Source organism: Cololabis saira, chromosome 24, assembly GCF_033807715.1.
Source record: "Cololabis saira isolate AMF1-May2022 chromosome 24, fColSai1.1, whole genome shotgun sequence".
Classification (NCBI taxonomy): Eukaryota; Metazoa; Chordata; class Actinopteri; order Beloniformes; family Belonidae; genus Cololabis; species Cololabis saira.
The window spans coordinates 22,305,068-22,436,834 of NC_084610.1; the positions used below are offsets into that span (position 1 = coordinate 22,305,068).

Sequence of the window (131,767 nt, forward strand, 5' to 3'; positions counted from 1 at the left end):
TGGTTTCAGGGTTTTGGGCAGGTTTTTTCATTTGCCTTGTTTGTTTTTGGCCCTAAATATTCAGCTAAAAGGAAATGTGTTCACGTAATGCTGAACTTTATCTCGGGTGTTGCTAAATTAGCTATTTGGCTGACACGTAAGAACCAGCTTCAAGGTGCCGGCTGCTTGGAGCCAGTGTTGGTTCTGAAGGGGCTACTGAAAGCCCGATTGAAGGTTGAACACTCCTATTACAAGATGATGGACAATATGATGGCCTTCAACAACATGTGGACTGTTGGGAGGGTGTTGTGCTCTGTGGGGGAGGATGAAGAGCTGCTTTTCAATTTCTGATCCAACAATAATTTTCTGTGTATATTGATTATTTTTTGTATTAGGACCTGCAATGGTGGAATAAAGGGATTTTGAAAACCAAACTGTCCTCTACTCTCCTCTACTCTCCTCTACTCTCCTCTACTGTCCTCTACTCTCCTCTACTGTCCTCTACTGTCCTCTACTCTCCTCTACTCTCCTCTACTGTCCTCTACTCTCCTCTACTCTCCTCTACTCTCCTCTACTCTCCTCTACTGTCCTCTCCTCTCCTCTCCTCTCCTCTACTGTCCTCTCCTCTCCTCTCCTCTCCTCTCCTCTCCTCTCCTCTCACTTCCGGTGTGAGTGTGTGTGACGTGGGTGGAGGTGGTGGTTGGCGTGTGAGTGGCGCGGAGTTTTGAATGGTTTTCTGTCCTTGATTTTGGGATTTTTCTCTGTCTTCTACATCTGTTCTATGTGCATGATCAGGTAAGTGTTAATCAAACTTGTATCGAGTGTTGACAGGGTTTTGTGGAGGAATGGCGTCCTCCGAGACGCCACCTCCGTCTATCCGGCAGGGAGCGAGGATCGTCCCGCCGGATAGTAGTGTTTCTGTGGAGGAGGTTCTCCTGGCTGTTGGTGAGCAGGTAGGACATGACAATCTGTCCTTTGCGTCCAGAATGAATAAGGCCGTAGTGGTATTTGTAAAGGACGAGCCGCTCGTCCATCAGCTGGTGCAGAGCGGCGTGTTTATTCGGGATCTGTTTGTGCAAGTTTCTCCGCTGTCAACTCCCTCCACACGGATCACCGTATCAGGGGTTCCGCCCTTCATTCCCAACGAGTCGCTGGAAAAAGAACTCCGGAGGTTCGGAAAGTTTGCCAGTGGATTCAGAACCGTCAGTCTGGGATGTAAAGATCCCAAACTGAAGCATGTTCAGTCTCTGAGGCGGCAGGTGTTCATGTTCCTGGACTCGCCCACGCAGACATTGGAAGTGTCATTTAGAGTGAAGTTTGGGGATGGATCTTACATGGTCTACGCCAGCTCGGGACAGCTCAAATGTTTTGAATGTGGGGATGTAGGACATAAACGCTTTGCGTGTCCGCACAGGCAGCAGGCTGCGGGTTCTGCGGGTTCTGCGTCTGAAGCGCCAGGCGGCTCCGCCCACGCAGCCGCGGCGGGAGCCGCTGATCGCGCGGATGCGGCCGGCAGCTCTGCGCACACTGAGGCGGCGGCTGAAGCCGCTGTAGTTCCAGATGAACCCGGTACCAGCGCGGCGGCTGGTGCTACTGCTTCAGTGTCCAATGACAGTGAGCAGCTCCAGGTTTGTGCAGCTGCAGAGAGTCTGAGCAGCTCTCAGCCTGCAGATGTAGCTCAGCCTGTGGAGGAGGCAGCTGGTTCTGCAGACAGACCTGCATCTGTGAACGCCTCTGAAGAGCATGGTGTGATCAGTAGCCAGGTATCATGTGAGGGAGAGGATGACATGGAGTATGGTTCTGATCTGGAGTCAGTATCAGATACTGCTTCTGTCTGTGAGGCAAACAGAAGTATGGATCTATACTCACTGGAGGACATCAATAACTTTCTTGACGCCACGTACAAAAAGTCCTGTAATGTCAGAGATTTTTTCAGTAACACTGACAAATTCATGAAATCTGTTAGCGTTCTACAGAGATCGGTGGGTTTTGACATGTTGGATGAAAAGAAACGTTTCCGCCTCAAAAAACATGTCACTATTCTGAGAAAAGAACAGGGAAAAGGTAAAAAAACAGGTAAAGTAGTTAGGAAGACCAGAAAATAGATGATCATGCATCACACGGTGTTTTCCTCCATTTACTGTCTTTTGTCTGTTTCTTTCTGTCTGTCTCTCCTCTCTGACCTTTTTATGCAGAGCCTAAAAGTTGGATCTTTAAACATTAATGTTGGGAGGGACAGCCATAAGAGGGCTTTAATTTCAGAGGTCTCCTCTCAGAAGAGACTTGATGTGCTGTTTTTGCAGGAGACACATACAGGTCCAGCAGATGAGACAGATTGGGGTTTATGGTGGGAGGGCTCCTACATCCTCAGCCATGGTAGCAACATCAGTGCAGGTGTGGCTGTATTGTTCAGGAACACTGCAAATGCTACTGTCCTATCTTCTGCTGAGGTGGTAAAGGGGCGGCTTTTAATTGTGAGAGCAGAAATAGAGGGCTCTGTCTTCTGTTTTATAAATATTTATGCTCCTAATCAAGGCCCTGAAAGAGTAGCTTTCTTTACTCTCCTGGATAAAGAGTTAAGAAATTACCAACAGGAACAGTTGATTTTAGCTGGGGATTTTAATTGCACTTTGAACTTTACAATGGACAGGATAGGCGAGGAGCCCCACCCACAGTCAGCTCAGAGCCTTAACACCATCATCACACACCTGGACCTCCTAGACACATGGAGAGTCAAACATGCACAGTCCAGACAGTACACATGGGTGAGGGTCCGTAACAACGGAGTCAGAGCAGCCAGGCTAGACAGGATCTACATCTCTCCTAGTCTTAGCTCAAGGTTGCTACACAGTCACATCAGTCCAGTTGGCTTTACTGATCACCATTTGGTCAGTATTGATTTGGTCATTTCACCAGGAGAGAGGGTCAAGTCCTACTGGTCTTTTAACAATAAACTTCTCCAAGATGAGGCCTTCTGTCACAGTTTTAAGCTTTTTTGGGAGCAGTGGAAAAATAGAAAGCAGGAGTTTGGTTCCTTGAAGTTGTGGTGGGAGGTTGGGAAGGCACAGATTCGTGTCTTCTGCCAACAATATACCTCCAATTCCACAGCTAAGATCAAGGCAACAGTCCAACAGCTTGAAGCCAGTATTGGGAGCATTCAGGAGGGGCTACGGAGGGACTCCGATCCCAGTGCTGGTGACATGCTGCGGGAAAAGAGGGAGGAGTTGCGTTGTTTCTTGAATGAGCGAGTGAAGGGAGCTCTCGTCAGGGCTCGCTTCGTCCAGCTTAAGAGCATGGATGCTCCGACCTCTTTCTTTTTTAACTTGGAGAGGTCGGTAGCACAGAGGAAGCAGATGACATGTCTTAAGCTACCGGGAGGCAGAGTAACCACCAGCCCTTGCGAGATGAGACATCATGCAATGGATTTTTATACGGCCCTATTTGGGGCGGAGCCATGCAGCATGGAGTGCCGTGAGGAACTTTTTGACAATCTCCCCCAACTCAGCTCTGATGAGAAAGCGGCTCTGGATTCTGACCTGACTCTGGAGGAGCTGACGGACGCAGTTCAGCAGATGTCATCAGGACGGGCACCAGGGATTGATGGCCTCTCTGCTGATTTTTTCAAGTTTTTTTGGGACACTTTTGGCCCTGATTTTCATTCAGTGGTGATGGAGTCCTTCAAAGAAGGAACACTTCCTGTTTCTTGTCAGCGGGCAGTGCTCTCTCTGCTGCCTAAGAAGGGAGATCTGGCCTTACTCAAAAACTGGAGGCCAGTTGCGCTTCTTTGCACGGACTATAAGGTGCTTTCTAGAGCCTTATCCAACAGGCTCAAGGGTGTTTTGGACGTCATTGTTAATTCAGACCAAACATACTGTGTACCGGACAGGACAATCATGGACAACATATTCCTCATGCGTGATATTATTGATTTGTGCAGGACTCAAAATGATGTCAATTTTGGTGTTGTTTCCCTGGATCAAGAGAAAGCTTTTGATCGAGTGGATCACTCCTTTTTGTTTTCTGCACTTAGGGCTTTTGGTTTTGGTGGTGGTTTTTTGAGATGGATTGGTTTATTGTACAATGGGGCACAGTGTATGGTTAAGATGGGGGCAGGGCTGAGTCGGCCAATCCCTGTACGGCGAGGGATCAGACAAGGCTGTCCGATTTCAGGGCAGTTATTTAGTCTTGCCATCGAGCCCTTGCTGTGCAGGTTGAGGGGTCGGCTCAGTGGTCTCTCCCTGCCTGGATCCGTGAACCCTGATCGTCCTCTTGTTGTCTCTGCCTATGCAGATGATGTTAATATCTTTATCATGAGTCAGGAGGATGTTCGGGGTTTAGAGGATAGTCTGTCTCTCTATGAAAGGGCCTCATCTGCACGGGTGAATTGGGGTAAAAGTGAGGCTTTGTTGGTGGGACAGTGGAGGGGTCAGACAGTCCCCACTCTACCTGGAGGACTTGAGTGGGGGAGAGCGGGGCTGAAGGTACTGGGAGTGTTTTTGGGCACTGAGGCTTTCCAAGCAAAGAACTGGGAGGGAGTGAAGGAGAAAGTGTGCGCTCGGTTGTCTAAATGGACATGGTTGCTGCCCCAGTTGTCGTATAGGGGAAGAATTCTGGTTGCCAATAACTTGGTCGCCTCGACTCTTTGGCACAGACTCATTGCTCTGACACCACCAGCAGGTTTGATAGAGGACATCCAACAGGCCATCGTCAACTTCTTCTGGTCCGGTAAACACTGGGTCCGGGCAGCAGCCCTCTATCTGCCTGTGGTTGAAGGGGGCCAGGGGCTTATCGACATCAAGGCCAAAATCGCTGCTTTTAGGCTACAGACTGCGCAGAGGCTCCTTTACACCTGTGGCCCCGCCTGGCTCGATACAGCTCGTCTGCTGCTGAGAAGAGCTGGGCGTTTGGGGTACGACAAGCAGCTTTTCCTCCTACAGCAGACGGGTTTGGACACTGCTGGGCTTACGCCTTTTTACGATTCTGTGCTGCAGGCATGGCGGATTTTGAACACCACACGAGCCACCAGGGTGACTCCAGGAATGTGGGTATTTGAGGAGCCTCTGTTTTTTAATGACTTTCTGGGGACTCAGTCGCTGCAGTCTGCCAGCCTGCGAGCCAGTCTCAGAGTGGCTGGCTGTACCAAACTGGGCCATCTGCTGGGGATGACTGCAACATCAATGGACGCTCTGAGAGAGAGCAGCGGAATCACCTCTGTCAGGCTCATCAGAAGAGTGGTGGACGAGGTCTGTGCTGCCCTGCCACAGCCCCTCAGGGAGTTTGCGGAAGACCGGACTCTGTGTGGCCAGTGGAGCGGGGAGTCGGTGTACAGTTTCCCCACCCTGGTCATCTCCCCAGCTGTGGGGGAGTGGAAGGAGGGTGAGGGGCAGCTGTTGTCCTTCACGACACTTCACCTGGACACATTTCATGATGCTGGGAAGAAGGACATCTACCACGCCTGTGTCAAGGTTTTGAATCTGCGGTCGTTGGATGGAGTTAGGGAGTCGAGGTGGGCTGGGTTTTTTGGTCCAGATGATTCCCCGAAAGGCAGCTGGCGGTGCCTGTACAAGCTGCCCGTTGAAAAGCGGACAGCAGATCTCCAGTGGAGGATTGTACACGGCGCTATAGCCACGAACAGATACAGAGCGCACCTTGATCCGGAGCTGGGGGAGGGCTGTCCTTTCTGTGGGCTTTCGGAGACCTTATCACATTTATTTGTGGAGTGTGCACGGTTGTCTGCCTTGTTTGACCTTTTAAGAGGGTGGTCTCAGGGTTTTGGGCAGGTTTTTTCATTTGCCTTGTTTGTTTTTGGCCCTAAATATTCAGCTAAAAGGAAATGTGTTCACGTAATGCTGAACTTTATCTCGGGTGTTGCTAAATTAGCTATTTGGCTGACACGTAAGAACCAGCTTCAAGGTGCCGGCTGCTTGGAGCCAGTGCTGGTTCTGAAGGGGCTACTGAAAGCCTGATTGAAGGTTGAACACTCCTACTATAAGATGATGGACAACATGATGGCCTTCAACAACATGTGGACTGTTGGGAGGGTGTTGTGCTCTGTGGGGGAGGATGAAGAGCTGCTTTTCAATTTCTGATCCAGCAATAATTTTCTGTGTATATTGATTATTTTTTGTATTAGGTCCTGCAATGGTGGAATAAAGGGATTTTGAAAACCTCTACTGTCCTCTACTCTCCTATACTCTCCTCTACTGTCCTCTACTCTCCTCTACTCTCCTCTACTCTCCTCTACTCTCCTCTACTCTCCTCTACTGTCCTCTACTGTCCTCTACTGTCCTCTACTCTCCTCTACTCTCCTCTACTCTCCTCTACTCTCCTCTACTCTCCTCTACTCTCCTCTACTGTCCTCTACTCTCCTCTACTGTCCTCTACTCTCCTCTACTCTCCTCTACTCTCCTCTCCTCTCCTCTACTGTCCTCTACTCTCCTCTACTCTCCTCTACTGTCCTCTACTGTCCTCTACTCTCCTCTACTCTCCTCTACTCTCCTCTACTCTCCTCTACTCTCCTCTACTCTCCTCTACTGTCCTCTACTCTCCTCTACTGTCCTCTACTGTCCTCTACTCTCCTCTACTGTCCTCTACTCTCCTCTACTCTCCTCTACTCTCCTCTACTCTCCTCTACTCTCCTCTACTCTCCTCTACTGTCCTCTACTCTCCTCTACTCTCCTCTACTGTCCTCTACTCTCCTCTACTGTCCTCTACTCTCCTCTACTGTCCTCTACTCTCCTCTACTCTCCTCTACTGTCCTCTACTCTCCTCTACTGTCCTCTACTCTCCTCTACTCTCCTCTACTGTCCTCTACTGTCCTCTACTCTCCTCTACTCTCCTCTACTCTCCTCTACTCTCCTCTACTCTCCTCTACTGTCCTCTACTGTCCTCTACTCTCCTCTACTCTCCTCTACTGTCCTCTACTCTCCTCTACTCTCCTCTACTCTCCTCTACTGTCCTCTACTCTCCTCTACTCTCCTCTACTCTCCTCTACTCTCCTCTACTGTCCTCTACTCTCCTCTACTCTCCTCTACTCTCCTCTACTCTCCTCTACTGTCCTCTACTCTCCTCTACTCTCCTCTACTGTCCTCTACTCTCCTCTACTCTCCTCTACTCTCCTCTACTCTCCTCTACTGTCCTCTACTCTCCTCTACTCTCCTCTACTGTCCTCTACTCTCCTCTACTCTCCTCTACTGTCCTCTACTCTCCTCTACTCTCCTCTACTGTCCTCTGATGCCCCCTGCTGTCCTGATTCCCTCTTTTTTAATATATATATATATATATTTATCCTGTTTTTTCCCCCATTATATCACCCAGTGCTCTACCTAAGGTACAGTCCTGGGCATTGCTCCCTCTACCAACCCCGGGAGTTCCTGCACTGAGCTCAGGTTTCCTCCTTAACCTGAGGAGTGAGCAGGCCGCCTCTTTTCACGGGAACACGGGGAGAACATGCAAACTCCACACAGAAAGGCCCTTTCACCAACCCCACCCAGGGTGTGGTGCTGAAGTCATGGAGGAACTAAACCCCCGGTGGGAATTGAACCCAGGACCTTCTTGCTGTGAGACGGCTATGATTCCCTCTAATGCCCCATACTGTCCTCTACTGGTTGTATTGTGTTCATTATGTCTTCAGATAGATACACTAAGGTTTCTTTGTTCCAGACAAAGTAGATTGAAGGTAAGAAGTCAGAACTTTTTCTGGAAAAAAGAAACCTTAGTACAGTATGTCCTCTGCTGCCTCCTACTGCCCTCATCTGCCCTCTGATGGGACTCACCTGTCAAATCTGACAGGTGAGTCCCGCCTCCTTCTAACATCAGCTGATAAATGATGTCACACACACCATCACGAGACTCTGGTGAAGGCTGAAGGAATCGCAGAAACATATCAGGTATTTAAAAAACCTAAAAATCAATGTCGGACAAAAAGAATCAGTAAATACCTGAGTCTTTTTATGTAGAATAACTGGAAGCTGGAAGTTGGACCAACGTTTCTCTGAGGCGTCAATGCTCCCGTCGCTGCACAGGGTCACATGTCTGAATGTTTCTCTGGAATCACCAGACGTGATATTTCTGAGCCTGGATACTACAACAGTATAATAAAATCCTGTAATGATGGCTTTTAGATTTGGTGTCCACCCCAAGAATTTAAGTGTCCCCATCTGGCCCCCCCTAGGAAAGGTTTTTGGAGGCCCCTGGTCACGTCACATCAGTAAAATCAGATAACAGTGATGGAGCTGGAACAGCTCTGCTCCGGTCTGTTGCTGCTGCATCCTCTGATTTATGTCACCTGATAACTCCATCAGTGCCAAACATCCAACACCTGGAAGGTGTCATTCTCTCCTCCGTTAGTCCTCGTTACTCTTACACTGCACATTTATGGTGCTTTCACACCTGTGGCCCGTTTGTTTTGTTCTGATTCAGGGGCTAAATCGATAGTTGATTCGTTTGTGGGGTTTGTGTTCACAACCGTCTGTAGTGGTTCAAAGCTGTTAACAAATGCCATGAGAACCAACTGTTCTCTCATTGGTCAGAAATGAACGTGGAAGGAGTTTCCTCTTCCGTACCCCGGGAAAGACTATGGAGCATCGTAAGTGAGTGTGGCTAGTTTGTTAATCGGTTGCTGTGTTGATTCTGTTCTCACTGTAAACGAACCGCTCCAGGTCTGGAATGGAAGCGAGCCGAGATCGTAGGAGAGGTTAGGGTTAGGTTATCGGCTCGCTTGTTTTGTGCCGCGATTGCTGTGTTCACATAGACCAGGGGTCGGCAACCCAAAATGTTTTAGAGCCATATTGGACCAAAAACACAAAAAAACGAATATGTCTGGAGCCGCAAAAAATGAAAAGTCTTGTATAAGCCTTAGAATGAAGGCTGCACATGCTGCATGTTTCTATATTAGTTATAACTGGGGGAAGATTTTTTTCTTCATTATGCACTTCGAGAAAAAAGTTGAAATGTCGAGAAAAAAGTCAAAATTTCGAGAAAAAAGTTGAAATGTCAAGATTAATGTTGAAGTACAAATTTGAGAAAAAAGTCGAAATGTCAAGAAAAAAGTCAAAATTTCGAGAAAAAAGTCGAAATTTCGAGAAAAAAGTTAAAATGTCAAGATTAATGTTGAAGTACAAATTTGAGAAAAAAGTCGAAATGTCAAGAAAAAAGTCAAAATTAGGAGAGAAAAAGTCGAAATGTGGAGAAAAAAGTCGAAATGTGGAGAAAAAGTCGAAATGTCGAGAAAAAAGTCAAAATTTCGAGAAAAAAGTTAAAATGTCAAGATTAATGTTGAAGTACAAATTTGAGAAAAAAGTCGAAATGTCGAGAAAAAAGTCAAAATTTCGTGAAAAAACTCGAAATGTTGAGAAAATAGTCAAAATGTGGAGAAAAAAGTCAAAATTACGAGAAAAAAGTCGAAATGTCGAGATTAAAAAGGGAAGGAAAAAGGAAGAAAAAAATAGAAAAAAAGGAAAAAAGAAGAAAAAAATAGGAAAAAATAAGAAAAAAATAAAAAAAATAAAAAAAATGTCAAACATTTTATAACAAGCTCCAGGAGCCACTAGGGCGGCGCTAAAGAGCCGCATGCGGCTTTGGAGCCGCGGGTTGCTGATCCCTGACATAAACCAAATTAACCGATCTTTAGGGGGAAACGCTCCCTAAATTACGTCCAGTCCTGCACCGTGCTGGGCACACGGAGGAGGAGGGAAGTCTGACGACCCCCCTCAACCAAGAACTAAAGGGCTTCACAATCAAAGAACCACAGTGACATGAGAAGATCTTGTGAAGCATCTGTGCTCCCCGACCTCAGCTCAGAGACGCCCCAGGGGGGTCGTTGCTGAGAGCTTTAAAAGGTTAAACTAGGAACAGATTTACAGTCGTCTGCTGGGAGGAATAATCCTCCATTTCTGCCAGGGGAACAGGTCTCGGGGCTGTCATGGCCGCCCGGGGGGCGTTTCCATGGCAACACCTGAGCTAATGATGTCACGTGACCTCTCACTCTTGAGGGAGGACCCACACCCTCTTCAGATTAGCGTGACCAGGATTACACCGTGTTAATCCCCCTCTTCATCCCTCGCTCTGGTTCTGTAGCATCCTGCTCCGGAGAAATGTGATTCCTGCTGCCGCGTCTCCATGACGACCACGTCACGTACTGTGGACGTTCAGGTGGAGGTTCAGGTGACGGTTACGATGGAGGTTCAGACGGAGTTAGGCCCAATCCCAATACACCCCCTACTTTCTTTCACTCGCCCTTCTTTTCTTCACTACCCCTAAAAAAGAAGGGACAGATTTTAGGGCACTTGAAATCCCTGTCCCAATACTCCCCCTACTCCTACTTTCAGCACCACCACTAAAATCAGGAAGCTGAGAGCCAAAAGCTGTTTTAATTTAATAACCGCTGGCTGAAATAAATCATTTAGGAAGATAAATGTTGGTTTAATAGATGAAATCTAACAGTTGTAGCTACGACTGTTAAGAAATTTGCTCCGAACATTTTGGGATTTCTGCCTGCCGGCTCGGGAGCTCGGGAGAAGGAAGGAAGGAAGAAAGAAAGAAAGAAAGAAAGAAAGAAAGAAAGAAAGAAAGAAAGAAAGAAAGAAAGAAAGAAAGAAAGAAAGAAAGAAAGAAATGAGCCTGAAAGAAAGAAAGAAAGAAAGAAAGAAAGAAAGAAAGAAAGAAAGAAAGAAAGAAAGAAAGAAAGAAAGAAAGAAAGAAAGAAAGAAAGAAATGAGCCTGAAAGAAAGAAAGAAAGAAATGAGCCTGAAAGAAAGAAAGAAAGAAAGAAAGAAATGAGCCTGAAAGAAAGAAAGAAAGAAAGAAATGAGCCAGAAAGAAAGAAACAAAAGAAAGAAAGAAAGAAATGAGCCAGAAAGAAAGAAAGAAAGAAAGAAACAAAAGAAAGAAAGAAAGAAATGAGCCAGAAAGAAAGAAAGAAACAAAAGAAAGAAAGAAAGAAATGAGCCAGAAAGAAAGAAAGAAAGAAACAAAAGAAAGAAAGAAATGAGCCTGAAAGAAAGAAAGAAAGAAAGAAAGAAATGAGCCAGAAAGAAAGAAAGAAAGAAACAAAAGAAAGAAAGAAATGAGCCAGAAAGAAAGAAAGAAACAAAAGAAAGAAAGAAAGAAATGAGCCAGAAAGAAAGAAAGAAAGAAACAAAAGAAAGAAAGAAATGAGCCAGAAAGAAAGAAAGAAAGAAACAAAAGAAAGAAAGAAATGAGCCTGAAAGAAAGAAAGAAAGAAAGAAAGAAAGAAAGAAAGAAAGAAAGAAAGAAAGAAAGAAAGAAAGAAAGAAAGAAAGAAATGAGTCAGAAAGAAAGAAAGAAATGAGTCAGAAAGAAAGAAAGAAAGAAAGAAACAAAAGAAAGAAAGAAATGAGCCAGAAAGAAAGAAAGAAACAAAAGAAAGAAAGAAATGAGCCAGAAAGAAAGAAAGAAACAAAAGAAAGAAAGAAAGAAATGAGCCAGAAAGAAAGAAAGAAAGAAACAAAAGAAAGAAAGAAATGAGCCAGAAAGAAAGAAAGAAAGAAACAAAAGAAAGAAAGAAATGAGCCTGAAAGAAAGAAAGAAAGAAAGAAAGAAAGAAAGAAAGAAAGAAAGAAAGAAAGAAAGAAAGAAAGAAAGAAAGAAAGAAAGAAAGAAAGAAAGAAAGAAAGAAAGAAAGAAAGAAATGAGTCAGAAAGAAAGAGAGCTGATTTATGGTCCCGCGTTACACCAATTGGTGTAACGCGGGACCATAAATCAGCCTTTATTCTGGCGAGGTTGCAACAACGGGGAAAACGAGTGATAACGTACATTCACTGAGTGAATATTATGAAAGTAAAATATATATTTCTCGCTAGAAATGTAAGAAATTTTTCTAGCCCTCGGTCAGCTAGTTAGCATCTGAAAACCCTCGCTCTGAAGGGCTAGATTCATAACCACTCGCCCTCGATATGACCACTCCCCCTAGGTGAAAAGAGGAATTGAGACACCACTACCCACACGGGAACGCACAAAATTTAGGGGAAGGGATGAAAACGAGGGGTAGGGGGAGTATTGGGACAGGCCCTTAATGTGCATCAGAATACTCATAAAATCATCAAATCAAACAGGACGACGGTGCTCTGAGAGATTAAAATAGTTTTTTTATTCTTTAACAAAACAGCATTGTATCAAAAAGTGAACAGCGAACTCGTCTCCAGCTTTTCCCTCGGACCTGGAACTCCAACACACGAGGGGACGACGACAACGGAGGACTGGACTGAAGAATCACTGGCCCTGCAGAAGCACAGGCGTTAGTCTGGGCAGCTAAAGGACAGCTCGTGTACGAAACCGACTTAAAAATGAACCTATTTAACAGAAAACATGATCTCATTAGCAGCAACACGTCTCAAAAATGAAACGGGGACAACAAAAGTCTGGAAAAGTAACCGGTCCGGATCAAAAGTACCTGAAGGAGCATAAGGATCGTTGCCGAACAATAAAGGAGCATTTCAGAGACGTAGAGATGGTTCAATCTCCAGCAAACTACGTCAAATAAATGTGGAAAAATCTCCTGAAAATGTTACTAAAATGCTAAATTGTGAAGACTTTGAGATTCAGAGAATCAGGAGGAAGGTCAAATCTCGATGAGACCCTTGGACGCATCAAAAGTACCCCCATTTCCACCAAACCGGTTCCAGACTGGTTCTGGGTCAGTGCTGAGTTTGACCAACAGCAATAGCAAAACTGGGAGACGGAGACATTTTCAGATAAGAATGAATCTGGATGCAGCAAAGCATCATGGGAGGAGGAGGAGACAACAAGGAATGGGTATTGTTAAGAACCTTACAATTCGATTCGATTTTGATTTTTTAGGTTTTGATTCGATTCAATATTGATTTAAATGCTTCGATATCGATTCAGTAAGACGTAGAAATACAAAAATACCTGTTGCCAGAGCCGCCGCAAGGGGTGTGTGAACCATGCGACCGCACGGGGCCTCGCGCTATGGGCCGTTTTCTTTTTTTTCTCTTTTTTTTTCCTTTTTTCCCTTATAAATATAAACAGTCACGTTCCATTACAGACCTAAATGTGTACTAGTCTGTGCATATCAATAAATATATGTGCAATGATGCGCGTGTCTGTTGTTCAACACAACTGATCAGACCAAGCGCAGACACAAGCTGCTCTGATCCAGACGGTGGAGTTGGAACAAACTGTCACACAATGTTGAGAGAACGAGACAGATTCAGGAAATTTCCATCAGGGGATGAAAAAAGAAAAAAACTAAAGAAAATGGAACAGTTTAATGCCTCTCTGAAAGGCACGTTTGATAAATTTGTTACAAAAATCACTGATCCGACCGGGTCTCAAGCAGCCGTGGGGCCCCGCCCTGAGGCAGTCCAGGCACATATTTTTCGTTTTTAATTATTTAGCCTCTATAATTTGAGAAGATTACGACTTATATGCATAAGCATGTTGTTAATGTGTTAATTTATGGGGCGATTTTGTTTTGTGTAGAACTAGAATGAATCACACACTGTATAATGTCAGTTGAGTTAGGCCCCAATGTCACTAATATATGTCGCTCTCAGTAACAGGCTGATTTGATTCATTATTTGTGTGTGAACAATGTTGTAATAAACAGGCATTACTATAAAAAATATCTTGACTTGTCTTGTCAATGCAATGCTTCATAATGAAACGTGTGTATGTTTTTGTATCCAGTATTTTGCTAATTGGAGAGTTAAAATTGCACATATAGACACCCAATCCGACCCGAAAAACCCCAAAATTGGCCCGGCCATTTCGCACAGGGCCTTGCAAATCTCCCAGACCGCTCTGCCTGTTGGCAATTTTTCATTATTTTTTATTTTCATACCTATAACACGTGGCATGTTACTTCACATATAGAAATGAACTGAGCAATTAAACTTAGCAGCACCATAATGGCTCACTTGTGCATTTGTAGTGTAGTACAAAAGTAAAAAAAAAAAAAAAACACATGACAGTTCTGTGTCTACATCGCGTATCGTGGTTCAAGTGTGTACCATCTTCTTAAAACCTTGATTTTCCACAACACTGTACAGTCGAAGGTCCTTATAAATGAAGACGGCCACGGACTCCGTTATCTTCTGTGTGCGGACAGATCTTGGCGGTAGTTTGCAGAGAAAGGCTTTGTGGAGTTGAATCTGTTTTGGGTCAACAGTTTTAGCCGTAGCTTGTTGCAGGGAATCCGCATGGTGTCGGCTTAAAGGGGACCTATTATGAAAAACATGTTTTTTCTTGCTTTAACATATATAAAGTGTTTTTTTCTTGCTTTAACATATATAAAGTGGTCTCCCCTCAGCCTGCCAACTCAGAGAAGGAGGAAAGAAACCAGATTCTGCAGTGTCTGTACAGCCGCCCGGATGAGCCGTCCAGTGTGATGTGGATCTACGAGCCGTTTAGATTCTGCTCCCCAAAGTTACGTAACGACGGGAGCGATTTATATCGGTTGGCCTCTGATGCGTGAAACCACGCCCACAACTAACTCCACCGGCTGGAGCTTCCTCCATTTTTTTGTAGCGGTGTATCGCGTCATTCAGGCAGCCAATCAGCACAGTCCTCATTATCATAGCCCCGCCCACTCAGAATCCTGCATAGATAATGAGGTTAGAGAATGGGAAGATAAAGACATGGCTCAGAGGCTGAATTTCTCATTTATTTAGCAAAAACAATCAAAAGCTTGTTTTTAAGACATTCAAAGCCTGTTTAAAATAGGTATTAGATCCATAATAGTTCTCCTTTAAGTGGTTCCGCAGGTTTGTCGTGTTGCTGTTGTATTTTAGTTCTGTCTGGCTCAACTTACACACCACCCTACTTTTGTCCGTTTCTCGTGTTCCTTCTTTAAATGGGAATTCAAAATGAGTCCAAACATCTGATCTGAAAGATTTTCCGCTTGCCATCGTCGCCATTTTATTGTTGTTTGGTCGCGTGCAGCCACCGTCCACGAAACGCGAATCATAAGAAAATGTTGCGCACAGCGCCCCCAGTGGCCAGGAGGTGAATCGATTCAGAGGCTTTGTTTAATCGATATTGAGTTAGGGCGGGGATAAATGCGATGCATCGATTTTTCGATATTTTTACCCACCCCTAGAGACAACCTGTCTTTTAGAGATGTGTCCACAGAGGAGCTACGTGGACCAAGTCCTATTAGAGCAGATACCTGGTTGTTGCTGCAACTTTCATGCAAAAGCAGCAACGTAACTGACGTGGCTCCCATTAGCACCCGAGCTGTGGAAAAACAAACCAGTTCTCAGCTGGTTCCCAGTTGAAGGAGTTGTGAACCAGAACCAGCCCTGGAACCGGTTTGGTGTAAAAGGGAACCCCCCCCGTGTTGCGTTGGTACCTGCTGGGCCCCCAGGTCCTCCAGGGTCTGCTGGGCGGCCGCCCGGAGCCCGGGGTGCCCGCTCTGCGTGAACTGGGTGATGCGGGCGAGCAGGCCCGGGTCCAGCTGCACGTCCTCCTCCAGCAGCAGAGACTGCAGCAGACGCAGACTGTGGAGACACACGTCCAGCTGTCCGTCTGACGGACGGACAGATAGAGCAGAAACATTAATAAACAGATAAATACCAGCATGTACGTCCAGATTGTGTCGTGGGGGGGGAGGGTGGGTGATTTTGGCTCCAGGGGGCCGTGTTCTCTCACCGTCCAGCAGCGTCCAGATCAGAGCCATCAGTCCTTTGTTGTCCGTCATGTACTTCAGTCCTTTCACGCTGATGCTCACGTTGTACAGAGCCATCAGCATCAACCTGCAGCAGAACCAGCACCGTGTTACCTGCAGGGGGAGAACCCAGAACCCACAACCCAGAACCCAGAACCCTCCCCCGACCCCGCCCTCCCGTCTGCAGGGAGACATCCATCTACCTGGGGGGAAATCTACCACAAATCTGCACAAAGATGCTAAAGTCCACCTCCGTTTCAATGAAACCACCGCAGAACCAATAGTATAAACATTGAGATGGTTGATTTACTGATTTACATCATTATAGATTTACAGAAAGAGCTTCTGTACGTCGACCTACGGAGTGAAACTGTGGAACAGCCTGAACATGGAGATAAAACAAAGTCAAAACATCACAATTTTAAAAAAGATACAAAGAAACATTCTATTCAAAATAAATATGCGATGTTTTTATTTATTTTTAACTTTATTGTCTTTATTTTTATGTCTGAATGGTACAATAATTTAGTTGTAGGGATGGGGCTCCGTTGGAGCAAGACATGTGAGGGTTATTATAGGTGTTTATCCTATTTACTATGTTAATTCAAATCTCTTGTATGTAATTATTTTGTGAAAATTGAAAAAAAAAACAATAAAAAGACCTTTGAATAAAAAATAAATAAATACATATGCGAATAAACATGTAGATATGTGCCGTATTTTCCGCATTATAAGACGCACCTTCAATGAATGACGTATTTTAAAACGTTTTCCATATATAAGGCGCACCGCATTATAAGGTGCACTAAATATCTGGTAAAATACCGACTATAGTGGCTGGGGTTGAGTTACGTATCTACCTGATGGAGCTGCGCTACAGGAAATGCTACAAAATCCTACAGCAAATGCAAAAAAAAACAAGAATAAAAGTACCGTATGTCAAACTTTATTAACAAAATAAAAACCAGCTTTGCTCCGTCTCGTCAAAGTCTCCATTATGTGAGTCAGCGTGGCTGCTGTTGTCTTGAACGTCTGTGACGATTCCTGACGTTTTTAGCGCCGTTACTTCAGCAACACCAACTACATTACCCACAACCCCCCTGACTACAGTAACAGAAATTACCGTAATGATCATATATAAGACGCACTGCATTATAAGGCGCACTGCCGGTTTTTGAGAAAATTAAAGGCTTTTAGGTGCGCCTTATAGTGCGGAAAATACGGTACATTTATTAATATATGCAGATATATAGATGTATATTATGGATATAGATATGTTATATGTAGGTATGTATATAGATATATTGAGTTATATTATAGGTACAGTATTTATATATCTCTATTAATATATACTGATTTATAGTTATATGTAGATATGTCGATATATAGATTTATAGTAATTTTTATGTATATAATTGGAGGTAAATATATGAACCAGTATGTATAGCATATCTACTCTTATATAGTTATTCAAGTATATTGTTATATCATTGCTGTCTATTCTTCTCTATTATATTGTAGTATTATAGTAAAGTAATGATAATGTAATACTATGCATTATAATTACTTTTATTATTACATACATACATAGTAGCACAACTAAATGCTGGGCGTTTGTTTTGTTTTCTTTTGTTTGCTTTGATTTGTTTCGATCTTGACTATATTTATATATACATATAATTGAGTATTATATCACTGTATTGAACAGTTATTAAAGTAGTTATGTGTGTTTTATAAGTAAACTTATTGAAACTCGTCTTGTTATATGTAAGAATGTGTGTAAGATTCAGGGGTAGGACTCTATAAGTGTTTACTTCAATCCTATATACTGTATATATATATATTTATATTCTGTTTTTTCACTTTTTTGTACTCTTTTTTTTTTAACATGCATGTTCAAAATAAAATCTTCACATCAAATCAAATCAAATACGTGTTTTTGCTTTGAGTCACGTACACTTTGAGTTTGGGGAAGACTCCAGAATCCATCAGCTCCAGGAGTTTGAGCAGCGTGTCCAGGAGGGCGTGGCCTGAGCTGGACAGGAAGTCCCGCCCACACGGCACGGCCGCTACGTCTGGTTGGGGGAAAGTGAGGAGAGGTTAGCTGATGAACCTGTAAAATACAGCCGTGTTCGGTGTAAACGGGGAGGAGAACTCACTGGTGATGGTCCCGACCAGAGCCAGCACAAACTGGTGCTTGTGGGAGTTCTGGTCCTCGGCTTGAGTTTTCCCGCCGTCGTGTTCGTCCAGAGACTTGAGGAAACTCTCCAGCGTCTGGGCGGCCACATCCAGGAAAGCCTGCAGCTTCCCCTGATGAGCAAATACAAATGTTCATCTCTCTCAGGGATTAATGCTGAAGAAATGCTGACAGACGGCCGGAGAAGAAACTAAATGAAACAAAATTATGACTAAATATCGTCAACGAACCTTTATCACCTGAGGAAAACGAGACGAGACGAAAATGCTGGTCATGTGACGATAACGATAATTAAATATATAATGCAATATTGCAGACGGATAAAAACGAGACTAAAATGTAGATTACAAAATAAAAACACTGAAATGTGTCTTCATTTTCGTTGACCAAAACGAGATGAAATGGATTTTCCGATTCTAAATCGATTCTCATATTAATTACTAAAAATCGATTTGTATGTCTAAAGATCGATTTTTTTTCATCATTACAACTTTTGGTATTTTTTTTGTTTATGCTCAAAAAAGGAATTTTTTGTTGGACACGAGCAAAAGTAGTGCCATGTTTTTGCCTTTAAATATGTTTAAAGGTATGAAAACATTAAAGTTTTCAGTTATCATTGCTTTATATACTTTCTTGGGGTTAAAAAAAACCAAATAACGCTTTTAAAACCCAAATATTAGCAATAGCCCGGTTTGCACGGCCACCAATAACCAGAATTTGCTCATATTCCGGTTTTTAAAAACCCCAATATGACGCCTGGGTTACTCCTTTTGAAACCTGAATATTGGGTCATGTAAACGCCTAACGGAATATCCCCATCAAACGGAACAGGAATTTGTTTTCTGCTCATGTTCTGTTCACAAGAAATCTTGGTCTTTTGAGTCCAGGAAGTTCTTATAAACACAGAGAAACCAAGACCAGGAGGAGACTAATCACTTCATAAATGTAATGAAGGATATGAACATTTCTGCATTTGTAGACGGTAGAAAGTACCGGGATAGAAGATTTACAAGAAGGTGAGTGAAAAGTTGCGCGAAGCAGCATTTGTTTTGAATTTGGATACAGGAAGAAGAAGCGGAAATGACGGGAATTGCGTCAAATTTAAAACTGAAAAACACAGAAAAAGGAAAAAATAAAAAAACGGAATGTGTGAAAAACTAAAACCGATTTCATCCGTCTCCGTTTCCTCCCTGGATCTGTTTGATAATTCTGACCCACATGATGTTTCTGTTTCAGTTCTATCAGCATTCTGGGAGCTGATTGGTCCTTACAGCATCATTAGCTGCAATACTTACTGTTGAATCTCAATATAATACTAGTAGTAATTAGTGATGCACCGAAATGAAAATTTGTGGCCGAAATCTAAACCGAAAATAATAATAAACACTTGGCCGAATACCAAACAATACCGAACATGGTTCTTCAGCAGTTTTTCATTTATTTTGCCATTTTTTTCACCATCAAAGAAAAAAATCTTTTACAAAATTACAAGGTAGAAAATATTTATTGAACATAAAAAACTGAGTATGTTTTAATTTCCAGCATTATGTTGTTTTGGTTCCACCTCCTGGTGAATGTTGGTAAAATTCTTATGGGGTTAGTTTTTGGTTGGCCAACGATTTATGTTTGTGGTGCAACAGTTACAGAGCGGCCAGTCTATTTCCTTATTTTACAACGCCGTTATTAATTGTTAATTTTTTCCCACTTATTCCACCGAACACCGAAAGTGTTTTTTTTGCCATTTTCGGCCGAACAATTTCGGTTACTGAACAATCGGTGCATCACTAGTATTAATATGTTGCATAACTACACAGTCATATAATTCATGCAACAGCTCAAAAAACAGTTTTAATAACACTAACCCAAATCAATATCGGAATCAAATCGGATTAAATTGTGATAATTGATTCTGAATCTTAAGAATCAAATCGATTCTTGACACTTGAGTGGATCCCCAGCCCTGGGTGTGAGTGTAACTGATTATTGGGACTCACGTCGGTCAGCCAGAGCGCGACAGCGGCCTCCCCCCCCGAGCAGCTCCACAGCAGGTTACAGGCGGCCGATCCCAGGCCGGAGCAGAACTCCGCCTGCCTCTGCAGCTCGGTGCCGCTGCGCCACAGCTGCTCCCGCAGCAGCAGCTTCTCCTGCAGGCAGCAGAGCCGTCGGTCCGACCACAGGGAACAACGGTTTTCTGGGTGAAAACTGCACGTTTTGACCCCAGTCTTGGGTTTCTCACCTCTCTCTCCTTCTGGCACTCGGCCTGAGCCGCGTCCAGCCGGGACTGGAGGTGCAGGCACTCCTGTCGCAGCTGCTCCTGCCCCTGCAGGAGACGCTCCTTCTCTGCACACACACACGCCGGCGGCGGGATGAGGTGACGCTCGCTCAGGCCACGTCAAAGTAACAATGATTTAAACTCCTCTACACATCGCTGCTCTTGTGTAGTTCCTTGTTTTAATTAAGACACGTGTGTCCCAGTAAATCTGGCGTAAAAGTAACACAGCATTTCATACTAACAGTAAAATACGGTGGTGGTAGTGTGATGGTCTGGGATGGTTTTGCTGCTTCAGGACCTGGAAGACTTGCTGTGGTAAATGGAACCATGAATTCTGCTGTCTACCAAAAAATCCTGAAGGAGAATGGCCACGGTTACATGAAGTTTTTAATTCAGAATTAATTATTCTGAATTAAATAATTCCGAATTAAACTATTTTCCTTCGAGTTTACATGGAAATAGTAATTCCGAACTGAGGTTTACATGGAAAACACGTTTGGTCTGCTTTATCCAATTCCTCTTAAGGTCTGGGGGTTGGGAAGGTTCTGATTGGATAGGGGGCGGACCGGAAGTTAAACTACAGGAAGAAAAACAAACTTAGCCGCTACAACTTGGAAAAGCTCACAATTTTAATGTTTCCTGTTTCCATCTGTTCTTTTAATTATTTCCAGGTCCTCCAAGCTATTTATTAAATAAATGGTCTCTGCTCTTGACCAGCGTTTACTGCTGCTGCATCTTGAAACTTTGTTTGGAAAACCAGCCCAGCGCAGAATATAAGCGTCATGGAGACAGACGGGGGAGGGAACGAGCAAGAAAGACCGGAATTAATTTAAAGAGGAATGAGTGTTTACATGATCGCAGAATTATTCTATTCAGATTTAAAATCAGAATAAACCAGCCACTTTTCGGAATTAAGTTTAATTCAGAATGGCCATTTTCATTCGGAATTAGGTGTTTACATGGTAATTTTTACTCATTTTAAATCTGATTTAATTTTAATTCTGCATTAAAGACGAATTAAACTTCCCATGTAAACGCACTCATTGATCCAAAGCACACCAGCGAGTCCACCCCTGAATGGCTTAACAAAAACTAAATGAAGACTTTGGAGCGACCTGAATCCGGTTGAGAATTGCTGTGGCCTGACCTTAAAAAGGCGGTTCATGCTCAACAAACCCTCCAATGTGGCTGAATTACAACAATTCTGCAAAGATGAGTGGGCCAGAATTCCTCCACAGCTGGAAAAGACTCATTGCCAGTTATCACAAACACTTGATTGCAGTTGCTGCTGCTCAGGGGCCCAAACAGTTATTAGGTTTAGATCAGGGGTCGGCAACCCAAAATGTTTTAGAGCCATATTGGACCAAAAACACAAAAAACAAATATGTCTGGAGCCACAAAAAATGAAAAGTCTTGTATAAGCCTTAGAATGAAGGCAACACATGCTGCATGTTTCTATTTTAGTTACAACTGGGGGAAGATTTTTTTTTTCATTATGCACTTCGAGAAAAAAGTGGAAATGTCGAGGAAAAAAAGTCAAAATTTCGAGAAAAAAGTTGAAATGTCAAGATTAATATTGAAGTACAATCTTGATAAAAAAGTCGAAATGTTGAGAAAGTCAAAAGTCAAAATTTCAAGAAAAAAATCAAAATGTCGTGATTAAAAAGGAAAGGAAAAAGGAAGAAAAAAAGGAAAAAAAAAAGAAGAAAAAAAGGAAAAAAAAGAAGAAAAAGGGAAAAAAAAGGAAAAAAAGAAGAAAAAAGGAAAAAAAAGGTCAAACATTTTTGAAAAAGCTCCAGGAGCCACTAGGGCGGTGCTAAAGAGCCGCATGCGGCTCTGGAGCCGCGGGTTACCAACCCCTGGTTTATGGGGAATCACTTTTTCACACAGGGCCATGTAGGTTTGGATTTTTCTTTCCCCTTAATAATAAAAACCTTGATTTAAAAACAGAATTTTGTGTTTGTGTTATCTTTGTCTAATATTTAAATGTGTTTGATGATCTGAAACATTTAAGTGCGACAAACATGCACAAAAATAAGAAATCAGGAAGGGGGCAAACACTTTTTCACACAAGTGTAGATATTGTTTAAGTTTGAATTCTGAAGTTCATCATCTGGATGGAGGGAAATGTGTTAAAGAACCAAGAAAAAGAGTGGTATTAGGGGGTAAAACAGGACGTATTGGGAGCGTACTTGTGTCTGCTCGTCGAGCTTTGTGCAGCAGGCTCGACAGGTCGCCGCTCAGGATCAAGGGCAGGAACTCCCGAAGCTGCATGACTTCTGTGGTTAGTTTCTCCAAATCCCTTTTCCTCACTCTGACAAAACCATCCTGAAAGAAAAATAATGCAAAACAAACACACTCACAGATTTATCACAGGAGCCGCTGAGTAAAAAGAACAGAGTAAGAGCCTTTAACCTGCTTGATTCAGGAGACACGAAGCCCCGAGCAAGAAACAGCGTTAATGTTTTAGATCTGCGCGCTTGTGGAGTCTGTTTCATGTGCTGCATCAAGCAGCATTGCTAATGCCCGTCTCAAACTCAATCTTTCATCTGCGGTTAATCCAACAGCGTTGAATGTTTCAGTATCGGCTGCTGCAGGTTTGGGTCCAGCTCAGGTGTGAGGTGGAAATCCTTCGGATGATTGATGAAACTTGCACGACGGCCTCCTGCTGGGACTCGGGTCATCAGGCCATTTTTGAGAATTTCAGCAAGTATTTTTTCTATTAAACGTTCAATTTTTCCATTTTCCACAGAGAATTAACTTTTATTTAGCCCCCAACAAACTTCCTGTAGACCTGAGTTCTGCTCAAACTGTCAGCTCCTTTAAATCAAGGCTAAAAACATTAGTTTACTGAAGCGTACTCTTAAATTAAATACTTACCTGCTGCACTCTACTGCCCTTACTTTTTAACAACTTGTGCTTTTTGTTATTCTACCTCTTTTCTTATCATTTTATTGTTATTTACTGCTTAATTGTGTCTTGCTGCTTTTAATGTTGATGTAAAGCTGCAGAAAAGAGCAATGAGAATTACAGGACTGTCTCAGAAAATTAGAATATTGTGATTTTCTGTAATGCAATTACAAAAACAAAAAATGTCATACATTCTGGATTAATTACAAATCAACTGAAATATTGCAAGCCTTTTATTATTTTAATATTGCTGATCATGGTTTACAGCTTAAGAAAAACTCAAATATCCTATCTAAAAAAATTAGAATATTCTGGGAATCTTAATCTTAAACTGTAAACCATAATCAGCAATATAAAAATAATAAAAGGCTTGCAATATTTCAGTGGATTTGTAAAGAATCCAGAATGTATGACTTTTTTGTTTTTTTAATTGCATTACAGGAAACTTTATCACAATATTATAATTTTCTGAGACAGCCCTGTATACACAACGCAGGTTACCAGGATCACACTAATCAATTATTTCTACAATTAAATCACTGAAATTTCTGGATCTTGTCAGTTTCAATACAGCACAACTAACTAATGTTCAAAGCAAAGAATAATTAATTACCGGGACATTTACAGGGGATATTTTTTGAAAGAGAGGAAGCTACAACCTGAGGGGACAGTTTAATTTTAAAGTTCTCAACAGACGCACAAAGCTAAAACAAAGTCAAAACATATCACAATTTTAAAAAAGATACTAAGAAACTTTTTTTTCAAAATACAGATGCGAATAAACATGTAGATATGTACATTTATTAATATATGTAGATATATAGATGTATATTATGGATATAGATATGTTATATGTAGGTATGTATATGGATATATTGAGCTATATTATACGTACAGTATTTGTGTATCTATATCTCTATTAATATATACTGATTTATAGTTATATGTACGTATGTCGTTATATAGATTTATAGTAATTTTTATGTATATAATTGGAGGTAAATATATGAACCAGTATATATAGCATATCTACTCTTATATAGTTATTCAAGTATATTGTTATACCTTTGCTGTCTATTGTTCTCTATTATACTGTAGTATTACAGTAAAGTAATGATAATGTAATGCATTATAATTACTTCTATTAGTACATACATACATAGTAGCACAACTAAATGCTGGGCATTTGTTTTGTTTTTGACTATATTTATGTATACATATAATTGAGTATTATATCACTGTATTGAATAGTTATTAAAGTAGGTATGTGTGTTTTATAAGTAGGTTTATTGAAACTATTGTTATATAGAATGTTATATTTGTATTCTGTTTTTTTTTTACTTTTTTGTACTCTTCTTTATCATGCATGTTAAAAATCAAATCTTCAAATAAAATCAAAGCTCTTTGAATTACCTTGTGTTGAATTTTGCTATACAAATAAACTTGCCCTGAATTAAACAGCGTTCCTCAGAGTTGCACAACTTGATCACATTTTAACAACTGATTTTATTTATTGTGCTTTCTGTTCAATCTGAAAATCATGCTTTATATTTATATTTCTATAATGTGATGTTTTATTGTCTCTGTAAAGTAGTTGAATCACCTTGTTGTTCGACTGTGATCTACAAATAAAGTTTTGAATTTACATTAATTGACTTACCAGCATCTACCAGGAAATGTCATGGTATTAAAAGCTTAAAAGAGAATGTTATAACCAGACACTTTATGGTTAAATAAGATCAGGGCAGGTGTTTTTATCATCTGTCTCACCTTTGACCCCTGGTTCAAATCCAGCACTTTCCCGCCAAATAACGCACTCATCTTCTGGCCAAAGTCTTCTTAAACGTCGGTAGTAAACTCAGCAAAGACTGGGAAGACTGTGCTTTAAAAGAATAAATGAATTAATTAATAACTTATGACAGAGCTGTAATAAATTAACATCAATCCGCTGTCAAACCTCCATCCCATTAGCAACCTAACATCTATGCCGCGTTCCATTTGTCCTCGGAAGTCGGAATTTCCCAGTTCCCAGTCGGAATTTTCAACTGGAACGCCCCTCGAAGTGGGATTTCCTACTGGGAAAGTGGGAGAAGCTTCACCACCCCGAGTTACCGTTCCAAGATGGCTGCCATTCCCAGTTCCCAGTTCCGATTTCCTATTTAAATGGAACGCGGCACGTCTGTGCATTTCAAAAGATAATTAGAAAATACTTAGAAATACTTCTCACTTGTCAATATAACTACAACTTTAAGATTATATGTTTGTTATAATGGTGTTTCCGACCATTAAATAGCGCAAATCGTTCAAGAAAACACCAATAAAAGAAACTCCAGTTCAGGTTTTTCTTTCCTCCAAACGAAGAGCGCGTAATGCTGCATTCACGTCCTTCCGATGCTCGTGGGATTTCAGAGTATTTATGTTTTTCGAAAAAATATTTGACGTTTTCGCCTTCAAAAACCAAAGTGGATCCAAGTTTACTGTGTTGCTTTGATAACATAACAAACGCCTTTCGGAAAAAATTTACATTTCACCGAGTTAAAGAAGTAAATGAGTCAAGATTGTGCTTATTGTTATGGAAATAAGACCTGGAAACAGGCACTGTGGCATAGAATGTCAAATTGGTTTAATTCACCGTACGAATTGTTACAGATTACTTTTGTAATAATGTTTTTGACCCGGTCTTTGTACGTTTTGACCGTATAGAAACGTAATTATTGCCATTGTAAGAATAAGATGTGTACCTGCTGTACTCTACTGCCCTTACTTTTTAACAACTTGTGCTTTCTATTATTTTACCACTTTTCTTATCATTTTATTTCATTTTATTTGTTATTTATGTTTTAATTGTGTCTTGCCGCTTTTAATTTTTGATGTAAAGCACTTTGAATTACCTTGTGTTGAATTGTGTTCTACAAATAAACTTGCCTTGCCTTATTATCGTATTAAAAATGGGATACTATAATTCACCATTTACAGTGTACGTTGAATTTTCGAGTATACTGTAAAATCTGCGTTTAGAAACTTTTAGCGATTAATATGTCAAGAAATCCAGCCACTGTATGACATTTTAATAGATTTTTCGGGTTAAGAGTTTGGAAATCCCGACTCTCCTCCTACCACGTGAACGCGGCACCGCAGCGCCGCCCTCCTCTCTTTGTGTTTGAAAGCGTTTGAAAAGTGTTGCGCTGAAAACAGAAAGGTACAAATCTGCCCATTTAATCACTCTTTTTCTTATGTCTGTGCGACTGCAGCCCGACTTCTGCAGCGATGAGGTGTTTTTCGGCCGGTTCCCCGTGCACCGCGCCTGCCGGGACGGAGATGTTGGGGGTTTGGTGTCACTTTTGCAGCGTTTGTCGCACATTTCCCAGCTGACGGAGGAGGACTCGGTCTACGGCTGGACGCCGCTGCACTGGGCTGCTCACTACGGCCAGGTAAGACAGGTGTGGTCCTCACCTGGGGGTAGGGTCGCCACCCGTCCCGTAACTTGAACTTTTACACCATTTTCTAGTTGAATTATTGAAATAAATTAACTTTTACACCATATTCTAGTTGAATTATTGAAATAAATTAACTTTTAAACCATATTCTAGTTGAATTATTGAAATAAATTAACTTTTACACCATTTTCTAGTTGAATTATTGAAATTTGTAATGAATCCAGAATGTATGACATTTTTGTTTTTGTAATTGCATTACAGAAAATCCCTATATTCTAATTTTCTGAGACAGTCCTGTAATTAACTTGAAGACAGTCGAATGTATCTGACATAATAAATATAGTTATTCTCATGGGTAAATATCATATTCAATGTAGTAAGTGGAGGAATAGCAAACCCTCCTTTGATTGGTTTTTAAATTATTTTAAATTATTCTTCTTATCCCTAAGAAAAATAGACTCCAACAAAATGGATAAATGGATATATCTTGATTTCTGCTTTTTTTGATGCATGCCTCAGTCCTTGCTCCTCTTTTTGGCACTTTTGTTTGCCTGATTTTAAATACTGTGATACTTTTATAGTTTGCACTTTATAAAAACCCCTGTTTGTCTTTTATTTCAATATATAGTTAATTGTTTTTCTATATAGCTCTATATTTGACTAAGTATACTATCATCCTTACGAGAAGATGTTTAATTACTGTTTTATGTTGTTTTATTGTGTTCAATAAAGAAAGGAAAAAAAATAATAAAGTTACACACTCGGCACTAATTTTAAATTAAACCCCAGTTTCGGTTATTTACATCTTAACTAGTACACTCCAGCAAAAAGTACAGTCTAGACTTTACTTAACAATTTGATAAATGTTCTTAAAGTTTATACTTTTTGTCTTATTGTTATGTCTTCTTAACGCTGTTCAATAAAGTTTTATCACGTTTTTTTTTAAGTTGCAGCGTTCCTATTGGTCCAGAACAGTCAACATTTTAGCGCCAAAAAGTAGACAGAAAAGCGTTTTATGTCCCTTATTTATTTTTAATATCTTTTTATTTCACAATAATTTTCACAATTCACATTTTCTCATTAACAATTTCTATTTTACCCACATTCCTACCATCCCCATAATTGCCCAGGGGGAAAAAACCAAATAATACATTAATGGAAAACAAAATTAAATATAAAAAAATTTAAATAAAAAATAATTATACATTTTATAATAAATATTTTTTTTATATATATATATATATATATATATATATATATATATATATATATTTAATAATACATTAAAAAATGTTAGCAACAGTCCCTTATTTTGATCTTTTTTTTATCATAATTTTTTATTTATTTAAATCTTGAAATACAATGAAAGATTAAGATCAAAGGCAAAATACAAATACAGATAGATTCCAACACCAAATTGAAAAGAAATAAACAAAATATATATATAAATGACAAGACAGTTGAATGTAAATGTACTTTTTTTATATAGCGTCTTACATCGACCTACAGGTGAATCAAAGTGCTTTACATAATAAACATATAATCAAGACAAAAAGTGCTTGCAGAATAAAACAAGAATAAAACATATCATCAAGACCAAAGTATAAAAAAGTGTTGCCACACTACTGGGTATTAAAACCCACCCTGAATAAATAAGGTTTCAGTTTAGATTTAAAAAGGCCCAGGTCAGAGATCACACGTAAGTCACAGGGGAGCTTGTTCCAGAATGTAAATGAATAAAAATAAAAACAGCATAATGTGCAAGAGTAAGTTTCATGAGTAGACCGTCCTCATATATTGTTGAAGTTCTTTTTTGAGTATAGAGTTCAGGCTTTCTGTGGATGAATTTGCACTTATGTATGTGAAACTTTGCTAAAAATAAAGACAGATTTATAAAAAAGAAAGCGTCACTATCTTTGTGATTAAAATTATGAAAACCAAAAATAACATTCTTATAATAAAGATGAAAATCAGAAAAGACAGCAATATACAGGACTGTCTCAGAAAATTTGAATATTGTGATTTTCTGTAATGCAATTACAAAAACAAAAATGTCATACATTCTGGATTAATTACAAATCAACTGAAATATTGCAAGCCTTTTATTATTTTAATATTGCTGATCATGGTTTACAGTTTAAAAAAACTCAAATATCCTATCTCAAAAAATTTGAATATTCTGAGAATCTTAATCTTAAACTGTAAACCATAACCAGCAATATTAAAATAATAAAAGGCTTGCAATATTTCAGTTGATTTGTAATAAATCCAGAATGTGTGACATTTTTGTTTTTTTAATTGCATTACAGAAAATAAAGAACTTTATCACAATATTCTAATTTTCTGAGACAGTCCTGTACTTGTCCCTCCAGAATTTATAAGTGAATTCTCATGACCAGAATAAGTGAGAATATATTTCAGGATGCCTTTGTCAAAAAAAACAATTAACATCTATATCATTCTTAAATTTTGATAAATATTGTTTTGCAGGATGGAATTTGTGTATCAGTTTTATCTGTATCTTGTTGTTTTCCTGCTCCCAGCTGGAGTGCGTGGCCCACCTGGTGCAGCGGGGCTGCGAGGTGAACCTGCCCACCAGCCGCTGCAGCCAGACGCCCACGCACACGGCCGCCTTCGGGGGCCGGCCGCGCTGCGTCACCTGGCTGAGCCAGGCCGGCGCTGACGTCAACAGACAGGTGAGTCCGCATCACCTGCATGGGAGTGTCACTGGTTTGTTTGAAGGTTTATTTTGATACATTTGTAACCAAAAGGGTGTAGGTAGAAGCAAGGCTTTTACTGGTACCTTACATTGGTTACAGCAAATACAAAAGAGCAAAGCTCATGACTTGGAAATGAATTATCAGTAAACTCAAATATCCTATCATTGGAAAATAAAGAAAGGCACACAGCTCAAAACCCAAATATAACTTAAATTTCCCATCATAGGAAAAATAAATAGCACATGGCTCAAAACCCAAAATAAACTTAAATTTCCGATCACAGAAAGAATAAAAAATAGCGCATAGCTCAAAACCCCCAAAAAATAAACTTAAAATTCCCATCATAGCAAAAATAAAAAGTAGTGCATTCCTCAAAACCCATAATATAACAATACAGAAGTTGGCAAACTTAATTTTCCATACAATAACGAGAAATTACGTAATTAAAAAGTATTTTAAGGCTGAATAGTGTACAACATGATTTTATATTTCCAGGACAGTTGTTCCAGATGTTCACACCTTTGACAATAATAAAGTTCCTCTCATGTTTTATCTGGTGTCCCTCATTTTAAACAGATTCTGGACACATGGAGGTAGAAGTTTGTTTCTGGCTTTGTACATGGTTTCTATTGTAATATAATCAAATAAGTCCTTGAATTTCAGAATTTTTAAGCAGATGAATAGTGGGTTGGTCGACTCACGGAAAGGTTTTTTACTGATGATTCTGCGTTTACTGGAGATCCAGACGAATGCAACCGAAATGAAATAGATCAACACACCTGCTGTAGGACAAAAGTCTCATGTTTTGTCCACCTTTTTTATTATTTCATACTAATTCATCTCAAAGTATTTGAAGAGAATATGTTTGTTTTAGTATAAAGGACTGCATTTATTTAATCATGTCAGTCAAATGTCATTTGTAAAGTCCTTTTCACAAACGGGATGTAGCATAAAGTGTTTTACAGACTAAAAATATCAAAATAAAATCCCCCAACCCCCTTCAGCCCAGCCCAACACACGGAAAGAAAGAAAACACAATTGTTCAAGAATTCCTTAAATTTCATAGATATTTATTGAAAAGAACTGGAAGCAGTAAATAAAATTATAAAAAGAAATGTTATTAAAATGTTATTGTAGTGGCACTCTTAAACTTTTAAAAGTTTACTTGAAAAGATTAAAATAAATTACAATGTCTAACGCACAGTCAAAAGACTGTTTCTTCCAGCATTTTCTGACTCAAACTCAAAGTGAAACTTAACTTCTCCTCACATCAAAACACAGTCACAAAATGACAGTGACATCACAACCTAGAATACCAAACATAGAAAAGACTTTATCATGTAAACATTGCTACATTATGAATTTTAGACCAATGTAAACCTTGTGAATTATAATTAAATTATCAATACCCATTTTTAACGGTTTTAACTAGATTATTAATCATTACTTAATCAGGCCCTTACAGTTATTTTACAGCAAACTTGGATTCAGCTTGTTAGGTTTTTGACTAACATTTAAACTAGTTTTAATCATCTAATTTGATATAATTTAATTGACTAAATCTATTTCTATTTTCATGTTTATTTGGCCAAGTCAGGCCAAACAAGACAGGGAATTTGACTCAGTTATTTTTGCTCACTGTACAGTAAATAGACAAATGGCAACTGTTATTAACATATATATACAATTTAAAAAGTGAAAAGTGCAGCAGTGTGAGGTAGTCATGGTTATTGAAAGGTGCATTGTTACAGCATATGATTGTGGTTATTATTATTACTATTATTATTGTACAGTGATTGATTACTCTGAGACTCTATTTTGCAATTATTGGGAAATTTAGTTTAGATTTTAAAGTGTTAAAATGTCCCTTGACCTTTGGTTCGCTGCTTCCTGGGACATGGTTAACACTGGTTTTCCTTGTGTCTGCAGGACTGCGTGGGCGAGACTCCCATCCACAAGGCGGCCCGCTCCGGCAGCCTGGAGTGTATCCAGGTCCTGCTGATCGCAGGAGCCAAACCCCAGTGAGTTTCCTGTAATCTGCCCCGAGCTGCAGCGGGTCGGGTCCAGGTAACATTTTACAGTTTGCAGAACGGTGAAGGTAAAAGTACGGTGGCCGACAAGGGCCAAACGCACTGCAACGGCCTAATGCGTCTCAGTTAAGGAAAACGGCTTCAAGTACAGAAACGATTCAAATTCACAAACTCAAAACGAGGTACAAAAAGAGGAACGTGGTGCAAATGAAAAAACCTGCTGCAAAAAACAAAGACAAAGGCAGCATCATCAAACGCTGCAAATAGAGAAACGATGCAAAGCACAAAACGATATAAAACAAGAAACCATCTTCAAAAGAAAAACGCTTCATAACCAGTTACCAAACCTGCAGGGGGCGCTCTCAGCGTAACAGCTCAATGGACAGACACCCGGGATGTAGAGAGAGACCAAACAGCTGACTGAACCACAGTGTTTACATCCATGGTTTAAACATACATGTGGTTTATATCACTGTACAACGCTGTACATTATGAGACGTTTCTTTATTATATTTGGGTGTCAAACACACACACACACGCTTTATACAAAAAATTTAAAATAGAAATAACCAATAAATAGTTAAATAATAAAAAAGAGCAATATAAAAAGTAGAAAAAAAACACTATGTACAAGAGAGAAAAAAATGGTAAACACCAAAAAAAACGGATAATATTTACAAATATTTTCAAAAATACGTGAGGTATCAGTGGTTATTGCACTTACAAAGAGCCAGGGCGGCCGCAGTTCCTTAAAAAGTCTAATTTTGCTAAAATAAAGCCCTTGTATTAAATCTCAATTCAAGGGTCTTAATTTTAGAGGGAATGTATAGTCATCATTAATAAGTTTATTTCATCGTTTTGAGAAGAATCTCCTACAGAGGTTCTAAATCTGTGGGCAAGTTTTAGCCCAATTGGGCTGAAAAATATAAATTCGGGCCGCTTTTCCTGGTTTTTACTATATATTTAGGAAAAATCATCAACAAAAAGGTTTCCATTATGGCAGAGAAAAGTACAAACGTACACAATAAACACACTGATATTTTATTTGCTTCAAACTACTCAATTTAATTGTCTTTGTTTGGAGCCTGAACTTTTTTTGGGCTACTTAGGTTCAGATTCAGATTCAGAAAAACTTTATTTATCCCCGAGGGGCAATTTCAAGGCAACTGTGCAGCAAAACGTTGAAGGTATCAAATAGGATAATAAAAAATAAAAATTAAATAAAATAAACAGATAAGTGGGGCATGTCTCATATGTACCAGAAATGTGCAAAGAAAAAAATTTACAAAAAAATATAAGAATGTCAGAAAAAATGTACAATAGAGTGACTGTGGTTTAAATAAAATATACAGTGTAAAGTGACAGTGTAAAGTGTGGTTAGTGGTGTTGTGAAGCTTGAAATTGATTATGCATATAATAATTAACGGTTTTAACATAGAGAACGTATGATTTGGGCTGGTTTTTCATTATTTCGGTGGGTTTTACATCACGTTTGGGCTGGAACCTCTCAGATCTGGCAACCTCAACCTCAGCGCTGGATTTCTTAGGGACTTGTTTTTTTGGTCTTAAATTTAATTTGAAAATGGTATTAAAAAGTCAAACCTGCTGAAAGGTGGATGCCAACTTTAAACCGGCACCACGGCGAGTTCTAGCGTTAATGAACACATGAAGAAGTGCTCTGCTCTTTTCCAGTCTGATTGTTTGCCAGGTTTGTGATTCCCGGTGAAACGTTTCTCTCCCTCTCCCCGTTCAGCTTGAGGAATGTCGGCGGGCAGACGGCGGCAGACCTGGCCCACGCTCACGGCTTCCCCCACTGTTTCTGCTTCATCTCCAACGCCCAGAACCACGCGCAGCTGCTCGGGGCGCTGGCCCTGAACGCAGCGCCGGGGGGGAAGATCGGCAGGAAGAGGCCGATTACGGTCGTAGAGGCTCAGCAGCTGAAGAGGAGGAGAGCCGACGGTGAGACCTGGTGACTGTTAGTAACCAGGGGGGCAGGTTATAGGACAGGGAAACATGCCGGGTGAACCCGGGGGCCTGGACGGGTCCAGAACACTAAAGTTGCTTTCATCAACGAAAATCAAGACTAAATATCGTCAACGAATCTTTATCACCTGAGGAAAAAGAGACGAGACGCAACGAAAATGCTGGTCATGTGACGATAACAATAATTAAATATATAGGACTGTCTCAGAAAATTAGAATATTGTGATAAAGTTCTTTATTTTCTGTAATGCAATTACAAAAACAAAAATGTCATACATTCTAGATCCATTACAAATCAACTGAAATATTGCAAGCCTTTTATTATTTTAATATTGCTGATTATGGTTTACAGTTTAAGATTAAGATTCCCAGAATATTCTAATTTTTTGAGATAGGATATTTGAGTTTTCTTAAGCTGTAAGCCATGATCAGCAATATTAAAATAATAAAAGGCTTGCAATATTTCAGTTGATTTGTAATGAATCCAGAATGTATGACATTTTTGTTTTTGTAATTGCATCACAGAAAATCACAATATTCTAATTTTCATGGAGACAGACGGGCGAGGGAACGAGCAGAAATGAAGACCGGAATTAATTTAAAGAGGAATGAGTGTTTACATGAACGTGGAATTATTCTATTCGGATTTAAAATCGGAATAAACCAGCCACTTACTTCGGAATTAAGTTTAATTCAGAATGGCCATTTTCATTCAGAATTAGGTGTTTACATGGTTTTACAATTAAATTGGATTCAATTTTTAATTCTGAATTAAAGAGGAATTAAACTTCCCATGTAAATGCACTGAATAATATAATAAGAACCTTGTTTGAATTGTAAAATGGGCTTGGCTAAATACAATCTTTGACTAAAACGGACAATTCTGACTAAAATAAGACTAAAATGCTCAGACTTTTAGTCGACTGAAACTTGACACGACTAAAAGGAAAATGAACGTGACTAAAACTAATAAAAACTAAAATGACTAAAAGACTAGACTAAAACTGTCAGACAGAAACAACACTACAGAATCAGCAGCTTCTCGTGTAACAGGATATTTGACCCGCTGACCTCTGTGTGACCTTCCCTCTCTTGCCTCCTCAGTCGTGTCGGTGCAGACGTACGGCGCCGGGGAGGAGGCCGAGTCCATGGACCCGGATCACTCAGGTGGGTCGGCACTTCTCCTCTCCTCCAGTCCTGACCCGTGTGACCCGTCAGCTGATTGAAACGCTTTTTTTTTCAGATGGAGACGTCGTCAACGGCCGTCATCCCACGATGCCTCGCGCCGACCGAGGGCCGCGGCTCCTCCCGTCCGCCCCCGTCCCGACCAATCAGCACGCTCCCACGGCCATGTGCGGCTCGCTGCACGTGAGCGGCAGCCCCGGCAGCTCGGCCCCGCTCTGGGGGGGCCCGGGGGGGCCGGACGGGGGAGACCTGCTGCACTACGGACACTACCACGGCTTCGGGGACACGGCCGAGGACCTGGGAGACCCCTGACCCCGTCTCAGCGGTTCAGGAACGTTTCAGCTTCATGTTTTTACTCCACGTTGCCTTGGTCAGCGGTCCGGAGCCGGGACGCCACCTTAATTATCATATGATGATTTCACAAAGATTTAATCTCATCAAAATACAGTATTTGTGGACTTTTACGTTTATTTTCACCTTCAAACGGATTCAAGAATTCAGAATCAGTATTTAGTTTGTAGTTTAAGCCACAATCTCGTGTCGGGTTCCCAGGTTTGTTGGATGAGGTGCAAACAAACTAAACTATTTTGTAAACTGATTTGTAGCTAAATGGCGCCACCTCCTTATGTACTGTAAAACAGCATTTTGATTATTATGTTCTCAACCCTTTAATACCGGATTAATCAGATCTGTACGGAAGAGTATTAGGGCCATGCAGGAGAAAAAGTATTTGAGAGGGGAAGATTTTTTTTTTTTATTGTGCACTGAGAAAAAAGTTGAAATGTCGAGAAAAAAGTCAAAATGTCGATTAATGTTGAAATACAATTTCGAGAAAAAAGTCGAAATTTTGCACTTTTTCTCGACATTTTGACTTAAAAAGGTGAAATGTCGAGATTAATGTTGAAATACAATTTCAAGAATGTCGAAATTGCGCCTTTTTTCCTCAACAATTCAACTTTATTCATGAAATTTTGACTTTTTTTCTCAACATTTCGACTTTTTTCTCGAAGTGCATAATGGAAAAAAAAAAATCTTCCTCCTCTAAAATATTATTTTTATTTTTCTCCTGCCTGGCCCTAATATTCTTCCATAGATCTGATCAAGTATAAAACTTTAATACTATAACCTAAATAAATTAAAAATATAAAAGATACATAAAACTTACCTAATATATTCATAATCAGGAAAAATAATGATTTAGAAACTGTTAAATACAGAATTGGAAGTTGTTTTTTTAAATTGCAATATACAATCAATAGTTCATATTAAAATATTTCTTTTTTTTTGGGGTGATATTACATATTTCTGGCATTAAAGGGTTAAAAAGGTGTTTGGATGATTGTACCTGCTTCTGCGTGGTCAGGCAGCTTCTGTAACGGCCGCGTTGGACGGTCGTTTCCCCCCGAACCCGCTCCGACCGTTTATTTCTGCTCTTTCTCTCTGTTTACTGCCGGAACCGGCTGCACTATGAGCAGGTTGGACGACGACCTTCCTCAGAGCTGTGTTGTATTTAACTTATTCAGCTCCCAGGCGTCAGCTCCTGCTACTTTTCTACTTTGTCCTATTTTTCTGAATAAAACTGTTTTTTTACATCTTAATTTCATTCTGTATGCTGTTTTTGGGGTCCGTTTCTATGGAGGTAGATTTGTTTCTTAATTATTCAATCAAAGGAAAGATTGCTTCAATCAAAAAAATGTATTTCAATCAAAGAAAAATGTGTTTGAATGCAAAAAAATATTTGAGACTCAAAAAAATGCATTTGAACACTGTTTTTCTTTGATTGGAAATGTTTTCTTTGATAGAAGTGAAGTTTTTTTTTAAATTTAAGTAGTGTTTTGTGTTTGGGCCATATTATGGGTAGGATATTTGTGTCTTATCATTTAATCAAAAAAGAAGTTGCTTAAAAAAAAAAAATTCAATCCAAAAAAAGCACTTCAATAAAAAAAAACTTTCAAAGAAAAAGTGTTTGAATGCAAAAAAATATTTGAGACCCAAAGAATTGCATTTGTAGGGAGCCCCTAAAGGGACACGGATTTTTTTTTTTATAATGAGTTTTAAGCGTGCGCGTGAAACCTTTACGCGCGCGCGTAAAACCTTTAAGTGAGCACGTAAAGTTGTTTACTTGCAAGCAAAGTGTAATGTCCTTATAATGGAGTCCCAGGTTAAAATATAGCTCAGCTAAATCCTGTAATGTCATTTCCATTCATAAACAGAGCAGCAACTGTACGGTCTCCTGTTCCAGCAAAACTCCCATGTACTTGTTTTTACGCGCTCACGTAGAACGTATTTCGGTGGGTTTTACATCACGTTTGGGCTGGAACATGTCAGATCTGGCAACCTCGACCTCAGCGCTGGATTTCTTAGGGACTTGTTTTTTTGGTCTTAAATTTAATTTGAAAATGGTATTAAAAAGTCAAACCTGCTGAAAGGTGGATGCCGGGTTTAAACCGGCACCACGGCGAGTTCTGCCGTTAATGAACCCATGAAGAAGTGGCTCTGTTCTTTTCCAGTGTGATTGTTCTCCAGGAGGTTTGTGATTCCCGGTGAAACGTTTCTCTCCCTCTCATCTTCAGCTTGAGGAATGCGGGCGGGCAGACGGCGGCAGACCTGGCCCACGCTCACGGCTTCCCCCACTGTTTCTGCTTCATCTCCAACGCCCAGAACCACGCGCAGCTGCTCGGGGCGCTGACCCTGAACGCAGCGCCGGGAGGGAAGATCGGCAGGAAGAGGCCGATCACGGTCGTAGAGGCTCAGAGCCTGAAGAGGAGGAGAGCCGACGGTGAGACCTGCTGATGACACAGAACCAGGGGGGGCGGTTATAGGACAGGGAAACATCCCGGGTGAACCCGTGGGCTGGACGGGTCCAGAGGACTAAAGTTGCTTTCATCAACGAAAATCAAGACTAAATATCGTCAACGAATCTTTATCACCTGAGGAAAAAGAGACGAGACGCAACGAAAATGCTGGTCATGTGACGATAACAATAATTAAATATACAGGACTGTCTCAGAAAATTAGAATATTGTGATAAAGTTCTTTATTTTCTGTAATGCAATTACAAAAACAAAAATGTCATACATTCTGGATTCATTACAAATCAACTGAAATATTGAAAGCCTTTTATTATTTTAATATTGCTGATTATGGCTTACAGTTTAAGATTAAGATTCCCAAAATATTCTAATTTTTTTAGATAGGATATTTGAGTTTTCTTAAGCTGTAAACCATGATCAGAAATATTAAAATAATAAAAGGCTTGTAATATTTCAGTTGATTTGTAATGAATTCAGAATGTATGACATTTTTGTTTTTGTAATTGCATCACAGAAAATCACAATATTCTAATTTTCATGGAGACAGACGGGCGAGGGAACGAGCAGAAATGAAGACCGGAATTAATTTAAAGAGGAATGAGTGTTTACATGAACGTGGAATTATTCTATTCGGATTTAAAATCGGAATAAACCAGCCACTTACTTCAGAATTAAGTTTAATTCGGAATGGCCATTTTCATTCGGAATTAGGTGTTTACATGGTTTTACAATTAAATTGGATTCAATTTTTAATTCTGAATTAAAGAGGAATTAAACTTCCCATGTAAATGCACTGAATAATATAATAAGAACCTTGTTTGAATTGTAAAATGGGCTTGGCGGAATACAATCTTTGAGTAAAACTAGACTAAAATGAGACTAAAATGCTCAGACTTTTAGTCGACTGAAACTTGACACGACTAAAAGGAGAATGAACGTGACTAAAACTAATAAAAACTAAAATACTAAAAGACTAGACTAAAACTGTCAGACAGAAACAACACTACAGAATCAGCAGCTTCTCGTGTAACAGGATATTTGACCCGCTGACCTCTGTGTGACCTTCCCTCCACAGTCGTGTCGGTGCAGACGTACGGCGCCGGCGAGGAGGTGGAGTCCATGGACCCGGATCACTCAGGTGGGTCCCGACCTCTCCTCCTGACTAGGGCTGGGTATCGATTCAAATGTCAAGAATCGATTCCGATTCTTAATATTCAGAATCGATTATCATGATTTGATCCGATTCGATATTGATTTGACTTAGTGTTATTTAAAATGTTTTTTGAGCTGTTGCCTGAATTAAATGACTGTAAAATAACGTGATGTGAATGTGAAATAATAATTTCACAATAATTATTGTGAAATAACTAAGAAATAAAAAACTCAAACAGGCCTTTCAATAACCATTTAAAGTGCAAAAAAGAAAAAAATTGCAACAGTTCATGCAGTACACAAATCATTTTAGCTTTTTTTTTTTTTTTTTTTTTTTTTTTAAATCACAAAAAAAAAAAAAATCGATCTTTAGACATAAGAATCGATTTTTAAGAATTAATATGAGAATCGATTTAGAATCGGAAAATCGATTTTTTTTTTTCAACACAGGCCTACTCCTGACCCGTGTGACCCGTCAGCTGATTGAAACTGTTTTTCAGATGCAGACGTCGTCGTCAACGGCCGTCATCCCATGATGCCTCACTCCGAGCGAGGGCCGCGGCTCCTCCCGTCCGCCCCCGTCCCGACCAACCAGCACGCTCCCACGGCCATGTGCGGCTCGCTGCACGTGAGCGGCAGCCCCGGCAGCTCGGCCCCGCTCTGGGGGGGCCCGGGGGGGCCCGACGGGGGCGACCTGCTGCACTACGGACACTACCACGGCTTCGGGGACACGGCCGAGGACCTGGGAGACCCCTGACCCCGTCTCAACGCTTCAGGAACGTTTCAGCTTCACGTTTTTACTCCACGTTGCCTTGGCCAGCGGTCCGGAGCCGGGGGAGAAGAGTCAGGACCTTAATTATCATATGATGATTTCACAAAGATTAATCTCATCAAAATACAGTATTTGTGGACTTTTTTGTTTATTTTCACCTTCAAACCGATTCAAGAATTCAGAATCAGTATTTAGTTTGTAGTTTGCGCCACAATCTCGTGTCAGGGTTCCCAGGTTTGTTTGAGGTGCAAACAAACTAAAACTATTTTGTAAACTGATTTGTAGCTAAATGGTGCCACCTCCTTTTGTACTGTAAAACAGCATTTTGATTATTCTGTTCTCAACCCTTTAATACCGGATGAATCAGATCTGAAGAAGAGTATTAGGGCCAGGCAGGAGAAGAAATATTTGAGAGGGGAAGATTTTATTTTTTTTTATTGTGCACTGAGAAAAAAAGTCGAAATGTCGAAAAAAGTCAAAATGTCGATTAATGTTGAAATACAATTTCGAGAAAAAAGTCAAAATTTTGCACTTTTTCTCGACATTTCGACTTAAAAAGGTGAAATGTCGAGATTAATGTTGAAATACAATTTCAAGAATGTCGAAATTGCGCCTTTTTTCCTCAACAATTCAACTTTATTCATGAAATTTTGACTTTTTTTCTCAACATTTCGACTTTTTTCTCGAAGTGCATAATGAAAAAATCTTCTTCCTCTAAAATATTATTTTTATTTTTCTCCTGCCTGGCCCTAATACTCTTCCGTAGATCTGATCAAGTATCAAACTTTTATACTATAAATAAATTAAAAATATAAGGATACATAAAACTTACCTAATGTATTCATAATCAGGAAAAATAATGATTTAGAAACTGTTAAATACAGAATTGGAAGTTTTTTTTCATTGCAATATACAATCAATAGTTTTTTTATATAAAAATATTTCAGGTTTTTTTGGGGTGACATTCCATATTTCTGGCATTAAAGGGTTAAAAGGTGTTGCATGTTTGGATGATTGTACCTGCTTCTGGCAGCTTCTGTAACGGCCGTGTTGGTCGTCTCCCCCTGAACCCGCTCCGACCGTCTGAACCCCGACCGTATAAATCTGCTCTTTCTCTCTGTTTACTGCCGGAACCGGCTGCACTATGAGCAGGTTGGACGACGACCTTCCTCAGAGCTGTGTTGGATTTAACTTATTCAGCTCCCAGGCGTCAGCTCCTGCTACTTTTCTACTTTGTCCTATTTTTCTGAATAAAACTGTTTTTTTACATCTTCATTTCATTCTGTGTGACGTTTTTGAGGTCCATTTCTATAGAGGTAGATTTGTTTCTTAATTATTCAATCAAAGGAAAGATTGCTTCAATCAAAGAAAAATGTGTTTGAATGCAAAAAAATATTTGAGACTCAAAAAAATGCATTTGAACACTGTTTTTCTTTGATTGGAAATGTTTTCTTTGATAGAAGTGAAGTTTTTTTTTTAAATTTAAGTACCGTAGTGTTGTTTTGTGTTTGGGCCATATTATGGGTAGGACATTTGTGTCTTATCATTTAATCAAAAAAGAAGTTGCTTAAAAAAAAAAAATTCAATCCAAAAAAAGCACTTCAATAAAAAAAAAACTTTTTCAAAGAAAAAGTGTTTGAATGCAAAAAAATATTTGAGACCCAAAGAATTGCATTTGTAGGGAGCCCCTAAAGGGACACTGATTTTTTTTTTTATAATGAGTTTTAAGCGTGCGTGTGAAACCTTTACGCGCGCGCCTAAAACCTTTAAGTGAGCACGTAAAGTTGTTTACTTGCAAGCAAAGTGGTAATGTCCTTATAATGGAGTCCCAGGTTAAAATATAGCTTAGCTAAATCCTGTAATGTCATTTCCATTCATAAACAGAGCAGCAACTGTACGGTCTCCTGTTCCAGCAAAACTCCCTGTACTTGTTTTTACGCTCACGTAGAACAACTTTTAGGCGCTCACTTATAAGTTTTGCGAGAGCGCGTGAAGCTTTTTAGTGAGTACATAAACGTTTTACGTGCTCACGTAAACAACTTTACGTGCTCACTTAAAGGTTTCACGCGCACGCTTAAAACTCATTATTAAAAAAAATCCGTGTCCCTTTAGTGGCTCCGTACATTTGAACACTTTTTATTGAAAATATTTTTTTCTTTTTGAAGCAACTTCTTTTTTGATTAAATGTTAAAGACACCCATAATATGGCCCAAACACAAAACACTACTTCAATCAAAAGTTACTTAAAAAAAAGTAACTTCTATCAAAGAAAACATTTCCAATCAAAGAAAATGTGTTCAAATGCACATTTTTTTAATTGAAAAAATATTTTTTGATTGAAGCAATCTTTTTTTTTGATTGAATAATTAAGAAACAAATCTACCTCCATATGTTTCCATGGTTACGGCCGAGGTGCTTCCTCTGGCTGGTCACTAGGTGGCAGTGTGCTGCACACAAGTAGTAGTAGAAATGCTGCAGGCTGGACAGCTGAGAGACATTTGAGAAGAGAAGACAACAGTTTTATTTCATATTTCACTTTAAATAAAAGACAATACTGTAGAGCAAACAGGCCTGAGAATAATGATGATAAAAAGCAGCCGGGGGGTCGGGGGGGCTGGACCGGGTCATTTCCTCAGGTCCAGCTGCAGGGTTTTCTGCAGGCTGGCGATGCTGGCGTCCAGGGCCTCCAGTCCGTCCTGGAACGCCGCCTCGTCTCTGGTGTTGAAGGTGGACCCGGTTCTCATGGACCAGTGGGAGCAGAGCGACTCCCGGGACCCCTGCAGACCCAGATCCTGCACCCGGGACCCCTGCAGACCCAGATCCTGCACCCGGGACCCCTGCAGACCCAGATCCTGCACCCGGGACCCCTGCAGACCCAGATCCTGCACCCGGGACCCCAGCAGACCCAGGTCCTGCACCAGGGACCCCTGCAGACCCAGATCCTGCACCCGGGACCCCTGCAGACCCAGATCCTGGCCAGAGGGCCGTTTGGGAAGCTCCACGTCCTCCTTTGGGCCCAGGGACAGCAGGTACTGGGTGATGTGGGCCGAGGGTTGCTGGTTTCCTGCCGACGGCGGGTCGTCCTCAGCCTCCCGCTGGAACGATGAGCGTCGGGTCTGGAGGAGCCTGAAACAGACGATACGAGACACGTGACCCAGATCCTTTTCTTCCTTTCCTTTCCCATTTCTTTTGAAAAAACTGGATGTCGTCCATCATGCTGCCTTGCGGTTTGTAACTGGTTCACGTGCACGGACACGTCACTGCAATTTGTATCAAATGGTTGAATGGACTTCACTGAGTCTAAGGAGAAAATCACATATGTTAATATTTATTGCAAAAGCATTACTTGGTAAACTACCGCTGTACATATGCAATTTATTAAAATATTACTCTAGTAGCTATAACACTAGATCAGGGGTCGGCAACCCAAAATGTTTTAGAGCCATATTGGACCAAATACACAAAAAACAAATATGTCTGGAGCTGCAAAAAATAAAAAGTCTTGTATCAGCCTTAGAATGAAGGAAACACATGCTGCATGTTTCTATATTAGTTAGAACTGGGGGAAGATTTTTTTTTCATTAATGCACTTCGAGAAAAAAGTCAAAATTTCGAGAAAAAAGTTGAAATGTTGAGAAAAAAGTCAAAATTTCGAAATTAAAAAAGGAAAAAAGAAGAAAAAGAGGAAAAAAAGGAAAAAAAAAGAAAAAAGAAAAGAAGAAATAAAAAGAGAAAAAAAGAAAAAAAAAGGGGAAAAAAGAAAAAAGGAAGAAAAAAAAGAGTAAAAAAAGGAAAAACGGAAAAGAAGAAAAAAAAAGAAGAAAAAAGGTCAAACATTTTTGAAAAAGCTCCAGGAGCCACCAGGGCGGCGCTAAAGAGCCGCATGCGGCTCTAGAGCCGCGGGTTGCCGAGCCCTGCACCAGATCCTCAGAGAAAATTCTCCTCCATAAATCGGCCTTTTCCTTTTATGCACCGCAAGCTTGGAATGAGCTACAACACATACTCAACTTGAAATATTTACCTTCTCTTAACATGTTCAAACATATGTTAAAATCATTTTTCACAGAACAATGTTTTTCATCAAGTGTCATTATTTGTCATGAATTCTTTTTATCTTTCTGATCCTTGTATGTTTTATGTTTGTTTGTTTCTTGTTTTGATATGTTTTTATTTTTTTTTGTAAAGTTACTTGTCCTTGAATTTATTTTTCTGCTGCCATCTTGACCAGGACTCCCTGGCAGAAGAGATATTGTATCTATCTGGGACTTTCCTGGATAAATAAAGGATAAATAAAATCCTGAACCAGGACCTCCGGGGGAACTCGGGCTCACTGATTAAGGATGCCAATGCTGGTTTAACTGTCTATGCTATGTGGTTCAGATTAAATAAACTATCCTTGAATATAAAGAAATCTAATTTCATTATTTTTAGTGGCAAAAAAAAAAATAAAAAATGATGAGAGTTTGAGTTGGAGAGAACAAATTGACTGGGTTACCAAAAAAGAAAAAAAAAAAAAAAAATCAATTGGCATTATAAGGCGTTTTAGTCATCTTGTCACGACGAGTTGTCTCCTTACACTTTATTATATTTTATTTTATCCTTATCTCTATATTGTAATATAGTTTGGGCAAATACTTTTCCTACAACTCTTTTTTTCTGTTCCTACAGAAACGTTTTGTTAGGATTGTAACCCGATCACAGTCACACGCTTCATCTACTCCTTTATTTCACAAACTCCACATTCTTACTATTTATGATATCAATATTTTTCAGATATGCGTTTTTATTTATAAGATAAATTCAAGTGAAGGGAATATTCCTGGGCAGTTCAAGACTTACTTTAAATCAGATTCACAGGTTCATTCTTATTCAACTCAACAATCCTCAGATCTTCATCCTCCTAAATTTATCACTTACAGACGTCAATTTTCAGTGAGATTTAGGGACTAAATTGTGGAATGATTTTTCCCACCTGGCAAAGACTCTTCCTCTTTGAAATGTTATAAAAGACGTTTGAAGGAACTTGACTGCTGTTTTGTAACTGTTCTCCCAATGTTTTGTAGTACATGTATCCATGTTTTTTTTTTTTTGTGTTTCACTCATATTGACATTAGTCCAGCTGTTTAGCTATAAAATGTATAGGAAATGTTCAGTTTGTGATACAAGCATGAAAGTTGGTAGACAAGTAGCCAAAGGTTTCCCCAAAAGATATGGACGTGGAGCCATCGTGAATTTTCAACATGGACACAACTGTTTTCTAATGAGTCTACACACTTTTTTTTTTCCTCTTTTTTCTTTTTTTCCCATCTTCTATTTTTTCATCTTTTTCTCCTTTTTTCCATCTTTTTTCCATATTTTTTTCCTTTTTTTCCTTTTTTTATCTTCTCTTTCTCCTCTTTCTTTCTCTTTTTTCCTATTTTTTCCATATTTTTTTTTAATTTTTTTCCTCTTTTTTTCTTTATCCCCAAAAGATATGGACGTGGAGCCAAGGGAAAAGAGGGAAAAAAAGATGAAAAAGAAGAGGAAAAAAATATGGAAAAAATAAGAAAAAAGAGCCAGGGCAAACTGGCAACTCATTTCAACTAATCGCTCATTAGAAAACACTTGTTTCTGGCGGCCATTTTGAAAAATGGCTGCCATGGGCGCCATGTTGAAAATTCACGATGGCTCCACTTCCAATTATTTTTGGAATGCCTTTGACTAATGTGTGTACCAAATGTCATGCTTGTATCACAAACTGAAGGATTGTTTTGGTTATCTCCAGCACTACATGATCATTTCTACCATTAGTCTTATTTGCGCAGGAGTAAATACAAGTTGTAAAAACAATATCCCATGCACACTCACACATACTTATTTTTGTCTTTATTCTTTATTATTATTATTATTTATATATTGCATTATTAGTTTGCCATCACTTTTGTGTAGTTAGACTTTTTGTTTTTGTATGTTAATCTTGTGTTCTTTATAACATGTAAAATTTTAATAACTTTGGTGGAGGCTTCAAATAAACCCATTGGCTTTTTTGCCTCTTCCTGCACAGTATAGTATTTATCTTTGATATTTTCTTGTATACCTTTAAAACTGTGAAAAACAAAATAAAAAACCTCCTCCTACCGTCTGAGATCTGCCGTCTCCTCCAGCCGCCGCTGGGCCAGATGAGCGAGCTCCCGTCTCTCCTGCTCGGAGTCCTGCAGCCGCTTCCTGGTGTCCTGCAGATCTGCACAAGCAACGAGAGTCGGCTGGTGGACGGACAACTGCTAGGATGTTAGGCTACTCAATTTAGAGTTAGACTGAGTGACAGAAAGACTGAGTGTCAGAAAGACCGAGTGTCAGAAAGACTGAGTGTCAGAAAGACTGAGTGGCAGCGTAAACTTTCAGTTTGAGCAACTGGAAAACATCTAAAAAGGAAAAGAGCTGTTGTGATCGACTGTACTCATAGATTTAGTAAGAAATCGGAGTTATTGTTTTACAGACTGCTGAAAAATAAGCTTAAGAGAGACAAATGGATCGCTGTAATTCACAGAAACAACTGGATTCCAGGCACCGAAACGTGGATTTGTGGTTCCCATTTTGTATCAGGTAATGTTGGATTTTTGGATAACTTACGTTAAACGGTCAAATCATAAAGTTCGGTGTCCTCATCACTTTAATTTCACCAACAAATCCTGCCTTGAAGTCGGACCAAGCGTCAAGACTTTTGTAAGCCTTCAAGCTTTGCTTCGTGTATTTCCCCGGTGTAGAAATTAAGTACATATAAATATCAGGAAACTGGATTTGTGGCCAAATATTAATGTCCATGGACCACTGGTTCTTCAGGTAACTGTACCAAATATTAATGTCCATGGACCACTGGTTCTTCAGGTAACTGTACCAAATATTAATGTCCATGAACCACTGGTTCTTCAGGTAACTGTACCAAATATTAATGTCCATGGACCACTGGTTCTTGGTAACTGTACCAAATATTAATGTCCATGGACCACTGGTTCTTGGTAACTGTACCAAATATTAATGTCCATGAACCACTGGTTCTTCAGGTAACTGTACCAAATATTAATGTCCATGGACCACTGGTTCTTGGTAACTGTACCAAATATTAATGTCCATGGACCACTGGTTCTTGGTAACTGTACCAAATATTAATGTCCATGGACCACTGGTTCTTGGGGTAACTGTACCAAATATTAATGTCCATGGACCACTGGTTCTTGGTAACTGTACCAAATATTAATGTCCATGAACCACTGGTTCTTGGGGTAACTGTACCAAATATTAATGTCCATGGACCACTGGTTCTTGGTAACTGTACCAAATATTAATGTCCATGGACCACTGGTTCTTGGGGTAACTGTACCAAATATTAATGTCCATGGACCACTGGTTCTTGGTAACTGTACCAAATATTAATGTCCATGAACCACTGGTTCTTGGTAACTGTACCAAATATTAATGTCCATGGACCACTGGTTCTTGGTAACTGTACCAAATATTAATGTCCATGGACCACTGGTTCTTGGGGTAACTGTACCAAATATTAATGTCCATGGACCACTGGTTCTTGGTAACTGTACCAAATATTAATGTCCATGAACCACTGGTTCTTGGGGTAACTGTACCAAATATTAATGTCCATGGACCACTGGTTCTTGGTAACTGTACCAAATATTAATGTCCATGAACCACTGGTTCTTGGTAACTGTACCAAATATTAATGTCCATGGACCACTGGTTCTTGGTAACTGTACCAAATATTAATGTCCATGGACCACTGGTTCTTGGGGTAACTGTACCAAATATTAATGTCCATGGACCACTGGTTCTTGGTAACTGTACCAAATATTAATGTCCATGGACCACTGGTTCTTCAGGTAACTGTACCAAATATTAATGTCCATGAACCACTGGTTCTTGGTAACTGTACCAAATATTAATGTCCATGGACCACTGGTTCTTGGTAACTGTACCAAATATTAATGTCCATGGACCACTGGTTCTTGGGGTAACTGTACCAAATATTAATGTCCATGGACCACTGGTTCTTGGTAACTGTACCAAATATTAATGTCCATGAACCACTGGTTCTTGGGGTAACTGTACCAAATATTAATGTCCATGGACCACTGGTTCTTGGTAACTGTACCAAATATTAATGTCCATGGACCACTGGTTCTTGGGGTAACTGTACCAAATATTAATGTCCATGGACCACTGGTTCTTGGTAACTGTACCAAATATTAATGTCCATGAACCACTGGTTCTTGGTAACTGTACCAAATATTAATGTCCATGGACCACTGGTTCTTGGGGTAACTGTACCAAATATTAATGTCCATGGACCACTGGGTCTTGGTAACTGTACCAAATATTAATGTCCATGGACCACTGGTTCTTGGTAACTGTACCAAATATTAATGTCCATGGACCACTGGTTCTTGGTAACTGTACCAAATATTAATGTCCATGGACCACTGGTTCTTGGTAACTGTACCAAATATTAATGTCAATGGACCACTGGTTCTTGGGGTAACTGTACGGGTCACTGTCAAGTCCAACTGCCTTTAATTTAAGCTGATAATCGGCTGTTATCCCGTCTTCTCCACTAGTTGCAGCTGTTTTTGCCCCTCCTAGTGAGCGGTCCCGGTCCCGGGTCGTACCTGTCTTCAGCAGAGCGTTCTGGGCCTCGGCGTCCCTCAGGCGGCTCCGGGAGTCCTGCAGGGATTCCCGTAGACCGGCAAAGTCCTCCTGGAGGTTCTGCAGTCGGGCCTGAGCAGCCCCGAGCTGGTCCTGGAGGCCGAGCACTGGGGGGGGGGCAGGGGTCAGTACGGGGACTAATAACACACACACACACACACACACACACACACACACACCTTCTGAAAGTGTCTCCGGGTTCTCGTCCACTTCCCTCTCTCTCGCTGACTCGTCCTGAATCCCTCCCGACCTGGGACACAGATGGACACGGTCGTCACCAGAGGTTAGTAAAACCCCCCGGGCCTGAAGCCTGTGTTGGAAAAAATCGATTTCCTAATTCTAAATCGATTCTCATATTAACTCCTAAAAATCGATTCATATGTCTAAAGATCAAATTTTTTTTCATCATTACATTACAACTTTTGGTATTTTTTTGTTTTTGCCCAAAAAAGGAATATTTTGTTGGACACGAGAATAACTGGTGCCATGTTTTTGCCTTGCATTTTTAAAGGTGTGAAAACATTTTTTCAGTTATAATTACATAAATTGTCTACATTTCTTTGCTTTATATACTGTCTTGGGGTTATATTTGCAAAAAATGCTAAAAACCAATTTCTCAAAAATGGGAAAAAATAAAACCAAATTTCATACATCCTCTGTTTGCTGCCTCCAAGAGAACTGCTCTGTTTAAGAGCTAAATGATAAAATAAGGCGAATAAAAAAAAAAAAAATCAAAAAGAAGAAAAAGAAAATCAATTTTCCCCATTCTAAATCGATTCTCATTAATTACTAAAAAGCAATTTGTATGTCTGAAGATCAATTTGTAAACATTAAAGTTTTCAGTTATAATTGCATAAATTGTCTATATTTCATCACTGTATATACTGTCTTGGGGTTTCTCAAATTCTCAAAAATTAAAAACCGAAAAAGACCGAAAATGGGAAAAATTCCAACGGAATGTGTTAAAAAATAAAAGCGATTTCATCCGTCTCTGTTTCCTCCCTGGATCTGTTTGGTAATTCTGCCCCACAATGTTTCTGTTTCAGTTCTATCAGCATTCTGGGAGCTGATTGGTCCTTACAGCATCATTAGCTGCAATACTTGCTGTTGAATCTCAATATAATACTAGTAGTAATATGTTGCAGAACTACAGTCATATCATTCATGCAACAGCTCAAAAAACAGTTTTAATAACACTAACACAAATCGATATCAAATCGAATCGGATTGAATCAAATCTTGATAATCGATTCTGAATCTTAAAAAATCGGAATCGAATCGATTGTTGACATTTGAATGGATCCCCAGCCCTGTCAACGACCACGTTACCTGGGGAGGGGAGCGCTCCAGTCCTGCAGCGACGACACGTCTGGGTTCTCAGGCCGGACGGCGGGAGCTCCGGCACTCGCCTGCAGGGACGACACGGTCTGCTCCAGGAGACCCAGCAGCCGCTCTGCTGCACTGCCTGCTCAAACACAGTTTATTTGTACAGCACAATTCAACACAAGGTCATTCAAAGTGCTTTACATCAACATTAAAAGCGGCAAGACACAATTAAACAGTAAATTACAAATAAAATGAAATAAAATTATGAGAAGAGGTAAAATCTTTACTTTATTAATTTAACTAAACATAAAATACCCAGTAAGAAGCTAGTTTCCCACATATACAGAAATCTGCTAATGGATACATCAGACAACACTTTTTACATTAAAAACAAATGGGAGTTAGAGTTAAATATCATAATTGAAGATGGGGAGGGGGAGACAATGTGCATCGGATGTCATAAAGGAATCAATAGCAACATGTGGAAGGAGTTTGACTGGAAGATGAAGAATAGGTTCTTCAGGACGCCATCTGTGGTCTCTAAATTTGCAAATAACCCGGCGGCGATATACTGCTGGAGACAATGTGGAGGGATTGGAGACCACTCACATATATTTTGGGATTGCCCGATGATATTGCCTTTTTGGAAGGGGGTAAGGAATGAGATAAATAAAATTAAGGGAATTAATATATTATTCACTAGTGATGCACCGATTGTTCAGTAACCGAAATTGTTCGGCCGAAAATGGCAAAAAAAATACTTTCGGTGTTCGGTGGAATAAGTGGGAAAAAAAACGAACAATTAATAACGGCGTTGTAAAATAAGGAAATAGACTGGCCGCTCCGTCCCGTAACTGTTGCACCACAAACATAAATCGTTGGCCAACCAAAAAGTAACCCCATAAGAATTTTACCTAACATTCACCAGGAGGTGGAACCAAAACAACATAATGCTGGGAAATTCAACAAATTTCATTTTTTTATGTTCAATAAATATTTTCTACCTTGTAATTTTGTAAAAGATTTTTTTCTTTGAAAAGCCTAAATCAAATGTATTTGATTTATGCAATGGTGAAAAAATTGGCAAAATAAATGAAAAACTGCTGAAGAACCATGTTCGGTATTGTTCGGTATTCGGCCAAGTGTTTATTATTATTTTCGGTTTCAGCCACAAATTTTCATTTCGGTGCATCACTATTATTCACCCCCAGTCAGTTTCTTTTTGATCTGACTCCCGAAGGCTTGTACACAAGCGACCAAGAACACTTGTTACATATACTTTTGATGACTGCTAGGAAAATGGTGACAATAAAGTGGTTGAACACACAGCCACTACAGTGGCACAGTGGAAACAGAAGCTAAGGGAGGTGTATGGAATGGAGGCTTTAACTGCTCGATTACAATTAAGGTCTGATATTTTTGTGAGGAGATGGCTACCTATTGCAAGGTTCCTTTCCAACTGAAGAGAATCCGGGGTACGCAGGATGTCTCAACTGTCAATGTATTTGTTATTTTTCATCTATCAGTTTTATTCAACTTTCTAGACCCCACTGGCCCCATTTTGTTACTGTCTTTAGCGCTTTCATATATATTCTGTGATGTTGTCAAAGAATGTCTGTGTGCAGCCACTCAGGTTGATGGGGCACAGGTGGGCCTAGGGCTGTTCGATTAATCGATTTTAAATCGTAATCGCGATTATGTAATTAGAACGATGTTAAAACATGAAAATCGTAAAATCGATTTTTCACTTTTTTTTAAATTTTTTTTTACACCTTGTCTGCACACATATTAATGATTGATGGAAATACCTCTCAATACCTGCGACAAGTTCCCCATTACACACCTCTACCTCCTTCATGGGTTGATTATTATTTAGCATGCAAAGACCCAGTTTAGTTTAATTAGAAAATGTCTTGTTTTATTTAATTGGAAATATAACTTACTGTATGTTTGCAAGTGCTGATTTGCTGATTTTTTTTTTCAGAGATAAAACTTTATATTTTATTATATTTTTTAAAACTTTTTTTCAACTTATTTTACAGAGTTTTGCACTTTATTCATTCATTTTTGGTTTAATAAGAGCAAAGTTTGCACTTAAAGCCCAATGGGGCAAATGTTCAATAAAAAAACAGCATATTTGAAATAATTTCTTTGCCTTTTGTCAATTCACAAAATAATCGTAATCGTAATCGAAAATCGGATTTTGAGAGAAAAAAAAAAAAAAAAAATCGAGATTTTATTTTTGGGCAAAATCGAACAGCCCTAATAGGGTGCTACAGGGATGAAGGAGGTCCGATTACCTCTCACGGTGATCAGAGTCTTCAGCTCCTCCAGCAGGAACCGGACCGTCTCCGCCTTGGCCTCCGTGTCGGCCCGGCCCCCACCGAGGAGTCCCGGGGCCGGTTCAGGGCCCGGTTCAGGGCCCGGTTCAGGGCCCGGGGCCGGGACTGGGACTGGGACTGGCGTAGCAGAACGCTGGACGTTGGTGTCTTTCACCGGAACCAGCTCTTCCTCCCCGTCACACTGGTTCCTGGTGTCCGGGCCCGGGCCGGAGCCCGGCGGCTTCACGGGCCGAGGGGTGGCGGTCCTGCTGACGGAGGACCGGTGGGGGGGAACAGAGTCTGACGGGGGATTAAAGGCTCGTCTCTGGAGGGGGGGGACCTTCACCGCTGGGCCGGGCCGGTCTGACGCAGAACTCTGCTGCTCTGGAAACACGGAGGACAGAAGAGGAGAAATGAGGTTACTGGACCAACGGTGGTCAACGTTGAAATACCTCTGGTTCTAGCTTTCAAAACAGAAAGAAATAATAAGAAAGAAGTTTTGTTTTAAATAAAAAGGTGCGGCTCTTTAGCACCGCCCTAGTGGCTCCTGGAAATTTTTCAAAAATGTTTGACCTTTTTTTTCCTTTTTTTCTTCTTTTCCTTTTTTCCTTTTTAATCTCAACATTTTCTCGAAATTTGGACTTTTTTCTCGAAGTGCATAATGAAAAAAAAAATCTTTCTCCTCTAAAATATTATTTTTATTTTTCTCCTGCCTGGCCCTAATACTCCTCCATAGATTCGCTTAACAAAAAGAGTCATGTGGAAAGACATTAGTATGTTACATTTGCAGCCGAGGACCCAGTTATAACCAATATAGAAACATGCAGCATGTGTTGCCTTCATTCTAAGGTTTATACAAGATTTTTTATTTTTTTGCGGCTCCAGACATATTTGTTTTTTGTGTTTTTGGTCCAATATGGCTCTAAAACATTTTGGGTTGCCGACCGCTGAACTATACTCATAGATTTAGCAAGAAATCTGAGTTATCGTTTTACAGACTGAATAATAAGCTTAAGAGAGACAAATGGATCGCTGCAATTCACAGAAACAACTGGATTCCAGGCACCGAAACGTGGATTTGCGGTTCCCATTTTGTATCAGGTAATGTTGGATTTTTGGGTAGCTAACGTTAAACGGTCAAATCATAAAGTTCAGTGTCCTCATCACTTTAATTTCTACAACAAATCCTGCCTTGAAGTCGGACCGAGCGTCAAGACTTTTGTCTGCCTTCAAGATTTGCTTCGTACCAAATATTAATGTCCATGTACCACTGGTTCTTGGTAACTGTACCAAATATTAATGTCCATGGACCACTGGTTCTTGGTAACTGTACCAAATATTAATGTCCATGAACCACTGGTTCTTGGTAACTGTACCAAATATTAATGTCCATGGACCACTGGTTCTTGGTAACTGTACCAAATATTAATGTCCATGAACCACTGGTTCTTGGTAACTGTACCAAATATTAATGTCATGGACCACTGGTTCTTGGTAACTGTACCAAATATTAATGTCCATGGACCACTGGTTCTTGGTAACTGTACCAAATATTAATGTCCATGGACCACTGGTTCTTGGTAACTGTACCAAATATTAATGTCCATGGACCACTGGTTCTTGGTAACTGTACCAAATATTAATGTCCATGGACCACTGGTTCTTGGGGTAACTGTACCAAATATTAATGTCCATGGACCACTGGTTCTTGGTAACTGTACCAAATATTAATGTCCATGGACCACTGGTTCTTGGGGTAACTGTACCAAATATTAATGTCCATGGACCACTGGTTCTTGGGGTAACTGTACCAAATATTAATGTCCATGGACCACTGGTTCTTGGTAACTGTACCAAATATTAATGTCCATGGACCACTGGTTCTTGGGGTAACTGTACCAAATATTAATGTCCATGGACCACTGGTTCTTGGTAACTGTACCAAATATTAATGTCCATGGACCACTGGTTCTTGGTAACTGTACCAAATATTAATGTCCATGGACCACTGGTTCTTGGTAACTGTACCAAATATTAATGTCCATGGACCACTGGTTCTTGGTAACTATACCAAATATTAATGTCCATGGACCACTGGTTCTTGGGGTAACTGTACAGGGGCCTCATCTATAAAGCTTGCTTGCGCAGAAAAATCGCCTGAAAGTTGCGGAAGCCGCCATCTACGCAAAGTCTCGGATCTAAAAAGAAAAAACTAACCGAAAAATCTGCGTATCTTTACGGCAACTAGGACCCTCCCGTAAGAATTTACTTAAGACACGGGGAACTGGCGACGCAGGCTGTGAGGTGGTGAAATGAAGCCAGATTCATGTCATACTCTTAATAATGTCATCACATATCACAACATATAGGCCTATCAGACTTATAATAAAATAGTGCTGATAACGGAGCAGGCGGCGGGGGGGGCGGAGGGGGATGGCTGCCGCCCCGAGCCCACTACTCCACGCTGAAGAGGAAAAAAGAAAGTGTTCTGATTAAAATAAGGAAAGTTGGACTATATAACAATTGCGTTCATGGGATAAAGTTTTAAAAAAAATAAAAATTAAAGAAATAGTCCCTTCTCCCCGTGTGTGTCTGCCTGTCATGCACGGGTACGTGCGCTCATGTTGTTACAGCCGGAATTATGGTTCTGCGTCACACCAACGCAGAGCCTACGCCGTAGGGTCCGGCGTAGGTTGCGCGTCGCCGCGTACCCTACGCCGTAGGCTCTGCATTGGTGTGACGCGGAACCATAAATCAGCCTAGAGCAGCTCTGAGGGGAGACAGGAGGGAGGGGGGGGAGCGGGGGCCGCCGTCCCGAGTGTCTTGATGATTTGCTGATCCTACCGTTAGTTTTTAAACTGTAAAAAGTGGGGGGGACAAATACATCATTTTGAAAAGACGGGGGGACGTGTGTCCCCCTGTTGCGCCGGGGAACTCACGGCGTTTAGCGCAACAACGGCGTGCTGCCACTCACTCGCTTTATTTTATTGTATAGCCTACTATTTATATACTTATTCTAACTTTTACTGTGACCACCAAATAATGTGGTTTTCCTGTCCTCCACATCATATCTAGGTCTCCGTGAAAGTCAGTGTCACGGTGGCTGCTACTTCTCATTCATTCTGACGCCAAACCATGGATCTGCGCCAAACAGGCTGCAGAAAGCCACTGCGCATGCTCAGCAGGCTCATCCATATGCATTTCTGGGCGTGATAGGAGGCGGATTCAGCTACGCAACCTTCCAGCTGGACTGCGTGGAAGTCTGCGTGCACATGGTTTTATTGATCCGGATTTTTTTTTGCGCACGGCATTTTCGGCTTTTGAGAGTACGTGCACTTTTAGTATGAATCCTACGCACTCCATTTTAAATGAGGCCCCAGGTCACTGTCAAGTCCAACTGCCTTTAATTTAAGCTGATAATCGGCTGTTATCCCGTCTACTCCACTAGTTGCAGCTGTTTTTGCCACTCAGTGCAGTAAGGGGGCTGGTCCAGTGGGGAAGTGACGTCAATGCAGACCATCTATTTATTGGACGAAAGAGCCAGAGAATTCCCAGAGTTGGAATCTTTGACTGAGAGTTTATAGGAATATAAATGATTTCATTGAAATAAAACACCTTTATCTACCTGTTTTTGAAGCTAGTTTCCTCGTCATCACCTTTGAGGATCTGGATTTCACCACTCCACCCTTGACCGCTCTGGCAGGGCCTAGGGAGACTTTTACACACACACACACACACACAAACACACACGCAGAAATAAGCAAAGCTCAACATATAAATGATTGAAAACATTAATCAGCTCTTGATATGGTGGCCCTTTGACCCGAACCCACTCGTACCTGGTTTTGTCTGCGGCCTCTTCGGGGTCTTCCTGCCCGGCTGTGATTGGCCGGCCGTGGCCCCGCCCCCCAGAGCTCTGGGAGGACGACGTGAAGCTGAAACACAAACACACATCGTGTTCCTGATGGAGATGGTTGGAAAAGATAAAATACATTCTTCTTTGAAACCCAAAATGTTATAAATCCATCATCCCAACAGAACTAAATTGTTTAAAAATTTTAACGTTGTTTCAGTGGGAAATATTGACCTGAGCATTCAATAATAAAAAAGGTAAACGAAAGACTGAATCCAGTAAATAACAGCTTGAGAATTAGAAGTGTGGCGGAAACTGAGATAACAACATCTGATTTGTTGGTACCTTCCCGTTAAATAAAGAAAATAACCCACAGAAATAACTTAGAACTCACAAAAGCAATAATAAATAAAGAAAAGTCAATAAAACCCTCATATTCTGCACACGAGTGCAGGATCTGAGGGGGTCGCCCTGCTGCTGAACTTCCAATAGTCACACAGAGATAAAGGTTTAACTGGATAAAAAAATACCATATATATGACCGACCTGTCCCACATATGGACTCACTGGAATTTTACAAAAAATACTAGATATTTGGGATTTTGTTGTTGTTTTAAGCGTCAAAATGTCATGTGGTGCGAGCGTCCGACCACGACTCTTGTTCTGAAAACTTTTTTTATGAAATCACTCTAAATGTTTTTAAATCAATCTTCTATCTGGCATGATTTCTGAAATGTCTTGTAGTGTATAAGATTTATACACAGTTATATTTATATTTCCATCATAATATACAAACAAAGTTTGACTGATGATTCATTTTATGAAATATCATGTGGCGCGACCATTAAAAAAAACAACCATTTTTGTATAATACTGAAAAAAAAAGATGTCAAGATGTTAAGGAAATTAATTTATTTTAATATGAATCATGGTTGAACCACATGACCTTTTTTAAGGCTAGTGCCAATTCATCTTGACAAAAAACTCAATTTAAAATTTTTATATGAACTTATGTGTACACAACATTCTTAATGTTTGAACTACTGCAATAGATATTCTTTATATATTTGCATCTGACCTGCCTGCTCCGTCTGCAGGATTCCACTTAGCACGTCAGCACACTGGTCCAGATCCTTGTGGAGCGTCGTGACCTGCAGTTAAAACGCAGCTTTAGCCGTTCAAACGGGAGTTTAATTAAACTGCAGAAAACATATCTAGTTAAAATTAAAAATAAACTGTTTCTTCTAAACATCTGTCACTGTTTACTTTATTTAAGTGCACCACATTTGAGGTGGATCCAAATAATCTAAGTATAAAATAACTTTTCAAAGGAAATGGCAGACTAGACAATCATGTCAGTGTTATATATAAGATTATTAATTATTATATATAATATCGCATTACTTTCAGGTTAGGTACATTAGTCCAGGTATGTCTTTGCACAAACATTAAATGGTTTATTTCCTCACCTGGTCCTCTGAGTCTGTAGAGTAGAGGGAATAAACCGGCTGGGGCAGAGCTGGACTCTCTCTGACAACAGACAAGCAGAAGAGTGAGGCTGGACCTCAATGACGGTATAGAGAACAATTAAAGCTGCAAGCAGCGATGAACGGGCCCTCGCGCATGAAATTTCACCAATTGTTCACCGTTGTTGATGGGCGGGTTGAAGTTCTGTGTTTGTGTTTTCATGTATACCTTGAAAAATGCTGAAAATAAAATACTCTAAAAATGATAAAAGGTTGTTACTCACGGACTCAGCGTCCCCGCCAGCCTCCCTGACGTCACCACCTGCAGTCACAACACACCTGAAACCCTCTGTAGTACCAGAGAACTACATTTAAAAATACTACATAACATGAACCTATATATATCTAACACATGTATCTCAAAATTCCTTGACATCGATAACAAATGTACCTTCTGCAAAACTGAACCTGAAACTCACTTGTTTTATGGTTGCTCTTATAGCAGCATATTTTAGAAAGAACTTGAGAGCTATATACTATGTAAAACAACACATAAGATCAACATTGAAGGGAAGAACATTATCACTTATTTTGAATTCAAAAAAAAAAAAAAAAGGTATGCACTATTGTCAATCAATCACTACTGTCTTTATATTTTATTAGGAAAATTTCACATCCATAAATGTTAATTCCAAAACTCTTCTCCATTATCTAAGTTGTTTTTGATTGACGTTAATTATTATCTCAAGTCTCTTAAATTGATCACAAATGAGAAATGTATATCAATGATGGATATCCATTCTGAGATTTTCAACCATTAAGCTTTCACAAAAATAATTTTAATTTTATGCGAAATATTATAAAGTCTGTCACACCAAGGTTATGTTTCTTTTATGTATTTCTTTTATTTTTATTTATTTAATTTTATTTATTTATTTTCTTTTCAAATTGTCTTATTGTTGTTAGTTATGGAGGATTTTTTGTGCCAAAATTAAATAAATAATACATAATTAATTAATTAAAATGGGAATTAAATATATAATTAATTAATTAATTAATTAATTAATTAATTAAATGTGTGTCATTAATTAAAATTAGATTTAAATATGTCATTAATTAATTAAAATACCATTCATTTCAAGTATCTATTATTTCAGAATTTAATTAATTAATGACACATTTAATTAATGATTTCGTGTTGCGTGTTAATCATGAAATGTAAAACTGCATTTAATTAATTAATGATATATTTCATTCCCATTTTAATTAATTCATGATGTATTTATTTAATTTTGGCACAAAAAATCCTCCATATGTAGTACCAGACTATTTTACAATTATACATCTTTTTTTCTCCTTATTTAAAACACAGAAATAGTGAAGATTAAAAAAACCTACAAAATAATGAGGTTATCAGGGAAAATAATCACATAATTAAATGCCTTAAACACCCCTTCGCTAACTCACACCTTGTAGGAATTAGTTACGGTTGGAAGTCTCGCTACAAATATGTTTTAAGTTACTCAGCGACAACAAAAAGTGAGTTTTAAACGAGTTTTACCTTCCTGTTGACTCTCCCGTTCATCTCTGAGGTTAAATAACCGTTAAATAAAACCTCGTGTGTTTGTGTCGCTGCGGTTTCACGTGGAGAACCGGTCCCGCTCTCAGGTCCACGTTTCCATTTGGGTTTCAGTTAAACACTTTAATAAACACTTTGCAGCAAATTCGACTGTTTTGGGTTTTTGAAATCCCACTTCCGCGTGACGTCACACGCGTCAAACACTTTCAAAAAAAACTTTATTGAAATCAAAAACAAACAGTTTGACAGAAAACTAGTTTACACAAACTTCTTTCTGTCGTTACATCGTCTTCTAACCACTTACATCTATAATCTTAAACATGCATCTATAATTTTAATAAAATTATATATATATATTTCTTTTTTGTAATTTATTTATTAACATACAGTGCAAACAACGACAAAAGACGATCAGTTTGTTTGTGTGTGTCTGTGTGTCTGTGTGTGTGTCTGTCTGTGTGTGTGTGTGTGTGTGTGTGTGTGTGTGTGTGTGTGTGTGTGTGTGTGTGTGTGTGTGTGTCTGTGTGTGTAAATAAGATGAAAGTAGATACAATTGAGAATATTTATTCCAGAGTAAATAAGTAAACAAATACATAATTATCATATAGAGTGGTGTAGCACGATATAATATAAATATAGCATAATAATATAGTAATATCCTAATATAACATCATTTTTATAAAATATAACAATATAACATTATAACATATAACATAACTATAACATATAACAAAATGATATCACCATACTATAATATATAACAATATAATACTATAGTTTAACATCCCATGAGATTTCATAACTTAATATAATAATACACTCTGAAACATATCATAATGCCAGGAATAATTATTAGAGTTAGAATTGGTAATTAATGTATTGCAATGAGGGGTGAGGTTAGACCGGGGCGTCAGGGAATAAAATTATAATTTTTAATAAAATTATTAAAATTATCCTACACGTAAAAGGACAGAATTATGTCACAAAGTTATAAAGTTTCTGTGAACAACGTGAATCCGTTTGATGTAATAATTCGGGAAATTACATTCAGGCACTGAATATTACTATTATCAAAACTCATCTAAAATCATTAAAATTGTAATAAAATGTCCTCTTTTAATACTTATATACCCATCCTATGAGGTACTCCCAATATTTGATTTACTCAACTGAGGATTTGTCTTTAAATCACAGATGTATAGATATTGAAATTAGAATTATAACGAAATATATTACTAATGTATGGTATTATTAGTGCTATTATAGTGTATTAGTATAATTATAGTTATATATTATTCATATATAACTGGTGTGTACACATGTAGTGTTTTTATTGTAAGTGTAGTTATTCTAGGAATGTATGACTATTTATGTCTTAGATGTTATCATTTATGTAATATTTTATGTACTTCATGGATCCCAGGAAGATTAGTGGTCGCCAAGGCAGCAGCTAATGGGGAACCATCCAATAAACAGTTGGACAAACCACCTTTATTTAACAGAAAACTGTCGTCAGTGTCCAACATTAGTCCTGTGACGACGTCCATCAGAACATCTGGAACAACTGCAGTTGATTTGAGACGGTTGTCAGTCACCGCTCAGGTCTGGTCAGGCTTTACATGACCCTAAACACCCGTCCGTGGGAGGAACCTCTTCTGCAACTCCTTACACTTCCTCATTTATCCCTTTTTGACACCAGGACCAGAACATCAAGTCACTAGAACAGGGGTCGGCAACCCAAAATGTTGAAAGAGCCATATTGGACCAAAAACACAAAAAACAAATATGTCTGGAGCCGCAAAAAATGACTGAGTCTTGTATAAGCCTTAGAATGAAGACAACACATGCTGCATGTTTCTATATTAGTTATAACTGGGGGAAGATGTTTTTTTCATTATGCACTTTGAGAAAAGTCAAAATGTTGAGAAAAAAAGTCTAAATGTCAAGGAAATAGTCAAAATTTCATGAAAAAAGTCTAAATGTCGAGATTAATGTTGAAGTACAATCGAGAAAAAAGTCTAAATGTCGAGAAGTCGAAAAAAAGTCCAAATTTCAAGAAAAAAGTTGAAATGTTGAGGAAAAAAGTCTAAATGTCGAGCAAAAAGTTGATATTTCGAGAAAAGTCAAAATGTCAAGGAAATAGTCAAAATTTCATGAAAAAAGTTGAAATGTCAAGATTAATGTTGAAGTACAATCTCGAGAAAAAAGTCGAAATGTTGAGAAAAAAGTCAAAATGTTGAGAAAAGTCTAAATGTCGAGGAAATAGTCCAAATTTCATGAAAAAAGTCGAGATTAATGTTGAAGTACAATCTCGAGAAAAGTCAAAATGTTGAGAAAAAAGTAGCGATTTCGAGAAAAGTCGAAATGTCAAGATTAATGTTGAAGTACAATCTCGAGAAAAAAGTTGAAATGTTGAGGAAAAAGTTGATATTTTGAGAAAAAAGTCGAAATGTCAAGATTAATGTTGAAGTACAATCTTGGGAAAAAAGTCGAAATGTCGAGATTAAAAAAGGAAAAAAGAAAAAAAGGAAAATAAGAAAAAAAGGAAAAAAAAGGTCAAACATTTTTTTTAAAAGCTCCAGGAGCCACTAGGGCGGCGCTAAAGAGCCGGACCACATCTGGACCAGACATATCTGGACCCATGATCTGGACCAACATGGCTCCATTTATTGCAGATGAAGCAGAGAAACACGATGAAACACTTATTTCACAGAAGACTCAATTAAACACACTCAAACGTAACATTTGAGCATTTATTTCTGATCATGCACATTTAACACAAACGGCAAAAAAATAAATACACCGTCACAAAAGATTGAACATTATGACAGTACTTAAAATCTATATACGATTCTATTGAACACCACTCTATAATTTTTTTCTGCAAATCAAGATTACTTCAAAACAAAGACTGCATGCATAGAAAAACAAACATAAAGAAGCAGTACACTTTCAAAGATGAAGAACTTGTCAGAACCGTGCGCTCCGGTACTCCTGGTACTCCCATTACTCCCAGTCGTCATCAGGGTCGGCCTGGGCGGCCGGCTGGGACGAGCCCATCTCCGAAGTCTGGGGGGGCAGACATGCAAGATCAGTGAAGGCAAACACCTACGAGGCTGATGGATGGATAAATAAATACCTTTCTGGAGTCTGTGGAGGCAAACGTCTTCCTGGTGGGGTTGAAGGCGGCGGGGGCGCCCGGGCCGCTGAACGCAGACTCCTCCAGCCAGGTGGGAACTTCCTGCTGAGCCTGCAGGTCACGACAGAGAGGGAAGAGTCGGTGAGCGGACTGAACCACGGAGAGACGATAAGAAGTTGTTTTTATCAGCCTGTTTCAGTTTCAGTCTAGTCTTCGGGTCAAGCTATCATTTTAGTTTTTATTAGTTTGTCACGTTCAGTCTTCTTTTAGTCGTGTCAAGTTTCAGTCGACTAATTCCAAATTAAAACATCATGTAACCGTGTCCGTTGTGTAGTTATTAAAACAACTCTCTGGTTTGATCTTTGTGGACGTGACGTCTCTGTTGAGTCAAGACAAACACGACGACCCACATTAAACATTTCCTGAACTTGAACCTTTAAATTCTTTTTTTGGGGTAAAGAAAAAAAAGAAAAAAACAACTTTAATTTATTTGGGTGAAGAAAAAAGGAGAAAAGAAAAAGAAAGGAAAGAAAAACCTGCAATTTCTTTTTTTGGTGAAGAAAAAAAACATCTTTAATTAATTTTTTTGGTGAAAAAAAAACAACCTTTAAATTCTTTTTTTGGGTGAAGAAAAAAAAGAATAGAAAAAAAAAAAAAGAAAAACGCATTTTAGTTGCTTATTTTAGTTATTTTTATATTAGTTATTTTTAGAATTGTCCATGACCATTTTAGTCTAGTTTTAGTCAAAGATTGTATTTAGCCAAACCCATTTTACAATTCAAACACGGTTATCTTATTATTATATTATACTACAGATTAAGGATCTGCTTAGAAAATTTCATCTCGTTTTGGTCATTGAAAATGAAGACACATTTTAGCAGTTTTTATTTTGTAATCTACATTTTAGTCTGGTTTTTATTCCTCTACGATATTGCATTATATATTTAATTATCGTTATTGTCACATTACCAGCATTTTCGTCTCGTTTTCATCGGGTGATAAAGGTTCATTGACAATATTTAGTCATAATTTTCGTTGACAAAAGCAACTTTAGTTCCCAGTAACCCAGAGAAACATCCAACGGACCTTTTTTTTTTAGACATACGTGCTTTTTATTCCTGCAGCTAATCAATAATCAGTCCCTTGTTACCTTGGACAGGATATTGACGAGGGACCGGGCCAGCTGGTTGTCGGCGTCGGGGTCGTAGAAGGAGACGGCCCGGCCCGTGTTGCCGCAGCGCCCCGTCCTCCCGATGCGGTGCACGTAGTCGTCAATGTTGTTGGGGAGGTCGTAGTTCACCACGTGCTGCACGTCCTGGATGTCCAGCCCGCGCGAGGCCACCGAGGTCGCCACCAGCACCGGACACTTGCCCGAGCGGAAGTCGGCCAGGGCCTGCTCGCGCTCCCGCTGCTCGCGGTCGCTGCCGGAGAAGAGACACGAGTTTAAACACGAGTTTAAACACCGGACCTACCGACGGGAACGCTGACGACCAAGGAGTGAAACTGGGGAACAGCCTGAAAAGCTAAAACTAAGTCAAAACATATCACCATTTAAAAAAAAGATACAAAAACATTCTATTCAAAATACAGATGTTAATAAACACGTAGATTGTACATTTATTAATATATCTATATACAGGACTGTCTCAGAAAATTAGAATATTGTGATAAAGTTCTTTATTTTCTGTAATGCAATTAAAAAAACAAAAATGTCATACATTCTGGATTCATTACAAATCAACTGAAATATTGCAAGTCTTTTATTATTTTAATATTGCTGATTATGGCTTACAGTTTAAGATATTTGAGTTTTCTTAAACTGTAAACCATGATCAGCAATATTAAAATAATAAAAGGCTTGCAATATTTCAGGTGATTTGTAATGAATCCAGAATGTAGGACTTTTTTGTTTTTGTAATTGCATTACAGAAAATCACAATATTCTCATTTTCTGAGACAGTCCTGTATATTGATGTATATCATGGATATAGATGTTATATGTAGGTATGTATATAGATTTATAGTTATGTGTAGATATGTCAATATATAGATTTATAGTAATTTTTATGTATATAATTAGAGGTAAATATATGAACCAGTATATATAGCATATCTACTCTTATATAGTTATTCAAGTATATTGTTATACCATTGCTGTCTATTGTTCTTTATTATATTGTAGTATTATAGTAAAGTAATGATAATGTAATACTATACATTATAATTACTTCTATTATTACATACATACATAGCACAACTAAATGCTGGATGTTTGTTTTGTTTTGACTATATTTATATATACATATAATTGAGTATTATATCACTGTATTGAACAGTTATTAAAATAGGTATGGGTGTTTTATCAGTAAGCTTATTGAAACTCGTCTTATTATACGTAAGAATGTATGTAAGATTCAGGGTTAGGACTGGATAAGTGGATACTTCATTTGCACTCCGTTTCCAAGTGCTATACGCACACTAATTAATTATATATATATATATATATATATATAAATAAAAAGAGAGTACAAAAAATATATACTGTATATATAGTTATATATATAAAAATAAGAGTACAAAAAATATATATATATATTATTTTTGTACTCTATATGTATATAAAATAAAATATCAGATATATTATTTTTGTACTCTTGTTATTTATATATATATATAAAAAAAGAGAGTAAAAAAAATATATACTGTATATATAGTTATATATATGAAAATAAGAGTACAAAAAATATATATATATATATATATATTATTTTTGTACTCTATATGTATATAAAAAGAGTACAAATATATATGTATAATATATATATATATATAAAAAAAGAGATTAAATAAAAAATATATACTGTATATAGAGAGTATATATATATATATATATATATATATATATATATATATAAATAAATAAATATATATAAAAAGAGTACAAAAAAAATAAATATATATATATAGTTTTTTGTACTCTTCTATTTATATCTATTTTATTAATATTTTATTAATAAAATGCTGGTGGGGCCGTACCCGTGGATGCTGGTGGTGGGAAGCTTCTCCTGGCACAGGAAGGTGGCGATGAAGTCGGCCTGCCTCTTGGTCTCCACGAACACCATGGTGCGTTCCTTCCCTGTAACGGAGAGACGTTCAGACGGGTCTATACGTCTATACGTGGCCGGGACCGGGCCGATCAACCCACCGGTGGTCCGGAGCACGTCCAGCAGCTGCTCCCTCTTGGAGAACTTGGTGACCTGCACGAAGGTCTGCTCCACGTCCGAGCAGGCTCCGCCCACAAACCCCACGGCCAGGAACAGGTAGTCCGTCTTCAGGAAATCAGCTGCCAATCTGCAAACAGGCCGTCGACAGGTTTAAACAGGTAAATTTAAGACTTTTTAATACTAAGAAATCCAGGCTGAGGTCGAGGTTGCCAGATCTGACAGATTCCAGCCCAAACAGGATGTAAAACTCACCGAAATAATGAAAAACCCGCTCAAATCATACATACATTCTCTTTGTTAAAACAGTCAATTATTAAATGCATAATAAATTTCAAGCTTCACACCATTTAACAGCATTAAAATAAGTTCAGGCTCCAAACAAAGACTACAATTTCATCGAGTAGATTAAGGCAAATAAAATATCAGAGTTAATTGTTTAAGTTTCTACTTTTCTGTATCATAATGGAAACTTTTTTGTTCATAATTTCTCCTAAATATTTTGTAAAAACCAGGAAAAGCAGCCCAGATTCTATTATTTTTCAGCCCAATTGGGAGGCGTCTAACAACTGTAAACTAGGCCTGTGTTGAAAAAAAATCGATTTCCCAATTCTAAATCGATTCTCAAATTAATTCCTAAAAATCGATTCATATGTCTAAAGATCGATTTTTTTTTTCTTTTATTTATTTATTTGTTTTTTTTCCCCATCATTACATTACAACTTTTGGTTATTTTTTTGTTTATCCCCAAAAAAGGAATGTTTTGTTGGACACGAGAATAACTTGTGTCATGTTTTTGCCTTTAAATATGTTTAAAGGTATGAAAACATTAAAGTGTTAGGTTATAATTGCATAAATTGTCTATATTTCATTACTTTATAAACTGTCTTGGGGTTACATTTGCAAAAAATGCTAAAAACCAAATTCTCATAAATGGGAAAAACTAAAACCGATTTCATCCGTCTCTGTTTCCTCCCTGGATCTGTTTGGTAATTCTGACCCACATGATGTTTCTGAAAGCAGTTCTATCAGCATTCTGGGAGCTGATTGGTCCTTACAGCATCATTAGCTGCCAATACTTGCTGTTGAATCTCAATATAATACTCGTATTAATATGTTGCAGAACTACAGTCATATAATTCATGCAGCAGCTCAAAAAACAATTTTAATAACACTAACCCAAATCAATATCGGAATCGAATCGGATCTTAATAATCGATTCTGAATCTTAAGAATCGGAATCGAATCGATTCTTGACATTTGAATCGATCCCCAGCCCTAGTATTTTTAGCAAAATGTGACTTTTTAAATGACGCGGGCGCCCTGGTAAAAGACGGATATTCATGAGGCGACCCGGTCAAACCTCTGGATGTCCTCGGGGTAGGTGGCGCTGAACATCAGCGTCTGCCGGTTCTCCTTGGTCGGCATCCCCGGCGAGCCCACCAGGCGACGCATGTCGGGCTCGAAGCCCATGTCCAGCATCCGGTCGGCCTCGTCCATCACCAGGTAGCGCAGCTTGCTCAGGCCCACCTGCAGACAGCAGCCGTTACAGCAGCCGTTACGTCTCCGAGCAGCGGCTGGGCGGAGCGTTCTGGTCGGTACTTACCTTCCCCCGGCCGATCACGTCCAGCAGCCGGCCCGGAGTCCCACACAGCACGCTGCAGCCTTTACAGATCTCCCGGATCTGGTAGCCGGTGCTGACGCCGCCATAGACGACCACCGGCCGCACGCACGTCCTGCAGCAGAGCGGCACAAAGTGAGGCTGATTTGTTACAAGTTTCAACAAATGATACACCAGTTCAACCCAGAGAACGTCCTGCCATCCAGAACCCATTTCACCCCCTTGATGGAGAAAAAATACGAGACATTTTATTATATTATTCATTTTGTGTATAACACATTTGCCTGTCCTTAAAAAATGAAAAATAATGGCCAGAGGTCTATTTATTTAATGGAATTATTTCTTCAAAATCAATTCCATTGCTTTATTTTCTATTTGACTGTCCTAACTGGCCGCAGCGACGCAGCGCCGTTTTGAGCTGAACCTTTCCTGTCGCTCGCGTTGAAAGCCGGTTAAAGCGCTGTAGGAAACGGTCACGGATGAGGAACGGCTGATCCAGTTAGTTGAAATGAGAAGTTAACTCTATGATTCCTCCTCATTTCACTACAAAAACCTCAATAAAGTGGCAGCTGCTGGAGGGAGATGGACAGAGAGCGTCCGACGTCACGCAGTGCTACGATAGTCGGACGCTCACATGCAGTTACACGGTTTTATAGTTGTGGACGTGGTTTGCATTTTGGTTACGTAACGAAAATGTGCAAATCTGGGGCCGGATTTACAAAACATTAAGAAAAAAAATCTTAAGTGTCATTTTTTTTCTTAAGTTCAGTCTTGAGAAGAAAAAAGAGAAGTCATATTCTCCTAAAAAGTTCCTAAGTATTTTCTCTACTTTCTTAAGTTTCTTAAGAAAAAACTAAAGAAAAAAATGGTATTCTTGAAATAAAAGTTCTCAAATTTGTTCTTGACTTTTTTCTTAACTTTAAGACAACCTTGACCTGTCTTAAAATGTCTTCTGTGAAAAGGTAATAATAATAATAATAATAATAATAATAATAATAATACGCCTCTAATATCACCTTTTTCATCACATTTTAGACAAGTTTAGACTAGTAGGTCATAGTTTGAGGATATACTTTGTGTAATTAATTACAAAGAGCCTGTTAACTGTTAGTTAGCATGTTAGTTAGCGTGGTAGTTAATTATTATTAATTTTCCCCAATAGTATTTTTTTTCACACATTAATCTCATCCACCATAACCTTGAAAAGTTCCTGCATCTCTTTTTCTCCTTCTCCATGTTTAGTGAGTGACTGACGGTTAAAACCAAACTACCTGTATAAATGTTTGTTGGCGCGTGCAATGACATATTTTAAGAAGTTCTTAAGTAGGAAAAATAAGAAATTCGTAAGAAATGACAGTTCTTAAGAAAATATTGAGGAATTGCACTTAAGAACTTTCTTATGAACTTCTTAGTTTTAGTTCTTAAGACATTTCTACTCCCGTTTAAGTGGCCCCATCTGGCCCCCCTATGAGGGCCCACTAGCCACACCCACCCGTGGCTGAACTTGCGGGCCTCCATGTAGATCTGGTTGATGAGTTCTCTGGTCGGGGCCACGATGACGGCCAGCGGCTCCTGCAGCTCCGTGAACTGGCTGGCGGCCACGCCGTCGGCCATCAGCTGCTGCAGGATGGGCAGCAGGAACGCCGCCTGCAACGAGGGGGGAGTAACGTTAGCTCTCTGCTCGGGTTCACACTCACCTGCCGGGCCGCGGGTCTCACAGTTTTCCCTGAGCCGGTCTGGGCGCAGGCCATCAGGTCTCTGCCCCCGGAGATGATGGGGATGCCGTGTTTCTGCACCGGCGTGGGCTTCGTGTAGCCAGACTTGCTGATGTTGTTCTTCAGGGACTCGCACAGGGACGCCTCCTCGAAGGTCTGGGGGGACAAGGGCCGTTAAACATACAACAAAAACAAACATATTTTTGTTTAGTTAAAGAGCAATTATAAATATACATAAGATGTTAGATGTTAATTGACATTACTAAGTAGGCCTGTGTTGAAAAATTCCTAAAAATCGATTAATATGTTTAAAGATTTTTTCCTCTTTTATTTATTTATGTATTTTTTTTTCATCATTACATTACAACTTTTGGTTATTTTTTTGTTTATCCCCAAAAAACGTAACGTCTTGTTGGACACGAGAATAACTAGTACCATGTTTTTGCCTTTAAATATGTTTAAAGGTATGAAAACATTAAAGTGTTCAGTTATATTTGGAGTTAGATTTTGAGTTTTTGCAGTGTAAAACTATGTAAAAAGTCTCCACAGTTGAGATCTAATGACAATTATGGTTTTATACAAAATAAACATTTGTTTAAACTAACAGTGATATACCAGCAATATGTTGTAGTATGTTGTATAGTAATCTAATATAACTGTAATAATAACCGATCTGCATGATGCGTAAGATGCTCGGCACGCCTTTTCTATACGAAATATTTATTGATCAATTTTAAATCTTTCCTTATAGGCTGTTATTACTAAATGTTATCATTAAGTGAGAAAAAAAAATTCCATGACTTTTCCAAAACTTTTGGGGTGAACTTGTTTCCAAAACTTTTCCAGGCCTTGAAAATTACATTTTCAAATTCCATGACTTTTCCAGGTTTTTCCTAAATGTATGAACCCTGACAGTTGCACTGTTATTACTTTGATGTTCAAACTACTTCCAAGAAAAATGCTCTGTTTAAGAACTAAATGATAAAATAAAAATGGGGGACAACCTGGATCTGTTTATTCAGCATTTGATTATTTTAAATGTGTTACGAATAGGCCTGTGTTGAAAAAAAATAAAAATAAATAAATACATTTTCCCCATTCTAAATCGATTCTCATATTAATTACTAAAAAGCAATTTGTATGTCTGAAGATCGATTTGAAAACATTAAAGATTTCAGTTATAATTGCATAAATTGTCTATATTTCATTACTTTATATACTGTCTTGGGGTTACATTTGCATAAAATGCTAGAAACCAAATACTCAAAAATTAAAAACCGAAATAGACTGAAAATGGAACAAATAAAAACGGAATGTGGGAAAAAAGGGAGCTGATTGGTCCTTACAGCATCATTAGCCAATACTTGCTGTTTAATCTCAATATAATACTAGTATTCATTTTTTGCATAACTACAGTCATATAATTCATGCAACAGCTCAAAAAAACAGTTTTAATAACACTAACCCAAATCAATATTAGAATCGGATCTTGACATTTGAATCGATCCCCAGCCATATGCAAAATTAAAAAATTCCTCGATCATTTTTTGTAATCCAATTATTGGAGGAATCATTTCAGCCTCAGTCCTGACCCGTCCAGGCGTCTGAACTCACCATGATGGCCTGCGGCGGGTTGATGCCGCTCACGTCCACCAGGATCTTGTCGTACTTGTCGAAGTTGATCCCCGACTTGTAGTGGGAGTGGGAGAAGATGGAGTCCTCGTCCTCGGGCAGGGTGGGCGGGATGTACGTGACCCTCGGTTCTGCGGGTCGACAGAGAAACAGTCGGTGTTACATCACCGGAACCAGCACGGTTCTACCAGTAGGGATGTCCCGATCCATTCACGTTGTTTCGGTCTTATCGGAATCATGCGTCGCATCTCGATCAGGGATCGGATCAATATTTTATTCTCATTATTTTGATCAGCACATCAAACAGATCATGGAAAGATGGAAAAATGGTGGTGCAGCGTGTGGCTGTCGTGTAAATTTAGTTCAATAAAGTTGTTTATGGTGAACTGCACACAGCTGCGTTACAGCGGAGGTAAAATAAATAAAAGTTAAGTTACAACGGTGACTGAAAACCCAACGAAACTGGCAACATTTTATTCTTTAAGCCAGAAAAAGACGTTTGTTTACATGTCTGCTGGGTATTTTAGGTTGAGCTGCTGTTTTATGTTTAAATTGCACTATTTTTACTAGTTAATAGTCCATACACAATTTAACCAACAAGTTTCCATGACTATACATGACCTCTAAAACGCAAAATCTTACCAGGAATATTTGTCTTATTTCTAGTTAAAATGTCTCATTTTTAGTCAAAAAATCTCATTACACTTAAAACAAGAGTAATTACCAGAAAAATAACTTGTTATTTGACAATTTACACCTGTTTCAAGTAAATTTTCACTTTAAATAAGTAGAAAAATCTGCCAGTGGAACAAGATTTAATTTCTATTTACAAGCAAAAAAATCTTGTTCCACTGGGAGATTTTTCTACTTATTTTAAGTGAAAATCTACTTGAAACAGGTGAAAATTGTTGTTTTTTCCAGTGATGAGTCTTGTTTTAAGTGTAATGACATTTTTTTTGACTAAAAATGAGACATTTTAACTAGAAAGAAGACATTATTCTTGTTAAGATTTTGAGTTTTTGCAGTGTAAAACTATGTAAAAAGTCACCACAGTTGAGATCTAATGACAATTATGGTTTTATACAAAATAAACATTTGTTTAAACTAACACTGACATACCAGCAATATGTTGTAGTATATGTTGTATAGTAATCTAATATAACTGTAATAACTAATAACCTATCTGCATGATGCGTAAGATGCTCGGCACGGACTTTTCTATACGAAATATTTATTGATCCATTTTAAATCTTACCTTATAGGCTGTTATTACTAAATGTTATCATTAAGTGAGAAAATAAATTCCATGACTTTTCCAAAACTTTTGGGGTGAACTTGTTTCCAAAACTTTTCCAGGCCTTGAAAATTACATTTTCAAATTCCAGGTTTTCCAGGTTTTTTCAAAATGTATGAACCCTGATAGTTGCATTACTTATTATTATTACTTTGTTGTTCAAGCTACTTCCAAGAAAAATGCTCTGTTTAAGAGCTAAATGATAAAATAAGGTGAATAAAATAAAAATGGGGGACAACCTGGATCTGTTTATTCTGCATTTGATCATTTGAAATGTGTTACGAAAGTTTCGGATCGGGACCCGGTATCGGCAGTAGGGATGGGCGGTATGGACTAAAAAATGTATCACGATAATTTCTGGAATTTATCCCGATAACGATAAAAAAAATACCAATTCAACTCCACCTTTTTAACTATAAATCTATCTCGCTCTCAGATCCGCCATGTTTGTTACACAAAAACGTATCAACGGGAATTTATCCTGTTTTCTTTTTCTTTCTTTCTTTCTGCGATACTCAAATCAAATGACTCAGAACCATATCATCCCCATCTACAAGTGAGGGGTTCACTTACTTTCACCTTCACCTCCTTCCTCCTTTGGATCTTTATCCTTCCTGTCCTCTGCAGGACACGGAGAGAGGGGTCACATCAGAACACGTTCACACACAAACACTAACGGGTTAATCAGAACACGTTCACACACAAACACTAACGGGTTAATCAGAACACGTTCACACACAAACACTAACGCAGTGATTCCCAACCTGTGGGCCACGCCCCCCGGTGGACCGCAAAGGTATTGCAAGTGGGCCCCCAAATAATTTCCAAAAAATTATGATTTTTGTGGGGGGTATAATTATATAAAAATATACAGAATAATGTTTTAAATGTTAAAACTCAGTTATGTTTAAAATGATAAAAATGTTTAAATATTATTTTCATTATTTTGTTTTGTTTTTCCTTCAAGTATTAGACATGTGACAAGCAAATGAGTGATAGGAACTTTTGTTGTTATCGGTCGGACCACTTTGCAGCGGAACTGCATTGCACTCGACTTATTTACGTTTGATGCTGATTCCTGAAACTGGAGTATAAAGATGGATAGCTGGCTAGCAACAGGGGGAATTAAAAAGAGACTGATGGTGAATCGACAGGTGATCTCCACACCGTCAAACAAAAAAGAAGAGGTTGGAGAAAGTACAGTGCTGAGTACTTAGCGCTGGGATTTTTTTGGACCGGCACAGAAGCTGAACTGTTACTGCGGTGCGTTGTGTGCTCTGAGATACTGTCAAACGAAGCCTTGAAGCCAAGTAAACTGCGCCGTCACCTCGAGACAAAACATGAACAGTATGTGGCCAAGCCAGAGTCCTGCACTGGGTCGGGAATTTTTATTTTTTTAAAAACCACCCGCAAATCAGCTGTTTTTGCGGGTACCCGTCCGGTACCCATCCCAGTGCAGGACTCTGGGCCAAGCCCACTGGATTTTTTTGAGAAAACAAGCTCAGGGAATATCAGATTGATAAAAGAAGGTAATCGAGTGTATGGGCAGCGAGAATACGAATGCTGTGGAAGCGTCCTTTCGGGTCTCCCAACTCATAGCCAAGGCGGGAATACCACACACCATCGGCGAGACTTTAATTCTTCCAGTCAAACAAAGAATTGATGCCATGGCAGATAATGTGTCAGAACAGCTGATCCAAAGCCTGAGAACGCATTATATGGCCTTTGTATTTATGGGGTCGGAGGTGGGCCGCGAACATTTTTGAGACATAAAAGTGGTCCCTGAGTTGGAAAAGGTTGGGAACCACTGCACTAACGGGTTAATCAGATCCAGTGGTACCGACCTCGGGAGAACACGTCCTCGTCCGCCCCCCGGTAGCCTACGAGACAGAAAACAGTTACAACCGGCTCACAGACCACGTTAGTTTCTACTGCTGCTCATTTATCTACTGCTGCTCTTTACCTCCTCCGAAGCCGCCTCTCCCGCCCGACTCGCCGCCTGAACAACAAATCACATGTTTAACTCAAATATATATCAAAATATATACACAACTCCAAACCAATTATGTTCAAAGGGATTTAAATCAATACCTCTCCTGAACCCTCCTCTGTCCCCGCCTCTGCCGCCTCGTCCTCCTCGAAACCCTGACAAACAAAATACTGAGTCAAGAACGAGTACATGGTTTACAGGACTGTCTCAGAAAATTAGAATATTGTGATAAAGTTCTTTATTTTCTGTAATGCAATTACAAAAACAGAAATGTCATACATTCTGGATTCATTACAAATCAACTGAAATATTTCAAGCCTTTTATTATTTTAATATTGCTGATTATGGCTTACAGTTTAAGATTAAGATTCCCAGAATATTCTAATTTTTTGAGATAGGATATTTGAGTTTTCTTAAGCTGTAAACCATGATCAGCAATATTCAATAATAATAAAAGGCTTGCAATATTTCAGTTGATTTGTAATGAATCCAGAATGTATGACATTTTTGTTTTTGTAATTGCATTACAGAAAATCACAATATTCTAATTTTCTGAGACAGTCCTGTACATGGTTTATGTCAGAGGGATAAATCAAATAAGTGACCTGTGTGTGGATGTGTGTTCATGTCGTTCGCTGACATTATGCTAAAATATAATCTGGGATACAAAGGTCATTTTTTGAAATATTTACAAATAACGAGAATAATTTAGTCCCAACAAGAATACACTGATGATTTTTTCCTCCACGATATTGCATTATATATTTAATTATTGTTATTGTTAATTATTGTCACATGACCAGCATGTTCGTTGCATCTCGTTTTCCTCAGGTGATAAAGGTTTGTTGACGACGATATTTAGTCATAATTTTCCTTGACGAAAGCAACTTTATAGGGGATCAAATAGAAATTCCAAATGTATCTAAACATGAATGGGGGATTTTACAAGTTGGGATGGTCAAGCTGCTCAGTCGCCCAGATATTAAACCGTAGGTGGAAATAATGTCAGCAGTTGCATCATATGAATAGTTGTTGGCTAGAATTAACAATGAACATTTTAGGAGGCCTGGGAACATTTTTTTTTTTTTTTTTTAATAATAATAATAATAATAATAATAATAGAGACATTTCTAGACATGGTGCTCATTGTTTATTTTGGATGTTTTTTTTTATAAATACATTTTAAAAAATGTGGATGAGGCCTGTGTATAGTATTGTATGCTGGATATAGTCTGTTGATGATGGTGCTAATGTTTGTTTTCCAGTTTGACTGTATGTTTATGGGTGTATGAATAGATAAAAAAACCTTTAATGACAGAAAAAAGTTCATGAAGTTTGCCTCTTTCAAATTAAAAGAAAAGATGCCTACCGTTTTCAGAGGCTCCGTTCTCATCTTTAGATCCTAGAAAGACACCATGCTTTAGGAAATATCGTCCAGATACTAATAAATACATAATGTTCAAGTATTACCGTTGAATCCGTTATGATCCGTTCCTCCAAACCCTCCAAACCCTCGGCCGCGCCCTGACAGAGGAAACCACAACGTCACACACTTGATATTAGCAGAACTAACGGGTGCTCAAGGTCACTTCATCCCAACCAGGGGTCGCAACACAAAATGTTTTAGAGCCATATTGGACCAAAAACACAAAAAACAAATATGTCTGTAGCCGCAAAAAATGAAAAGTCTCGTATCAGCCTTAGAATGAAGACAACACATGCTGCATGTAGCTATATTAGTTATAACTGTTTTTTTCATTATGCACTTCGTGAAAAAAGTCGAAATTAATGTTGAAGTCCAATCCCAAGAAAAAAGTCGAAATGTCGAGCAAAAAAAGTCGAAATGTCGATCAAAAAAAGTCAAAATGTCGATCAAAAAAAGTCAAAATGTCGATCAAAAAAAGTCAAAATGTCGGGCAAAAAAAGTCAAAATGTCGGGCAAAAAAAGTCAAAATGTCGGGCAAAAAAGTCAAAATGTCGGGCAAAAAAGTCAAAATGTCGGGCAAAAAAGTCAAAATGTCGGGCAAAAAAGTCAAAATGTCGGGCAAAAAAGTCAAAATGTCGATCAAAAAAAGTCAAAATGTCGATCAAAAAAAGTCAAAATGTCGATCAAAAAAAGTCAAAATGTCGGGCAAAAAAAGTCAAAATGTCGGGCAAAAAAAGTCAAAATGTCGGGCAAAAAAAGTCAAAATGTCGGGCAAAAAAAGTCAAAATGTCGGGCAAAAAAGTCAAAATGTCGGGCAAAAAAAGTCAAAATGTCGAGCAAAAAAGTCAAAATGTCGAGCAAAAAAGTCAAAATGTCGAGCAAAAAAAGTCAAAATGTCGAGCAAAAAAAGTCAAAATGTCGAGCAAAAAAAGTCAAAATGTCGAGCAAAAAAAGTCAAAATGTCGAGCAAAAAAAGTCAAAATGTCGAGCAAAAAAAGTCAAAATGTCGAGCAAAAAAGTCAAAATGTCGAGCAAAAAAGTCGAGATTAAAAGGAAAAAAAGAGAAAAGGGAAAAAAGAAAAAGAAAAAAAAGTATATTTTTGAAAAAGCTCCGGGGAGCCACTAGGGCAGCACTAAAGAGCCGAATGCGGCTCTAGAGCCGCGGGTTACCGACCCCAACGAAGGTCATCCAAACGATCAATTAACAATGACCTTAATAGCGGGGAGGTGCACCTGAGAAGCCCCCCCCACCCCCCCAGTGTCCCCAGGTTTTTCTCAAGTTTCTTTAGCCCTATTTTTTACAAGTACTGCGTGACACCCTGTTGCCGCCGGGCAGGTCGCCCAGGCCCCGTCTGGGGACCGGGCCGCTCCGCTCACATCTGAAGCTGGAAGCTACCGTCATGTGTCCCACCTCGGCCTCCTCGTCCGCTGGAACTTCTGTCTCCGTCGTCGTTGTTGTTCCAGGAGGAGCCGCCGTCTGTGAAAGAGAGATGAGGTTTTTGAGGCATCAGGGGGCAACAAACTCCCGAAGTCCGTTTAACTGACAACATCAACAACCATAAAAGTAGGGGTGTAATATATCGTGCCACGAAATTTGGCGATACAAAAACGTCACGATACGTGTCGTTTAGGCCTGTGTTGAAAAAAAAAAAAAAAAAACAATTTCCAAATTCTAAATCGATTCTCATATTAATTCCTAAAAATCGATTCATATGTCTAAAGATCCATCTTTTTTTTTGGGAGTTTTTTTTTTCTTTTATTTATTTATGTTTTTTTTTTTTCATCATTACATTACAACTTTTGGTTATTTTTTTGTTTATCCCCAAAAAAGGAATGTTTTGTTGGACACAAGAATAACTAGTGCCATGTTTTTGCCTTTAAATATGTTTAAAGGTATGAAAACATTAAAGTGTTAGGTTATAATTGCATAAATTGTCTATATTTCATTACTTTATATACTGTCTTGCAAAAAATGCTAAAAACCAAATGCTCAAAAATTAAAAACCAAAAAAGACCGAAAATAGAACAAATAAAAACGGAATGTGGGAAAAAATAAAACTGATTTCATCCGTCTCTGTTTCCTCCCTGGATCTGTTTGGTAATTCTGCCCCACGATGTTTCTGTTTCAGTTCTATCAGCATTCTGGGAGCTGATTGGTCCTTACAGCATCATTAGCTGCAATACTTGCAGTTTAATCTCAATATAATACTAGTAGTAATATTTTGCAGAACTACAGTCATATAATTCATGCAACAGCTCAAAAAACAGTTTTAATAACACTAACCCAAATCAATATCGGAATCAAATCAAATCAAATCTTGACATTTGAATCGATCCCCAGCCCTAATCCCCAAAGGTGGGAGGATGAAACGATACCGGGGTTCACCTTACGGCCTCAGGCTGGAGCAGGTGAAGCTCTGAGCTCTGGCACAAGATAAATAACAGTCATGTTGCATTTGGAGTTTGGGACTTTTCATAGTTTATTTATTTACTTTTATCTATTTATTTAATTTTAGTTGTTACATTTCTGGAAAAGAAAAAAAGTCAAGTCATACATGAGAGAAACTATTCAGTTTGTGGCAAAATATTTGTACTTGTATGAAACTGAAGATCATAATGCAAATCTGACATTTACTTTTAGTTCAGTTTGTGGAAAATGGTTGGCCTGGCTTTCTCTTTAAAACTTAAACAGTTATAAAGCATTACAAACTGTAACAATAGGGCAAACGCACAGCAGTGTTTCCCCTAGAATTTTTTTCAGGCCCGGTGGTACCACCGAAAAAATCTTAAACAGACGAGGCGCGTGGGACGGCATATTGGACATGTAGCAATATAACAAAGTTTTACATTAAAAATCATTGTAGGCCTATATTGCTGAATGATATCACTTCAATGAAATAATAAGATTTAATCTAACCTTTAACCAAAGTGTCATGGGCCTGAAAGGTCTGACCCATATGAGCATTGAGCACATCTTTTCTATATATTTCAGAGGGATCTCTATGAAAACCCTCTGGGATGGTCCTCTTTTAACGGCTGCTCGTGCTGACGGCATATGTGACAAAACATCCCTATTCACAATTGAGATTATATCAGTTATAAATAATTTAAACATTGTAGAAGATTTTTTTCCCCGTTTGGTTATAACAGAGCAGAACCATAAATCAGCCTAGACGCTCATACATGGCTGGCGCTAGGACCCCGCGGACGCCTGGTGTGTGTTCGGGCTGTTTTTTTCCTTCATGCTTTTCCTGCAGCGTCTCATGCAAACACAAACACACGGACCTGCAGAAACATTTCTTTATATCATGTTGTCTGTCGCCCGCAATATTTTTTCTTTTTTTTTTGGCTAGCCACAAACTCTACACATCCCATAATATATTATAATATGACCGCGCTCTCAGCAGCGTTACTAGGCAACGAAGCAGGTTGACTCCCGTTGCAGAACAGCTGCAGAGGCTCCTAACGTAAATGATCATTGATTTTTTTTTAGGCCTGGCGGGGGGTCTCGTTGGCCTGGCGGCCCCGCCAGGCCTATATAATGGTAGGGGAAACACTGCACAGCATTGTTTTGTATTTTGTGTCTTTCAAATAAAAGACCATTTTTTTCCAGTCATATGTTCCTCATTTAAGGTTAAAAAAATACTGCTATAATATCGTATCGTTATCGTGAGATTAGTGTATCGTTACACCCCTACCTAAAAGTGTACTGATTACCTGATGAGAAAGACTTCTGGAAACCTCCTCTTCCTCCTCCTCTTCCGCCGCCGCGGCCTAGAAAACACGACATCAATGTAGGACGGCCTTTAAAGTGAAACATCGCTGGTTCTACTTCCTGTACTCACCTCTTCCAAATCCACCCCCATCACCCTTCCACGAGTCTGTGGGCGCAGCTACAAGTAAAATAAATACATGATCAATGCTACGTTTAAACAAAAAAAAAAAAAAGAAAAGGTTTTATTACTCCCCCGCCATGCAAACCCTTAAACCAGGGGTGTCAAATGTGCGGCCCGAGAGAGATTTTCATGCGGCCCGCGAGAAGTTTCCAACGCAAAAAAACGAAATGTTAATTTACTAAAAAGGAAGGCATAAATAATTGCCATGAATCGCAGCATATCCAATAATATATTTCTTCTACAAATCCATCGTTATTCCACAAAGAGAGCAGTTTGACATTGTTTTAGTTTTCTAGAATGCATTTGCCGATTTTATTTTTTTGTAGACGGTCGTTGATTTTTTTTATTAACTGACTAATATTATATATTTTCGCAGGAAAAATTTCACGGCTAAAAAGATGATAGAAGATATTTGTTGGGAGAATTTCAGTTTTGAATACGAGGATAGTGACAAAGTAAAACAATTAAAAAAAGAAGTGCTGACTTTTTCGGCACACTGGCGTAAATATCCGCGCCAATTTTTAAAAATAAATACACTTAATTGTACTGGAAAAATCTCTAAATCACAAAGAAACACTCTCGGATGTAATAAGAAAGATTTTGCTTTTAATTAAATTTCCTATAAAAAAGCGAAATATAAAAAAAACATACTTGTGTCTGTTTATCTTTGTAAAATGATATTAAAAGTATCTTACATAATTTGAAAAAAATTAGAAATTTCAAGAAAAGATCCTGAAGAAATATATTTTACATAGAGTGTAAACAAAGTGCATATTTCCTTTAAAATTAACTAAACTCATATTGGATTAAATAACAATAGTAAAAAAAAAAAAAAAAGAATTAGAAAAAAAAGATTTTGCACCGTTTTTTTTTATTTTGAGCGTGCAAGCGAGAAAAAAATGGGTCAAATCTGGCCCGCCAAGCGAAATAAGTTTGACACCCCTGCCTTAAATGCATTACAATAAGGGTCCAAAACGTGAGAACATCTTCAACACATACCTTCGTTTGTTGCTTGGCTGTTTCCTGTGAACTTCGTAGTTTCCTGTAAACGTGGGTTTAAATCGTTAAACCGTCTATTCACATGTCAACCACACATTTACAAATGATCCGAAAAGTTGGATATTTGAGAGTTCAAATATTTTACCTCTTCTTCCCACTCGTCCATTTTTAGATTAGTTTACCTTAAAAAAAAAAAAAAAGACCATTTAGACACTTTGAACCACAGGACATTTTTAGATCTGCTCAAGTATATTATAACTAACATTGGAGTGTTTATATTATATATTTATTAGGGCTGTCAAAGTTAATGCGTTAACTTAACGCCTACAATTTTTTTAACGCACGACTAACACCCAGGATAATAATAAAAAAACACGTATTATATGATTTTTATTTTTTGAGCCTTTTATTTTCCTCCATGTGAGGTTAGACATAATTACATGTAAAATTGAACTTTAATGCACTTCTTGTACAATGTTTGTGATGCATATGGTTCATTGTTTTACAGGACTGTCTCAGAAAATTTGAATATTGTGATAAAGTCCTTTATTTTCTGTTATGCAAAAATGTCATACATTCTGGATTCATTACAAATCACCTGAAATATTGCAAGTCTTTTATTTTTTTAATATTGCTGATCAAGAAAACTCAAATATCATATCTCAAAAAATTTGAATATTCTGGGAATCTTAAACTGTAAGCCATAATCAGCAATATTAAAATAATAAAAGGCTTGCTATATTTAAGTTGATTTGTGATGAATCCAGAATGATTTTTTTTTATTGCATTACAGAAAATAAAGAACTTCATCACAATACTCTAATTTTCTGAGACAGTCCTGTACATTGAGCTGCTTAAAAAAAAACAAGGAATCTTAAGTTAGTCTTTACAAGTGTAAAGTTGGGGACTACATTGTGTATTTATGAAGGAATGTTACATTCAGGTCAAAAGCTTTTTTTGTGGAAAGTTGAATAAACATGGGCATAAAGCAGCATATTTGCCCTTTCTTATGTTGTTAAACGTATTAAAACATTAAAAAAAAAATACCTTAAGGTAATTTAGAACAGCAAAAAATGTGTGAATAAATGTGCGATTAATCACGAGTTAACTATGGACAATATGCAATTAAATAAAATTAATCATTTGACGGCCCTAATTTTTTTTTATATATATATAAAAGAATTAGGGCTGTCAAATGATTAATTATATATTTTTTTTTAATATATATATAATTTTTTTATTAATTAAATTAAATTAAATTAATTAAATAACACACACACACACACACACACACACACACACACACACTCTCAATCAGCGATTCAAAGGGCAGAACTGGATCCCCGCTGACTGGCCACGCCCCCTACATGTCAATCATACGTTGCCGTGGTTACCGGTGTTCTGCCATTTTTTGCTGCTTTGCCAAAAAAGGCTACCTAATGGTTTTTCTACCTTTGTAGAGGTACAATTTTACTGTGTTTTACTCCCTAAACCACTTCCTTTCCCCCCGAAGTGGTCCTTGTCGCTTGCCAAGACGCCATTGTAAATAAGAACGTGTTCTTAATGACCTGCCTGGTTAATTAAAGGCGAATGACTGAATTAATATCAAATAAAGCGATATAATTGTTTTTTTTTTCTCTCTTTATCGCATAATGTTCACAAAGTGTAATGCAATTCATGTCATGGGTCGTGTATTTTGAAGGATAAAAAACTCAACATCCCATATTATCAATTTTATATCGTGCAAGAAATGATTGGCGTGGCAGTTAAAACTTTTCGACTGTGCGCATGCGCAGAACCACAAAGTAGCATTTTTCGGCAGGGAGCAAGAATCGGCGGAACACCGGCTCCTTCAACCGATTTTTTTTTGTATTTTAATACAAAATTCCTCTATACCAGGGGTCCCCAACCCTGGTCCTCGAGGGCCGGTGTCCTGCATGTTTCCCTGCTTCATTGCACCGTGATTTTTGATGTTTTTGACCGTGATAAAAGTGACTGTTTCGTTAACAATTATGCAGAACTCGACGACAAGCTGATGATGATTAATTAGAATCAGGTGTTAAAGCAGAGAAAACTCTTAAAACATGCAGAACAGAATAGGTATAGAGCAATTTGTATTAAAATACAAAAAAAATACTTTGTCATCAAAAGGCTTTTTAAAAATTACATTAAATTAAAAATCTAAATGTTAATTGCACCGTAGGGCCGCCTCGCTCTGCCCCCCAGCGGCCGGTCAGGGAACTGCAGCGGCTCCATCATTAGCGTCTAACGAGCAACACGTGGTCGCTTTTTAGCGCGTTTTCCACCTCGAAGCGGAGCTACGAACCGAATATAACCTCGAATGTGGGCCGTGAAACTAAAACATGCATGGCAGGTTGCAGGTTCTAGTCCCGGGTGTGGACAGGTTTCGGCTCCCAAAGGCCGGACAGAGCCGGTGCGTGGCGGCCTCGCCGCCATTATGTGAAGCCAAGTTTGTGCGAATTTGACATGAACGTCGACGTCTTTCACTAAATAATAAAAAATTACACCTGCAACAGGTGGATTGTTGCAGATTATTAACTAATTACGCAAAATAAATTTATTTTTTTAATTTTATTTTTAAGTCCAACACCTCGAGCGACCTTGGTGAATCCCTATTTTTATTTAAAAACATGCATTCATCAAATAAAGTGTTTTTGTTGGTGTGAAAAGTTGTAAAAATGAAATAAAAGAGTTGTCGTACCTGGTCCTGTAGAGTTGAACGTCCACCTCGTGCTGAGACCTCGCACCTTCTGCAGGTTTCTCCTCCTGACGTCGCGACAAACGGACGGACAGGTGTCGGCGGGTTGCCAGGTCCGCCGCTTTCCCGCCAGTCTGCGTTCTAAACCAGAGGAATATTTGAAAGGACGAATAAAGATTTTTTTTTTTTCTGGGGTGTAAATATACGTTTTCTACGGAAGATTATTAGGGCCAGGCAGGAGAAAAATAAAAATTATATTTTAGTTTATTTAAAAAAAAAAAAAAAAAAGTTCATTATGCACTTCGGGAAATACGGAAGAGTATCAGGGCCATGCAGGAGAAAAAATATTTGAGAGGGAAGATTTTTTTTTATTGTGCATGTAGAAAAAAGTCGAAATGTCGAAAAAAAAAGTCGAAATGTTGAGATTAATGTTGAAATACAATTTCAAGAATAAAGTCGAAATTTCGTGAATAAAGTCGAAATGTCGAGAAAAAACTTTTTTCTCAACATTTCAACTTTATTCACGAAATTTTGACTTTTTTCTCAACATTTCGACTTTTTTCTCGAAATTGTATTTCAACATTAATCTCGGCATTTCGCCTTTTTTCTCAACATTTCAACTTTATTCACAAAATTTTGACTTTTTTCTCAACATTTCGACTTTTTTCTCTCGACATTTCAACTTTTTTCCCTACGGAAGAGTATTAGGGCCAGGCAGGAGAAAAATAAAAATAATATTTTAGAGGATTTTTTTTTCATTATGCACTTCGAGAAAAATGTCGAGAAAAAAGTCAAAATTTTGTGAATAAAGTTGAAATGTCGAGAAAAAAGTCGAATTGCCGAGATGTTGAAATGTTGAATGTTGAAATACAATTTCGAGAAAAAAGTCGAAATGTTGAGAAAAAAGTCAAAATTTCGTGAATAAAGTTGAAATGTTGAGAAAAAAGGCGAAATTTCGACTTTATTCACGAAATTTCGACTTTATTCTTGAAATTGTATTTCAATATTAATCTCAACATTTCGACTTTTTTCTCAACATTTCAACTTTTTCTCGAAGTGCACATTAAAAAAAAATCTTCCCCTCTCAAATATTTTTTCTCCTGCATGGCCCTAATACTCTTCCGTAGGTTTTGTTTGTATGTTTGATTTTATTTTTATTTTTTTTCTATGTATATTTTTTAAATTACAAACACACTTGTCCGTTTTTGCCTGCAGCCCCCACTACTGGACAAACACGACCTCCAATTACTCAGTTAAAATGGTAAATAACATTTCTCTTTTTTTTCATATTTGAGGGTAAACTTTTATTCTCCTTTTTTCTCTTCTCTTCTCTTCTCTCCTCCTCATCCCTTTCTCTGTCATTTCTTCCTGCTTTAATGAATCCCCCTTTTAAACCCTTTTTTTTCATTTATTTTATTTATCCTATTTATCTATTTAGCTTTATTTATTTTTTGGCTGCTGTCTCTCTCCGGAAATAACCATCATTATAGAAAACACATGTGTATGAGTATGTTGGTTTGTTTCAAACCAAAAGCAAAATTGGATTAAACTGGACATGCTTCCATGAAATCCAGCCCTCAAGTGAATGACAGCTTCTTGCAAGTTGTAAGGTATCTGGTTAATTCAGAAAAACAGAGCAGATTATTTTTTCATTAAAACTTTTCTCGGAATTCTGAGATAATTATCTCATTAGTTCAGAAAAACCGAGCAGATTTTTTTTTTCAAGTGAATGGAATAAGCTTCCGTAGTTTTGTATTAAAAAAAAAAAGATTCTCTGACCTGCAGTAATATTCTTTAATTGGCACAGACTTTATTTACTTACTTGCCTGCTGGAACAACTCTGCAGCTGTACTTTACCAGAATGGAGGGGCAAGTTTAAGGGTTTTTTGAAAACTGTAAATGCAGCTTTTACTTTGATCCTGTATCTGAGTGCATGAGGTGAAGACAAGTACTGAATGTTTTTTCTATCCAGACTGCAGCAGCTTCCTGGTCGACCCTGGTGCAGCTTCACCTGCAACGATTCCTAGTGTTATGCCAACGACAAGCCGTGGGCCGCAAAATACAGCAAGGTCCTTGAAAGTCCTTGAATTTCGCAACTGGAAGGAGATAAAGACGACACTGAAGAACATGAAGAATCACAACAGAGAGGCTCAAGAGAAATATACAACAATAAAGTTGGAAACTTTACTAAAGCTACCGACATCAGGTTCAGATCAGCTAGAGGAGGAGTTTCAGGATACATGGATTGGCCCATTTAATGTAATCAGAACCAGAATCAGAATCATGTTTATTTGGTCAAATCAGGTCAAACAAGACAGGGAATTTGACTCTGGTATAAGATCAGATCTGATGCTGAAATGCCGAAAATAAAGCAAAATACTGTATTTATTTTTTCTTTTCTTGTACAATATATACATGAATATGTGTGTAAGTGTCTCGGTTTCCTTGAAGAGAAACAACACGTTCTCTTGCTTGATTGGGTTCAGTGTGGTCCTGATGTCACTCAGGGTTTCTCTCTCTCATCTCCAGGGTCTGTTTCTCACAGAAATCACATCAAACTAACATCTAAGTTACAAGTTTAGAGTGTTGTGGTGGACGGTGGGTTCACCTCATCAATCATTCATGTTTGCAATCGTATACTATCTACCACAATAATATCTACGTCTTACAAACAGAATGTTAACACATTAACCCTGTGTCTTTGGGTCAAAATAACCTAATTCTCCTTCCTTCCTTCCTTCCTTCCTTCCTTCCTTCCTTCCTTCCTTCCTTCCTTCCTTCCTTCCTTCCTTCCTTCCTTCCTTCCTTCCTTCCTTCCTTCCTCCCTTCTTCTCTTCCTCCTTCCTTGACTCAAAGACAGCACAAGGGTTAATGCTCAATAGTACACATATATGGTTCTTTAATATATTTGCATTATACTAAGATGCATTCATTTTCAATGGCTTTTGTCCTTACTTACTTTTATACGTTAAGTAGTTTTGAAACCAGTATTTTATACTTTTACTTGAGTAAAAAACTTGAGTTGATACTTCAACTTCTACAGGAGTATTTTTAAACTCTAGTATCTATACTTCTACCTACGACGGAGTATTAGGGCCAAACTAAGACAAAAAAAATTGGAAATTACGAGAATAAAGTCGTAAAATTACGAGAATAAAGTCATAATGTTGCGAGAATAAAGTCGTAATAGAATAAAGTCGTATTAGAATAAAGTCGTATTATGAGAATAAAGTCGTAATATTACGAGATTAAAGTCGTAATATTACGAGAATAAAGTCGTAACATTACGAGAATAAAGTCGTTACTTTACGAGAATAAAGTCGTAACATTACAAGAATAAAGTCGTAACATTACAAGAATAAAGTCGTAACATTACAAGAATAAAGTCGTAATATTGCGAGAATAAAGTCGTAACATTATGAGAATAAAGTCGTAACATTACAAGAATAAAGTCGTAATATTGCGAGAATAAAGTAGTAACATTATGAGAATAAAGTCGTAAAATTACGAGAATAAAGTCGTAATATGAGAATATAATTTATGAGCACTCTTCTCCCTGTGTAAAAATGAGGAATATTGAGCATCTTGTGAAGTTATATTTATATATTTATAATATATTACGACTTTATTCTCCTAATATTACGACTTTATTCTCAAAATATTACAACTTTATTCTCGTAATTTCCATTTTTTTTGTCTTAGTTTGGGCCTAATACTCCGCCGTATCTACCTGAGTAATGAATGTGAATACTTTTGACACCTCTAGTTCAGGTCCAGTTCCAGTTCCAGGTCCAGGTCCTAGTTCAAGTCCAGGTCCTAGTTCTAGTTCTAGTTCTAGTTCTCGTTCTAGTTCTCGTTCTAGTTCTAGTTCAGGTCCAGGCCAGCAGGGGGGGCCTATGGGGCCGGCGGCCGGCGCGCACTGCATTGTGGGAAGCAGGATTCAACATGGCCGCGGGTCTGAGCAGCAGGACCGGAGCTGCAGCGGGAAGGCCGTGAACCCCAGTCGGAGCAGAGCAGAACCCCCTCGCTTCCTCGCCTCCCTCACGCCGCGGAGAACCGGCACGGACTTCAGACGAGCCCTCCCCAGCAGCAGATAACCAAACCAGTGCGGATAAAGTCTCGTATGAATCCCGAGGAGAAGGAGGACTGTGAGTGTGCGCCACCACAGGCCCCGACCAGCCCCGCGGGAGCAGCTGCGAGGTGGGGGCAAAAACTACGCGAGCACCGGGGATGCAGCCGGGGCCCGGGGGTAGCATTAGCCGCGGCTAACGCAGCGGGCTGCGTGCATGCTGCTGTTTTACTCATTACTGCTGATTAAAGTTCCCCTGCAATGGGGTTAGCAATCAATAAACCATCTTTATTTGCAGGTTAGGGGTGATACGTGCAGGAAAAGCTGCAGAAATGTTGTCAGGATGGGCTGCAGGAGCTAATGTTGCTACATGTCAGTGTCAGGATTGGTTTATTTGATTATTGGTTTATTTAAAAAGGATCCCCATTAGTCTATATTAGACTATTCCTCCTGGGGTCCACACATACACATACAAAAGATGACAATAATACAACTCAAAAAGGGTGAAAAACATTCACCTGAATTCCTGAAATAATGAATTAAAACAAAAATTAAAGATTATATATATTATAATATTTGCTACTATCACCACATCTGTTCCACTTTGGAGCAAAATAGTTTGCAACGACTTTATAATTTATAATATACCCATACCTCTATTTATAGTAGTATAAATATATTACATATCATAATATACTCATACATTATAATTAGGAGTGGGACGATACAGGTAACTCATGATTCAATACTGTGGTGATATGTGGTCCACGATAACGATAATATCACGATATCTACGATATTCGATATATTGTAAGAAATTTCATCAACGATATATCACGATATAAGTGACTGAAAAAGAAAAAAACACCCATAAAAAGGAAAACGTCTGTAGTTATGCATTTATTCAAAGCCAAAACTTCATACAATGTACAAAGAAAGTGCATTTGTATATTTCCTCACTGCCTGCTAGGCTTGTAAATGTAAACACTGTACAGCTGGACAAATTGAAGTGCATGAACAATAGTGCGGCGACAACCACGTAAATCCAGTGTCTGTTGTAATAAAATATTGATATTTGCGGTCAGTTTATCGATTATTTATTGCGACAGAGAGCGCAGCAATATATTGCAATATCGATTTTTTTTTTTCCCCACCACTAATTATAATATACTCATACTTCTATACTATATATACACTCATAGCCTACAGTGATTTAGAATATATTTAGTGATGCACCGAAATGAAAATTTGTGGCCGAAACCGAAAATAATAATAAACACTTGGCCGAATACCGAACAATACCGAACATGGTTCTTCAGCAGTTTTTCATTTATTTTGCCAATTTTTTCACCATTGCATAAATCATATAAATTTGATTTAGGCATGCTATTCAAAGAAAAAAATATTTTACAAAATTACAAGGTAGAACATATTTATTGAACATAAAAAAATTAAACTTTTTTAATTTCCCAGCATTATATTGTTTTGGTTCCACCTCCTGGTGAATGTTAGGTAAAATTCTTATGTGGTTACTTTTTGGTTGGCCAACGATTTATGTGCAATGGGACGGAGCGGCCAGTCTATTTCCTTATTTTACAACGCCGTTATTAATTGTTCGGTTTTTTTCCCCACTTATTCCACCGAACACTCAGTGTTTTTTTGCCATTTTCGACCGAACAATTTCGGTTACCGAACAATCGGTGCATCACTAGAATATTCCGAATGTTTCCATAACCGGAATATTAGCAATAACCCGAATTTTGACTGCATGTAAACGTAGTCACTCATAGCCTACAGTGATTTAGAATATATTTACTATTAAATTTATAATATACATACAATTTGCACAATAATAATAATTTGCACAATATAAACCTAGGACCGATCATGACTTCCTCCTGAACCACAGCTGCTTCAGTCTCCTTTTAAAACCTCACATCTTGTTTATTACAACTAGACATGGCGGAGATGGTTCCAGTGTGCGACTGCTCTATACATTACTGTTTTTTTCAATGCATTGGTTCTGGGCATAGACAGAGAAAAGAGGATGTTACATCCCACTAATGTCTCCCATCAAAGTGTTCAGGTCACTCCAGCATCAGTCTGGAAAGGAGACATTTAGTCCACGGGCCAGAGACCAAAATTTAACTTACCACTCAAGGTGACCAAACTTACTTATGATTTTTGAAAATATTCATGTCTATAGATGATATTTTGGTCTGATAACCTTCCTGAGTGGCAGCTGGATCAGAGTTACCACCCCCTTCAGAAAATTACATTTTAGATGCTGCTGCATATCCTGGTTTAGACTCATGTACAGGATTTCTGTCAATATTTCATAATATTGTGTTTGGTATCATTTTAAAGGGGGACTTTTAAGCTTTCATTCAAGCTAAGATGTGAATATTTCTGACCAACATAGAGGTCACTGCAGCTCTTTAAACTATAAACTAGAAATGCACCGATCGATCGGTATCGGCCCGATAATGCCCCTACCGGTTTTGATCGGAGATCGGAAAATAATAGTTCAAGCAGCCGATCAGATGACTTTTACAACTCTACTCTTTGTAAGCCGTCTCTAGAGGGTAAAATATTGCCTCAGCCTGCAATAAAACAGTCAATTCATGACACTTTTTCATCTCCTATTTTTTATATCTAATAATACAATGTCAGTGTTGTGTAGATGAGACAACACTATTGACGAATTTATGGATTTCACGCTGTGATTGGGATCGGCAGATACTGATTTTGGAGATCAGTTATCCTGATCGGTCCTCAAAATCCTGATCGGTGCATCTCTACTAGGGATGGGCGGTATGGACTAAAATTTTTATCACGATAATTTCTGGCATTTATCCCGATATCAATAAAAATGACGATAGAAAAAATACCAATTCAACTCCACCTTTGTAACTATAAATCTATCACCACATTCAGTCTTTGGAGCCCCCAAAACAAGTTTTCTTAGCTTATAAAATCACAAAGTAGAAAAAAATACAACTTGATAAATAAAGAAACGGGACAAATAAATAAAAGTTCACTGAAAATAAAATCCTATCAGTAGCCCCTTTCACACAGAGATTCCGCAATATTGGTGTAAAGAAGTCCTGCCAATACGCCGCCTTTGTTGGTTCACACAGAACCATACAACGCCGGCATAACGCCGCTCCCGTCTGTAAATTCACACAGCATGCCGGCGTTCCGCAATCAGAGGCGTGACGACAGCGTCAGCGTCTAGTGGCATGCCGGCATGCCGGCTGTGTCATTCACACAGACCCCGTTTCGGCTCTGTGACTACCTCCGCTGCCGGCTTATTGGTGGGGCCACTTGGCCCCCCCATTCCGCCTCCGTGACTTTCACACAGAACAGCGAGGCGGCTTAAAGGCGCAACGTTCCCGCCTCGAACTGGCTGTGTGAAAGGGGCTAGTGATGACCTCTTCTAATATAAATAAAATGTGCAAATTAACCTGTGGTTGGAACATGCCACAAATTAGATACTATTGACATTTTTTTTCGTAATAGTCAAACGTTATATCAAAATGTAACAACCATTTCCTTCTGTTTTTTGCAGACTCTGTATATAATAGATGATGTTTGTTCCTCGTCACTCTTTTTAAATCCAAACCAGTTCCAGATAACGGAGCTGGAGCCTCGTTTAACAACGAGCTCCTCGCTCTCAGATCCGCCATGTTTGTTACACAAAAACATCATCAACGGGAATTTATCGTTTTTACCGTGAGATGACAAATTCTTACCGTGGGGAATTTTTTTGACGAATATCGTGAACGGTAAAATATCGCCCATTCCTAATCTCTACTATAAACAACACACTTTTTTTACACAATTTTCGCCTAAATTCGCCTGTGTCATCTAGGAACAACAGAGACACAAAATACAAAAATTGGAATACTCAGAAGACAATAAGGATTCAAGAAATGTATAATATACCCCATAATATATCATTGTTGCAGGTCATTTTGAGCCTTAAACTAGAAGAGCATCATTAGGCTCCTATGAAACTATAACAGCCACTAATGTCACAAACTGGTCTTTATCATGCAAATACACGACATAAAGGACATAACAATGAGATAAAGAATCAACTTAGTTTTATAAACAACATAAGAGACACAAAATACAAAAAATAAAAATACAAAAACTGGAATACTCACAGGACCATAAGGATTCAGGAAATGTATAGTACACCCTATTTAGAATCATCAATTAACCTGAAGGGGGTGGTAACTTCATGAGCTGATAACTATGATCCAGCTGCCACTCAGGACGGGTTATCTTATCAAAATATCATCTATAGTCATGGATCTTTTCAAAAATCATAAGTAAGTTTGGTCACCTTGAGTGGTTCTGATATCTGGTCTGGACTAATTATTTTACTCTCAGCAAACACGGATGTTAAGTGAGCTTTGATTGACAGTTGCTGCGCTTATTTCAGCATCATTTACATCCCCGTTTCATTTAAACAGAGCTGGGTACAGTAGCCAAAAATTGTACTCAAGTAAAAGTACTGTTACTTCAGAATAATATGACTCAAGTAGAAGTAAAAAGTAATCATCCAAATAATGACTTGAGTAAAAGTAAAAAGTACTTGGTGAAAAAACTACTCAAGTACTGAGTAACTGTTGAGTAACGTCTGATTTATTTTTTTAACACAACCATTCAAACAGACAAAAGTACAAAATAATCATCTTCAGGGAAATTAAATCAATAAAATAAATTAAAATTAATAAAAAATAGCTTAAATTAAAATAATCTTAAAGTAAATTCAAGTACTTTAATAAATAAGAAAATAAATCAAATAACACAATAAAAAAATAAATTAAGCACAAGTAGCACAAAATTTCCAGCCTTTGTACTTTTCTTTATTACCAGGCAGAACTAGAACAAACATGAACTCATAGAAACTCTGTGTGTGTTTGAGTCTGTGTAAATGTGACTAAACATGCAAAAACAAACATTTTTCCCAAAGAATCACCCAGTGATGTCATGAGGTTGACGCGTACGTGGAAAAAAGGGATAAAAGAAAAGTAACAGCTCAACGTAGCCTAATGTAGCGGAGTAAGAGGAACAGTTTCTTCTTCACAAATCTACTCAAGTAAAAGTAAAAAGTATAGTGATTCAAAACTACTCCTAAAAGTACAACATTTCCCAAAACGTACTCAAGTAAATGTAATGGAGTAAATGTAACTCGTTACTACCCACCTCTGCTTTTAAAGGTCTGTGTCAGACTCCTGCAGAGGATTGTCTCAAGAGTTGCAAACTAAACCGACCCTAAACTGTCCAGATGAACTCAGATGACTGACGTGTGGAGCCTCTTTCCAGTTGTTTTGATTATAATCGTTCTTGTGTGTTGTTTTTATCCAGAAAAAACGAGGAGCTTGACCTAGAAAACCCAGAAGCAAGCCGGATGTAAGTCCAACTCTTTTATTCTTCCCACAGTTCACGTCTACACACACAGGGGTGGGCAATCCTGGTCCCGGGACCGCCCGTCCTGCATGTTTTATACGTTTCCCTGCTTTAACACACCTGATTCTAATCAATGGTCGTCATCAGCTTGTCATCCAGGGGCCGGATTCACCAATATGTTCTTAAGAACGATCTAAGAAATGTCTTAAGATCTAAAATTAAGAAGTTCATAAGAAAGTTCTTAAGTGCAATTCCTCAATATTTTCTTAAGAACTGTAATTTCTTACAAATTTCTTATTTTGATTACTTAAGAACTTCTTAAAATATGTCATTGCATTGCACGCGCCAACAAACAACATTTATAGGTAGTTTGGTCTTAACCGTCAGTCACTCACTAAACATGGAGAAGGAGAAAAAGAGATGCAGGAACTTTTCAAGGTTATGGTGGATGAAATTAATGTGTGAAAAAAAATACTATTGGGGAAAATTAATAATAATGAACTACCACGCTAACTAACATGCTAACAAACAGTTAACAGGCTCTTTGTGTAATTAATTACAAAGTATTTCCTCAAACTATGACCTACTAGTCTAAACTTGTCTAAAATGTGTTGAAAAAGGTGAAATTAGAGGCTTATTATTATTACTTTTTCACAGAAGAAATTTTAAGACAGGTCAAGGTTGTCTTAAAGTTAAGAAAAAAGTCAAGAACAAATTTGAGAACTTTTATTTCAAGAATACCATTTATTCTTAAGTTTTTTTCTTAAGAAGAAACTTAAGAAGAAAGTTGAGAAAATACTTAAGAACTTTTTTGGAGAATATGACTTCTTCTCTTTTTTTCTTCTTAAGACTGAACTTAAGAAAAAAATGACACCTAAGAAGATTTTTTTTCTTAAGAATGTTTTGTGAATCCGGCCCCAGGATTGCCCACCCCTGGTCTACACACTAATATTTGAATACATCTCCTCCTTTTTTCCTCCTATTATTCACTAATGTTTGATCTTTTTATAGAGAAATCTGTCAAGGAGCAAAGTTTGGGTTCTTTCAGCAAACTATTACAAATAATTCAAAGTATGAAGATGCACTGCTTCAGTTTCAGGACAGAAATCAGTGCTCACAAGTATATTTCTATGAGTTTTCTAGGAGTTCTTCCCCCAAACTGTTGGTCTGATGAACTCCCATCACTCATAGTCTCAGAGTAATCAATCACTGTGAAATAATAATAATAATAACCACAATCATATGCTGTAACAATGCACATTTCAATAATCATATCTACCTCATACTGCTGTGCTTTCACTTTTTTAAAATGTATATATGTTAATAAGAGCTGTAATTTGTCTATTTACCGTACAGTGAGCAAAAATGACCGAGTCAAATTCCCTGTCCTGTTTGACCTGGCTTGGCCAATAAACCTGGGGCCGGATTCACCAATATGTTCTTAAGAACGATCTTAAGAAATGTCTTAAGATCTAAAATTAAGAAGTTCATAAGAAAGTTCTTAAGTGCAATTCCTCAATATTTTCTTAAGAACCGTCTTAAGAACTGTCATTTCTTACGAATTTCTTATTTTTCCTACTTAAGAACTTCTTAAAATATGTCATTGCATTGCAGGCGCCAACAAACAACATTTATAGGTAGTTTGGGTCTTAACCGTCAGTCACTCACTAAACATGGAGAAGGAGAAAAAGAGATGCAGGAACTTTTCAAGGTTATGGTGGATGAAATTAATGTGCGAAAAAAATTACTACTGGGGAAAATTAATAGTAATTACCGTAACTACCACGCTAACTAACATGCTAACAAACAGTTAACAGGCTCTTTGTGTAGTTAATTACAAAGTTTATCCTCAAACTATGACCTACTAGTCTAAACTTGTCTTAAATGTGTTGAAAAAGGTGATATTAGAGTCTTACCTTTTCACAAAATAAATTTTAAGACAGGTCAAGGTTGTCTTAAAGTTAAGAAAAAAGTCAAGAACAAATTTGAGAACTTTTATTTCAAGAATACCATTTATTCTTAAGTTTTTTCTTAAGAAGAAACTAAAAAATGTATCACGATAATTTCTGACATTTATCCCCATAACGATAAAAATGATGATAAAAAAAATACCAATTCAGCTCCACCTTTTTAACGATAAATCTTTCTTTCTTTCTTTCTTTCTTTCTTTCTTTCTTTCTTTCTTTCTTTCTTTCTTTCTTTCTTTCTTTCTTTCTTTCTTTCTTTCTTTCTTTCTTTCTTTCTTTCTTTCTTTCTTTCTTTCTTTCTTTCTTTCTTTCTTTCTTTCTTTCTTTCTTTCTTTCTTTCTTTCTCATATCTTTCTTTCTTTCTCATATCTTTCTTTCTTTCTTGCTCATTTCTTTCTTTCTTTCTTTCTTTCTTGCTCATATCTTTCTTTCTTTCTTGCTCATATCTTTCTTTCTTGCTCATATCTTTCTTTCTTTCTTGCTCATTTCTTTCTTTCTTTCTTTCTTTCTCATATCTTTCTTTCTTTCTTGCTCATTTCTTTCTTTCTTTCTTTCTTTCTTGCTCATATCTTTCTTTCTTGCTCATTTCTTTCTTTCTTTCTTTCTTTCTTTCTTTCTCATATCTTTCTTTCTTTCTTGCTCATTTCTTTCTTTCTTTCTTTCTTTCTTGCTCATATCTTTCTTTCTTTCTTGCTCATATCTTTTTCTTTCTTTCTTGCTCGCTCATATTTTTTTCTTTCTTTCTTTCTGGCTTCAATGGGAATTTATCGTTTTTACTGGCATTTTTTCCGATAACAATAAAAATGACAATAAAAAAAATACCAATTCAACTGTAATGACTCAAGCTCCTCGCTCTCAGATCTGACTTTCTTTCTTTCTTTCTTGCTCATTTTTTTCTTTCTTTCTTTCTTTCTTTCTTCAACGGGAATTTATCGTTTTTACCGCGAGATGACAAATTCTTACCGTGGGGAATTTTTTTGACGGTTTATCGTGAACGGTAAAATATCACCCATTCCTAATAATTACAACCTCAGACCTGTTTATTCTGAGTACAGTAAAAGTGAAAAGGGGGCAAGGCTCCTGGAAGTATAATTTGTCAAATATTTACATGAAAGTAATACAAAAAAAAAATGTGAGTAAACCCTCTGTTCATTGGATCTTGTGTTTGAGTTTGAGGTGGCAACATTAAGTCTCATCCTCCTCTCTGTCTTCCCCGTCCCGTCTGGTCCTGGTCGTCGTGGCGACCCCAGGAAGCGAGCGGCTGCCAAGCATCTAATAGAGCGCTACTACCACCAGTTAACGGAGGGCTGTGGGAATGAGTCGTGCTCCAACTCGTGGTGTGCCTCGTCCGTGGGTTTCAGCCGCATGGACAACAATGCAGCAGCGGTCAAAGCCCTGGAGCTGTACAAGCTCAACGCCAAACTGTGCGACCCCCACCCCTCCAAGAAAGGCACCGCCTCCACCTACCTAGAGAGCTGCACCCGCAGCAGCTCGGCCGCCAGCAACCGGCATGTCAACCACAAAGACGTCCATCCTGCACGGGACAATTTCAAAGGTGAGCTGGCGCTCGGAGCACGAAGGACAGTTCATCTTTGAGAGCTGGGGATTATCTGTCATGTTTTTCAAGATATTGTCGCCATTAAATGTCAAGATTCGATTCCTAGTCTTAAGATTCAGAATCGATTATCAAGATTTGATTCGATTCTGATTAGGCCTGTGTTGAAAAAATCGATTTCCCAATTCTAAATCAATTCTCATTAATTCCTAAAAATCGATTCATATGTCTAAAGATCGATTTTTTTTTTTTTTTTTTTTTTTTTTCATCATTACATTACAACTTTTGGTTATGTTTTTGTTTATCCCCAAAAAAGGAATGTTTTGTTGGACACGAGAATAACTGGTGTCATGTTTTTGCCTTTAAATATGTTTAAAGGTATGAAAACATTAAAGTGTTAGGTTATAATTGCATAAATTGTCTATATTTCATTACTTTATATACTGTCTTGGGGTTACATTTGCATAAAATGCTGAAAAACCAAATGCTCAAAAATTAAAAACCAAAATAGACCGAAAATGGAACAAATAAAAACGGAATGTGGGAAAAAATTAAACCGATTTCATCCGTCTCTGTTTCCTCCCTGGATCTGTTTAATAGTAATATGTTGCAGAACTACAGTCATATAATTCATGCAACAACTGAAAAAACTGTTTTAATAACACTAACCCAAATCAATATCGGAATCAAATCAAATCTTGATAATCGATTCTGAATCGTAATCGAATCGATTCTTGACATTTGAATCGATCCTCAGCCCTAATTCTGATATTGATTCCGGTTAGTGTTATTAAAACAGTTTTTTCAGTTGTTGCATGAATTATATGACTGTAGTTCTGCAAAATATTACTACTAGTATTATATTGAGATTCAACAGCAAGTATTGCAGCTAATGATGCTGTAAGGACCAATCAGCTCCCAGAATGCTGATAGAACTGCTTTCAGAAACATCGTGGGTCAGAATTACCAAACAGATCCAGGGCAGAAAACGGAGGACGAAAGAAATTGCTTTTATTTTTTAACACATTCCGTTTTAATTTTTTTCCATTTTCGGTCTATTTCGTTTCTATTTAATTTTTGAGAATTTGGTTTTCAGCATTTTTTGCAAATGTAACCCCAAGACAGTTTATAAAGTAATGAAATATAGACAACTTATGTAATTATAACTGAAAACTTTAATGATTTCACACCTTTAAACATATTTAAAGGCAAAAACATGGCACCAGTTATTCTCGTGTCCAACAAAACATTCCTTTTTTGGGCATAAACAAAAAAAATACCAAAAGTTGTAATGTAATGATGAAAAAAAATTGATCTTTAGACATATTAATTGATTTTTAAGATTTAATATAAGAATCGATTTAGAATTTTTTCAACACAGGCCTAATGAAATGTGTGTTTCTGTGTTTAGATGTATCTTACCTGACAGAAGAGAAAGTGTACGAGATCCTAGACATCTGCGGAGAGAAGGAGGATTACTCGCCCCTGATCCGGGTCATCGGCCGGGTCTTCTCCAGCGCCGACGGGCTGGTGCAGAGCTTCCGCAGGTCCAAACCCCACACCAAGGAGGAGCTGAAATCCCTCCAAGGTAAGGACGAGGACAAGGACGAGGACGAGAAGGAGGCGGCGGCCTGCTCGGCCACGGCCATGGAGGAGGACTCTCCCACGTCCTCGCTGCCGTCGCGGCTCGGCGAGGGCTCCTCGGGGGAGAACGACGTCCAGAAGCTGGCGCCCGACGAGGTGTCGGTGGACATCGACGCGGTGCGCCGCGTCTACGAGCGCCTGCTGTCCAACGAGAAGATCGAGGCGGCCTTCCTGAACGCCCTGGTCTACCTCTCGCCCAACGTGGAGTGCGACCTGACGTATCACAACGTGTATTCCAGAGACCCGAACTATCTGAACCTGTTTGTGATCGTGATGGAGAACAGAAACCTGCACAGCCCCGAGTACCTGGAGATCGCGCTGCCGCAGTTCTGCAAGGCCATGAGCAAGCTGCCGCTGGCGGCGCAGGCCAAGCTGGCGCGCCTGTGGGCGCACTACAGCGCCCAGCAGATCCGCCGCATGATGGAGACGTTCCAGCAGCTCATCACCTACAAGGTCATCAGCAACGAGTTCAACAGCCGGAACCTGGTGAACGACGACGACGCCGTGGTGGCCGCCACCAAGTGCTTGAAGATCGTGTACTATGCAAACGTGCTGGGCGGAGACCTGGACATGGATCACAACGAGGAGGAGGACGAGGTAGTTTATAGCTGTTTATTATAAAATGTATAGGAATCGTTCAGTTTGTGATACAAGCATGACATTTGGTACACATAGCCAAAGGTTTCCCCAAAAGATATGGACGTGGAGCCATCGGGAATTTTCAACATGGACACAACTGTTTTCTAATGAGTCTACACCCCTTTTTTTTTCCTCTTTTTTCTCTTTTTTTCATCTTTTTCTCCCTTGTTTCTCTTTTTTTCCTCTTTTTGCCATATTTGTTTCCTATTTTTTCATCTTCTCTTTTTTCATCTTTTTTTCCCCTTTCTTTCTTTTTTTCCTATTTTTTTTTTCCATATTTTTTCATCTTTTTTCATCTTTTTTTCCCTCGTTATTTTCTCTATCCCCAAATGATATGGACGTGGAGCCATCGTGAATTTTCAACATGGACATAACTGTTTTCTAATGAGTCTACACTCCTCTTTTTTTCCTTTTTTTCATCTTATCCTTTTCTCCTTTTTTTCTCTTTTTTCCCTATTTTTCCTATTTTTTCATCTATTTTTCATCTTCTCTTTTTTCATCTTTTTCTCCTCTTTCTTTCTCTTTTTTCCATATTTTTTTCATCTTTCTTCTTTTTTTCTCTATCCCCAAAAGATATGGACGTGGAGCCATCGTGAATTTTCAACATGGACATAACTGTTTTCTAATGAATCTACACTCCTCTTTTTTCCCTCTTTTTCTCTTTTTTTTCATCTTATCTTTTTCTCCTTTTTTTTTATCTTTTTGCCATATTTTTTTCCTATTTTTTCCTATTTTTTTCATCTTCTATTTTTTCATATTTTTCTCCTTTCTTTCTCTTTTTTCCTATTTTTTCCATATTTTTTTCATCCTTTTTCCTCTTTAATTTCCCTCTTTTTTTCATCTTATCTTTTTCTCCTTTTTTTTATCTTTTTGCCATATTTTTTTCCTATTTTTTCCTATTTTTTTCATCTTCTCTTTTTTCCTATTTTTCTCCTTTCTCTCTCTTTTTTCCTATTTTTTCCATATTTTTTTTCATCCTTTTTCCTCTTTTTTCCCTCTTTTTTTTTTTTTCTCTATCCCCAAAAGATATGAACGTGGAGCCAAGGAAAAAGAGGAAAACAAGAGGAAAAAAATATGGAAAAAAAGAGAAAAAAAGAGCCAGGGCAAACTGGCAACTCATTTCAACTAATCACTCATTAGAAAACACTTGTTTCTGGCGGCCATTTTGAAAAATGGCTGCCATGGGCGCCATGTTGAAAATTCACGATGGCTCCACGTCCAATTATTTTTGGAATGCCTTTGGCTCTGTACCAAATGTCATGCTTGTATCCCAAACTGAAGGCTTGTTTTGGTTATCTCCTGCACTAGGAGCCCATCCCCGAGTCCAGCGAGCTGACGCTGCAGGAGCTGCTGGGGGAGGAGCGGCGGAACAAGAAGGGCCCGCGCGTGGACCCGCTGGAGACGGAGCTGGGAATCCGCACCAACGACTGCCGGCGGCCGCTCATCCCCTTCGAGGAGTTCGTCAACGAGCCGCTCAACGAGGTCCTGGAGATGGACAAGGACTACACCTTCTTCAAGGTGAGAATTAAAACCATGTCCAAACATTAACCCGTTTAAAAACAAATATAAAAACATGATTCTCACGAGGTACAAAGAGGAAGGAGTTTAGCGGCTTTTAGGGGCCTGATATAAACACTGTTGGTGAATGAGTAGATTTGTGTTTGGGGTGTAACGATACACTAATCTCACGATACGGTACGATACACGATATTGAGGTCACGATAACGATACGATATTTTAGCAGTATTTTTTTAACAACCTTGAATGAGGAACATATGACTGGAAAAAATGTTTTTTTGTTTGAAAGACACAAAATACAAAACAATACTGTACGTTTGCTCTATTGTTACAGTTTGTAATGCTTTATAACTGTTTAAGTTTTAAAGAGAAAGCCAGGCCAACCATTTTCCACAAACTGAACTAAAAGTAAATGTCAGGTTTGCATTATGATCTTCAGTTTCATACAAGTACAAATATTTAGCCACAAACTGAATAGTTTCTCTCATGTATGATTTGACTTTTTCTTTTCCAATTTAAATTTAACAACTAAAATTAAATAAATAAAAATAAATAAAAAAATACAGTTTTACATCATAAAACAGATTGATTCATGCTCACCTTATAAGTGTAAGAGGAGATTTATTTTTGTTAAGAAGGTTATTTCATTATTTTATAAATATATTCTTTATATTCTGATGTAAATCAGGGACTATAATGACACTAGTCAGTTTATCTGTAGTGATTAGTCTGTTTTAGATTGGGCGGAGTGATACGCCACAGTACGGCACTAGGTGCTGTGTTGATGTTCTAAAATCCTACACTGTTGAGGGACATTAAAGTACACTGGAACTCAGCAGAAGTTGTCCCTGTGTTTATCCTACTCACCACCCCAAAAAGGTTTAATTTAATAAGGTAAGGCTTAACTCTACACCAGACTTACATAAGTAAAGGTTCAGAGCTCAAAACCCTGCAAGAGTCCCGTGATCGGGACCAAAACGGTACTAGTTTCCTCTGAGCGGAGGAAGATTTTGGTCCGTGGGTCGAGGCGCGTTACTAGTAAATACAATAGATTAATATTAATAACCCAATATTTGTCACCTCCACGACATGTATCCTGACGTTTTTGTATCGTGAAATTTCGAGGCACGATATATTGTTACATCCCTAATGGTCTGCATATATGTATATGTGTATGGTGTGATTTTGTGTGTAAGTAGATATATACATAGATATAGTATAGTGTAAATAAGTATATTTATATAAATATTCATATGGGCATAATACAAATATATAGAAATATTCAACTATATGTAAGTATGTATGTATGCATGTAAAAGTATGTGTGTGAGTATAATTACAGTATATAACAATAATAATAATACTGTTTAGCAGTGTGAGTACAGTGTGTGAATATTTATAAATACAGGTTAAAATTTAACCTGTATCATTTAACCGTTAAATGATCAGTGAATGGGGGTCGGACTAAATAAGTTTACTCTTCTTCCTACTCCTTTTTTGACACATGTAAATCTAGATGACAAGTTTAAAGGATGAAATTCTTTGTTTTTTTTTGTTTTGTTTTCTTAAACTTCTCATGAAGTGTTTTTTTTTTTTTTACATGTTCAAAAATAAATTAAACCAAAGGTGGAGACGGAGAACAAGTTCTCCTTCATGACGTGTCCCTTCATCCTGAACGCCGTCACCAAGAACCTGGGCCTGTACTACGACAACCGTATCCGCATGTACAGCGAGCGGCGCATCACGGTGCTGTACAGCCTGGTGCAGGGCCAGCAGCTCAACCCCTACCTGAGGCTCAAGGTGCGGCGGGACCACATCATCGACGACGCGCTGGTCCGGGTACGTGTCGCCGCCTCGCACAGTTCACGTGCTGGAAGTGGCGAGGGCTGACGTGTGTTTGAAACAAAAAGAGAAACATTAATTAAAAACGTAGGTGAATTAACTCCTTGGATTAAATCTGAGGTCTTAAGTCTTGGTTTTAGCATAGACTCAGAATTGAATTGTAACTCCCATATAAACAAGGTGAGCAAAACTTTTTTCTTTCATCTCAGGAAAATAGCAAAGGTAAGACCTTTTATAAAACAAAATGATGCTGAGAAGCTAATTCATGTTTTCATATCTAGCCGGTTAGACTACTGTAATGCACTTTTCACAGGTCTCCATAAGAAAACCACAGGGAAACTTCAGCTCATCCAAAACTCTGCAGCTCGACTGTTAACAAAAAACCAAAAAGAGAGAGCGCATTAGTCCCGTCTTAGCTACCCTGCACTGGCTCCCTGTAACATTTAGAAATGTTCAAAAAAAAAACCCTGCGGTTGTCAGCTGCTGGTTATTAGAAGCTTCCAGAAACAGTCAAAAGAAGATCGTTTATGCAGCGTTTGTCAACTACGCCCCAAAACTATGGAACACACTGGCCAAAAACATCAGGGAAGCCGAGTCAGTAGATACTTTCAAAGGACAACTTAAAACCTATCTCTTTACTCAAGCATTTAAACATAAGATAACCGCGCCCTAGTTGCCACTTTCCTTTTATCTATATATCATTGATTTTTACCGTCTGCATTACTTTTATACTTTTAAATGTTTTACTATGATCATTTTTATCTTGTATTCTTATTTGTTGATATTTTTATCTTTCTTTTTTCATATGCCTACGACTCGTGCAGCATTTTTACCTTTTTATATTCAATTTTTATATTTTTTATATTATCCTATCTTAGTAGTTGTTCTGTGGAGGAATTTGGAACGGAATTTTGTCAGGGTTATGTTTTATATCACTGCACTTAATTATTTGTGTTTTTTGTTTTATTTGCTGTTGTTGTTTCTTATTTGTACTGTTACTGTAAAGCACCTTGAGCTGCGACTTTCGTATGAAAGGTGCTATATAAATAAAGTTTATTATTATTATTATATTTGACCCCGCAGCTGGAGATGATCGCCATGGAGAATCCCGCGGACCTGAAGAAGCAGCTGTACGTGGAGTTTGAAGGAGAGCAGGGCGTGGACGAGGGAGGCGTCTCCAAGGAGTTCTTCCAGCTGGTGGTGGAGGAGATCTTCAACCCGGATATCGGTAAGAAGACACTCGGCTGGCGTTCATCTCCCGTGATCCCTCGGTGCAACTGAAGCATCTGTTTGGCAGCCAACTGCCAAACAGAGCACACCCAATCAAATCTAAAATACCGTAATCCCTTGCTGTAAGGCGGTTCACCTTTCACGTCTCGCTGCTTCGCGGATTTGCATTGTGCATCGTGTTCTGGATTCTCATTGGCTAAACAATCTCCCCGCTTCTTCACTTACTGTTTCAATAACGTTGGTTGCTTAGCAACAAGCTGAGAACGGCCAATGAGCTTCAGCAGCAGCTCAAGAACGGGACCTTTGATGAATCGTTCATTACAGTCTCAGATATAATCCATGGTGCTTGTCGGTTTATAAGAATCTTTTTGCCCAGAAGAAAAAAAGCGACAACAACTGCCCATAACTATGTTCTTCTCTCAAAAACACACCTGCACTGCGGCTTTAGAAGAAAAAGACGCTACAGAGTCGGGATGCAGCGGCATCAGAAGAGCAGTGAACCCACAAGTCACAATTTGTCCTGCTGTACTTATTGTATTTTTACATAATCCCTTTTCATTTTCTCCCGTTCAAATCCAATTAATTGGGTTGCGGCGGGGCTGATCTCCACAATTTGAAGCCTTGTATAATAATTGTAAAAAAAAATAAATAAAGGTTGCTACTTGCGGATTTCACTTATCACAGGTTCTTTTTAGAACGTAACCTCCGCGAAAAACCAGGGATTACTGTACCGTATTTTCCGGACTATAAGTCACTCCGGAGTACGAGTCGCACCAGCCATAAAATGCATAATAAAGAAGGAAAAAACATATATAAATCTATATACTAGAGTAAAGGTCGCATTTTTGGAGGAAACTTATTTTATAAAATCCAACACCAAGAACAGACATGTCATCTTGAAAGGCCATTTAAAATAAAAAGGGTTGAATAATTGCACGGATTGCTTACGTTACATGACACATCTGAGAACGTGCCTGGTATGTTAACATAACATATTAAGAGTTATTCAGATAACTAGAGCATAAATAACATGCTAAGAAGTTTACCAAACCATCCGTGTCACTGCAAATAACTAAAATCCAATGAAACCTTCATCCTCGGTGTCACTTTTAAACAACTCCGCTAACTCCGGAGGTAGAAGATGCAGCTTCCTCTTCTACGTCGCTTACGTCAGACTCATCGTCAGTTGCAGTTTAGTGTGAAAATAACATGTGAAATGATAAACCGGTAATAATGTGTTAATAATTTCACGCATAAGTCGCTCCAGAGTATAAGTCGCACCCCTGACCAAACTATGAAAAAAAACGCGACTTATAGTCCAGAAAATACGGTATATATCTATACGATATAATGATAGACAGTTTAGGTTAACGTGGACGTTGCAGCCGTGCCGGCGGTTCAGGGCTCGGGGACGATCCGATGGCTTCAGGGGACGATGGAACATGAATAATTGAGCAGTAGTCGTGGAACGGGCTCGTTCACGTCCCAGTGAAATCTCAGCAGCTCCTCAGTTAGGCCGGTTGCCCCGGTAACGATCCCTGCCCCGGCCCGTCTCACCCGCCTCCTCCTCCCGCAGGCATGTTCACGTACGACGAGTGCACCAAGCTGTTCTGGTTCAACCCGTCGTCCTTCGAGAACGAGGGCCAGTACACGCTGATCGGCATCGTGCTGGGCCTGGCCATCTACAACAACTGTATCCTGGACGTGCACTTCCCCATGGTGGTGTACCGGAAACTGATGGGCAAGAAAGGAACCTTCAGGGACCTGGCCGACGCTAACCCGGTAAGTATCACCCCGGTGTCAGCTCTGTGTGTGGACGGTAGGGATGGGCGGTATGGACTAAAAAATTTATCACAATTTCTATTATTTATCCCGATAACGATAGAAATGACGATAAAAAAATACCAATTCAACTCCACCTTTGTAACTATAAATCTATCACCACATTCAGTCTTTGGAGCCAAATCACTGCTCTAAAAGATACTAAATACTACTAAACTACACCAATGGGGATTTATCTTTCTTTCTTTCTTGCTCATATCTTTCTTTCTTTCTTTCTTTCTTTCTTTCTTTCTTTCTTTCTTTCTTTCTTTCTTTCTTGCTCATTTCTTTCTTTCTTTCTTTCTTTCTTTCTTTCTTTCTTGCTCATTTCTTTCTTTCTTTCTTTTCTTTCTTTCTTGCTCATTTCTTTCTTTCTTTCTTTCTTTCTTGCTCATATCTTTCTTTCTTTCTTTCTTTCTTTCTTTCTTTCTTGCTCATATCTTTCTTTCTTTCTTTTCTTTCTTTCTTTCTTTTCTTTCTTTCTTTCTTTCTTGCTCATTTCTTTCTTTCTTGCTCATTTCTTTCTTTCTTTCTTTCTTGCTCATTTCTTTCTTTCTTTCTTTCTTTCTTTCTTTCTTTCTTTCTTGCTCATATCTTTCTTTCTTTCTTTTCTTTCTTTCTTTCTTTCTTGCTCATTTCTTTCTTTCTTTCTTTCTTGCTCATTTCTTTCTTTCTTTCTTTCTTTCTTGCTCATATCTTTCTTTCTTTCTTTTCTTTCTTTCTTTCTTTCTTGCTCATTTCTTTCTTTCTTTCTTTCTTGCTCATATCTTTCTTTCTTTCTTTCTTTCTTTCTTTCTTTCTTTCTTGCTCATTTCTTTCTTTCTTTCTTTCTTTCTTTTCTTTCTTTCTTTCTTTCTTGCTCATTTCTTTCTTTCTTTCTTTCTTTCTTTTCTTTCTTTCTTTCTTTCTGGCTCATTTCTTTCTTTCTTTCTTTCTTTCTTGCTCATATCTTTCTTTCTTTCTTTCTTTCTTTCTTTCTTTCTTTCTTGCTCATTTCTTTCTTTCTTTCTTTTCTTTCTTTCTTGCTCATATCTTTCTTTCTTTCTTTCTTTCTTTCTTGCTCATATCTTTCTTTCTTTCTTTCTTTCTTTCTTTCTTTCTTTCTTTCTTTCTTTCTTTCTTTCTTGCTCATATCTTTCTTTCTTTTCTTTCTTTCTTTCATTTCTTTCTTTCTTTCTTTCTTGCTCATTTCTTTCTTTCTTTCTTTCTTGCTCATTTCTTTCTTTCTTTCTTTCTTTCTTTCTTGCTCATTTCTTTCTTTCTTTCTTTTCTTTCTTTCTTGCTCATATCTTTCTTTCTTTCTTTCTTTCTTTCTTGCTCATATCTTTCTTTCTTTCTTTCTTTCTTTCTTTCTTTCTTTCTTTCTTTCTTTCTTGCTCATATCTTTCTTTCTTTTCTTTCTTTCTTTCATTTCTTTCTTTCTTTCTTTCTTGCTCATTTCTTTCTTTCTTTCTTTCTTGCTCATATCTTTCTTTCTTTCTTTCTTTCTTTCTTTTCTTTCTTTCTTTCTTTCTTGCTCATTTCTTTCTTTCTTTCTTTCTTGCTCATTTCTTTCTTTCTTTCTTTCTTTCTTGCTCATATCTTTCTTTCTTTCTTTTCTTTCTTTCTTTCTTTCTTGCTCATTTCTTTCTTTCTTTCTTTCTTTCTTGCTCATTTCTTTCTTTCTTTCTTGCTCATATCTTTCTTTCTTTCTTTTCTTTCTTTCTTTCTTTTCTTTCTTTCTTTCTTTCTTGCTCATTTCTTTCTTTCTTGCTCATTTCTTTCTTTCTTTCTTTCTTGCTCATTTCTTTCTTTCTTTCTTTCTTTCTTTCTTTCTTTCTTGCTCATATCTTTCTTTCTTTCTTTTCTTTCTTTCTTTCTTTCTTGCTCATTTCTTTCTTTCTTTCTTTCTTGCTCATTTCTTTCTTTCTTTCTTTCTTTCTTTCTTGCTCATATCTTTCTTTCTTTCTTTTCTTTCTTTCTTTCTTTCTTGCTCATTTCTTTCTTTCTTTCTTTCTTGCTCATTTCTTTCTTTCTTTCTTTCTTTCTTGCTCATATCTTTCTTTCTTTCTTTTCTTTCTTTCTTTCTTTCTTGCTCATTTCTTTCTTTCTTTCTTTCTTTCTTGCTCATTTCTTTCTTTCTTTCTTTCTTTCTTTTCTTTCTTTCTTTCTTTCTGGCTCATTTCTTTCTTTCTTTCTTTCTTTCTTTCTTGCTCATATCTTTCTTTCTTTCTTTCTTTCTTTCTTTCTTTCTTTCTTGCTCATTTCTTTCTTTCTTTCTTTTCTTTCTTTCTTGCTCATATCTTTCTTTCTTTCTTTCTTTCTTTCTTGCTCATATCTTTCTTTCTTTCTTTCTTTCTTTCTTTCTTTCTTTCTTTCTTTCTTTCTTGCTCATATCTTTCTTTCTTTTCTTTCTTTCTTTCATTTCTTTCTTTCTTTCTTTCTTGCTCATTTCTTTCTTTCTTTCTTTCTTGCTCATTTCTTTCTTTCTTTCTTTCTTTCTTTCTTGCTCATTTCTTTCTTTCTTTCTTTTCTTTCTTTCTTGCTCATATCTTTCTTTCTTTCTTTCTTTCTTTCTTGCTCATATCTTTCTTTCTTTCTTTCTTTCTTTCTTTCTTTCTTTCTTTCTTTCTTTCTTGCTCATATCTTTCTTTCTTTTCTTTCTTTCTTTCATTTCTTTCTTTCTTTCTTTCTTGCTCATTTCTTTCTTTCTTTCTTTCTTGCTCATATCTTTCTTTCTTTCTTTCTTTCTTTCTTTTCTTTCTTTCTTTCTTTCTTGCTCATTTCTTTCTTTCTTTCTTTCTTGCTCATTTCTTTCTTTCTTTCTTTCTTTCTTGCTCATATCTTTCTTTCTTTCTTTTCTTTCTTTCTTTCTTTCTTGCTCATTTCTTTCTTTCTTTCTTTCTTTCTTGCTCATTTCTTTCTTTCTTTCTTGCTCATATCTTTCTTTCTTTCTTTTCTTTCTTTCTTTCTTTTCTTTCTTTCTTTCTTTCTTGCTCATTTCTTTCTTTCTTGCTCATTTCTTTCTTTCTTTCTTTCTTGCTCATTTCTTTCTTTCTTTCTTTCTTTCTTTCTTTCTTTCTTGCTCATATCTTTCTTTCTTTCTTTCTTTTCTTTCTTTCTTTCTTTCTTGCTCATTTCTTTCTTTCTTTCTTTCTTGCTCATTTCTTTCTTTCTTTCTTTCTTTCTTTCTTGCTCATATCTTTCTTTCTTTCTTTTCTTTCTTTCTTTCTTTCTTGCTCATATCTTTCTTTCTTTCTTTCTTTCTTTCTTTCTTTCTTTCTTTCTTTCTTGCTCATTTCTTTCTTTCTTTCTTTTCTTTCTTTCTTGCTCATTTCTTTCTTTCTTTCTTTCTTTCTTGCTCATATCTTTCTTTCTTTCTTTCTTTCTTTCTTTCTTTCTTTCTTTCTTTCTTTCTTGCTCATATCTTTCTTTCTTTTCTTTCTTTCTTTCTTTCTTTTCTTTCTTTCTTTCATTTCTTTCTTTCTTTCTTTCTTGCTCATTTCTTTCTTTCTTTCTTTCTTGCTCATTTCTTTCTTTCTTTCTTTCTTTCTTTCTTTCTTGCTCATATCTTTCTTTCTTTCTTTTCTTTCTTTCTTTCTTTCTTGCTCATTTCTTTCTTTCTTTCTTTCTTGCTCATTTCTTTCTTTCTTTCTTTCTTGCTCATTTCTTTCTTTCTTTCTTTCTTTCTTTCTTGCTCATATCTTTCTTTCTTTCTTGCTCTTTTCTTTCTTTCTTTCTTTCTTGCTCATTTCTTTCTTTCTTTCTTTCTTGCTCATATCTTTCTTTCTTTCTTTTCTTTCTTTCTTTCTTTCTTGCTCATTTCTTTCTTTCTTTCTTTCTTTCTTGCTCATTTCTTTCTTTCTTTCTTGCTCATATCTTTCTTTCTTTCTTTCTTGCTCATTTCTTTCTTTCTTTCTTGCTCATTTCTTTCTTTCTTTCTTTCTTTTCTTTCTTTCTTTCTCTCTTGCTCATATCTTTCTTTCTTTTCTTTCTTTCTTTCTTTCTTGCTCATTTCTTTCTTTCTTTCTTTTCTTTCTTTCTTTCTTTCTTGCTCATTTCTTTCTTTCTTTCTTTCTTTCTTGCTCATTTCTTTCTTTCTTTCTTGCTCATTTCTTTCTTTCTTTCTTTCTTTCTTGCTCATATCTTTCTTTCTTTCTTTTCTTTCTTTCTTTCTTTCTTGCTCATTTCTTTCTTTCTTTCTTTCTTTCTTGCTCATTTCTTTCTTTCTTTCTTGCTCATTTCTTTCTTTCTTTCTTTCTTTTCTTTCTTTCTTTCTCTCTTGCTCATATCTTTCTTTCTTTTCTTTCTTTCTTTCTTTCTTGCTCATTTCTTTCTTTCTTTCTTTCTTTCTTTCTTGCTCATTTCTTTCTTTCTTTCTTTCTTTCTTGCTCATTTCTTTCTTTCTTTCTTTCTTTCTTGCTCATTTCTTTCTTTCTTTCTTTCTTGCTCATTTCTTTCTTTCTTTCTTTCTTGCTCATTTCTTTCTTTCTTTCTTTCTCATATCTTTCTTTCTTTCTTTCTTTTTCTTTCTTGCTCATATCTTTGTTTCTTTCGTTCAGGCTCATATCTATCTATCTATCTACTATCTTTGTTTCTTTGTTTATTTCTTTGTTTGTTTCTTGTTCCTTCCTTCCTTCCTTCCTTCCTTCCTTCACGTACGTTGTGCATGGATTTAACGCAGAACCATAAATCAGCTTTACACAAAAACTTCATCAACAGGAATTTATTGTTTTTACCGTGAAATGACAAATTCTTACCGTGGGGAATTTTTTTGACTGTTTATCATGAACGGTAAAATATCACCCATTCCTAGCGGTCGGCGTCGGTCAGAGCTTGTTAAAAGGTTTCTGATCACCTGACGTCACACGGGACTAGTGTTGGTTTTGGCAGCTTGTCCTCTACCATTTTAGTCTAGTTTTAATAAAAGATTGTATTTATTCCTGTACATTATTATATGTTGTATTTATATTCCTTCAGTCAAAATTGTTGAAATTTCATGAATTAGTAGACTCTAGTATTCTGCAAATTATGTTTAAAGCTCATAAAAAAACGTTACCAATCAACATTCAGAAAAGATTTGAAAAAAGAGAAAGCAAGTATAACTTAAAAAGATTCAGGACAAAATTGATGGAACGTTGTGTTTCTGTGAAAGGAATCAGTTTATGGAACAATCTGAATAAAGAAAACAAAGAATCCAAATCAAACATTACATTCAAAAGAACAATTAAAGCCTGTATGTTAAGTAAATATAATGAAATATGTTAGTTAAGTTTGACATACCCATAGACGGCGGTAATTTTATTTTAGTTTTATTATTTACTTAGTCATTTTTTTTAATCTGTCATTTGTGAATTTATTTCTTGAAAAAAGGGGCAGATTAGATAAGATTCTTCTTCTTTCTGCTCCATTTTCTTTCACAATTTATGAATATTTGTATTGAATTGTTTTATTTTTTTTTTTGAATGAAATAAAGAATAAAATGAAATGAAAAATTTAGCCATATTTAGCCATTTTGCAATTCAAACAAGGTTTTCTTATTATTATATTATTGTTACCTTATAGACTCAAGAATACATTCATTCCAGATACAGAAGACTCTAATTTGAGTTTACAACATATTTATTTTTCTGCATTTCTCCCCATCTTTTTCTTTTTCCACGACACATTGGGTTTTCTTTTCCACATCTACAGGACTGTCTCAGAAAATTAGAATATTGTGATAAAGTTCTTTATTTTCTGTAATGCAATTTAAAAAAAAAAAAAAAAAAAAAAAAAAAAAAAAATGTCATCCATTCTGGATTCATTACAAATCAACTGAAATATTGCAAGCCTTTTATTATTTTAATATTGCTGATTATGGCTTACAGTTTAAGATTAAGATTCCCAGAATATTCACATTTTTTGAGATAGGATATTTGAGTTTTCTTAAGCTGAAGCATTTTCGTTGCGTCTCGTCTTGTTTTCCTCAGGTGATGAAGGTTCGTTGACGATATTTAGTCATAATTTTCCTTGACGAAAGCAACTTCTCCCAGGACGCAGCGCTGAGCCGGATGTCTGTGTTTCAGGTTTTGCACCAGAGTCTGAAGGAGCTGCTGGAGTACGAGGGCAGTGTGGAGGAGGACATGATGATCACCTTCCAGATCTCCCAGACGGATCTCTTCGGTAACCCGCTGATGCACGACTTACGGGAAAACGGTGACAAGATCCCCGTCACCAACGAGAACCGGAAGGTGAGCTGAACTCCAAACACGCTGTGTTGTAACTCTGACGCTGGTTCGGGGGTTTCCGGTATCAGGAAGAGCAGCTACGCTGAATTACTGCTGCTCCAGCCTCTCAGATTTTAAACAGCCGTTTTAGTTAATCATTTAAAAAAAGCTGCATAAAGTCAACGACAGGATTTTGGACGTATATTTTTGATAAGAAAAAAGAGAATGTGAAAGTGGATTTATGAAGCCGTTATGACGCACTGAAAGCTCCTTCTCTGGATGTAACTGGACGGCAGAGCTCGTATTCCTAACAGGGCTTTTATTGTGAAACATGCAACAGCAGACGGGACTTTCCCCAAACTCTTATTAAATTGAGGAGTCAAATTGGCGCTTTTGGATCACAAAAGTCGTAGTTCTTTTCACCGCCGGACAAAGTTACTTCTTTGGTGGTGTAGAACGTGGGTCATTTGGTACCGGGCCGCACAGAAAGAAAAAATAATTTCTGTAGAATCCTCAACTGATGATGGTTGACTCTCAAACTGATGGTTCACAATGTTTTTATTCCTTGGATGTAAATACACTGCAAACACACCGTAAGAGCTATAAAGGAATAAAATAGTTACTTTCTACATTCATATAAGTTTCATTTAACTTAAATACAGAGCGACACAGCTGCTCGCTCGGTCGGTAAAAAAGCTACCGTTAACCACAATACATGAGTAACCATGGCAACCAAACCCAAGCTGGACATAAATACGGCATAAAATTTGCAAAGAAAACAAATCCTTATCAGCAGGTGCTTTTTGTGTCAGTTAGGCTCCACTTTAGCATTCAAGACACTAGTTTAGTCTTTCAGACACAATTTCTACTGCCGTTAAACTTTTACCGTTAAAGTCTGAAGCGCCGGATGTTTACGAGGTCTCGCCTTCGAAATAAAAGCACTAAATATCGGTCTCCTTAATATATAACAAATAAAATAAAAGCCTGGTTTTAAATTAGGGCTGTTCGATTTTGCCCAAAAATAAAATCTCGATTTTTTTTTTTTCTCTCAAAATCCGATTTTCGATTACGATTATTTTGTGAATTGACAAATGGCATGAAATGATTTCAAATATGCTGTTTGAACATTTGCCCCATTGGGCTTTAAGTGCAAACTTTGCTCTTATTAAACCAAAAATGAATGAATAAAGTGCAAAACTCTGTAAAATAAGTTGAAAAAAAGTTTTAAAAAATATAATAAAATATAAAGTCAGCAATCAGCAAATCAGCACTTGCAAACATACAGTAAGTTATATTTCCAATTAAATAAAACAAGACATTTTCTAATTAAACTAAACTGGGCCTTTGCATGCTAAATAATAATGCAACCCATGAAGGAGGTAGAGGTGAGTAATGTCAGTCATTACATTTGCTATTCACATTTTCAAGTTTTTTGCAAGGAACACGAGCCGGTCTAGCCGGTGGCATGTTAGTATATCACCATGGTTACAACGCCCCCTCCTACACTAAAGAGCCTCTCCGATGGGGCACTTGTCGCAGGTATTGAGAGGTATTTCCATCAATCATTAATATGGTATCAATCATTAATATGTTGCAGACAAGGTTAAAAAAATTTAAAAAAATAAAATAAAAAAAAAAGTGAAAAATCGATTTTACGATTTTCACGTTTTAACATCGTTCTAATTACATAATCGCGATTACGATTTAAAATCGATTAATCGAACAGCCCTACTTTAAATAACGTTAATGAGAAAACAAACATAAAAACACATTTATAGAAATATTCATATTAAAGGTAATTTACAATTTCCATTTTTATTTTATTTTTTTGAAAATGACGTATTATTATTATTATTATTATTATTATTATTATCATAATAGAGAAAATCCCACAGTTTTTAACGCTGATCTTGTCATATTATTTAGTTTCAGCTACACCTTTTAGATTGGGCCGTGAAAATATTGTCAGACATTAAACCGGTCCTGGTTCAGAAAAGGTTGGAGACCGCTGGTGTAGAAGACCGATACTGGGTATCTGTCTGACTTCTGCAGCCATCGTGGCTTTCAGCCGGAGCCCAGAACGTCAGGATAAACGTCTGTTTCAAGCATCAGACATGTTATGTACCGGTCTCGTACCGGTCTGGTTCTGGGTTGAATCAACTCCAGAAATAAAGCAGAGACGCCCACAAATCTGCTGATGGATGAAAGGGTTGAGGCTTTGCTTCAGGGGTCCCGTCCCCCTGGAAAACACGTCTGAGAGCAAAGCTTCAGATTCAAGCTGATGAACAAGATTTTGACTAAAGGTCAAGCAGTTGTTGAGGCTAAAAAACCAGAGCATATTTGTCTCCACACTGAAACATGAGGAAGATGTTTCTCTGCAAACTGGTGATGAAACAGTTGAAGACGCCGCTAAAGAGGCGCTTAGAGAAGTGCAGAAGTGGATTCAGAAACGTCTGGGAGCATCAGTGGCGATGTGGATCCACAGATACTGACGTCATTTCATAGAGATACAAATGGAGATTTTTGTTATTTATCCTTTATTTATCCAGGAAAGTCCCATTGAGATACAATATCTCTTCTGCCAGGGAGTCCTGGTCAAGATAGCAGCAGAACAATAAATTCAGTTTCATATAAAAGAAAATACATACAAGGACAAGTAACTTTACAAAAAAAAAAAACATATCAAAACAAGAAACAAACAAACATAAAACATACAAGGATCAGAAAGCTAAAAAGAATTCATGACAAAGAATGACACTTGATTAAAAACAATGACATTATTAAAAACAGTGACATTATTAAAAGCAATGACATTCCAGATGAAAGCAAAAGACCCAGCGACTGAACCGGAGATGAGACTTTTGTTATAGGAGCATCAAGTCTTTAAAACACAATGATTTTCTCACATAAATGTCGGTAAAGCAGGAGTCCTCTGCCCGTCTTCGCTCCTCACACACTCGGCCTTTAATTTCATTATTGGTTTTAACTAGGGCTGCAGCTATCGAATATTTTAGTAATCGAGTATTCTACTGAAAATTCCATCGATTAATCGAGTAATCGGATAAAACATATTTTTGTTTAGTTAAAGAGCAATTATAAATATACATAAGATGTTAGATGTTAATAGATATTACTAAGAATAAATTATATAATCCAGTAGGTTCATGGCTCTGCATTTAAAAACCCTGAACTTACACCAGTCGACCAAATTCACTGCCTTCACTCAAAAAACTAAGGATCTTACCAAGAAATGTTCTTATTTCTAACCTAAAAATGCCATTACACCTGATAACACACATCACTTAAAAGGTTAGCTGTTTTTCCCACGTGTTTCAATTGAACTTTCATTTGTGTCAAGCACATTTTAAGTGCTAGTTAAGTTTTAAGTTAAAGTATAAGATTTTGAGTTTTGGCAGTGTTCAAAATAAACTTCTGAGCCCTGCTGTATTGGAGCACATTAGACACCAGTGCTGCTTGTTTTATCCATGAATGACTACAGAGATAAAATTGAAAACTACCCAGTTAGCTTTATTACGTTTTTATTTTTCTGACATTTTCTGCCTTTTCTTTTAGTTAAAACTGTAGCGGGAACAGATGTTTAGAGGAACCTATGTATGTACCGGGTTAGAGGGGGAACATATAGGAAAACGGACCACAAGAATATAGCGTGGATTAAAAATAAAAGTTAAGCACTGAGCTACATGTGTCTCTGCCTGAGCATGGCATGTTACTAAAACCAAACATATCCGCCGCCTCTTCCTTCTTCCTTTACGTGCGCGGCGTCAGCGCGTTGTGCCGCATTAAATGTAGTCCAGGTGAAACACCTGCTTTGAGCTGCAAAATTAAACGATTCCTCGAGGCAGAGAAAATTCCTCGAACATTTTTTGTAATCGAATTACTCGAATTATTCGAGGAATCGTTTCAGCCCTAGTTTTAACCAACACGAGTGGACGTAAACTAAAGAAAAGATGATTATTTTTAGTTGGATCTTGATCTCATTCAGGGATGTAAAGGTGTTTGTGCTGCTGTTCCTGCAGGAGTTCGTGGCCCAGTACTCCGACTACATCCTGAACAAGAGCGTGGAGAAGCAGTTCAAGGCCTTCAGGAGAGGCTTCCACATGGTCACCAACGAGTCTCCGCTCAAGTACCTGTTCAGACCCGAGGAGATCGAGCTGCTCATCTGTGGGAGCCGGGTGAGCTGTGCTGCCGGGGTTGGGAGGGTTTTTAACTCGTTAACCTGCTGTTGCTCACGCCTCAACTCTGTCCCTGCAGAACCTGGACTTCCTGGCCCTGGAGGAAACCACTGAATACGACGGCGGTTATAACAGAGACTCTCGGATCATCAAGTAAGGAGCAAATTCCTGCTTAATGTATTTATGTAAATAATACATAGTCATGAATGAATAATAGTCTTTATTTCGGTCTTAAGCCACTTTTACAAAACAAGGGGCAAGTAAAATAAACATTGCTTTTGCCGAAAAGGTTCATACCAGGGGTGTTAAACTTATTTTGCTTGGCGGGCCGGATTTGACCAATTTTTTTCTTGCGGGCCGCACGCTCAAAATAACAAAAACGGTGCGGAAAATTATTTTTTCTAATTTTTTTTTTACTTTTGTTATCTAATCCAATATCAGTTTAGTTAATTTTAAAGGAAATATGCACTTTGTTTACACTCTAATTATGTAAAATATATTTCTTCAGGATCTTTTCTTGAAATTTCTCGTTTTTTTTTTTTCAAATTATGTAAGATACTTTTAATATCATTTTACAAAGATAAACAGAAACAAATGTTTTTTTTATATTTTTTATATATTTTTATACATATATTTTTTATATGTTTTTTTTATAATATATTTCTTCAGGATCTTTTCTTGAAATTTCTCGTTTTTTTTTTTTTCAAATTATGTAAGATACTTTTAATATCATTTTACAAAGATAAACAGAAACAAATGCTTTTTTTTATAGGAAATTGAATTAAAAGCAAAATCTTTCTTATTACATCCGAGAGTGTTTATTTGTGATTTAGAGATTTTTCCAGTACAATTAAGTGTATTTATTTTTAAAAATTGGCGCGGATATTTACGCTAGTGTGCCGAAAAAGTCATCACTTCTCTTTTAACTGTTTTACTTTGTCACTATCCTCGTATTCAAAACTGAAATTTTCCGAATAAATATCTTCTATCATCTTTTTTAGCAGTGATATTTTTCCTGCGAAAATATATAATATTAGTCAGTTAATAAAAATAAACGACCGTCTACAAAGAAATAAAATCGGCAAATGCATTCTAGAAAACTAAAAAAAATGTCAAAAACTGCTCAATTTGTGGAATAACGATGGATTTGTAGAAAAAATATATTATCGGATATGCTGCAATTCATGGCAATTATTTATGCCTTCCTTTTTAGTAAATTAACATTTCGTTTTTTTTTGCGTTTGAAACTTCTCGCGGGCCGCATGAAAATCTCTCTCGGGCCGCACATTTGACACCCCTGGTGTAGCTGAAGCCGTAACTTATAATCTTTTTATCTTGTGATCAATTTAAATCTGAAACATTAGCATTAATCCGTGAATAAAACAAGCATAAAGAAGACAAAAAATAAATAAGACAAAACATAAAATTGACGTTTCATATTCTAGAATGTTTTTGATAATATACTTTATAGTTAGTGTTTTATATTTATTTACAATATTTTCCTGAACTTGTAGATGGAACTACACATTTTTAGGTCGTTGTCACAACTATTCCATATTTCTCTTGCCTTAATTGATGTCTCAGAAAATTAGAATATTGTGATAAAGTTCTTTATTTTCTGTAATGCAATTTAAAAAAAAAAAAAGAAAAAAAAAATGTCATACATTCTGGATTCATTACAAATCAACTGAAATATTGCAAGCCTTTTATTATTTTAATATTGCTGATTATGGTTTAAGATTAAGATTCCCAGAATATTCAAATTTTTTTAGATAGGATATTTGAGTTTTCTTAAGCTGTAAACCATGATCAGCAATATTAAAATAATAAAAGGCTTGCAATATTTCAGTTGATTTGTAATGAATCCAGAATGTATGACATTTTTGTTTTTGTAATTGCATTACAGAAAATCACAATATTCTAATTTTCTGAGACAGTCCTGTAAGACAAAATATAAAATTGACGTTTCACATTCTAGAATGTTTTTGATAATATACTTTATAGTGTTTTATATCTATTTACAATATTTTCTTTAAACATTTACCTTTCTTTCTTTCTTTCTTTCTCTTTTTCTCTCTTTTTCTCTTTCTTTCTTTCTTTCTTTCTTTCTTTTTCTCTTTCTTTCTTTCTTTCTTTCTTTCTTTCTTTTTCTCTCTCTCTTTTCTTTCTCTTTTTCTCTTTCTCTCTCTCTCTCTCTTTCTTTCTTTCTTTCTTTCTCTTTCTCTCTCTCTCTCTCTTTCTCTCTTTCTTTCTTTCTTTTTCTCTCTCTTTCTTTCTTTTTCTCTCTCTTTCTTTCTTTTTCTCTCTCTTTCTTTCTTTCTTTCTCTTTCTTTCTTTCTTTCTCTTTCTCTCTCTCTCTCTCTTTCTTTCTTTTTCTCTTTCTTTCTTTCTCTTTTCTTTCTCTTTCTTTCTTTCTCTTCTTTCTTTCTTTCTTTCTTTTTCTCTTTTCTTTCTTTCTTTCTTTCTTTCTTTCTTTCTTTCTTTCTTTCTTTCTTTCTTTCTTTCTTTCTTTCTTTCTTTCTTTCTTTCTTTCTTTCTTTCTTTCTTTCTTTCTTTCTTTCTTTCTTTCTTTAAACATTTTCCTGAACTTGTAGATAGAACTGCACATTTTTAGGTCGTTGTCACAACTATTCCATATTTCTCTAGCCTTATTTGATGTACATCTCTTTTTAATATTAGTTCTTACTGTCGTCGTCTCAAACATGAGTTTCCCCCTCAGGTCATAGCATGTTTCTTTTCTAAGTCTGTCATAAGTGCATTCATGCATGCATAAATACATACATGTACTTACTTATGCATGCATATCAATAATCCCCGTCAGTCAGGAGCTGCAGGGCTGTTTCACAGCCCCCGTCTCACTCCGTGTGAGCGTGACGTGTTGTGACGGTGAAACTGTTGTCTGCCTGCAGGGAGTTCTGGGAGACGTTGCACTCGTTCGGCGAGGAGCAGAAGCGGCTGTTCCTGCAGTTCACCACCGGCACCGACAGAGCCCCCGTGGGGGGGCTGGGGAAGCTGAAGATGATCATCGCCAAGAACGGTCCCGACACAGACAGGTGAGCGCTCTACCTGCTGACGACGGATCAATCATCAGCTGTGGGAGGGAGACGGGTAGTCAAGACTAGGCCTGTGTTGAAAAAATCGATTTCCCAATTCTAAATCGATTCATATGTCTAAAAATCGATTCTTTTTTTATTATTTTTTTTGGGAAGGGGTTTTTTTTTAAATTATTTTATTTATTTATGTATTTTTTTCATCATTACATTACAACTTTTGGTTATTTTTTTTGTTTATCCCCAAAAAAGGAATGTTTTGTTGGACACGAGAATAACTAGTGCCATGTTTTTGCCTTTTAAATATGTTTAAAGGTATGAAAACATTAAAGTGTTAGGTTATAATTGCATAAATTGTCTATATTTCATTACTTTATATACTGTCTTGGGGTTACATTTGCAAAAAATGCTAAAAACCAGATGCTCAAAAATTAAAAACCAAAATAGACCGAAAATGGAACAAATAAAAACTGAATGTGGGAAAAATTAAAACTGATTTCATCCGTCTCTGTTTCCTCCCTGGATCTGTTTGGTAATTCTGACCCACACGATGTTTCTGTTTCAGTTCTATCAGCATTCTGGGAGCTGATTGGTCCTTACAGCATCATTAGCTGCAATACTTGCTGTTGAATCTCAATATAATACTAGTATTAATATGTTGCATAACTACAGTCATATAATTCATGCAACAACTCAAAAAACTGTTTTAATAACACTAACCCAAATCAATATCGAATCGAAGCGGATCGATTTAAATCTTGATAATCGATTCTAAATCTTAAGAATTGGAATCGAATCGATTCTTGGCATTTGAATCAATACCCAGCCCTACTTACCTGAATGCATCAAATGACGGGAGCGTTATTTGATAGGATGTTACTGGACTATCAAATTATGCTACCCCTGAAATATTGATATAAATTGGGATGTTGAGTATTTGATCCTTCAAAATACACTTCCCACGACATGAATTGCATTACACTTTGTGAACATTATATGATAGAAAAAAAAAAAACAATTCTATCGCTTTATTTGATATTCATTCAGTCATTGGCCTTTATTTAACCAGGCAGGTCATTAAGAACATTCTTCTTTACAATGACGGCCTGGCAAGAGACAAGGAAGTGGTTTATAGAGTAAAACACAGTAAAATTGTAGCTCTACAAAGGTAGAAAACTAGTGATGCACCGAAATGAAAATTTGTGACCGAAACCGAAACTAATAATAAACACTTGGCCGAATACCGAACATGGTTCTTCAGCAGTTTTTCATTTATTTTGCCAATTTTTTCACCATTGCATAAATCAAATAAATTTGATTTAGGCATGTTTTTCAAAGAAAAAAATCTTTTACAAAATTACAAGGTAGAAAATATTTATTGAACATAAAAAAATTAAAACATTTTAATTTCCCAGCATTATGTTGTTTTGGTTCCACCTCCTGGTGAATGTTAGGTAACATTCTTATGTGTTTAGTTTTTGGTTGGCCAACGATTTATGTAGTGCACTACGGGACGGAGCGGCCAGTCTATTTCCTTATATTACAACGCCGTTATTAATTGTTTGGTTTTTTCCCCACTTATTCAACCGAACACCAAAAGTGTTTTTTTTTGCCATTTTCGGCCGAACAATTTCGGTTACCGAACAATCGGTGCATCACTATAGAAAACCATTAGGTAGCATTTTTCGACGAAGCAGCAGAAATGGACAGAACACCCCCCCCAGCGTGACGGTTTTCCGTGTCTCCACAGGTTACCGACGTCCCACACGTGCTTCAACGTGCTGCTGCTGCCCGAGTACGTGAGCAAGGACAAGCTGAGAGAGAGACTGCTGAAAGCCATCACCTACGCCAAAGGGTTTGGCATGCTCTGAGCCCCGTCCCCCCTCTGTCCCCCACGGACTCTCAGCCCCGCCCGCCCCGCCCCCAACCAGACACCGTCTCAGAGCTGACAAGAGACAGACCTGGGTATGTTTTGAGGAAAAATAAATCAATAGTGAAAGGACAAGCGGTTCTTTGTGAGTGCATCGTAGTTCTGCTGCTGTGCCTGCGTCACCCTGACACCCCGAAGCCTCCGCCGCCACGCCCCCCTTATTATGTCCATGTACAGAGAGGATGATCTTCCTTTTATTTATTTTAAGGTAAACCTGGGCTCTTCTTCACGATAGCGTCCCCTCAGCGGGGAGGGGGAGGGGTTCTCATTAAAACGGTGTCGAGTCGACGTTAGCCACATTTATTGAAGAAGCCGTTGCTAAAAACGCGCCGGAGCCTCCAGCACCATTCCACCCACGACCACAGCTTTCTGTGTCCACGCCGGTGATTTCATCCAGGTAAGACCCGGGGGAAGGACTGTCCTGCTCTACGATGGCACATTATCAGATATAGCTCTAAATAAGGGCCTTTTCCATGTCGGGGGGGCACTGCAGGTTAGACTAAGATCTCGTCAGAGCTGTGTAAGTGCACTTAGACATTTTCAGAATGTTTTGTGTTTTTTGGCCGCCAAGTCGCCAACCAACGATTGTTTGACACATTTTATTTCCTTGTCTTCCTGTGTTGACGATTCCAAATAAAAACAGTGTTTATATACATCAGTGCCGTTGCCGCTGCAGTACTGTGTTTGCACGCGTGCAGACCAGCTCCACCGGTGGGGGGCGTAGCGTGGAGTCCAGACGGCGCTGGGAGCGGTTGCTTTGTTGGTTTTTCTTCATTTGGTGAAAGTTTGGAGCTTCGTGGAGTTCCTCCAGCCTCGGTGTGGAGCTCTGACCATAGACATATAAACGTAGACGCCGCATCGAGTGTTCTTGCTGCTGCTGTGATACGTCAACGTCGCCGCCATATTGGATGTTCAAGACTGCGCTGTAACTAATACAAGTAAATGGACTTATTTTCACAAAGCGCCTTTCTACAAAGAAATATACGTTTTACGTCTCATTTATTCATTCACACACGCACTAATATACTTGGGAAACAGTTAGGCACCAAATATAATATATTTAATTTACTTAGATGGGAAAAATAAGAACTTTATTGATCCCACATAGGAGTAATTCATGTTATATCAGCTATAGAGAACAAGGTAGTGCTAAAAAACAATATATATCCCCCCTCACAAAAACAAGAAAAATAGAGAAACATATTTTCTTATCAACAAAACATATTTAAAATTTTTCAAGTAACAAAATAACATAAAGAAGAAAGTCCAGAGTCCTCAGAAGGTTCATCTAAATCATGTGACGAAGGTTCTCTTTGGTGGGAAAAAGGATGTCAAAAAATAAGAAAAGTCCAAGGCAGAAGATTTTAAAGTTATCTTCTACATGAAATAGCCATTTCAGATAAAGGCTTTTTATATTTGAAGAAGAGTGGCTTGGATTTTTCTTATTTTCTAATAAAATAACATATTTGAACCATTTTTCAGACAATAAAATAACATTTGAACCATTTTTCAGACAACAAATAACATTCTTATTTTTGTGAGGGGGGATATATATTGTTTTTCGGCACTACCTTGTTCTCTATAGCTGATATAACATGAATTACTCCTATGTGGGATCAATAAAGTTCTTATTTTTGCCATCTAAGTAAATTAAATATATTATATTTGGTGCCTAACTGTTTCCCAAGTATATTAGTGCATGTGTGAATGAATAAATGAGACGTAAAACGTACATTTCTTTGTAGAAAGATGCTTTATGAAAATAAGTCCATTTACTTGTATTAGTTTACAGCGCAGTCTTGAACATCCAATATGGCGGCGTCGTTGACGTACGGCTCAGCGCTCGATGCGGCGTCTACGTATAAATGTCTATGGCTCTGGGACCCGCCGGGTCAGGGTTCGGGGGTCACGGCGGTAAAACCTCGGTCTGAGAGCCGGTCCAGCCCCAGATCTGGGCTCAGAACATCCTGGAGACTCCGATCATTTCACATCGCTTCCTCTCGTAGCCGCGTGAAACAGGATCCCTTTCATTCTGTACCCTGAGTTTTTGTTTTGTTGGTTTTTACAACTGATATCTACGGGAGAGTATTAGGGCCAGGCAGGAGAAAAATACAAATAATATTTTAGAGGAGAAATATTTTTTTTTTCATTATGCACTTTGAGAAAAAAGTAGAAATGTCGAGAAAAAAGTCAAAAAGTCGAGATTAATGTTGAAGTACAATTTTGAGAAAAAAAGTCGAAATGTCGAGAAAAAAGGCGAAATTTCAACTTTTTCTTGAAATTATATTTCAACATTAATCATTAAAATAAAATAATATTTTAGAGGAGGAAGATTTTGTTTTCAATATGCACTTAGAAAGAAAAATTAAAGAAAAAAAGTCAAAATGTCGAGAAAAAAAGTTGAAATGTCGAGAAAAAAGTCAAAATGTCGAGATTAATGTTAAAGTACAATTTTGAGAAAAAAGTCGAAATTTTGAGAAAAAAGTTTAAATTTCGACTTTATTCTTGAAATTGTACTTCAACATTAATCTTGACATTTCAACTTTTTTCTCGAAATTGTATTTCAAGATTAATCATTAAAATAAAATATTTTAGAGGAGGAAGATTTTGTTTTCAATATGCACTTAGAAAGAAAAAAGAGAAAGAAAAAGTCAAAATGTCGAGAAAAAAAGTCAAAATGTTGAGATGTTTGAAGTACAATTTCGAGAAAAAAGTTGAAATGTTGAGAAAAAAGTCGAAATTTCGACTTTATTCTTGAAATTCTACTTCAACATTAATCTCGACATTTCGACTTTTTTCTCGACATTGACTTTTTTCTCACAATAAAACAATAAAAAAAAAACTTCCCCTTTCAAATATTCTTTCTCCTGCATGGCCCTAATCCTCTTCCGTAGTTATCACATGCAGAACAACATGTAATAAAAGTTAGATCTGAACATATTTACTATCTTATCTCCCGTCAGAGAGCACTGCTGTAAAAAGACCCGGCAGAACTAATGGCTCCATCTTCCTCTCATCACCTCGTACCGTTCAGTTAGACGAGTCCGGGGGTCCAGGGTCGGGTTTAGAGCAGTAGAGCGACTCACGCCGTGTTTGTCTCTGAACCCATGATGCTGATGTGTTGTTCTGGCCGGGTGTGTGTGTGCTTAGCCATGTCATGTGACCCGTGTAATCAAACCTCTGAGAGGTCTGACATGAATCTGTTAGTCGCCTGAAATGTCTGAAACCCTGAAACTGAACGTGACGGCCAAATGCTGCATAATCTTAACTGGTAAGTGTGGTTTCCCCCCAAACAGTCATAAACAGTTAAAACAAGGTCCCGTGTTTCTTTGTAGGTTATTCTCACACACGTTTTGTTGTTCTGAATCTGTGGTTGGAGTAAGAGCTGGGGGGGGGCGGGAACGGAAACGTTTAAGAGCCTTTTCGGTGCGTGGACTTCACGGCCATCCGTTTTTTGTTTTGAAATGACAAAATAAAAATAGAGATATAATCCGTTTCCCATTTTCTGTTTTGATAATAATAACAGAAAACCGATCATTATCCGTTATCCGATTTCATTGATGTGTTTGAAAATTGAAATTGGGAATTAAAACAGCGAGTGGAAAACTCTTTTCTCTATTTCCTATTCGTTTCTACGACGGAGTATTAGGGCCAAACTAAGACAAAAAAAAATAATTGGAAATTACGAGAATAAAGTCATAATATTATGAGAATAAAGTCGTAAAATTACGAAAATAAAGTCATAATGTTGCGAGAATAAAGTCGTAACATTACGAGAATAAAGTCGTACTATTACGAGAATTAAGTCGTAATATTATGAGAATATAATTTAAGAGAACTCTAACAGGAAGAGCATCTTCTCCCTGTGTTAAAATGAGGAATATTGAGCATTTTATGAAGTAATATTTATATATTTATAATATATTTAATATTACGACTTTATTCTCAAAACATTACGACTTTATTCTCAAAATATTAAGACTTTATTCTCGTAATTTTACGACTTTATTCTCGTAATTTCAATTTTTTTTTGTCTTAGTTTGGCCCTAATACTCCGTCGTACGTTTCCAACGGGGGGCAGTATGTTAGAGTTCAGTACATGTTATTGATTATTGATTGGACGCTGCAGCTGAACGGACTGTCACAACATCACTGCAGTTTCATGACGGAGTGAAGACAGAGATTACAGATTAAACTCATGTTTCACTCCCAGGTTTCATATTTGATTTATTTTCTGTTTCAACATTAAAAAAAATGTAAAACTTAATTTTCAATCTGATGAACAAAAGAACCAGAACAACTTTATTCATTTATTATTGCGCATGTGCAATCCCCCCATTTGTCCAATCCTTGTTTTCAGTATCCTTGGAAACGAATAGGAAATAGAGAAAAGAGTTTTCCACTCGCTGTTTTAATTCACAATTTAGATTTTCAAACACATCAATGAAATCGGATAACGGATAACGATCCGATTTCTGTTTTTTATTATCAAAACAAAAGATGGGAAACGGATTATTTTGGATTATTTCTATGGTGCTGAAAATAAAAGTAGCGCTGCAAACAGAAACAAACGCCGCTGCAAATAAAATAAACACTTAGCAAATAAAATAAATGTTGCAAACAAAAAGAAACGCAGCTGCAAATAATAATAATAATAAATAAAATAAAAAAACAATGCAAATAAAAAAGCCACAACGGAAGTGAATTACCGGGGACTATTTTTGCCGATGCACCGGTGTTGCACATTAAAAATGACACGTAGCGACGTTGAACACTAACCTTTTCACTTATTTTCTCGTTCGTTGTTCTTCTTATTCCTCGCTCTTCTTATTTCTTCCTTTTCACTTACGTCCTCTTCGTCTTCTTCTTCTCCTCTCTTATAAAAAACACCGGTGCATCAGCAAAAATAGTCCCCGGTAATTCACTTCCGTTGTGGCTTTTTTATTTGCGTGTTTTTTTTTTTTATCTGCAGTGGCGTTTCTTTATATTTGCAGCGGTTCTTTTATTTGCAGCGGCGTTTGGTTTTATTTACAGCGTTTATTTTATTTGCAAAGCGTTTATTTTATTTGCAGCGGCATTTCTTTTTATTTGCAGCGTTTCTTTAATTTTCAGCAATGGCAGGTCTCGGCCACCGTATATTTCTCTATTTTTATTTTGTAATTTCAAAACAAAAAACGGATGGCCGCGAAGACACGGACCCTTTTCAACTAAGTCGTCTCAGGCGTCGTTTCAGCTGCATGCTGGGATACAGGATGCTCCTGCTCAAAGATTGTCTCTGCTACAGATTGTGCTTTCTCCCCGACACAAATATGGTGTATATACATATACATTAAATGCATATAAATATAATTTATATGTATCTTGGCCGGGACACAGAGCTGCAGAGCTACAGGAGAGGGAAGGAAACGCCTCTGCAAGTCCCAGTTACTCACACTTTCCAAGCAGGTCCCCGTTACCATGGTTACCAAGGTTACCGAGACGATACCCTGTACTCAGACCTTGAGGTTCCTGCCGTCTTCAGACATCATTTACAACCGTAACGGTTTACTGCTAAACCACAAATCAGTGTTCCCGTCTGCTCCAGGCAGACCTGAGCTAAACCATCACCTTTTATTTACATTTTTATTTTTAAATGTCATTTAACTAACATTGGACGGGGCGTACGAGGAGAAGCCGTCATGAATCCGGGTCTGTTTAATTGTACCTGTCTTTTGTAACGCTTGATGTTTGCTCACCTGGACCTGTGAAAATGCTCCGGAGCCTCATTGAGACGAACGGCGGGGAAAGGGAACCGGTTCTGATGCAGCACTTAAATCCTGCAGACGTGACAGGCTGAAACGTATGCAGTGTTGTGTGGAAATATAATAAATACGACTGCTTTTTTCCAGCTGGTGTGGCCTCATAATTCTGAGTCTGCAAGTCCTCGTGTTTTATTATTGTTAATAATTCATATTTGTGAATTAATTAAGTAGCCTTAAAAATATTGACCAGACCTAAGCTGTCAGAAAAATACACTTAGGCCTGGAGATATTTTGGTCACACAATTTTTATTGTTTTTACAATTTATTAAAAAGGGGTCAAAAGTTTCGGAGTACTCCGATCTAAATGAACCCAGATTGGTTGGACATGTGACGCTTTGTCAAGATTTAAAGTATTTAACAAATGTAGGATGCATGAAGTGCATGGTTTGTTTACATGTAAAATCAAAACCAATAAAAAGTAAATGACAAAAAAAAACCTTCAAAATAAAAGGGTCTTTAAAATGATCTTTCCAAAAACTTTTATTAAATGATTCCACAAAAATATGCAAGCTTTAACAAGATTCTACAATGAATCTCAAAATAGCAGTTTAATATCAGAAATATACTAACAAGAGAGCCAAACTTTGGCGACAGTGATACAATAAACAAGTCTCTTTGTGAAAAACTTTTTCATGTGAAAACATGACATATCACGGCTTCTATTCCTGAGACCTGCTGCTCTGAGTTAAACCACCGCTTTAGATTATTTACTTACATCGCCGAAGGGCAAGATGTTTTTGCTCCATTTTCAGTAAAATTGTCATTTTAGTTCGTTATTATGGATTTGATATGAATTAAATAAATTATAAAAACATATTAAATGAGGAAAAAATAGTAATAGTAAGTATCGATATCCAATCACAGGACGTGTAAATGTCACGTTCAAGGTGAAGCGAGCTAGATCAGGGGTCGGAAACCCCCGGCTCTTTAGCGCCGCCCTAGTGGCTCCTGGAGCTTTTTCAAAAATGTTTGACCTTTTTTTCATTTTTTTCTCTTTTTTTCTTTTTTTTCCCTTCCTTTTTTCTCTTTTTCTCTTCCTTTTTCCTTTCCTTTTTAATCTCGTCATTCAACTGTTTTTCTCGAACTTTTGACTTTTTTCTCGACATTTTGACTTTTTTTCAAAATTTTAACTTTTTTCTCGACATTTCGACTTTTTTCACAAAATTTTGACTATTTCCTCGACATTTCGACTTTTTTCTCAACATTTCGACTCGAAGTGCATAATGAAAAAAAAAAATCTTCCCCCAGTTCTAACTAATATAGAAACATGCAGCATGTGTTGCCTTCATTCTAAGGCTTATACAAGACTTTTCATTTTTTGCAGCTCCAGAAATATTTGTTTTTTGTGTCTTTGGTCCAATATGGCTCTTTCAACATTTTTGGTTGCCGACCCCTGAGCTAGACGAACACAACTCGTGATCTGATTGGCTATCGCAACTGTCAATCAACTGGCAAACGGGCAGATTTCACACAGATAGCTGAAGATAGCTGAATTCTGATTGGAGGAAAACTCTAACCTAAAAACAACAGCACTGGAAGGAGCAGAAAAATACACGAAGATAATATGAATATTTTTTATATATTTTATATATTTTTTTATATATATAAATTAAAAATTGAATTAACCTTCATCATAATTATGGGTTCGTACAAACGGGTGGTTGCTCGGCGACGGGCGGTAGCGTGACGATTACAAATAAGGAAGTGATAACGGTCAGTGATTGGCTGAGCCGACTGCCAATCAATCACATTAAAAATACATTTCTAATGTGGTACAAAAACATTCAAAATCAAATGATTGAGACCAAATAGTTTTTTGAACGAACCTGTAAATATGTTTATCTCTGCTCTAAAGTTGGACTTTTTAACATGGAGGTCAATGGAGACGCTTTGGGGTAAGAATTACATGTATTTATTTAACCCTTGTACTGTCTTTGGGTCAAGGGAGGGTGAAGGGAGGAGAGAAGGAATGAAGGAAGAAAGGAGAAAAGAAGGAAAGAAGGAAGGAAGTAGGAAAGGGAGTAAGGAAGGGAGAAAGGAGAAAAGAAGGAAAATGTCTCATTTTAGTAAAAAAAAATCTCATTACACTTAAAACAAGAATCATCACTGGAAAAAACAACAATTTTCACCTGTTTCAAGTAGATTTTCACTTGAAATAAGTAGAAAAATCTGCCAGTGGGACAAGATTTGTCTTCTTATTACAAGCAAAAAAATCTTGTTCCACTGGAAGATTTTTCTACTTATTTCAAGTGAAAATCTACTTGAAACAGGTGAAAATTGTTGTTTTTTCCAGTGATGAGTCTTGTTTTAAGTGTAATGAGATTTATTGACTAAAATGAGACATTTTAACTAGAAATAAGACAAATATTCTTGTTAAGATTGTTAGTTTTTGCAGTGATCCATGTTACTTATCCTGTGAAGGACAGAGTCATATTGATAAGTTCAGAAAACTGTTTTTTATTGTTGTGTTTTGATGTATTTGATGTAAGCCCAGTGGATATTTAAAGCTTACAGAAGGCTGCATTTAACTGCTGCTATGTCATTCCTGCAGTATTTCTGCAGCTGTTTTGGTCACTGCTATTATTTGTACTATATTATATTATTTGTAATCAGCACAAATTATCTGTCCCCATATGATAAAATCCACCACCCCCCCTGATTTATTTTTACAACTCCAGTACTGGCTATAGTCAAGCTTTACTCGTGGTATCACAGGGTCCGGACCTGGTTGGATAAATTCGTGAGCCGCTGCTTGATTTTGCGCTGAGAGGATTCATATTGACTACTAAGCTTTCGAAATTTGGTCGTCATTATCTCCACACTCGCTTCAATCTGATCGACTTTATTCTCCAAGTCTTTAGCGTCAGTAGCCGAGACCAGTGACTCGTCTATGAGGTTATCCTTCATCAGAATAGCCCGTCCCTTCTCCTCCAGAGCGTATTTAGCATCAGGATACTCCGTTAGCGCCTCCATCAGATCATCTTTGGACAGGGCGAAGAGATCCGAGTACCCAACGCTGCGGATGTTTGCCGTTCTCCGGTTTCCTGCCTTACTACCCTTGATCCCGAGGATGCTGATCTCTCCGAAGTATGCACCATCACTGAGAACCACAAACTGGGTAACTCCATCGTCTGCCACCACGGCCAGCTTCCCTCCCTTGATGATGTACATTTCCCTGCCGATGTCGCCCTTCTTGCAGATGTAGTCGCCAGGACTGAACACTTGCGGCTGCAGCTTCAGCACCAGCTCCACAAGCAAACCGGCTTCACAGTCTTGAAAGATGCGCACCTTCTTGAGCGTCTCCAGGTGCACGTTGATGGCGATCTCAGCCTTTAGTTTGTCCGGCAGATTCTTCAACACCTGCTTCTCGTCGCAGGTTTTCTCCTCCGTCCACAGGTAGTCGAACCACTTCACCACCCTAATCTCCAGGTCTTTGGTGACTTTACGGAACTCCATGTACTGTTTGATGGAGTCGATCTTGGCCTGGAACTCCACGCGCGCGGCATTCATGTTGGAGATCATGGCACCGACGTTGCCTACGATTGTGGCGAAGATCAGGACTCCGGTGAGAAAGTCGGCCACCACAAAGAAGTATTCGAAGTCCCTGACCGGAGGTGGCGTCTCACCGATAGTCGTCAAGGTGAGGGTAGACCAGTAGAGACAGTAGACGTATTGGCGAGCCAGCCGGGCGTACTCTTTATTGTTCAAGGCTGGATATACCCAGGTGTCCGATCCAAACCCCAGTGTCTTGGAGATTGCAAAGTAGAGACAGGCGTTCCAGTGGATAATGATGATGATGTAAAGTACCAGATTACCGATTCTGAAGATGTTTGGGAAGTTGGTGCGGGTTTCAGTCCGGTCGAAGAACTCAAAGAGCCGGGCCAACCTGAAGAGGCGGTTGAACCTCCACTCGGGGTTGTCCACTCCGAGGTAGAGGAACATGACGTCGGTGGGAAGGATGGATATGACGTCTAGTTTGAACTGGCGGGTCTTGCTGTACGTCTCTTTCAGGATTTTTGGATCCTTCACGAGAAGTCCTTGCTCGAGAAAACCTGTCGACACCAAACAGTTTCATTAGCGTTGGAAGGTCCAACATGTCAAACATGACAGATAATCGCAGTAGCCTAGTCCTGATTCAATTTTAGGCCACGTTTCCACATAGCCGGGTATTTACAAAAACGGATATTTCCCCCTCTACGTTTTGAAAAATATCCTCGTTTACACGAACCCACATGAATACGCTGTTAAGGTGCTATGAGCATCCAAACCTACAGGGGGCAGTGTAACGAGAAGATAAAGTCATGCTAGCCAATCAGAATCCTGGAAAAAAACATCAACAAATGACACGTGTGAAGCCTGAATAATATGATTCTGCGTTAAATCGACGGCGTAGCCTACGTACGGTGCGCGTCGCCGCGTACCCTACGCCGTAGCTCTGCGTTGGTGTAACGCGGAACCATAAATCAGCCTAGACTGCCAGTTACTTCCAAGACGGAACGAGAGTCTTTGGTTTGGAGTGACAGAGAAGTGGAGTTACTTTTAAGTGTGACTTTAGAATATAAAACAGGTAAAATACAAGAAAATATTGACGGTGGCCAAACTAATTGTAAACACAGGTCGCACAAATGACGCTGGTGACGTTTCTGTGGCATAATGTGACGTTCTGAAGCCTAAATCTCCGTTTCCCTCCGTTTACAAGCAAACGCGTGAAGACGGAGTTTTTGCAAATCTCAACTTTGGCCGGAGTTTTCAGAAATGATGGTTTTTGGAGACTTTGAGCTTCGTTTTCGTGTAAACGAACGGCCAAAACGCATGAAAACGCCACAGTTTTTGCTACGTGGAAACTGGGCCTTAGAGACCTGGAATGGTTGCTGTTTGTGTCTCGGTCTGGTCCCGTTTCTGTTGTTTGATTCCAAAGTCTTGTGTGCCAATTGTGTGTTTTCCTGTTTCTTTCATACAGACTTGCAGCGGATGTATATATGTATATATATATATATATATATATATATATATATATATATATATATATATATATATATATATATGTATATGTATATTAGTGCTGTCAGGTGATTAAAAAATGTATCTAATTAATTACAGGATTTATAATTAATTAATCTAATTAATCACATTTTAATCTCATATCTGCTAAAGGTCCCCAAATAAAGAATTAGAATTCTAGGACATTACAAAATTGCAGTGCATGACTAATCAATTGAATACACTAAGAAGAGAAGATTTGAAATCCACATTTTTATTGGTGAAGTGTGTTTCATAAATGAAATTTAAAAAAAAGCTCAAGCACATCAGCAAACCAATTAGGCCAGCTGCATTATTCAAAAATGCAATACAAATACAGTGACATTCAGAAATAAAATAAGGCTGAGTCTCAAATAGGCACTTAAACAGACTCTCAATTCAAACTTAAAACTAAAGTTGACTCAATACAGCAATTCAAGTACTAGTAGCTGTAACGTTTACAGTGGAACTGGTCCGGACATGTTTAGTGTTTAAATGAGGGCTGGAGCAGCTCCGCTGATAGGAAAATTCTTTTTTACAAAATGTACAAATCCCTGCGTTCTTGTTGATAGTCTCGTCTTCTTTCTTTTTATACATAAACTTGCCGTTCAAATTTAAAATGCTCGCGCATTTTGCCACTCATAATTAATTGCGTTAGGCCCCGTTTACACGTAGCAAAAACAGTGGCGTTTTCATGCGTTTTGGCCGTTCGTTTACTCGAAAACGAAGCTCAAAGTCTCCAAAAACGATCATTTCTGAAAACTCTGGCCAAAGTGGAGATTTTCAAAAACTCAGTTTTCACGTTTGCTTGTAAACGGAGGGAAACAGATTTAGGCTTCAGAACGTCACATTATGCAACAGAAACGTCACCAGCGTCATTTGTGCGACCTGTGTTTACAATTTGTTTGGCCACCGTCAATATTTTCTTGTATTTTACCTGTTTTATATTCTAAAGTCACACTTAAAGGTAACTCCACTTCTCTGTCACTCCAAACCAAAGACTCTCGTTCCGTGTTGGAAGTAACTGGCAGTCCAGGCTGATTTATGGTTCCGCGTTACACCAACGCAGAGCTACGGCGTAGGCTACGCGGCGACGCCACCGTACGTAGGCTACGCCGTCGATTTAACGCAGAACCATATTATTCAGGCTTCACACGTGTCATTTGTTGACGTTTTTTTCCAGGATTCTGATTGGCTAGCATGACTTTATCTTCTCGTTACACTGCCCCCTGCAGGTTTGGATGCTCATAGCACCTTAACAGCATATTTATGCGGGTTCGTGTAAACGAAGAGATTTTGAAAACGATCTTGTGTAAATGATGGAATTTTTCAAAACGTAGAGGGGGAAATATCCGTTTTTGTGTAAACGGGGCCAAAATTTTCATACCGCGTTAATTAGCAGTGTAATTAATTAATCGAATTAACGCGCTAAACTGACAGCCCTAATATATATATATATATATATATATATATATATATATATATATATATATATATATATATATATATATATATATATATATTTTTTTTTTTTAAAGAAAGCTTTATACTATGATGAGATCTGGGTCTGTAATTGCTGTTACCTCTGAGTATAAAAAAAAGTTAGGGGTGCGTCGCCGTCCCTCACCTGTCCTGAGCCTCACGAAGGTGTCCAGGTAGTAGAGGACGTCCGAACTGTAGTCCAAAACCATCCACAGGTCTGTGTTTGTGTACTGCAGCTCGTTGAAACACGCCCTGCGTGGAGGAGAGACCAGACGTAAACAACGACCACGTGGAACCGAACTAAAGAGGAATATATCGTCCTGAGTCCAGACCTGGCCACCAGTAACATCAGGTTGTAGAAGACGGGGATGGAGATCGTGCAGAGCCAGTAGTAGTACGTGTCCG

General features: G+C 38.0%; 6 protein-coding genes across 8 annotated transcripts in view; 2 read left to right on the forward strand and 4 right to left on the reverse strand.

The window, feature by feature from the left end:
• Nucleotides 1-12,087: 12,087 nt before the first annotated feature.
• Nucleotides 12,088-24,888, reverse strand: hsf2bp (heat shock transcription factor 2 binding protein). The gene is made up of 9 exons (XM_061716012.1): nt 24,778-24,888; nt 22,290-22,425; nt 20,062-20,165; nt 19,820-19,969; nt 17,788-17,938; nt 17,586-17,703; nt 15,613-15,716; nt 15,314-15,489; nt 12,088-12,219 (listed from the first exon to the last, which is right to left on the reverse strand). Exons 1-9 carry the CDS (start codon nt 24,826-24,828, stop codon nt 12,211-12,213), a joined length of 999 nt encoding a protein of 332 aa, XP_061571996.1. The 5' UTR covers nt 24,829-24,888; the 3' UTR covers nt 12,088-12,210.
• A 1,296-nt stretch (nt 24,889-26,184) lies between these two features.
• ankrd10a (ankyrin repeat domain 10a) lies at nt 26,185-40,352 on the forward strand. 2 transcript variants are annotated; one of them, XM_061716015.1, is made up of 6 exons: nt 26,185-26,438; nt 28,988-29,140; nt 31,094-31,185; nt 36,936-37,141; nt 38,251-38,313; nt 38,828-40,352. In XM_061716015.1, the coding sequence occupies exons 1-6, from the start codon at nt 26,241-26,243 to the stop codon at nt 39,082-39,084; spliced, it is 969 nt and encodes a 322-aa protein (XP_061571999.1). In that variant the 5' UTR covers nt 26,185-26,240; the 3' UTR covers nt 39,085-40,352. The 2 variants fall into 2 exon arrangements, with proteins under 2 accessions (XP_061571999.1, XP_061571998.1); XM_061716014.1 differs by lacking the exons at nt 36,936-37,141; nt 38,251-38,313; nt 38,828-40,352 and adding exons at nt 32,948-33,153; nt 34,282-34,344; nt 34,421-36,069.
• A 1,304-nt stretch (nt 40,353-41,656) lies between these two features.
• Nucleotides 41,657-58,528, reverse strand: ccdc14 (coiled-coil domain containing 14). 2 transcript variants are annotated; one of them, XM_061715985.1, is made up of 12 exons: nt 58,321-58,528; nt 57,044-57,081; nt 56,763-56,823; nt 56,372-56,444; nt 55,280-55,375; nt 55,066-55,155; nt 51,420-51,824; nt 49,123-49,258; nt 47,973-48,043; nt 47,757-47,900; nt 45,217-45,319; nt 41,657-42,225 (listed from the first exon to the last, which is right to left on the reverse strand). In XM_061715985.1, exons 1-12 carry the CDS (start codon nt 58,342-58,344, stop codon nt 41,724-41,726), a joined length of 1,743 nt encoding a protein of 580 aa, XP_061571969.1. In that variant the 5' UTR covers nt 58,345-58,528; the 3' UTR covers nt 41,657-41,723. The 2 variants fall into 2 exon arrangements, with proteins under 2 accessions (XP_061571969.1, XP_061571967.1); XM_061715983.1 differs by having other exon boundaries at nt 47,973-48,103.
• Nucleotides 58,529-61,175: 2,647 nt separating this feature from the next.
• On the reverse strand, nt 61,176-84,232 carry ddx4 (DEAD (Asp-Glu-Ala-Asp) box polypeptide 4). Its single transcript, XM_061715778.1, has 22 exons — nt 84,188-84,232; nt 84,002-84,086; nt 81,994-82,131; nt 78,222-78,269; nt 78,094-78,150; nt 75,788-75,853; nt 74,421-74,474; nt 74,320-74,352; nt 73,052-73,105; nt 72,924-72,959; nt 72,805-72,840; nt 71,534-71,581; nt 69,649-69,797; nt 68,038-68,190; nt 67,812-67,966; nt 66,305-66,434; nt 66,062-66,228; nt 64,683-64,828; nt 64,514-64,613; nt 62,628-62,898; nt 61,478-61,588; nt 61,176-61,407 (listed from the first exon to the last, which is right to left on the reverse strand). Exons 1-22 carry the CDS (start codon nt 84,230-84,232, stop codon nt 61,345-61,347), a joined length of 2,145 nt encoding a protein of 714 aa, XP_061571762.1. The 3' UTR covers nt 61,176-61,344.
• A 1,696-nt stretch (nt 84,233-85,928) lies between these two features.
• Nucleotides 85,929-119,995, forward strand: ube3a (ubiquitin protein ligase E3A). The gene is made up of 13 exons (XM_061715974.1): nt 85,929-86,190; nt 91,442-91,486; nt 94,701-95,005; nt 96,417-97,246; nt 98,597-98,806; nt 100,433-100,645; nt 101,732-101,876; nt 103,455-103,660; nt 109,747-109,911; nt 113,925-114,080; nt 114,160-114,233; nt 116,990-117,133; nt 118,881-119,995. Exons 1-13 carry the CDS (start codon nt 86,114-86,116, stop codon nt 118,999-119,001), a joined length of 2,691 nt encoding a protein of 896 aa, XP_061571958.1. The 5' UTR covers nt 85,929-86,113; the 3' UTR covers nt 119,002-119,995.
• A 7,160-nt stretch (nt 119,996-127,155) lies between these two features.
• LOC133425243 (cyclic nucleotide-gated channel cone photoreceptor subunit alpha-like) overlaps nt 127,156-131,767 on the reverse strand; it is an 11,806-nt gene continuing 7,194 nt past the window's right edge. The window contains exons 5-7 of the mRNA XM_061715986.1: nt 131,695-131,767; nt 131,508-131,614; nt 127,156-128,913 (exon numbers count right to left, since the gene is read on the reverse strand). The exon at nt 131,695-131,767 is cut by the window's right edge and continues 29 nt beyond it. Coding sequence (XP_061571970.1) covers nt 127,571-128,913; nt 131,508-131,614; nt 131,695-131,767 — 1,523 coding nt within the window. The 3' untranslated portion in view covers nt 127,156-127,570. The remainder of the gene's footprint in view (nt 128,914-131,507; nt 131,615-131,694) is intronic.

Coding starts and splice junctions, on each gene's coding strand:
- hsf2bp (XM_061716012.1), bottom strand. CDS start 24,828: ATGAGTGCGTTATTTGGCGGGAAAGTGCTGGATTTGAACCAGGGGTCA. Junction 17,704..17,787: donor TCTGGTCGGGACCATCACCA/GTGAGTTCTCCT, acceptor TCCCCCAACCAG/ACGTAGCGGCCGTGCCGTGT. Junction 15,490..15,612: donor GATCTGGACGCTGCTGGACG/GTGAGAGAACAC, acceptor TCCGTCCGTCAG/ACGGACAGCTGGACGTGTGT.
- ankrd10a (XM_061716015.1), top strand. CDS start 26,241: ATGTCTGTGCGACTGCAGCCCGACTTCTGCAGCGATGAGGTGTTTTTC. Junction 37,142..38,250: donor GAAGAGGAGGAGAGCCGACG/GTGAGACCTGCT, acceptor TTCCCTCCACAG/TCGTGTCGGTGCAGACGTAC. Junction 38,314..38,827: donor CATGGACCCGGATCACTCAG/GTGGGTCCCGAC, acceptor ACTGTTTTTCAG/ATGCAGACGTCGTCGTCAAC.
- ccdc14 (XM_061715983.1), bottom strand. CDS start 58,344: ATGAACGGGAGAGTCAACAGGAAG. Junction 56,445..56,762: donor CTACAGACTCAGAGGACCAG/GTGAGGAAATAA, acceptor TTTTAACTGCAG/GTCACGACGCTCCACAAGGA. Junction 55,376..56,371: donor CCTGCAGACGGAGCAGGCAG/GTCAGATGCAAA, acceptor TTTGTGTTTCAG/CTTCACGTCGTCCTCCCAGA.
- ddx4 (XM_061715778.1), bottom strand. CDS start 84,232: ATGTATCCTGAAACTCCTCCTCTAGCTGATCTGAACCTGATGTCG. Junction 72,960..73,051: donor CAGAGGAGGGTTCAGGAGAG/GTATTGATTTAA, acceptor TTTGTTGTTCAG/GCGGCGAGTCGGGCGGGAGA. Junction 64,829..66,061: donor TACCCCGAGGACATCCAGAG/GTTTGACCGGGT, acceptor GCCTGTTTGCAG/ATTGGCAGCTGATTTCCTGA.
- ube3a (XM_061715974.1), top strand. CDS start 86,114: ATGAATCCCGAGGAGAAGGAGGACTGTGAGTGTGCGCCACCACAGGCC. Junction 100,646..101,731: donor TCGACGACGCGCTGGTCCGG/GTACGTGTCGCC, acceptor TTGACCCCGCAG/CTGGAGATGATCGCCATGGA. Junction 103,661..109,746: donor ACCTGGCCGACGCTAACCCG/GTAAGTATCACC, acceptor TCTGTGTTTCAG/GTTTTGCACCAGAGTCTGAA.